This window comes from Gorilla gorilla, chromosome 3 (assembly GCF_029281585.2).
Source record: "Gorilla gorilla gorilla isolate KB3781 chromosome 3, NHGRI_mGorGor1-v2.1_pri, whole genome shotgun sequence".
NCBI lineage: Eukaryota > Metazoa > Chordata > Mammalia > Primates > Hominidae > Gorilla > Gorilla gorilla.
The window spans coordinates 177,294,648-177,438,826 of NC_073227.2; positions in this window are offsets into that span (position 1 = coordinate 177,294,648).

The following is a 144,179-nucleotide window of genomic DNA, read 5'->3' on the forward strand; positions in this document are numbered from 1 at the left end:
TATGGTACACTTTAGGTACTATTTAAGTCTTTCTAAGTAAACAAACAAAAACCCCACACTAAAATTTTAAATTAGCTGGAATTTTACCCTTAATTTTTATAGTGTCTAATGATAGTTTTAAATGTGTATTAGAATAATGAATCACAGAAATTACACAATTCATGTTTCACAGCTCATATATGCCTATGTGTTTTATTCTACAAGAACGGTGGAAACTGTATAAAACTAACTCAACTGCTTTTATTTATCTTATTGATACATGAACATTCTACCAACATTTCTACCTACATATACAGACAACTAAATAGGCACTGAAATGAAGAGGAACAATGGGTAGTTCTATCTTTCCCTTTCCTGCTGTGTCATCATTTTTAGTGTCAGTGGTTGACTAGTTAGTACAGGGAATAAACACAAGTAAGAAAGGACGTGACAGTGCTCTTTGGTCATGGTGTTTCTTAGAATGCAATTGTGTTTTTTCCTGTTTGATGCAAGTTCTGCTTTGATCAGAATGGGTGGGCTTTTGGGGCTGTCAGTGCTCCTGATTAATCAGTGGTAGAGGTAACGTGCTTTTTCCTTGTTTGAGTTTTGCTGAACGCCCGTACCTCAAGTCACAGGACTTGTGTACTCATGGAGCATTATATGGGAACAGGGCATCAAGGAAGGTGGATAGCTAGCTATATTGTGCCTATCTCCTCTGCATTATTACCTCATCAGACTTCACTTACAAGACACAAGTTCAAAGATGAAAATTATCAAGAGTCTCAAAAAGGGGACAACATAATATTAAACTAAGCGTGGAGCTTTTCTGAGTGTGGGGCCCTCTGAGACTGAACAGATCTCATGCCCATGAAGCCAGCTTTGGGTCCAGGATCAAAGTTCATACTATCTGCAGTGTATCAGCAATAAAAACCAAGAAATGAACCTAAAAATAGTCTAGAATTATTAAAATCCCTGGGAAATTGCTGGAGAAAGCAAACCTGAAACTTGTATAGTGAGTAGTAGTGGAAAATAATCAAGTCCGTTTATTTTTCTAGACACAAACATTGTTTAAAAAGCAGTATAACAGGAAAGATCCAAAAGCCTATTGGAACATGGTATAATGAGTTTCTACTTCTAAAAAATACATAATATTGAAGTAAAATATATAGACATAAAAGTGTGTAAATTTATAAGTACACACCAAAGTATGCTGACAAAGTGAACACACCTGTGTAAGCACAAATGTGTGAGTATAAAATACTCCCAGCAGCACAGAAAATGCCTTCATGCCCCATCCTATGCATATTGCACTATATCCAAAAGGTAACCACTATTATGATTTCTAAAACCATAGAATTTTTTCTTTCTCAAATACATATTTAATGTAGTCATAAAGTTGGTGTCGGTCTTTCTTTGCAAATTTTGTTTGTGACATGCATAAAAGTTGTTGCATGTAGCAATAATTGCTGTATTATTTCTACAGAATACAGAATTTTTAATACAATTTATTCACTCTCTTATTATGGATGAAAATTTCTAGTTAGGACCCTGTCTTAGTCCATTTGGGCTGCTATAACAAAACACCATAAACTGGGTAGCTTATAAACAACAGAAATTTATTTCTCACAGTTGTGGAGACTGGAATATTCAAGATAAAGGCACCAGCAGATTCAGTGTCTGGTGAGGGCTTGCTTTCTGGTTCATTGATGGCACCTTCTTGCTATGTCTTCACTTGGTAAAGGGGTGAGTGAGCTCTCTTGGGCCTCTTTCATAAGGGTACTAATCCTATTCATACGGGCTCTGCCCTGATGACCTAATCACTTCCCCAAACTCCACCTTCTAATATCATCACCCTGGGGGGAAGGATTTCAACACATGTGTTTTGGAGAAGACAGAATCATTCAGACAGCAGCAGAGTCATTATATAAATGCTGCTATGATCATTCTAGTATATGTTTTTAGAAACATACATGTAACATGTTACCCAGAAGTGGAATTGCTGGGTCAGGGGTTATGCATATGCTAAACTTTCCAGTTACCACTGTCAAACTTTTAAAGCGTTAATAACAATTTATACTCTAATTAGCAATATTTGAATAATCTAGTTACTCCAGTAACACTTAATTGTTAATATCTTTCTCTTCATTCTTGGGGGTAGTTTTAATTTTTATTTCTATGATAATAATTATGATTTAAGCAACTTTTCATGTTAGCAATATCTATACATTGCTGACTATTCAATTACCTTGCACATTTTTGTGTGTTGGATTATCTTTTTCTTCTTATTTCTAAGAATTCTTCATGTACTTATGCTTCTCAACTTATTATCAGGTTACATTCCAATAAGCTCATAAGTTGGAAATATGATATGTTGGAAATATATTTAATACACCTCAACTGCCAAATATCATAGCTTAGCCTAACCTGCTTTAAACATATTCAGAACACTTACTGGTATGTTTTCAATGTGTTCCTCAAATTTCATCTGTTAAAAACTTAATCCCCAATGTGGTAATATTGAAAGCGGAGGCCTTTAAGAGGTGACTGGATCACAAGGACTCTATCTTCATGAATAGATGAACGGATGGATGGGTGAATGGGTTATCATGTAGTGGAACCAGTGGCTCCATAAAAAGAGAGAAAGAGAGTGCTGGGCTAGCATGTTAGCGTGCTCAGCCCTCTCACCCTGTGATGCCCTGCACCACCTCTGGCTCTTCAGAGTCCCAATCAGCAAGATGGCTTGCATCAGGTGTGGCCCCTTGACCTTGGAATTCTCAGCCTCCACAACAGTAAGAAAGATATTAATTTTCCTTATAAATTACCCAGTTTCAGGTATTCTGTTATAAACAGCAAAAATAAAGATACTTACATTAGCTTACAGTTGGGCAAAGTCATCTAACAGAAAGCCTATTTTATGACAAAGTATTGGACACTTCGTGCAATTTATTGAATACTGTACTTAAGGTGAAAAACAGAATGGTTGTAAGAGTACCATCTTAATGTCAAAAAATTGTAAGTTGACCTATGATAAGTCAGGGACCATCTGTATTCTGAGTTTAAATATTTTGTTACTCATATGTGTTGTAAAGATATCCCCTGTATTCGTTTGCTAAGACTGCCATAACAAAATACCACAAACTAGGTAGCTTAAAAAACGGAAATTTATTTCTCACAGTTCCGGAGGCTAGACCAAGATCAAGGTGTCAATGTTTTGGTTTATTCTGAGGCTTGCAGATGGCCACCTCCTCACTGTGCCCTCACATAGTCCTTTCTCTGTGCACGTGCATCCCTGCTGTCTCACTGTGTGGCAACCTTTTCTTTTCTCAAAAAGAAACAGTCATATTGGATTAGGACCCAGCCTTATTAACCCTGACCACCTTTTTTTTTTTTTTTTTTTTTTTTTCTGAGATGGAGTCTAGCTCTGTCACCAGGCTGGAGTGCAGTGGCACGATCTCGACTCACTGCAACCTCCGCCTTTCGGTTTCAAGTGATTCTCCTGCCTCAGCCTCCTGAGTAGCTGGGATTACAGGCATCTGCCACCATGCCCAGCTAATTTTTGTATTTTTGGTAGAGACGAGGTTTCACCATGTTGACCAGGCTGTTCTCGAATTCCTGACCTGGTGATCTGCCCACCTCGGCCTCCCAAAGTGCTGGGATTACAGGCGTAAGCCACCACGCCCAGCCAACTTTTAAAAGAGCCCTATCTCCAAATATAGGCACCTTCTGAGGTACTGAGGGTTAGGCTTCAGCACATGAATTTTAAGAACGCATTTCAGCTCACAACATTCCCCTATTCTATATGATTTTAATAGTTTGTGGCCTGCACAGTTCTTGGCACTAACAACAATTTTTCCCGCTGCCCCAACAACCCTTTCTGCCATTGACAGTACATGACTTTCATTTCTATTTTTTGGAGATCTCTCATCCTAAGAGGTTTGCTCTTGGAAAGAACACCTTCAAGATGGTTGTAGTAGTTTTCTATTGCTGCATTCACCTTGCCAAAAACTACAACACACATTTATTATCTCACAGTTTCTTTGGGTGAGGAGTGTGGGCACGGCTCAATTGGGCTCTTTGCTCAGTCTCAAAATGCTGCAATCCAAGCACAGGAAGGGCAACATTCTTATCTAGAGGCTCAATTGAGGAAGAATCTGTTTTCAAGTTCTCTCAGGTTGTTGGCCGAATTCATTTCCTTGTGTCTTTAGCACTTATAACCTCAGCTTCTTACTGGCTGTCAGATGGCAGCTGCCCTCAGGTCCTAGAGGCCACTTGCCATTCCTTGCCTAAGTGGAATTCCTCAACATGGCCACTTACTTTCTAGAACCAGCAAGGAGAGTCTCTAGTGCAGACTGTTCACAAGACAGTCTTATAGGATGTAACATAATCACAGGAGTGACATCCTATCAACTTTGGCTTTTTTCACTGGTTACACAAATCACAGGTTTTACCCACTCTCAAAGGGAAGGGATTATATAAGGATTTGAGTACCAGAAGGTTGGGATCACTGGGAGTCCCCTTGGAGTCTATCCACCACAACGGCTAAATCCTATGTATCATCTGTCACCTCCAGCTGGACCTTGGGAGACTTATGGATTCTTGACATACCACACTGGGTTATAAGTGGCTCCCTTCATACCTGTCTCATCCCTGTCATATTGAGCTATTCTAGTCATCCTTTACTTTAGAATTTGCTAAATAGGATGCAGGCATCCACATCTAGGTGTCCCACATTATTAGGTGAGGCTTCTAAGAAATTTCAATCTTATGTCTAATTCAAACTTTTCTTTCCATAACCCTACTGACATCTTCTACGGTACTGCATTCAGGTCACTCTGCTCTGGGCGCAGAATAGAAATGAGCATGCATGTTTCTTCAGCTCAGAGTCATCAACCTAGACTCTCTGGTTGGTTCTTTTCAAGCCACATTTACTTGGCAGGAGGTATGCAAGAAGCTTCGAGAGAGGACATAAAAAAGCCATAATTTGCACCCTACAATTTCTTACTCTGATATGCTCCAATTTCCTTTGTTTCTAAATTATCTGTTTTCCCTTTGTATAGGCTATTTGGGAACATGTAGGTGGGGGCATTACATGTGGCAGGTAGCCTCTAGGATGGCAGGCACTCAATAATTTTCATCTCGTGGTATTCAATCCCTTGTAGAATCCCGTCTGTTTAAGTGTGGGCTGGAGCTACTGACTCATCTCTAGTGAACAGAATATGGCAAAAGTGATAAGATAACACTACTGAAATTAAGTTACAAAAATACTATGACTTCTGTACTGTTTATTTTCTCTCTCTTGGAGACATTAGCTGCCATGTTTTGAGCTGTTTTTATGGAAAGACCCACATGGCAGGAAACTGATATCTCTGGCAGCCTGCAGGCCTCCCAATACCTTGTGAGTGACTTCAGAAGCAGTTTATCCTCTAGTGGATTTGATTGAGGCTCTAGCTGACAGTTGACTGGATTGTGAGAGACTCTGAGCCAGAGGCATCCAGCTAAACCATGCTTAGATTCCTGACCTGCAGAAACTGAACTCATAAATGTTTATTGCTTTCAAGCCACTAAATTTTGTGGTTTGATTATGCAGCAGTGATCAAATGCTCTATGCTGTATGAGTAACAACCCCCATGGTCTCCAAAACAGTAGTGACTTAACAACAACAACAAAATATTTCCTTTTACATACATTGTAATCTAATGGCTCCACTCCATCTTGAATCCTGGCTGTGGGTTTCCAAAGCAGCTGTGGCAGGAGAGAGTGGCCTGGAGTAGAAAATCAAGGACGGGGTGGTGAAGGGGACATTTTAAAATCACAAAGCCTGTAGATGGATTATATCATTTATCTTTACTTCTTTACCAGCAAAAACTGAGACACATGCCCCTGCCTAACTACAAGCGTGGCTGAGAAAAGAAGAGAAGCACAAGGATAATGGTGAGTACTGACAATCTCTGTCCTGGAGAGTTGGCAATCTTTTTATAAGCTTTGGAAGGGTCTCTGATACTTCAGTACTGCTTTCTTTATAATTTGCAGGTGACTTATGCTCATTTTTTCAGCTCGTTGATTTACTTGAAATTCTGACAATAGGAAATTTCTAACTTCATTTCATACAGGTAATCAATGCAAGAATTCTATATTGAACTCAGGTTTTCTGCCCTGGAGAACTTAACTTGAAAGCAGTAATCTTAGGATCTCTTCCTAGCTTTTGGCATATGATGATCAAAATGCTCATTGTGTCTAACAAGCCCCTGGATAATGTGGCCCCAGCCTTCTTCTATGACCTTTCCGCACTCAATGCTCTCCAGCCCCCACAGCCTTCATTCACTTTCTCACATTGTCTATTTTCTTTCTCACTTCTCATCTGGCACCAAATTCATGTGACTTCTTTTCTCCTGAACTACAATTTAACATCCTTAAATCTCAACAAAAGTGTCACTTCCATAGATAATGTCTCCGATATCTCATATCATAGCAAGTTTTCCTTTTATCCAAAACAATGAACCCATTTCTTTTCCTTCACACTCACCATTAGTGTTTGTAGTTACATGTGATTTTATAAATCTTTAATGAGTATCTTTCTTTTTTAAGAGTCCCAAGGTTAGGGAAAATGTCTGTTTTGCTCATGATAATATCTTTGGTCCTTAACAGATATATACTACTATAGGTGCTTAATGATATGTTTGATTGACTGGACACATGAATAAATGATCTCAGACAAGTCTCACATAAAGTTGTTTGTAAGTTGAGACAATTTCTAAGACACCTCAAGGACCCAGCAATGTCTGGCGTAATGCAGGGACAGCTAGAGAATGGTGAGTGACATCAGGATAAATGTAGGAATTTTCTTTAGCGGGTACCTATTCTTTTAGTCTGAATAATTTTCTTCTCTAATTAGTACAGCTTAGAGGAATGTTTCTCCCACTATAACATGACTAAAAACACAGATGGAGCACTTGTCTGATGTTCTCTGTGGGTAGCCAGGCAGAACACTGACCTATAGGAAGAATTTTGAGGGGGGTTGGATAACCCGGTGTCTTCTCTCACAAGATCAAATGGTGTTCTGTTGTACTTTGTGATGAAGAGGGGAAAATACTTGGGTAATATTGTTAAATGGAACCTACTTCATTTATTTATTTTTTCTGTTTTACTTATTTTTTTCTTAAAGAGTTCTACTCTTGAATTGTTTTATTTTCCTCTGACTATGTGTTTCCATGTCTCTGATTCTGAATTTTTTCAAGCTCAATATTCAGTTGAAATGAAGTACGGCTGAGTTAGAATCAATCTGGAAAAACAAACAAATAAACAAAAAATTACAGAATAGAAGCTTTTGTTTCTTCTTTATTGTAATTTCTCTCTTTTCTATCCTACAGCTTGTATCCTTACTTAGTTTCTCATCTCTATCTAATCTTCAAGAGAAGAAATGGTGGGAAATGCTAAAGGCCCAATCCCAGATTATAACCAGGAAGGAAGGAAGAGGTCAAGTGAGGGGTGAGGGTCCACTAACATTTGAGGACTTGAGTGTCAGAAACTTTACATACGTAATCTCATTTAATTCTCATAGAGGTCCTATTCTATAGGTAAATGGTATTAACCCCCTACACACACACTCCATTTTCTAGATGAAGAACCTGAGGCTTAGAGAGGCTAAGCATTCTGTCCATAGTTAAACCACGAGCCTGTGACCGAGCTGGAATTTAAAGGTAGGTTTGACTCTAAAACCCACATGATTCTCACCTCAGTTACCTATAGAGAAAGAAAGATGAAATGGGCAGAATAAACCTCAACAGCAGGCAAATCTTTTGCCAGTGGATCATATAATACAACAGTAGAATTAGAAGTGAAGTGTTTGCACCTTATTTCAGTTGCAGTGGATTTTCTAATTCCAAAAATGTTTAAAGATTTCACTAGGGCCATAAATCTGTTTTGTGCTTAGGAAAAAAAATAAACAATAAAAAAGATAAACTTAAAACACACAATTACTGTGCCGACACAGAGATGCACTGGGAATTGTATTTTGCCAACACACCAGTGGCCATCTGTGCTTCAGATTTTCCAAATGAATTTTTGTATTTACTTGCTCTCATGGCAAAACCTCTCAGAACACTCCTTGGTCATTTAAAAACCCATGTTGACACAAGCTTTTCTGGAGTTGCTTGTAATTCCATAGTAACCAAGAGCCTCTCCTAGATGTTTTCTTGGCTTTATTCATCTGTTTGCCCTTCATTTTAGAACTCTGCAGCAGTGTTGGTTTTGCATAATCTCAGTTCTTTCCTGTGCAGAGAATTGGGGAATTCTCTGCCAAATTGAGTGAAAAAATTGAGGCAATTATCTGAAAATACATGTGAGAACCTGTTATCACTCAGAATGAAAGGTAAATGTCTTCAAATTTCTGTTTCATTTGGACTAAGAAGACTTGAAGAGATTGCAATCTTTACCTTCTCATGCATAAATCGAGTTACACATTCGCAAGGATGAAGGTGTCACTGAAGTACTTGTTTAAAAATAAATATTGCTTTTCACAGAAAGGCTAAATTCGTTCTCCAGGGAGCTGTAGTCATGGCAATGACACTTCAGAACTAAAATCAACAGTACTTTCTTTGATGAAGTTAGTTACTGCATGCTTCACATAAATACATACATTTTGTCTATTTAGTACTTAAACCACCAAATTATGTTTTTGGGCATCATTGTCTACAGTTCTTAAGTTTCTTTTCTTTGAAAATATATGTGGTTTCTTCTCATCTGATCATATTGTGGCATTACGTTATGAATAGGTCAATGACTAAATACAAGACTCATCCGTTTTATCTGAAAAAATGTTTGACATAGATAATAACTATTTTGTCAGATAAAACTGATGGACCTTAAATTTAAGATGTTTTTTCTTTCATATTAGTAGGTAGGTGGTAATAGTTTATTTAACACATTGTTTGCACAGCGAGAATCACACTTTTAGATTTTTTTCTTTGTTTTTTCAGGTAAGAAAATTTCTCAGATTTTAAATATTTTCCCCTGGCTATACATTTTTGAAATGTATAACATCCCTAATTCAAAATTTGCAAAGAATACAGTTAATGTGCTGCATACTCACATATATCTCATAGAGCTCATAAAATATATGCACCTGCATGCCCTGTTTTTCACATTTAACTTGTGTTGAGTATTTCCCATCAATGATATTTTTAAAAATTTCACTTATAATAACAATATCATTTTGTGTAATAGATATTTTATAACATATTTAATAATTTACAGATATTTGACTTTGATTTGTAGATATATATTCTTTATGAATTATTTTTTGCTATTTGTATATTTTTTTTAGATTTTTTTTAAAAGAAAGGTGAGAATAATATGCTAGTTTGGAAGTTTTCTTATGCCTCGATCTTTTAGAAAATACAGCAGAAAATACCAAAAATGTATTTTTTCCACTTTCTTCTGGAACTTTATTTCATTTATTTTCAATAAAAGATAATTAGGTTTTTACTTAATAAAGAAAACTGCCAATGCCTGTGATATCAAATAATGCCTTTATTTAAAAATATTACAAGTGTAAAGAAGATGATGATGTTCGGACTTTTTATATATAATAGATTTCCCATAATCCCACGACACAGTTCATAACACATAACACTAATACTGTTTGATTCCTCTGTTTAATCCTCTTCTCCACCTAGGATTTTATCAGGAAACTTTCTTCTTAGGAATTGAAACAGTAAGCACTTTTATTCACTATTGCCTCTTTTTCTGTTTTGAGCTTTTGGGTCCAAAGGAAGGAGACTCTGTATTTTCTGATGGCCACACTGCACCTCTCCCAAGGTATAAATGTAAGTAGTACCTTTGTGTCTTCCTCTGCTCTCCCTCTTCCATCCACCATGCTGCTCTTCTGGAGCTCTCAGCAGCAGGAATAGTTGCTCTGGTACAGCAGGAGGAAAATGGATTGTCTACAAATGGACCCTTTGCCTAGCAAAAACGTCTGCTTGTTTTTAACACCTGTGGTTTAGATCCTCGATAACAGAAAATAAAGCATTCCTGATGTAAGTAAGCTTTAATATTCAATATCTTTAAGACCCTAAGACAATTAGCTGCTGTTGCTTAGAATTTACTAATGACTCCACTTAATCACCTGGACTGTGCTGATGACACTCATGACTTTATTATTTTTAAAGCTTTGTCAGTATCTGTAAGTGCTTAAGAAGAAGGTGAAGAAAAAAAGAGAGAATTCCATATCTCTCTGTTTTCTCCACATTTGCTATAGAGTCTGGGTACAGAAGCAAAAAAAGGCATGTATAATGAATAATGACAGCACCAACACAGGAGGCTGAAAAGTTTATTTCAGTTGGTTTCACATTTGACTACGCTTAGGGATTTCTCAAAGGAGTCACCTATAAATGTGGTGGCTACTCATTGATTGATAGACACTGCCTGTTATTTGGATAAGCCTAAAATAGGCCTCTTTGGACAAACAAAATCTCAGGAGAAGTTAGAGCAGGTGATTTAGAGGAGCAATCGGAGGGGTTGAGGTGGAGTAGGAGTGACAGGGTGGTCCAAACGGAATTTCATGCTGAGTAGGACAAAATGCAAGAGTATAGATGAGAGCCAGACACAGCAGTGTCAGTAAATATCAGATGAATAAAATGCATGATGATTTTGCTTGAGATCTTGTCTTCAACTGTTCTCTTTGGCTTCTGCACTGTTTACCATTAGATTCAGTGGAACATAACTGACGAGAAAGGTTGTGAATAAACCATCCCCATTTAATTAATCCCCTGCTGGTTTTGCTGATGATCTTTTCCCCACCAAGTGTCCTCTTCAACAAGGTTGGGCAAAATACCGAATAATGAATTTAGCATAGCTTCTGTTAACTTGCCAGCTATTTACCATATATTTTCCCCCTTAATTGTCAGATTTTTTTCAATGAAGATTAACAAGGCATTACTAATTTATAGAATGGTTTTATCCATGCTTTTAAATGTTAATTTGCATTGACTAAGATGAAACTGGGGTCATCACTTCTCCTTTGATAACTTTCTTCCTTAATTGCTATTTGCATCAAACCATGCTGAGTGGATATGGTTTTAGTTTTCTGAAAATGAGCATACTTGAAATATATTTTGAGATTCTTAGCTTTATTGAAGGGTTTGGAGGCATCCTTTGTCCCTGTGTATTTTATTTTCTGTTGAAAATCTCAGAAACATGTGTTACAGGGAAAGAACACAGATAATTTATATGTGCAGAACATTTTCTCAGCATGCATGAAATGTATTATACTATCTCTTGGCGGTATGATTGTTTGCAGTTAAAGTTTGCATAAAACTCAAGTACTCTAGTATTTTCAATTATCTCTTTTAAAATCACCTTTGGCTTTTTCTATTTTATTTTAGCTGTGTTTGTGCTTAGTGTTGGCTAATAGAGCACCTGCCATGTGAACATGTAGACAGAATTTTACTTTTTTATTTAATCCAAAAAGCATGTCAATGCAAAAACGTAACTGCCATTTTGAAAGAGTGATATGCAATTATCTAATATAAGTTTAAATGATAAATTTAAAATACAGTTGTTGGGCTTACCAAATGTCTACTCATTCATACTCCAATTGCTGTTATATGTAAGACGCAGAGACCAGAGAATGCAATAGAAGCATGGTAAAGGTAGGATTTTTCTGTGTCTCAACCATTGAGGCAGATAAGTCTATTCTTTTCTTTCCTGCTATTATTCCAGGAAGTCATGGATTTTTCATGCAACGGGTGAAGAAGACATATAGCTACATACACAGTACTGACTGGGATGTTTTAAAAATCGCGTTTGAGAACATTTGAGCTAATACAATGCATTTTCTTAACGAGAGATTTTCAGAATAAAATTTTTAAGCTATTGAGCCTCTTGAAGCTACCTACCAGTGGACTTGAAAAAAGTCTCAGAGTTGGAAGAATTTATTAGGTTATATAATAAGGTTATATAATCCATATTCCTTTATTTTTATGGTAGAAGTAACTGGGTAAGAGAAACTCATGTCACTTTTCCAAGATCATCTGGTTGGTTTTTAGTAGCATTTGACATTTTGTAACCACTGCCCACTCCCCCAGCCCTCAAAAACTCATATATAAATAAAATATAAAATTTATATTTTAAAATCTTATTTCAATTTGTAACATCAAAGCTATAATGTACCATCTGCTTTTTGAGAATTTTTTTTTGCTGTTTTCGTAGAATTCTATGATTTTCTCTATTTGTACCCAGCCCATTTTTTTCCATATGAATGCTAATATAATGAGAATTACTATTTCCCTTTGTTTATGACATATCTGGGAGTCTATAAACACAGGAAACAAATAGCCCAGAACATATTATTGTGAATTTGATAAACTTGATATTCTTAACCAATGCATAGCTAATCAACATGAGTCATTTCTGCTACATATGCCATATATATTCCTGAAAATCTTTTGCTAGAATTTTAGGCAAATGGAATCATACATCCCATAAGGCATCAGTTTTTTCTACATGAATGACTTTATTATTTCTTGTGATGAGTTCTTTCAGATTTTTTTATGTATGAAATAGTTTTTATTTGAAATGTTTTTGATATATTTGTGTTGCATGTAAAGTTATAGGTTGACAATTATGGTAAGCTGAATAATAGGCCCTCAAAGATGTCCATGGCCTGGTTCTGGGGGCCTGTAAATAACATACATGGTAAAAGGAATTTTCTGGATGATTGAATTAAGAAGCTCAAGAGGAGATATTATGAATCATTAAGTTAAGGAGCTTGAGATGGGATGTTATGTTGATATTCTGCGTGAGGCTAATGTAATCACAACTGCCCTGATGAAAGAGAAAAGATGAAAAGACAGAAAAAGTTACACAAGAGGAAGGAAGGTGATGATTTTGAAGATGGCGGAATCATGAGCCAAAGAATGCAGTTGGCCTGAAGCAGGAAAAAGTAAGGGAACGGATTTTCCTCTAGAGCTTCCAGAAGGAACACAACCCCGTCAAAGCCTTAATTTTAGCCCAGTGGAAATAATTTTAGCCTTTTTATTCCCAGAAATGTCAGACAGTAAATTCATATTGTATCAAGCCACTAAGTTTGTGATGATTTGTTACAGTGACAATAGGAAATTCGTGTTTCTAGTAATTTTTAAAAGTGACTCTATTATCTTCTCACTTGCATGAAAAAATATCTGCTGTTATCGTTATCTTTGTTCACTCGCATGTAATGTGTATTTTTTCTTTGGCTGTTTTTAAAATATTATTTTCATCCATAATTTTAAGCAATTTGATTATGATATGGCTTGTGCTTTTCTTCATGTTTCTTGAGCTTAGAGTTTACTGAGCTTCTTGAGTCCATAGGCTATAGTTTTACACTTTTAGCCAGTATTTCTTCAATTTTGTTTCTTACCTATACCCACATCAACACCCCCAACTCTCTCCTTCAGCTGATTTAATCAAATGTATTTTAAGCCACTCGATGTGCCACAGTTTACTGAAGCCTGTTTCAGTTTTCATATTCTTCTTTTCCTTTGTCTCATCTTGGGAGGTTTTATTCCATTTCTGCGAGATCACTAATCTTTTCATCTGCATTGCCGGATTTGCCATAAAGGCTATCCAATCTTTGGTTGTTATTTTTGTTTACTCATGAAAACAGCATGGAGATAGTACAGAAATTTTCCATATACTTCCACATCTGTTTTTTTTTCTGTTTTAATATCTTCATTATGGTTCATGTGTTACAATTAATGAACCAATATTGATATATTATTATTACCTAAAGTAGCACTTTATTCCAAGTTCTTTAATTTTTACTTTTTTATGTTCCAGAATGTCATCAAGGTTGTTACATTATATTTACGCAGTATATCTCCTTAGGCATCTCTTGGCTGTGATAGTTTTTCAGACTTTTCTTGTTTTTGATGACCTTGATATTTTGTTGAAATATACTTAGGTATTTTGTTGAATGTCCCACAATTTACAGTTCTATTATATTTTTCTCATGGTTAAACTCAGGTTATGTGTTTCAAGAGTGAGAAAAGAAAGGTAATATCTCGGTCTCATTATATCATATCAAGAGTGCATACTATCAATGTGAGTCATCACTGTTGGTGCACACCTTGAAAACCTGGCTAAGGTAGTGTTTGTCAGTTTTCTTCACCATAAAAACATTCTTTTCCTCTTTTCCATATTATACTCTTTGGAAGCATGTCACTATGTGAACCCCATATGTAAGAAATGAGGCATTATGTATCATCTCCTTGAGGCTAGAGTGTCTACATAAATCATGTGGGATTCTTTCGCATAGAAAATTTATTTTTTCCTTCCTCTCTTCATTTTCTTTCCTCCTCTCCTCTACTCTCCTCTCTTCTCCCTCTTTCTCTCCCTCCCTCCCTCCCTTCCTTCTTTCTTATTTTCCTTCCTTCCTTCCTTCCTTCTTTTTTTCCTTCCTTCCCTTTCTTTCATGTGGATTCTTACATAGTTATTTTATACTTCGGGTTATAATCCAACACTACTCTGTTAATTTTGTTGCTCAAATTGTTCCCTGCTTTGGCCATTGGTAGTTCTGTCAGTTGGGTCTTCTGTCCCTTTGACATGTTACCAATATTGTTTTTGTTTTTATATGCACTGTATGCTTTGTGGCTCATATTGCATATTTACTATCCCAATTGTATAAATAGCCATTTATCCAAGGAACACTGATTCCTTTTATTAGAAAATGGTATTAGAAACCAAGATCTGGGTACTAGGAGTGTTCATTGCTACTGGGGTGACCATGCTTCCAGGCCAAGTCAAATGACAGAATAAGAAAATATATGTGTATATCCTAGTATATTAGTCTACTGGGACTATAAAAGATATCACAGACTGTCTGGCTGGCTTACAAAATGACATTTTTTTCCTCACAACTCTATGAGCCAGATGTCCCAGATCAAGGTACTATGAAAAGAAAATAAATCTTGGGGCCCCCAAATCACTAAGCTAACGGGAAAAGTCAAGCTGGGAACTGCTTAGGGCAAACATGCTTCCCATTCTATTCAAAGTCACCCCTCTGCTCACTGAGATAAATGCATATCTGGTTGCCTCCTTTGGAAAGGCTAATCAGAAACTCAATGCAGTGGTTTGTCTCTCACCTACCTGTGACCTGGAAGCCTCCTCCCTGCTTGGAGTTGTCCTGCCTTTGCTTACAGTTGTCCCACCTTTCCATACCGAACCAATGTTCATCTTACAAATATGTTGATTGATGTCTCATGTCTCCCTAAAATGTATAAAACCAAGTTGTGCTCTGACCACCTTGGGCACATGTCTTCAGGATCCCCTGAACCTGTGTCACAAATGCATGTCCTCAACCTTGGCAAAATAAACTTTCTAAATTAACTGAGACCTGTCTCAGATATTTGAGGTTCACAGTATCATTAGGGTTGATTTCTTCTGAGGCCTCTCTCCCTTGGTTTGCAGAGAAGCATCTTCTCATTGTGCCCTCACATGGCCTTTCCTCTACATATGTAGAGGGGGAAAGATTTCTGGTGACTCTTCCTCTTCTTATAAGACACTAATTTTATTGGATTAGAGCCCTACATTTATGACCTTCCTTAAATTTTATTACATTTTTTGGGGTTCTGCCTCCACATACAGTCACATTGGGGTTAAGTCTACAACATATGAATTATATTTGTTAGAAAGGTATACAATCTAATCTATAAGAACCAGCTTGTGTATATTTAAAAGTATTTTTATGAGTAACCATCTGTATCTATATCAAGCTAAACATGACATCATACTGATGTTATTTATCTAGTGCACTTTTTCATATTAGACATTATAATTTTAATCTGTAGATGTTTGATTTGGATCTTTTTAATATAGTCCATGTTTGTACTTAACGTTTTTGAACAGATGAAATGCAGTTACATTAATAATTTTAGTATCTTTTTAAATTTTATATCTGTCAATTCTGGATCAGTTTCAACTGATTATTCTTCTCATTATAGCATGTGATTTCTTGTTAATTTGTTTGCCTGCCTAATAATCTTTAAGATGCCAGACATTGTGAATTTTACCTTTTTGAGTGTTAATATTTTTATATTTCTATAGGTGTTTTTGAACTTTGGTCTGGGATTTTGCTGACTTATTTGGAAACAATTTGATTCTTTTAGGTCCTTTTTCTAACATTTATTAGGTGAATTGAGGTCAATGATCACTCTAGGGCCGATTATTTCCATTAAAGTAACAACTTCCTAAGTATGCTACCCAATGTACTATTGAGAGTTTTTCTTCTCTTGCTGCTCAGAGCAGGCACTATTTAGAGTTCTGTGTGATCAGTGGGCATGTAAGCATTTTAAGTGATTCTTTCCACAGTTTTGGAGAGTTACCTCACATGCATGCATGTGCTGATCAGTACTGTACGCCACACAGTACTGTACGCCACACAGTACTGTACGCCACACAGTACTGTGTACTACGTAATGGGGGCCCTCTGAAGATCTCTAGGGTTTTCTCCCTGTGAAGTTAGTACTGTGAACTCTAGCCCGTCTTGGTGTCCCTGTACCTTCAGAGATATCTCATCAGTTCAGTGAGTCTTCTAGGGTCTGATTGACTTATTTTCTCATGCATTGTGACCTGAAATCCTCTCAAGGAATCAATTTTATCAATTATGAAGCTTACTTCATTTCTCAGGGAATTTTTTCTTTCTTTCTTTTTTTTTTTTTTTTTTTTGAGAGAGAGAGTCTCACTCTGTTGCCCAGGCTGGAGTGCAGTGGTACAATCTCAGCTCAATGCAACCTCCACCTCCCAGGTTCAAGCAATTCTCATGCCTCAGCCACCCACATAGCTGGGATTACAGACATGCATCATCACGCCCAGATAAATTTTTTTGTGTTTTTAGTAGAGATGGGGTTTCGCCATGTTGCCCACACTGGTCTCAAACTGCTGACCTCAAGTGATACACCCAACTTGGCCTCCCAAAGTGCTGGGATTACAGGTGTGAGCTATCGCACCTGGCCCTCAAGGAACATTTTATTTCATTGCTTGATGTCCAGTACCTTGAAAGCTGTTGTTCTATATATTTTGTTTGTTCTATATGTTTTGTTTGTTATTTGTTTGTTTCAGGTGGTAGGGTAGATTCAGTCCCTGTTACTCCACCTTGGTAATAAGCAGAAGTTCTATACCATATTTTCTTATTTTCTTGCTCTGTCTGTATTTGTTGCACACCTCAATATGTATGCCAATTTATTTTATAAATTTAACTCATCATTTTTCTTGTCATTTTTTCTACTAATTCTTTAAATATACTAGCCACTCCCTTCCTGAAAAATTATTTTTTCTCCTCCCTTGGCTTCACCCTCTAACCACCATCTGATCCTTGTCCTTCATATCTCAGATGTGCATTTTGAAAGAAAAGTCTATCCAAGATGCCTCCACATTCCTATCTCACCAACTTTCCTCGGAGTAATCTGCCTAGTGCATGAGCCACACAGATGAATTTTCCTGGCTAAGATCATTAATGACTTATATACAGAAAAATCTAATTAACAGTTTTCAGTTTTTATCAAGTTTCTGTGCTATATTTCATGTGTTAGCCACTCATACCTTCTCTAAAAAATATAAAATTTTAATGATGGAGCTAAGAAATCAACTTTAATAAATCAAAAGCCACAACAAGTGAGAAATGTGATATAAAATATTAATTTTTTAAAGTAACAGACTAAGCTATATGTGCATGCATGTCATCTTTGTCAAGTTGCTTTCCATTTTAAGTAACAAAATCACTCAAGCAAACTTTTATCTAAGGGAAATTTATCAGTAGGTATAGTAGGTATCCAAGTATCTGAAGGAATCCAAGGGCAGGGAGTGCAGAGAGGCCTCATGAGCGCTTGAAAGAAGGAACTGGGAGGCAATCTGGAAGTCAGGCAACTGTTCCTCCACTATGAACTCTTAGGATAACATGCTCAGCCTACCTCAAATCAAAATCATGCACATTGAAAAGCACACATCAACTGCTTATTGATGTGCCATTTGCTCATTAAATTAGTAAAACTACTGTGCCGTTTGCTTATAAATTAGTAAAACAACTGCTTATTTACCTGATATGGTTTGACTGTGTCCCCACTCAAAATCTCTTCTTGAATTGTAATCCCCACATGTCAAGGGCAGGACCTGATGTAGGTGATTGAATCATGGGGGCAGTTTCCCCAGTGCTGTTCTCATGATCATGAGTGAGTATCATGAGATCTGATGGTTTTATAAGTGTCTGGCATTTCCTTAGCTGGCACTCATTCTCTCTCCTGCTGCCCTGTGAAGAGTTGCCTTCCGCCATGATTGTAAGTTTCCTGAGCCCTCCCGAGCCATGCAGAACTGTGAATTAATTAAACCTCTTTTCTTTATAAATTACCCAGTCTCAGCTATTTCTTCATAGCAACATGAGAATGGACTATTGTTCAGCTCCCACTTAAAAGTGAGAACATGCAGTGTTTGTTTTTCTGTTCCTGCATTAGGTTGCTGAGGATAATTGCTTCCAACTCCATCTATGTCCCTGCAAAGGACATGATTGCATTACTTTTTATGGCTGCTTAGTATTCCACGGTGTATATGTACCACATTTTCTTTATCCAGTCTGTCATTGATAGGCATTTGGGTTGATTCCATGTCTTTGCTATTGTGAATGCTGCTGCAATGAACATACACATACATGTATCTTTATAATAGAACGATTTATATTCCTTTGGGTATATACCCAGTAATGAGATTGCTGGGTCAAATGGTATTTCTTCCTTTAGGTCTTTGAGGAATCAGCACACTGTCTTCCACAATGGTTGAACTAACTACATTCCCACTAACAGTGTAAAAGTATTCCTAGATGCCTAGCTTCACTGGCATCTGTTGTTTCTTGACTTTTTGATAACTGCCATTCTGACTGGCATGAGAAGTTATCTCAATGTGATTTTGATTTGCATTTCTCAGTGATATTGAGCTTTTTTCATGTTTGTTGGCTACATAAATGTCTTCTTTTGAGGAATGTCTCTTCATGTCCTTTGCTCACTTTTTAATGGGGTTTTGGGACTTTTTCTTGTAAATTTGTTTAAGTTCCTTGTAGATTCTGGATATTAGACCTTTGTCAAATGGATAGATTGCAAAAATTTCCTTCCATTCTGTAGGTTGTCTGTTCACTCTGATGATAGTTTCTTTGCTGTGCAGAAGCTCTTTAGTTTACTTAGATCTCATTTGTCAATGTTTGCTTTTGTTGCAGTTGCTTTGGATGTTTTTGTCATGAAATCTTTGTGCATGCCTATGTCCTGAATGGTATTGCCTAGATTTTCTTTCTTCTAAGATTTTTATAGTTTTGGGTTTTACATTTGAGTCTTTAATCCATCTTGAGTTAATTTTTGTATAAAGTGTAAGGGAGGCGTCCAGTGTCAATTTTTTTTTTTTTTTTTTTTTTGCATATGGCTAGTCAGTTCTCCCACTACCCTTTAATAAAGAAGGAATGAACAACACATACTGGGGCCTGTCAGGGTGGGAAGTGCTGGGGGAGGGAGAGGTTAGAATAAATAGCCAATCCATGTGGGATTTAATACCTAGGTGATGGGTTGATAGGCGCAGCAAACCACCATGTCACACGTTTACCTATGTAACAAACCTGCACGTCCTGCACATGTATCCTGGAACTTAAAATAAAATAAAATTAAACAAAATTTAAAAAATTAATCTGTGTGGCCCAAACCACTGAATTTGTGGTAATTTGTTAGGGCAGTGTATTAGTCTGTTCTCACACTGCTTTGAAGAAGTACCTGAGACTGAGTTATTTATAAAGAAAAGAGGTTAAATTGACTCACAGTTCCATATGGCTGGGGAGGCCTCAGAAAATTTACAATCATGGTGGAAGGAGAAGCAAATATGTTCTTCTTCACGTGGTGGCAGGAGAGAGAAGTGCAGAGCAAATTGGGGGAAAGCCCCTTACAAAACCATCAGATCTTGTGAGAACTCACTCACTATCATAAGAATAGCATGGGAGAACCACCTCCATGATCTAATCTTCTCCTTTGAGGTCCCTCACCTAACATGTGGGGATTACAATTTGAATTACAATTCAAGATGAGATTTGTGTAGGGACAAAGAGCCAGATCATATCAGGCAGCAAAAGAGAATACATCAACCTTTTGAAATGTTACTGTGATGATTCTACTATCCTGTTTGAAAAAAAACTTCAAAGAATTAAATCGCTTTGCTCAGTGTAACATACAAGACCCCACACTCATCCCTACCAACTACTCCAGCTGCATTTTTCATCATTTCTAAATTATATCCTGCAATAGCCTTATAAAAAGTTATGTTCTTTGGTGAACAGGACTTGTTTCCATGTTATTTCCTCTTTTTAGAAAATCCTTCTAGCTTTTCTGCACATTTAAAATCTTGTAACAAGAGTTAGATCACATGTTGTCTTCTGTGTGTATAACCACTATTTCTCCCATGGGTATTCTTATTGCCTCATCCTCTCAAACTCCATTGCAATCTGTGGGGACCTACATATAAGCATTTATTTACATACATTATAACTTCTATATATTTATTTTCCTCAGTAGGCTAAAGTCCATGGGAAAAGGTGGTTCTCAGAAAACTGAAATGAAGAAAACACAGACTCAAAATTAAGGTGACTGTTTGCTAAGAGCCACTAAGATTCAGTGGCTCAGACGAATCTTGTCTTCTAATAGAGTGTTTGATAAATAAACATAATCCAATGTATTTTACAATGCTAGGAAAAATTAATTCTTAAATATTGTATTCTCAATTTTCAAATGTATCCATTTATGGAAAACAGCATGTCTTGTGTCTAATGTGATTTGGAAGTGCATTGACAGATCTTATTTTATATAAGAACTCTAGTGTCAAATGAATTAATCCATAGTAAAACTAGAAATTAGAGACATTTGGAGGTGCCTGATTACTTAAAACCTGTAGTCATATCTCACTATGGACTTAAATACTTGGGGAATTTAGGTGATGATATTGTTTTTATTGCATGTTGATCGTGCTTAAACAGGTGAAAGGAAATTTGTGACTTTCCCATTGATAATTATTCTTGACAAAATATCTCCGGACATAGCTCCCAGAAAGTTTAATGTTGGTCTTTGCATGGTCACATTGACCCCTCAGTCTGAGGAAACACAGACTAACCCCTTAGTTTGAGGAGCTGTTTCCAGGCAAAAAACAGAAATTGAAACTTAAAAATTCTCTTCTCAGTATGCTCTGTGATTCCATTTATCTGAATTCCAAGAGCTGCAAAATAACCTAAGGTGGGCGAAATTATGATGTGGTAGCCCAAGTAGGAACTGTAGATTGATTAGAAAGGGGAATGAGGAAACTAATTGGAGTATGGAATGATTTAGTAACCCCAAAGTGACCAATGACATTATTTGAATTACTTTATTGTATTTATTTCCTCTCCCTTTTCAATATTTTCTTTTCTGGATTGATGTTGACCTTAAAGCAGAATAATGAGGAGAGTTCCACTGATTAGTTGTTCTTGTCTAAACCTTTCCAATTTTTTCACTTTTCTTCATTGTATTATTTGCATAAAACTGTGCACATCTGTACATAATAAATGCAGTAGAAATACTAATCTAGTTTGGTGTGTTACAAATATAAAGAAAAAATACAAATAAATGTTTCTATTCATCATCTCTTGATCATTAACAATGTTTAACTCAAAAAAAATTCTTTCAGTGATCCTTCCTTTTTGTAATCATTTGAAGCAAAATAATGCCACATAACTTCACTCATTTCAGAAAAAGTATCTAAGTTATCTCCCTACATTCTAAGAGTGTGTTTTAGAAAATTGAAACATGAAACTAGATGCCCTGAAGTTGTACATTTGCTATTGCAAACTCAGGTAATTAAACCAATAAATTTAAAGCAAAGTTAAAGAAGGTGATAATGAGTTTGCTCATAGTAATATAAACTAATCGTGTTGAGAAGGAATGTGCAGTAACTAAAATGATTCAACAGTTCTAATTAAGGCAGTAGTGAAAAATGCAATTATAGGCAGAATGCCGAACGACCTAATTTTCCTCCCTTTCCCACTTTTGAAGTAGCTTCACCAAAGGAGTTGCCCTCTTTTCTATGTTTATTTTATAAACTCTGGTGATTAATACTTAAAATGCAAGTGAAGAAACATCATAACAAACAAGTCATTTAAAACACCAATGTCTGATTACCCAAGAGTGTGCTTTGTATTGAATTAGATTATATATTGCTGTGTCGCTGAGTAGGCTATTAATTGTACATATAAAATTTCTAATATGCAATATTTTGGCACTTGGATTCTAAATTAAGTTCAGTGTGATTGTCCTAGATAGGTCCTCTTTGTTCTCACTTGGAACTAATTAAACCCAATATGATCACATGAAAGTGAGCTATAGTTAAAACTACAAAGTGCTTTGTTCAAAAAAAAGAAATCTTAATTAACAGAAGACATACTAAGGAATCATTTGGTTTAGTACATAGTTTCATTACTTTTTAAAAGGTGCTATTGTCAATGCTGACCATTTTAGACCCTGGTTCTGTAAGTATTTCCAAATGGATTACAAACCACATGGAAGGAAACAGAATGAGATAGAAAGAAGGCCAAGACTTATCAAATCATAGATTCCTGGAAGCATGAAGATGAGAGTCTTTTCAAAGTCATCAAGTCTAACCTTCATACAAAGAGGTAACTTTGCTGTACAGCATTGGAAGAACTTGTTTTCATTTCTACCATCAGTTGGCTCACTTAAATTCCCTGAAGACAAGACCAAGTCCCTTTAGGTTTATGAGCTTAGAAGCTTATTTTTCTGGAGTAAAACTTTGGTTGTTCTTGCCTAAAACTGGGATAGAGGGAATATGGATAAAATATGTACTCACTCTATAAATATTTTTAAATGGTATTGAATAATGTGATTTAGCACATCAGAACTGAATAGAAAACATAGCCAGATATAATTTTGTAATTTTCTATTGCCTATATTTAACTTTGTTGGCTTGTTTGTCTTTTCTTGAACTGATTTTCAAGTAAATTTTTTAGACAGTTTGGGGCTGGATCTCTTTCTTTGGAGACCAACGGAATGTGGGACATTTGTTCTGTAGTCTGTCTGGAGCAATAAACACTGAGAGAATAACATAGAAGATGGAGTATTCACTCCTCTTTCTTCCTAAGAGAACTCATTTGTTCAACCTCATATCACAGCACGGAGCATAGTTCTCAGTAGAGTGTGAAAGACAAATAATCGAGTTTACAGAATACCATCTCTTCATTACCAGGAAACCATGCAGAGTCCAAATATGCTCCAAAAGCCACTCCCTTCTTTTTAAAATACAAATAGAGCAAGCATTTTTAAGTTCTAAAAATGTGATATTTGACTTGAAGGTAAGGAATGAGAGATAACGAAAAGTTGGCCTTTGTGGTTTTTTCTGCTACAGTAGAATATATAGAATTCATAGGTTGATTTAGCATCTCTCTATGAGAGAGGCTCAGTCAGACCCTAGTCAGTCAGCATATAATGAAAACATTCTAGTTCCTTTCATTTTTATATTTCTTTCATGATCATTAAACAAAAAGTTTACTATAGAAAAACTTAAAAACACAAGAATACAAAAGAGATAATGAAAATTTCCCATAATCACGCCAGAAATAACACCTTTTAATACAGTCTACCTTTAAGACATATATACGACTACATAAATAGGTGTATGAAAATGATACCTGGCATTTAAGAAATGTGCAGTGAATATTGGCTATTATTAGTCAATAGTGATTACTATTATGATTATAATTTTAAATTATGAGATTATGTGGACTCTATGGATTATCATACTTCATAAAATTCTTCTATTTTTGGACAATTATGTTTTATATTATATGCTAATAACATTTTAATGGATAAATCTCTCTACATCTCAAAATATGGCTCTAAGTTTATAGGAGTGAAAATACTTGGTTAAAACAAAGGAGACTTTTAAAATCATGCTCCTCTGTATTCTTTACATAATGTCAAACTGCCCACTACCTATAAACTGTATACACTTTATTTATTATTGTTATTTTATTTTATTTTAGATTCAGAGGTACATGTGTAAGTTTGTTATGTGGGTATATTGCATAATGTTGAGGTTTGGGCTTTTAGTAAACCCATCACCCAAATAGTGAACACTGCACCCAATAAGCACTTTTTGTTTTTCTTTTGAGACAGAGTCTCATTCTGTCCCCTTGGCTAGAGCGCAGCAGCACAGTCTCGACTCACTGCAACCTCCGCCTCTTGGGTTCAAGTGATTCTCCTGCCTCAGCCTCCCAAGTAGCTGGGATTACAGGTGCATGCCACCATGCCTGGCTAATTTTTTGTGTTTTTAGTAGAGACAGGGTTTCACCATGTTGGCCAGGGTGGTCTTGAAGTCCTGATCTCAGATGATCCACCCGCCTCGGCCTCCCAAAGTGCTAGGATTACAGGCTTGAGCCACAGTGTCCAGCCTAATAAGTAATTTTTTAACCCTTGCCCTGCTTACTCCAGTTTTGGAGTCCCCAGTGTGATCTTTATGTCCGTATGTACCCATTATTTAGCTATTGCTTATACTTGAGAATATATGGAGTTGGACTTTTGGTTTCTGAGTTACTTTGTTTAGGATAATGGCCTCCATCTTCATCTATGTTGCTGCAAAGGACATGAGTTCATTCTTTTATGGCTGCGTAGTATTCCATTACACTTGCTTTATCCAGTCCACCATTTACGGACATTTAAGTTGATTCTATGACTTTGCTATTATGAACAGTGCTGCAATAAATATATAAGTGCATGTGTCCTTTGATAAAACAATTTCTATTTCTTTGGGTAGAGAGTAGCCGGATTGTTGGGTCAAATGGTAGTTCTATATCTAGTTCCCTGAGAAATCCTCATATTGTTTTCTGTAGGAGTTGAACTAATTTAAATTACCACCAACAGTGTGTAAGAGTTCACTTTTCTGTGCATCCTTGCCAACATCTGCTACTTTTGTGACTTTATAATAATAGCCATTCTGACTGATATGGATAGTATCTATTGTGGTTTTGACATGCATTTCTCTGATGGTTAGTGATGTGGAGCATTTTTTAATATGTGTCTCAGCCACTTATATGTCTCCTTTTGAAATGTGTTTGTTCATGTCCTTTGCCTACTTTTTAATGGGGCTATTTGCTTATTTCTTGTTGATTTGCTTAAGTTCCTTATAGATTCTAGATATTAGCCCTTTGTTGGATTGTTAGTTTGCAGATCATTTCTCTCATTCTGTAGGTTGTCTGTTTATTTTGTTGATTATTTCTTTTGCTTTGAAGAAACTCTTTAGTTGAATTAAGTCCTATTTGTCTATTTTTGTTTTGTTGCATTTGTTTTTGGGGTCTTCGTAATGAATTCTTTGCCTAGGCCAATGTCCAAAATAGTTTTTCCAAGCTTTTTTTCTAACATTTTTACTATGAGGTCTTATATTTAAATCTTTAGTCCATCTTGATTTAGTTTTTGTGTATGGTGAGAGATAGGGATCCAGTTTCATTCTTCTGCATATGGCTAGCCAGTTTTCCTAGCACCATTTATTGAATAAGGTGGCCTTTCACTATTTATTTTTGTTGACTTTGTTGAAGATCAGTTGGTTGTATGTGTGTGGCTTTATTTCTGGGTTTTCTATTCTGTTGCATTGATCTATGTGTGTTTTTTCATACCAGTATCATGCTGTTTTGGTTACTCTAGCCTTGCAGTATAATTTGAAGTCAGGTAATGTAATATAATGTAATGTAATGCCTCTGGCTTTGATCTTTTTGCTGAGGGTAGCTTTGGCTATTCAGGCTCATTTTTGGTTCCATATGAATTTTAGAATAGTTTTTTCTAATTATGTGAAAAATGATATTGGTAATTTGAGAGGAATAATGTTAAACCTGTAGATTACTTAAGGCAGCATGGCCATTTAAACGATATTGATTTTTCCTATTCATAAGCATGGGATATTTTTCCATTTGTTTATGTCATCTCTGATTTCATTCAGCAGTGTTTTCTAATTCTCCTTATAGAGGTCTTTCACCTGCTTGTTTAAATGTATTGCTACATATTTTTTTTGTGTGTGGCTATTATAAATGGGAATGAGTTCTTGATTTGGTTCTTAGTTTGAGCTTTGTTGTTGCATAAAAATGCAATTGATTTTAGTGCATTAATTTTGTATCCTAAAACACTATTGAAGTTGTTTATCAGGTCTAGGAGTCTTTTGAAGGGATCTTTAGGATTTTCTAGGAATAAGATCATGTCATCTGTGAACAGAGATAATCTGACCTCCCCTTTTTCAATTGGATGCCTTTATTTATTCTTGCCTTGTTGTTCTGGCTAGGACTTCCAGTACTATGTTGAATAGGAGTGATGAGACTGGGCATCCCTCCTTGTCTTATTCCAGTTTTTAGGGGACTGCTTTCAGCTTTTCTCCATTTAGTATGATGCTGGCTGCAGGTTTGCCACTTTGATCCCGCACTGGTTTCCCTAGAAAATTTTGGGCATCAACCCTTGGGAAAAAACTTCTTTAATATCTATTGGATAAAAATAGTTACATGTTTCTTAAATTTGTATTTGTGCCATCTATTTTTCAATTTTTTCCCAGTGACTGGTCACATGTTTTTTCTCTCTTTTAATTTTCCATTTAAGAAATTGTCATTTTAAAAGTTAATCGATATTAAAGGTTGTCTTTGTGTACAAAGCTCCTAGCTTTTTATTTAACTTTTAAATTTAAAAATTATAAATTTCTAAGTTTTATGTACTCAAATACTCTTTACATATATTTAAGAAAACACAGAGAGAGAGAGAGAGAGAGAGAGAAAGTCAAATAATGTGTTTGTTCTTGAGAACACCTCTAATATCTTACCATTAGGGAATGTGATTTCACTGCTTTATTTTGCAGGTTTTATTTATCTTTGGGTAGTTTCTAAGATAAACTAAAGAGCAGAGAGTCAAATCACTATTTAAGAAAACCAGAGATTTTACTAAATATTAAGTTTTATTAATTATTTTAAGAATACAGGTAATCACAAGGCACAAGAAATGCAGGAAGAATCAATACTGTGTTCTCAGATCCTTCTTTTTGCCACATCACTATACACTGGTACAGAATAACATGTGAGATCTGTAAGCTGTGTATGCTTACTAAGGAGAGAGAGAGTTTGCCTTAGTCCATTTGGGCTGTTATAAAATATGCCATAGATTGATTAGCCTGCAAACAACAAAAATTTAATTTCTCACAATTCTGGAAACTGGGAAGTCCAAGATCAAGGTACTAGTATATTGGATGTCTGGTGAAAGCCAGCTTTCTGTTTATAGATGGTGCTTTCTCACTGTGTCCTCATATGGTGGAACGTTTAAATAAGCTTCTCTGGGCCTATTTTATAAGGGCACTAATACCGTTTGTGAGGGTTCTGCCCTGAAGACTTAATAACCTCTCCAAAGGTCTTATCTCCTAATACCATTACATTGGTGGTGGTTGGGGGTGGGATGGAGGGAATGGGGAAGAGAATTTCAACATGTAAATATGGGGGAACACAACCATTCAGATCATAGCAGAGTTGTTTTGATTTTTAAATATTTCAATTTTATAATCCGATAGTTACATAGCTTTTGTGACATTTTCCTAGGAGCCAAATGGCATAGATCCATTGATACAAGTTTTGATTACCAGATACAAACTTAAAAAGACCAAGCACATTTTGCTAAAGTAGTCCAGATATTAGGGCTCTCCTTGTAGAATATACCATCAGTGTCTTTTTTTTTTTTTTTTTTCTGATGGTGTCTCGCTTTGTCGCCCAGGCTGGAGTGCAGTGGCGCGATCTCGGCTCACCATGAGCTCCGCCTCCTGGGTTCACGCCATTCTCCTGCCTCAGCCTCCCAAGTTACTGGGACTACAGGCACCTGCCACCACGCCCGGCTAATTCTTTGTATTTTTAGTAGAGACAGGGTTTTACCGTGTTAGCCAGGATAGTCTCCATCTCCTGACCTCGTGATCCACCCGCCTTGGCCTCCCAAAGTGTTAGGATTACAGGCGTGAGCCACCGCACCTGGCCCCATCAGTGTCTTTTAAAGGAGTCCTATCATTAGCAAGTTTTCAAGAAATGTTGACTGTGTTGACTGTTCTTTTTCTCCAGCCACGTAAGTGCATTGGGGAATTAATCCCTGAGATCGTTTGGGTGCGGTGGCTCATGCCTGTAATCCCAGCACTTTGGGAGGCTGAGGCAGGTGGATCATGAAGTCAGGAGTTCAAGAGCAAGCCTAGCCAAGATGGTGAAACCCCATCTCTACTAAAAATACAAAAATTAGCCAGGCGTGGTGGCAGGCACCTGTAATCCCAGCTACTTGGGAGGCTGAAGCAGAGAATTGCTTGAATCCAAGAGGTGGAGGTTGTTGTGAGCCGAGATTGTGCCACTGCACTCCAGCCTAGGCAACAGAGAGAGATTCTGTCTCAAAAAAAAAAAAAAAAAAAAATCCTTGAGATGACCATAGCCCTGTCCAACACCTTGATGGATACTTTTTGAGAAACTCAGCCAAAGGAACCATAGCCAAGTTGTGCCCAGATTCTGATCTACAGAAAAGATGGGATAATAAATGTCTGTTGAACAAAGTGGCTAAGTTTTGAGGTAAGTTTTTACAAAGCAATAGGTAACTGATACATATTTTGGTACCTGGAAGTAAGATTGTTGCCATACAAATAAGGGAGTGGCTAAAAATGTGGGAGTGGCTTTCTATCCAGGCAAAAGAAAGAGGCTGAAGTTATTTTGAGTAGCTCGTTAGAGAAAGCCTAAATTGCCTTGAACAGACTGTTATAAGAAATCTGGACTTTAAAGATGCTGTCAGGGAGAGCTCAAAAACAAGTTCCCAAGATGTTATTGGAAATTAGAGGACAGAGGAATCTTTGGTATGCAGTGGCAGAAAGTTTACCAACATGATCCCCTGCAGGAATGTGAAATGTAGAAAGTGTGTCTAACGAACTGTATGATGTAGCTAAGAAGATTTCTGAGCAACATGTTGAAGGTGCGGCCTGATTTCTTCTTTCTGTCTATTGTAAGGGGAGCATGACATTGAGAGAAGGACTGTTTAAAATAGGGAGCCAGAACTTGATGGTTTGGGAAATTTTCGAGCTCTTTAATTTGCAAATGATGCTAAAATTAGGATGTATCTTCTGATTAATTTCAGGGTGTTACTAAAAAAGCATGACCTAGAGATGAATCTGAGAGTGTGACTGTAACATCTTTGGGCAAGCTTTCAGAAAGTTCAATGGCAGTTCCTTAGAGGAGTATTCGGTCACACAAAATACATTATAAAGAGAAGCTTAAGGACTTTTATTTAAGACATTTGTGAGCATGGTTTTTGTCTAATGGAATAAACCCCGATAAGATTCACAGGAGGCCCGCAAGGTGACAGTACACAGTGAAAAGAGATTGGTGGACTCCCTTATGCCCCCACAATTATACTGTCAGTAAGCAACATGAGAGAATTACTCAGCTGAGAACAAGTGTTACTCTTCACGAAAAATAAATGACTCAGGTGGCAGATCTAAAAGTCCAGATAGAGATGCAGAGAGCCAATGAAGTTTATGAGACCTAAGGAAGGAACTTGCAACATGTGCCAATCGGTATGGACCAGTGATTCATGTTTTGTTCCCATTTTTCTTCTAATTCCTTCCCCGCTTTGGGACAAGAATAGGGAGACAGTGATAGGAAAGGAATTGGTAGTACAAGAATCCACAAACTACAACATATATAACAATATGCTGAGTAAAGGAAACTAGACACAAAAGGCTGTATGCTATATCATTCTATTTACATAGAATTTAAACACTAGCAAGAGAAACTTACTGTTGTTTGATTTCAGGATAATAGTTATCCTTGGGAGTGGAAGGGATAATAATTGCACTGTATTGTATGAGGACGGCTTCTGCTTTTTCATCTCTATGCTGCGTACATGAGTACGTTCATTTTATGAAACTGTAAACTAATAGAAATTTTCACTTTGTCAACTGTAGGCTAACACTTCATGCACTTTTGTAAATCTAGGTTATAGTTCAGTAAGTTTATGTTAGAAAAATAAAGATTTTAATTATAATACATAATAAATAATAATACAGACAAAAAAGGTAAGAATTTCCTTAGGAAATATTTTAAAGGTTAGGTTTAACATAAGCTAGGAGAAAGAACAGGTTTCATTTTAAAATTATTTCTAGAAGTAATTATCTCATAGACGAAATAAAATATTATATAACTTATGCATACACGGTATTGCTAAGATTTAAAACAAAATGCTCATAGATTGTGTTATTTAAGACATTTTTTGGTTGCAATTTCCTTAAGCTAAAAAGAGACTTTATTGTTGCAACAGTTGGTTAGTAATAATCTTTGGATTAGCTCCCCGAATCAAGAAGAATGCTGAAAGAATCAGAATCTCTCTCCTCTCCTTTTTATTTTTCCCATCTCTCATTTATTCTTGTTTTACTTTGGCTTTATTTTTGCAAATTGCCACTGTGGTTGAATGTTTGTGTCCTGACTCTCCCTCCCCTAAGAAATTCCTATGTTGATATCTTTACCCCTAAGGTGATAGTATAGGAGATGGGGCCCTTGGGAGGTAAATAGATCATGAGGGTGGAGCTCTCATTAATGGGATTAGTGCCCTTATACCTGCAAGAGATTGCTCATTCCTTTTATAATGTGAAAACACAGCAAGAAGGAGCTTTTTGAGGAAGTGGGGCCTCACGAGATATTGAATATGTTGGTGCCGTATTTTGAACTTCCCAGCCTCCAGAAATGTAAGCAATACATTTCTTCTTCTTTTTTTTTTAAGTCACACAGTTTATAATATTTTATTCCAGCAGCCCAAACTAAGACACAGATTTATTTCCTGTAGTGGAAGACACAGCTTCTCACAATTCAGGTTTCATCCTATTAATATGAAATATCTTTCTCTGTGCCTTGATTTCTTCATCTATAAAATGAGGATTAAGTACTTAGCTTATAAGGTTTTTGTGAAAATTGAATGGGTTGTTCAAGAGATCGGAAAGGTGCCTGGCACATAGTAAAACTTGGTTTGTCTATCCAGCCTGGACTTCTCCCTTGAATCTAGTCTCATATATCTAATTGCCTGTTGGAGATCTTTATTTAGATGCCTAAAAGATGTATTACATTTAACATCTCCAAAACTGAGGGCCTGGTATTCTCTCCACACCTGCTTTTCTCTCATTTTTCCAATATCAATACACTCTGTTTTTCTAGTTGCTGGGGCCAAACATCATCCTAGACTATTGTCTTTCTCCCAAATCCCACATCATATTTATTTATCAAATCATGTCAATTTGATTGGTGCTGTTGGATAGAACTTTCTATATTGATGGAAAAGATCTATATTTGTGCTGTCCAATATGGTAGCATGACTTGATGTGGCTATTGACCCTTCAAAATGTGGCTAACGTAAATGAGCAACTAAATTTTTTATTTAATGTTTAGTAACTTAAAGTTAATGCAATTGATAAAACCCACAGTTCCCTAACTGTTTACTGAGACACCCTGGGGTGCCACAGCGAACTCATACAAGTGCCAAGGTATATTTTAAATTTTCAAAGAAACACAGAAACATTAAACATCTCTTGGACATTATCTAAACTACTAGCTCAAGATAGTTTAAAGTTCTAAAATTAGATTATGACACAGTCTTCTCAATGATCTTATATCTTTTTGAGCTTAGAATTTCCATTATTATCTCAACAAAAGCCAAATATTGTTAGAAAATCAGCATGAAATAGGAAATAAGGTTGACATGGTCTAATTAGATTTCAAAGATTAAGAAGTTGTGCAGTACCTAACTGATACACATAACCCATTATCAAGTGTTGATTGAAGGTAAAACAGAAATATTAATTTTTCTTTTAATTGATGTATAGCATTTTTTTCAAATGTCTACTAAGTTGTTGGGGTATTAATGGTTATTAAGTTGTGTAGCCCTAACCACTTGATAAATGAAATGGTTAGAGATTTTTGTCCTGGGGACACTGAAAATGTTACTTAGATATTATACAAGAGTGCTATAAACTGAGAAAATATAGGACTCTATGGAGTTAGATTATTTGTTGTCTATTTTGGTTTTTATTATTTACTGAAATTCTGCTTTTAATTTTTATAACTCTAGGAAACATTGTAGGAAAATGGTGTAATGAAGTTCTTCATGCTATAAAAATTATTTATAAAAGTGAATATGTGGTTCTGGTCTGAGCCACTTTTTATTTGTTTACCACCAATAGAACTTGGAAACAATATTAAATTTGGATTAGTAACAAATGATGATCAAAAAATTTTTTAAAAATATAGTGAGGTTTTGGTTTCAGGAGAACTTCAAAACACAGTTTTAAAACCCTTTGGATGTGACAAAACCCAACTGAATACTGCCAAGGAACTCTTTTCCTAATTTTTTCAGCTCTTGTGTATTTGTGAAGGAATTTAATCCTTATGTTACTGATTCATTTACACTTAACTCATCAAAATGTTTGGTAAATGCTAAAACATTTGATATCCGAAGAGTTTTATGAGATTTTACATCTGGGAATTCTAAAGTTTTATAAGTAATTTTTTAACTTTTTTAGAAAGCATATGGAAATAGAGCCTTAAATTTACTTTACTTTGGTATAGTTTAGAAACAAAGGGGTAGTAGACTAATGAAATGATTTTGACTGCCCCTCTTGAAACAGCTCTTGTAAGCTGTTTCAGCATGGTAGATTTGAGTTGTCCTTAATGAAATATTATTCCAATAACTAATAAGCTGAGTAATAGTAAAATATGTGTTTTCTTTTACTGGAAATAATCTCATTCTGAAAATGAGAAATTATATTTTAATCATTTTACTATCTCTCTTTAACATAGTAAGCCATATTGGCTAATTATCTTATTTTTCATTGGCAAAACTGTCAAAACCAACATAATAGCCTCAGTCACAGTATTTTGAGTGTAATAAATGCTGTCTTTACCCTCGAGAATATGTCCTGCAGCAACCAACCGTTAACATGTTAAAAAACAAAAGCTTTAAAAAATGCGTTACATCATGTCTACAAAAGGCAAATGTTTTCTAATCACACTGTGTTGTTTTGCCTAACTTTTAAATGGCCTCAATATAAGGCATTTATGAAATGAAATTAAACTCTAAGAAAATACTAAATGTGAGTAATCTTATTTATATTTAACATTTAGCTCACTAAAACACAATGTGTGGTTCTCTTGGATACACGAAGATGATATGATTATCATTAGGACACTTACTAGTTTGAATCATATGAAGTTGCCATTATTAAGAAGAACTGTGTTCGGTTATAGGCAATTTCTATGACTGAACTGTATCTGGTTATGAACACGTCAATATGGAAAGTACTGTTTCCAGAGGAGACACCTTTTCAGGAAAACCTAGTTTTCTTGTTTTTAAAAAAAGCTGTTTATATCACTATCATATTTTTCTATTATAAACCTTTTCTGAATCTGGAAATAAACTTCAAATCTTAGTTGTTTGAGTCCAACAGTCAGGAGAGCCAGGTCCTGAGATTATAACCCTGAATCTCAGTGGATTACACATAATAAATTTAAGTTTCACTCATGCTATTTGTCTGCTCTACATCTGTTGTCTTCATTGCAGGACTCAAGCTGATGAGACACTGATAGTCATGGAGACAGAGAGAAAAGGGAACACAGTGAAGAACAAGCTGGCTCTTAAAACTTTTGTTGAAAGTTTTAAGACAGTTCACTTGTGCTCACATTTCACTGGCCAGAACAAATTGTAGCAAACCACATCTACAAACGTGAAGAAATGCAATTCTGCCAGGTGCTCCAAAATTTAGAGAACAGAATATTGGTAAACAACTCTAATGACTACAGTACTAGCACTTGAAGATAGAGCTCTTAGATTATGTAAGATCCACCATAGAACCCAAACCTTCAGTAGCTGGAGTTACTCCAAATTCAACTAACGAAGGATCTGTAACTATTAACACGAGTACTGGAGATATAAAAATTCATTATGCATAAAATATTGCAAAGGCAGTAAAAATATACTGTGTAGTATGGAGAAAGAAAATTTGTACCACTATCTTATTGGGATGAACTATCTTTTAGGTGTCAACCTAAATAACAGAGAGAGGCTCCCTAAAAGAAAATGATATTTATTCAAAGAATAAGATATTGCAATGGAGATATGTGTTTCATAGTAAACTATATTCATGTTCAGGGAGGTAAAGCAAGATAAAAGTTTTTAAAGGAACAAATGAAGAGGGTAACATAACTGTTTTGAGATGATTATTCTTGGCTGTAAGGACCAATAACAAGGCTGGCACCAATTCATGTTTGAACAAACAATAGTTGGGCAGATGTTTTGCCAAAGTATATTTTGTGTTTGGTTGTGATGGCCTTTGTGCAATGTTGTTGATACGGTTTGGCTGTGTCCTCATCTAAATCTCACCTTGAATTGTAATAATCCTCACGTGTGAAGGGCGGGGCCTGGTGGAGGTAATTGAATAATGGGGGCAATTTCCCCCGTACTGTTCTCCTGGTAGTAAGTAAGTCCCAGGAGATCTGATGGTTTTATAAATGGGAGTTCCCCTTCACAAGTTGTTTTGCCTGATGCCATGTAAGATGCAACTTTGCTCCTCATTCACCTTCTGCCATGATTGTGAGGCTTCCCCCGCCATGTGGAACTGTGAGTCAATTAAACATTTTTCCTTTGTAAATTATATTACCCAGTCTTTGGTTTGTCTTTATTAGCAGTGTGAGAACAGATTAATACAGTTGTGGTTTTTGAAGAATTTTCTGTGATAGTTTTTGTTATGAATCATGCATGAGAATCCTTTCTTCATGGCCTTTCACGGATCTATTTGCCAGGATATTTTAAACACAAGTGACTCAATTTTTATTCTGGTAACTTTCACATAGGCTTAGATTTTGTTAACATATTGTGCAGTAGGAGTGGACCTTATAAACCAGTGGACATAATCTGAATCCGAGTCAGATTTGACTGCGTCATGGAGCCAAATTGATTGTTGACTATGGCTTGACATCAAGTTTACCTTGAACAGTCAATTGGATGATATTGATTCAGTCAAGACTGGGGGAAAAATAATGAAGCCCATTGTTTAGCTTTTGGGAACTTGTATGTTTATATGGACACACTCTCACACATATTTTCTTATTTTTTTCCTTATCTTTTATTTCTAGTATATAATATCAGCATGCTACATAGCCAGGGATAATGGACACCACCACAGAGTTTGTCATTTTATTTTGTAAGGAAGTATATTATACACACGAGTGATTAAGTAACTCTCATGTTAGTAAGAATAAATTCCTTAAAGAAATAAATTTTTAAATGAGGCAAAATTTTCAAGAAAAAACAATTTTTTGTAATAAAAAGAAAAGTAAACCAGCACATATAGGACTGTTCTTAAGAAGTAGAGATTCAAAAAAATATATTTAATGGTAGAACATTCAACTTCTTTAAGTTAACCAACTCAAATAATTTTGAAGTAACCATTAATGTCACATTTAAGACTCAAATGAGCATCAATATTGTAATAATCCAGTGCTTTAAATAATTTATTTTCAAATTTTTAAAGATTTTTTCATTCAGAATATTAGGGCAGAAACAGTGGCAGTATCATTAACTGCTCCCAGTTATCAAAGGAGTTATCAAAGGATAAAAAGACTAAATCTATGCTAAACCCAAGATATTACAGGAAATATTCTCTAACATATTGCTTATCTTTGCTTGATTTAAAAGACATCTGATATTGCTATAGGCTGGAAAGCTAACCCATTAGAAAGGAATGTGAAACTTTTGCTTAGAGACCACCTCGCTGCCATGAACAGATTACAAAATTAGTCTGGCAAGCAACAGAGAAAATTCAACTTCAGGCCCGGCGCGGTGGCCCACGCCTGTAATCCCAGCATTTTGGGAGGCCGAGGCGGGTGGATCACGAGGTCAGGAGATCGAGACAATCCTGGCTAACATGGTGAAACCCCGTCTCTACTAAAAATACAAAAAATTAGCTGGGCGTAGTGGCGGGCGCCTGTAGTCCCAGCTACTCCGGAGGCTGAGTCAGGAGAATGGCATGAACCCGGGAGGCGGAGCTTGCAGTGAGCCGAGATTGCGCCACTGCACTCCAACCTGGGCGACAGAGCCAGACTCCGTCTCAAAAAAAAAAAAAAAAGAAAACTCAGCTTCAGTGAACCTCCATGTGAAATGGTCTAGCTAGCTTTATTCACTTAGCTCTGACCATATTCATTTTTTTCTGGGGTGTTATTTTTATTTCAAAGGTAACTACTCTATTTTCAAGAAAGATGAAACATTATGATGGCACCACACAACAAAGGAGCAATTCAATTACTAAGTATTCAATATAAAATAGTATAGTAAATATATTCTTAAAGTAAATGTAATGTTAAATGCATATTACAAGATAACCAATGGGATTTTTATGGAAGCACATCTTTCTTTAATTAACCATAATGTATTAATGGCTGGTACTTTGACACTTTTTCCTTCATAGTTTAACTTTTTACCAAATAAGTTTTGACAGTTTTTAAACAAACTGTTATTTTCCATGACTGAGTCTCTGCCTACTTGTTGGGCCCAGAAATATTTTTATATTTTCTCCATTTCCTTTCAACTTTTTCTTTGGCACCTACCATTGTATCATCCTGTTCTCCAGATGGTAGGTCCTTGCCTGTGAGCCATGGCTCAAATATTCCAATATTAACTTTTCTAGATCCTTCTCATAATATATATGCTTATCCACAATGCTTTACTGAGCCCAACCTAGGCACTGTGGCTTCCATGGCACACTTGTCTGGAGATACTATTTCACTTCAAAGGCCCAAATCAATCCCTTCCTCATTTGCTGCCTACAAGGTCCAATTTTCACACTTCCACTGAGCAGGAAGTCAAACCAATGATTTTACCATCTTATTATTGTATTTATTATTTTCACATTGACATTCCCTTCAAATGGCTTTAAGGTGCCTAAAATGCCAACAGGATCTCAACCAGCTTTTCTGTATTTACTTGTGTGGTGTAATTCATCTATTATTCAGAAAATGCTCCCCTACCCTCACTCAGTTTATTTTTTTCATATTCTATAATTTGCGCTGTTTTAAACAATTCTTAACTAAATCGTTAAATGTTGAATTTAGTAAGATAGTTGAAAAGAAATGATCTATCTAATTTTAAAAATTATTTTCTGTAAGGTTTTTATCAAGTAGACAAAGACTTAATACTTACATAGGTTCATCATTTATTTCTTACCACAGTATATTTTAACACTAAGAAAAAATTGTTAACTTTATTAGGAAAGATGAAAAACTTTAGATTTTATGCACTTGCTTTGGTTTCAACCTTTCAATATACAACATGTATCCTCTTTATCATAGTGCTTTTGCTTTAAGAAAAAGTTTGTGGCATAATTTAATGCTGTCTACTAATTTCTTATGCTCAGTTGCTTAATAGGAGTAGCCTTATGGAACCCTGTCCACATAAATTCATTGGTTCATTTCTCTTGTACTTGTAACTGAGAATACCTAGGGATCTTCTATACTTTTATTAACAACCTCCCATCCCCAAATCTCTGACCGCAACTATGGGCAGCGGCTCTTTACAACAGAAATAAGGTATTATTTTTATTAGGTTAAGCTGGAAGAAGCCTGCGACTTATAATGGGAAAAACTCCTTTACTCGTACTCTAGGAATGAATTTTAATGGAGCCAAGACAAGCATTGTGTTCCTAAAAGAAGATTCATTTAATGGTGAAACCAAGTCAAAGGAATACATATTTATAAAATGTTATGTTTCAGACTTTTGAATGGGTACAAATATATTTTGCCTTTTTTTCCCCTAATTCTACAACATGGCTATTCTTTGGCTTAATTAAATATCTTAAACAAATGTGTGCTTGGTTTAAACAATAAGTCACAAAGCTATTTGCCAACATTATTTTCAAATTGCATCTAGAATCTCTCCATCTTAATGTTAAAACTCATTCCAATGCACAGGCAGGACAAGATTGATGTAATTATTTAAACAGAAACAAAGAAGGTTCTGTTCATAGTTGCAAATCATGTTGGTGCAAATCCACTGCCCTGGCACTGAGTGATGAGTGCTGTGGAGATAAGAGGTTGTAAGCACCAGAAAGAGTCGTTTATGGAGTAATTCCAGGGAACTATAGCAGTACTTCAGATGCACAGCATTCCTTAAAGAAAGATCATTGATAGTAAGTCACACACACGAGTAATTTATGACTAAAAGCGAATAAAATAGCTTACAGATTTTCTCTATTTCCCTTTGAGGAGGAAAATGTTCTTTTCAGTTAACAATCAGAGGAATTAGAGTAAGAATAAAAAAAGTAAGGAGAGGAGAAGAGGTCTTAGTGACAACACACAGGATAAAATTAACAGTTTAAGAATAATTCGGTGGCTAGCTGAGTGAATATCCTTAATTTGATTGAAATTTACTTAGCTGGTTTTTCCCACTAATAATCTTAATGTTCTTAACAAAATGCAGCACAAAAGTTGATAGTGTTTACAGTTAGAAGCCTTACTTAAATAGTTACCCGAATGATTTGACAAGTTCCCACATATTAATGGAACTTTAACAAATTCATCATCATTTTAGACTATGCTTTCCTCAAGAGAGTAGGAAATAATACTTCTACTTGAAATGTTTTATTTTCAGAGAAATGTTGTGGGATGAAATTAGATAACATATGTGAAATTTCTGTGCTAATAATAAAGAAATTTAAGTTCTGTTAATTTCAAACAAGCCTTCTATTCATATCTGTTGATATCTTGAAATTATGACAATCTTTATCTGCCTCCCTACTTCTTATTTGCTACCGGCTTAATTTCAAATGTCTTAATTTAAATATTCTTAGATTATCCTTACGTATATTTTGAGTGTTCTCTTTCTCCTAAAATGATATAAAAAGCATTTGAAAACACTGCTTGATAATGTGGATATATCAAAGCACATAAATTTCCTCATATAATTTTTAGCATATTGATTTTTAGTTATTTCCTTACATTTTATTTTATTTTTCCAGGAAACAAATTTCTAACATTTTAGAAAAAAGTCATTTGTTACTGGCACAATGTTTGTCTCTGAGTTTTGTGTTATGGTCAAGGTATCCCACTCTGTGTGAAAGCCCTAACCCCAAATATTACTATCTTTGGACACAGGACCTTTAAGAGGTGATTAAAGTCACACGAAGTCCTAAGGGTGCAGCCCTGCTCCGCTCCAATAGAATTAATGTGCTTGTTCTTTTTTTTTTTTTTTTTCTTTTTGAGATGGAGTTTCACTCTTGTTGCTCAGGCTGGGGTGCAGTGACTTGATCTTGGCTCACTGCAACCTCTGCCTCCTGGGTTCAAGCGACTCTCCTGCCTCAGCCTCCCGAGTAGCTAGGATTATAGGCATGCGCCACCACACTCAGCTAATTTTGTATTTTTAGTAGAGCTGGGGTTTCTCCATGTTGGTCAGGCTGGTCTCGAACTCCCAACCTCAGGTGATCCGCCCACTTCACCCTCCCAAAGTGCTAGGATTACAGGCGTGAGCCACCATGCCTGGCCTAATGTGCTTGTTCTTATAAGAGACACTAGAGAGCTCCCTTTGTCTTTCTCCCTGCCCTGTGAAGACATAGCAAGAAGGGCCACCATCTGCAAGTCAGAGAGAGAGAGCACTCACCAGGACCTGAGACAGCTGGCACCTTGTTCTTGGACTTCCAGCCTCAGAACTGTGAGAAATAAATATCGGCCACTTAAGCCACCCAATCTCTGGTATTTTGTTATGGCAGCTCAAACAGACTGAGACACTGAGATTAAATAATTTAAAGGGATGTGAAGATAAAAGCATTTGAAAGACTCAGAAATCAATATTTTTTCACTTTCATTACCACATTGCAATAAATTCTCTCAACTCTTGTTCTCACTGGAAGGATATGAAATATCCTCATAATGTACTTGAATAATTATAAGATAATTGTGCAGATATGTTTTGAAAATATCAGATTTCAAGGTGAGCATTAACCTTATTATGAAAAGAATTTTCTTAATTTGCAGCATTTAAACTTTATTCTAGTTATTTACATTGACAAAAAACAATATCCAAGAAATTCTGAGCCTAAATCATTACAGTTGCCACCTTGCCATTTTTGTTGACCAAGGTTATTAATGTATGGGGATTGTAAGGGTAAATTAATCTACTCCACATGAAGTGGGTCCTGACTCATGTTGGCAGATGTTCAACAGGATTTTTCATGGAGGCATAGATAGGATAAGAGTACCAGTAACCATTCAAATATTCAAGCATTTCTTTTTCAATTAGAGCTGTATTCTATAATTATCATCAAGCACTTTTAGCACTGTGTTTGCCAAAGGAATAGAAAGAACAACATTGCTGACAAATGTCACTAGGTTTAGAGTCCATTAATGAGCTTTTCTTAGAAACTGGCTTCTTTCAACTTGATCAGCTATGTCTCTTCTGATGATTTAAACATGGCTTTTTAAAGCTTAAAATCAAAACCTGGAGGTATAGTATAAATCACTGAAATGCAAGTTCTCGTAAATTGCATATAATTGTTTAAAAAAATGACATGATTATTCTGTCTGTACTAAAGAACCTGAGAGCCTTTTCCATTTTACTTGTAGATTCTGTTTTTTCCTTTGGCTTGTGTCCAGTTAGGCCATGACATACATGAATCATCATTCCCTATAGACAAAGAATTTGCCTAAGCTGGAAAGAGAGATAAATACAGGGATGATGTCATAGACCAGAACTATGTCTAGAAAAAGATGAAGGGGATGGTTTCATTTTGCTTTAACATAATTTGACCTAAATATTCTATCACAAATTTTATTAGACAGTAATATAACCACAACTTTAAAGATAAGAAACTGAGACTTAGAAATACCTTATTATTCCTCATTAATACTGCTTATTAATGTTGATGTTAGAGTTAAATGTTAAGTCTGTCTATCTCCAATGCCAATGTTAACTTGCTTCTTTTATATAAACTCTACATGGAAACCGACCTCCTCGCTAATAAGAGCCTAATGTTAGTAAGCATTCTGTAACCAGATAGCAGGTCCCTGGGAATGTGGCAAAATGTGTACATTAAAAAAAAAAAATGTTCAGAAAAATTAACAGAAAGAGAAAAACTATTTTACCGTCTCATTTTTATGGCCATTTCATTTCAAGCCTTCTAGTATTTTTGTCCCTAGCTACTTGCAGCATGATTAGACAGCTTAGATATGGGAGCAGATCTACCAGCTTGGGTATGCTGGCTTCCGGGAAAACTAACCCAGCTCTAGCTGACGAAATGCATTAAGTATGGGGAACAAAATAGTTTCAAGCAAGTTGTCAGTGAGAGTCTGAGATAAAGTAATTGGTTTTCCAGTAGATGGCAGCAAAAGGAAAACATGGAAGGCAGTGTGCCTGAATATGAGCAGCTGGGTAGAATCAACACTAGACAGGTGGCAGATTCAAGATCAAAAGGACATGAAATTGAGGACACCAGTCACCAGGTGAGTTGACAATTATGAGTAAAGGAGAAAACAAGACCTAATAGGAAAATGGAATAGTAAGTGTTCACCATCATGGAAATTATGTTGACCAAATTTCAACAGCAGTTGGAGATCAGATTTGAGGATATCTACAGTTACAAAAGTAATTTCAATATTTAGCAGCAGATAAAAAGCATATGTGACTTGAGTCAATACCAAAGCATAAACAGTTATAGCTGATTAAACAACTCTTTGCATAGCAGATGCCAGGTGGTAATTGAATACCAAAGTGAGGTACCATCACCACACACAAACTGTAATTACTTTCTTTCCTTAATTCTTCTGTTGTTCTAACTCCATGTCCTCCCACCAATCTAACCATTCTCCTTTACTTTGAATTCTTCTTTCACCATTCTTCTCTCTTTGCACCAGTTCCTCACCATATTCTTGCGGTCATCTTGTATTGAAATGTAATTTATCATGGTAACAGGCAATTTGGGCAGTAACTGGATAGCTCAGGAGATTCTGTAATAACTGAACATTGGTAGAAAAAAGATGGATATACTTGCCCTTCTTCGTGCTTCAAATAATGTTCTCTAATTTCATGTCAATTAAACTGTGTTGTAACTGTTACTCAGTGATGAGCCCTTCTGTTAAATCATAGAAATCTTCCTACCATATCAGGAGATGAACTATTAACCTAAACTAGATGAACTATTAACCTAAACTATAACTAAGAATACTTAGTAAACATTATCTATCTGTTTAGGAAGTTTCTAGCAAGATAAAACTCTATCCCTTTATTCTTTGTTATTAGGGTGGTGGGTGGAAGGCATTCAACTGAGAAGAAACCTCCTAAAAATTAATGTTCTCTTCTCCATTTATTTAACATGTTTCTGTACTTGCATTTTAAATATTCTGCTTGCCACTTCAGAATGAATAACACATGATTATGCAATCATACAGTGCTGATCTAATCCTAGTAAGGTGCATGTAAAGTTCATCACAATGTAAAGTGATCAGCTTTACATGGCTGATGTATTTACAGTCATGATTTACAAACATGACACTGACTCTTATCAATATCAATGATATGGAGGAAATCCAGGGCCTTGGATTCCACATTTTCCTCAATGTAAGTGTGTTTTATTTGTTTGTTTTTCTGTTTGTTTTTGGAGAGCCTCCAAATGTTTAGATAACATCCACTGAATAGACGTTAAATTTCAAATAAAGTAACTGTGACATTTCCAAACAGTTTTTGAGTATGTGACTATAAATACATGAGAAACCCTAAAAATAATAGTTAATTCATTTCAAAAAACTAATGATAAAGATATCAGTCTTTTAAATCAAATTCCATCCTAACTTTTTTAAAATATTTGCTATATTGAAATGATAGTATATCTAGAACATTTAATATATTTTTCTCTTTCATCGATATGCACATACCCTGGCTGAGTTGATTAGTTTCAAGCCTAAATAAACATAGCAACATTTTTCATACCTTACAGCAGGGATCAACCAACTTTTTTTCTATAAAAGGCCAAATAGTAAGCATTTCATCTTTGTGAGACAGACAGCCTCTGTTGCAATTACTTAACTCTACAGTTGTAGTATGAACTGCAGCCACAGATAATATTTAAATGATGGACATGTTATATTAGACAGATGCAAAAGTAATTGCAGTTTTTGCCATTAATAGTAATGACAAAAACCACAATTATTTTGCACCAACCTAACAGTACAATAAATCTATCTTTACGAAATTTAAGCACCAGACTGGATTTGGTCCATAGGCTGACCCCTCCACTGGAGTTTCTATCTCTTACTGTTTTTGACCTTAAATCACTTCCCATAACTTTATCAATGTTATATGCATCTATATAACTTTTATCATCATATGGAATAGTTGTACATATTTGCATCCCTGATATCTTACTAGGCTTATATAAGTGTTTGTGGTCATCTGGCCTACTCTTCTCTTCCAGTTTTACAGATAACAATGTTGGGACTAATGGTATGTTTAAAAGAAGGGAAAAACTCTATCTCCCATAACCATTTTTCTTTCTCCTCAATTTTCACATAAAACAGTCTCTTGGAAGACCAAGGCCATTTATAAGGTAATGAAAATGATAAAGGAATAATACCGGGTAGTCACAAGAGAATGGAAAATTCCAGGCAACAGGTTCACATGACTAGCAAAAGGAAACTGTTGAAATAGCTGCAGAAGTTAAGGGCTGATAAAACCCTGAAAAATAGTGTGGGCCAAGCTGGCTAAGATGGACTCGACCCAACATGGGCTGGATTTGACATAGGTTTCACATGGGACCTCATTATACTCTCATTAACATACAAATCTCATACCCACCAGTGTCATGACGATTCTGGGAACACCCATATTTTGTGGAAAAATGGGTGACACTACAGTTTCAAGAAATCTGTATCTTTTTCCAGGAATCTTCATAAATTTTCCACTTCTTGGATTTAAAAAAAAAACAAACATAAATGTAGCAGCTCCAAACCCCCTTTTGCATGTCTGTCTCTTGAGTATTCCTGCGCTCCCCTTTCTTGAGTGTCACTTTACAATAAATCTCCATACTTTTGCTATTTTCTGACACATCCTTGAATTTATTCTCATGACATGTCAAGAGCGGGACTCCTCCTGGAGTCCAGGTCCCACCAATGTCTAGGAACCTCCCCTTGGCCACTGGTATCAGAATGTTAGATGAGAGAAGACCTTAGTGGTCATTTAGTGTAAGTTTCTATTTTGCAGATGAAGATATTGTGATACAAAGATTAAGTGATTTCTCAAACCAATTCAGATAGGCAAAGCAAAACAAAACTTCGGAGTTGAAGTTATGCCTTTAACTTTCTGGTATAATGTCCTACTCACAATTCTCAATAATATCTTAAACAAGAATATAGGATAAGGAAATAAAATAGGTGCAGCCTAACACCCTGGCTATTACCAACGTTCAAACAATGTTGTTTCATTCCTCTGCCACGTTCTGAAACGGACTCAGAATAAACTTGCATTTCCCACAGCTTTGTCAAGTATTGACAAACGTTGACAACATATATAATGCCCATTATAGGGCAATATATACTTACTAAAGTGTAAGGAGCATATTTTATTGTAATTTTAGCAAGGGAAGCTGCATAGTCATGTCTTAAAATAGTAAATCTGTAACAGGAAGCTTTGAGGAGGGGGGAACTAATTCATTTGTGTAAAGCTCCTCGTGATCTCTTCAGGGTTTATAACAACCCACCTCTGATCTGCATGTTGGAGAATTGCATAAGTTGTGAACAATAAGGACATATCTTTTAGAAAAAGGGAAAATCAGGCTAGTTTTGATTATAGTATGTGCATGTGTTTCTGTATGTGTGTGTGTGTTTTCCCCTGTGAGCTTGTGGAGATGAGCAGAGTGTGTGGAATGTGATCTCCAGGAGGGTACCAGAAGCTGGATGTGAGGTTGCTAGGCAATTTTCCCTATTGTTTTAAACAAACTGCACAGGCCTGGCAGCAGCTGTCAGAGTTCCTGGCTCTTAAGAATAACAGAGCTGAAAAACACAAAGAACAAAGTCTTCCACAATAAATGGCAATAAATAACAGGAACTTTCTATGCCAGTAAATGCAGGCACTTGGATGTTAAAGCAATTAATAAGGTTAACAAACACAAGAGGCCGTTTGAATTCTATTTGTTGTCAAATACTTCTTCCCCCTAGACACTTTAATTTAAATGGTAAGACAATCTGAAAAGAGAATGGTAGGGTGTGATTTTGATAAATTATTCCTTTAAAGTCACCGTTTTCTTGCTTGTTTATTCTGATTTTATCCATGGAGAATTTCAAATCAGTGACAACAGTATAAACCTTACTCTAAATAAGTTTTAAAGACTTTAAATAGAAACAAATTCTATGACTTAAATAAAAAAAAAAAAACAGTTCAGTCAACTGTATCAGCACCACAAGACCCCCTCTACTTAACCCTTCATAGCTGTCAAAAAAATTGCACCAAATTTAGTACAAAAAATTCTACAAGTGGCTTTTATTTAAAATTTGAGAGTCGGGAAACACTCAATAAAATAGAATGAGTATTCTGATGAGCCAAGCCGAAGAGGTTGGCTTTATAGGCAGAAAAAAGGGCTGCAGAAAGCAGAAACAGAGAACACAAAGCAGACTGGTCATTTCACAGTGAGACTGTTTTTGTAAAGGTGAATGCCGGGGGGACTTCTTTATCATGCCAGCAAAAACTGACCTGTTTGGGGATTTGGCAACTCTCCCTCTCTCTCTCCTGATGTCTTGGAAGTTCAGATAAACAACTTCATTTTATCTTGGTGATGTGGAACTCCAAGATGAGTATCTCCATTTTGGTTTGGTCTGTTGGGCCTATTGCAGGAGTTCGGTCCAAACAAATGACCTTCCTATAAATGTTATGTAACATAGCCATAACCATTTTTTCACCCCTTTCCTCTTTTTCATGGAGATGGTTATACAAAGCTACACGTGATGAGATTGAATAGAGCGACACGCACACATACACACAAGGTCACGTATAACTGTTGAGATCTGAATAACCCCTACGGTTGTATCATTGGTTGTGATAGTGTGCTATAGTCATGTAAGAGATTGTCATCGGAAGAGGCTGTAGTGTGTCTCACGTTTCTGCCTATTGCTTTGCAGTCTTCTGTGAATCTAGAATTATTTCAAAATAAAAATTTTAAACAACCAAACACATCATTAATTTTTAATATTTTGGAATTAGAGCATTTTTTCCCTTTTAGAATGAATCGTAGTTTTACTGGTTTAGTTTTTACCTATATGTGAACAATTTTCTTTCCTTCGATTGATGTTTGCTTGCTCATCCATTACAAAACAATTTGGAAGGGTAACTCAGACATCTCCTGGTAACCAATTTTATTGACATATTGCTGGGCTAAAAAGTTATTTGAATGAAGGTTCTTTTTAAAAATTTATATTTATGGAGTCTACACCACTGGGAAATTTAAAATTAAGAATTTTTATAAATAGAAACAATGAGAATGTTGTCTTTTCAAAACAAATTCTTTGAGACAGTGGTTTTCAAAGTGTGTGTAAATATATATGTGTTTTAGCCTTTTATTTTGAAATAAATACAGGTTAACCAGAAGTTGCAAAGGTAGTACATAGAGGGTCCATACACCGCTCACTGAATCCCCCCAGTATTTATATCTTGTATAACTATAGTCAATATAAAAACCAGGAATTTACATTGGTTCAATGTGTAAGTGTACAGTTAACCCTCAGTGACATGAGTTTCAACTGCAAGGGTCCACTTACATGTGGATTTTTTTCAACCAAAGGCTGATAGAAAGTACAGTATTCATGGGGTAAGAAATCCATGCATAGAGACAGCCGTGTTTTCGCAGAGCTGCTTGTGGGACTTGAGTGTGCATGGATTTTAGTATGGGGGCAGCGCAGACTGGAACTAACCTAATCCCCTGTGTATACCAAGGAACAACTGTAGTTCTATGCCACTTTAATACACAAAAAGTTCTTTTAAATCCTACCTGAATCAAGATTCTGAACTATTCCATCACCCCAAAGATCTGATGTTAATATTTTACCACTTCAAATGAAGTATAGAAACTTCAGCCGGGTGTGGTGGCTCACGCATATAATCCCAGCACTTTGGGAAGCTGACGGGGGTGGATCATTTAGTCAGGAGTTCGAGACCAGCCTGGCAAACATGATGAACCCCGTCTCTTCCGAAAATACAAAAATTAGCCTGGCATGGTGGTGGGTGCCTGTACTCCCAGCTACTCAGGAGGCCAAGGCAGGAGAATTGCTCGAACCCAGGAGGGAGGCAGAGGTTGCAGTGAGCCGAGATCACTCCACTGCACTCCAGTCTGGGTGACAAGAGCGAGACTCCGTCTCGAAAAAAAAAAAAAAAAAAAAAGAGAAAGAAAAAAGAAACTTCACTTCCTTTTAAATTCCTTAATCCTCCACTGTTTATAATTGTCTTAAACATTCCTTGGCATACACTGACCTCCACTTGATACAATGCTATACTTTTTGCTCTTTCAAAAATAGTTGGGAAAACTCAAGAAGACAAGGAGAATGTATTCACATTTGCTCTGCCCATCATTATTCTTCCTTAATGTTTTAAGGTGCTTTCTTTTATTTCCTTTCTGTCTAGACAACTTTATTTTGCCATCCTTAGGTTTACTGGCAATAAACTCTTAGTTTTCCTTCAACTTAGACTGCCTCAATCTCCCCTTCATTCCTAAAGGGTATTTTTGTTGGATATAAAATTCAGAGTTGATAATTCTTTTCTTTCAGCACTTCAAAAACATTGTGTAACTTTTTTTCTGGCCTCCAGGTTTTCTGATAAAGAATACATTGTCATTTGAATTGTTTTGTTTTTTCCTTTTAGGTAAGGTATGTTTTTTCTTGCTGCTCAAGATTACTTCTTTCTCTTTACTTTTAAGAAGTTTTATCATGAAGTGTCTTGGTGTGACTGCCCTCTTACTTAGAATAACATCTATATTTACTTTTGAAATGCTATCCATGAAATCCAAACATATAACAAGAAAAAGTCATTAAAACTTCTAAATTCAAAAAGCATGCTGTATGTTACAAAACTCTAATTTTATCCGTTTATTGTATTTCTTATATTTCTAACTTCACACAGATTTACACGTAGCTTTTTAGCCTTTTGTTCCAGTTTGTGGTTAGAAAGTTAAAATGAAAGGTTAAATACTGAAGTATAACTTATTCGGTACGAACAAAACCATTCCATCATAGGTTTCCTTATATTTCTATTGAATGGGGATTTTCTTTTCTTCAAAGCAATCAGCCTGTCAGATCAGACCTTTTTTTTTTTTTTTGTATTTTTTTGTTGTTGTTCTTAGTTTCTTCCCTCCACTACAGACGAGCAGATAATTCAACCTGAAATATAATATGTATAAGAAAGTGTGGAATTATTTTAAGCTTTCCCTACCCTGCCACCACCACTCTTAGAAATTAAATAGAACATGTAGAGTCCCGAAACAGAGTAGTTTGTTTTTGTTTTTGTTTTCTGCAATACAGAGATTTTTCAAGTAAATTATAAAAGGAAAACTTGATTTTTAAAGTCTCATTGAATGACTTATGCTTGAGTAGTTGAATGATAATTTGAAAAAGGCTCAATGCACTGCAGTATATTGCTTGGATAGAGAGTGAAAACTATATGAAGTAAAATATATATATATATATATATATATATATATATATATATATATCCTTTCAGAAAAGTCTTACTATAAACTTAGATGATGTTCAAAACTGCTAGTCTACGTTATAAAATGTATTTTTTTTGTTTTGTTTTTTTTGAGATGGAGTCTCGCTCTGTCGCCCAGGCTGGAGTGCAGTGGCGCGATCTCGGCTCGCTGCAAGCTCCGTCTCCCGGGTTCACGCCATTTTCCTGCCTCAGCCTCCGGAGTAGCTGGGACTACAGGCGCCCGCCACCACGCCTGGCTAATTTTTTGTATTTTTATTGGAGACGGAGTTTCACCGTGTTAGCCAGGATTGTCTTGATCTCCTGACCTCGTGATCCACCCGCCTTGGCCTCCCAAAGTGCTGGGATTAAGGCAGAAAATGGCCAATCCACACTGAATTAGTATGTAAGCAATATCATAATTGCAGCAGAATGATGAATAAATACTTCCATTGAGGATAAAGATGGAGCACCTTCTGAAGTTTGTCAATAAGAAAATTTCAATACAGGTAAATGTAATTTCCAAATATGTTATTAGGATCTTACATAATGTTTGAGAATACCGCATGCTCTTCTATGAATAATAGAGTGTCTCTGATCCATTTATCTGAATGTTAAGGTAAAACTTTGAAGAGATTTCCAAAAATTTTATTATCTACGCAATTTAATTTTGGAGAAGCACTAGGTACTAGGTTTGAATAACTCATTTTTCCCCTTAAGATTTATAAGGTTTAAAATATTATTAGATTTTTTTCCCATGAATGAATTACAATTTTTTTTTTATATATTTTCCATTACATTTGACTCAAGGTGAGAAGAGACAGAAAAGCATAATGAGAGCTAAGTGCTAGGTGCCAGGCACTGTTTCAAATATGTTATGAGCAATGAATCATTTAATCTTCAAAATTGACTTGTGGGATATATTATCATACTCTTTTACAAGACGAGAAAATGGAGATACCAAGAAGTACTAATAGCTAATGAGCCAATTTTTAAACCCAGGTATCTGAATCCAGAGCCTGCACTTTTAGCTATAATACTGTGCAGAGAGAAATGAATATAAACATTGGAACTATTAGAACAGGTAACTTTACTTACATTTACCATTTACCTCTTGTACAGTCTTGAGCAAATAACCACATAATGCCCTTATCGATGTGAATCAAAATGCGTAATTGAAAAGTTGTAAAGATTAAAGACATGTTAATCAAAACTTCTGGCACTACCTAAAGGTGAAGAATTAGTAACTTATTATGCTGTTACAATGTTTTCTTTCTAAATATGCAACTTTGACTTTTGTTTGAGTCTTTTCCCTTCTTCTAAGTGTAATCAACACATCTCTGAAATACTGGACTGATACATACTCTTTCTCCCCAAGAGATCCTAATGCTTGCCACCCCGGCCCCACACATCTCTTCCTATCTCCATCTTCGTCTAGTTCTCCCCAAGAGCCTCATATTTGACATTTGCATGTCATACTTTATCAACAGCCTTCCAATATAAGCCCTGTACTTTTGTCATCTTAAATGATTAAAACATGTTGAGCTCCTTCATCACTTTATAGTTCTGTTCCTGTTGTTTTCTCTGTCTGGAATGTGTCTCTCCTCTTTCCTCTCTACCTATTCAAATATTCAAAACTAAAGGTTTACTTGAAACCCTGTCTATTTAACAAAAACTTCCTGTCTATTCCCTTTGACAATATAACTCAGTATCCTTTTCTAAAGACCAACAGAAGGGCTCTTAAACCCCATTAGGCGGGACAATTGTGTTTCCTCTGAGTATCTGGTCTGCTTTTAAGTTATTTATACTGCCAATCATGTAGGCACAGTTTTTGTGTCTATGTTTACCTTGTTATCAGAAACTCCAAGCGTGAATCTGCGGTACATTTTAGCTGTTATGAAATACTTCCAGGCAGACTACTTACTACTCTAACTTGATACATGTTTCAATTAATTTTGCTGTCCCATATTTACCCTTTTTTATCAGATATCTTTTAATTTTTGCATATATTACAATTTAATGGTAAAATAAAATTTTATCTCACAGAAAAGTAATGGTGCAAAAGGAAATTCTTGTAAAAAATAATTGAAAAATAGAGGAAATAGTGTAAAAATGTTAAATTACTTGTAAATAAGCATCCAGAAATAACTACTTCAAATATTTGGATCTATTTCCATTACTTCCTAAAATGAGTTGTTTTTATAATTATTTAAACAATATTTGAATGTGTTAAAATATAATTTTAAATTTGCTTTTGAAAATTAACATGATGATTTTTAGGTTATTAAATTTTCTTTTAATATATAATATTTAGTGGTTTCATAATATTTCACATGAATAATCATTATTTAATTGAGGTATTCTTATATAGTTGAACATTTATGCTGTGTTTAATGATTAACAGGTTACTACTGTGATGAACAGCAGTGTCAAGCATCTTAATTGCTAAATATTTAACTTCATATTATTAATGTAAATTAATGAAAGTAAAAGTCTCAGTTCATAAGTTACTCATATTTCTAAAGCGATTAATACTTGTTGCCAAATTTCTCTTCAATTTTCTTGTTCCCTGGACAATTGTAGGCATTGCAGTTCTTTTTATATTTATATTGTATGCATTTCTATAAATATCTTCAATATCTTTGGAAAAAGATACGTAAATATCTGAATGAATATATAAATGAATGGATGGATTTCTTGCTCAAATTTATTTCTCTTCTAAAATTATATATAAAGATATATCTATTATATTATTTCACAGCTTTGTCTATTCTGTGTGTTTCTTCTTAAATCTTGTTTTAGTAGTATGCTTGTCTCCCGAAATAGGTTGAAAACTGCCTTTAAGAAGGTACTATATGTGTTATGTCTTCTAAGTATCTATTTTTTCATCATACCTTTGGAAATATGATTAGAAGTCAAAGTGTACTTGGTTGACAATTAGGCTTCACAATACACACATGAAAATGGAAATTTTTATTAAGAAGTAGTATAAAGTTTGTTGTGAGAATACAAATAGCCACGAACTCTCTTGTCCTGTCATCAACACTAACATCATGGCAGCTAAAAATAATCTTTCCCCACTCTTAACTAAGAATGTTAGACAGTGACAGCATCATATTAAATTATTTCTCAAATTCTGTTGATAATGTCTCATGTGTCACACTTCGGGACAGTGAATATTTAGAGTTTCTAAAAACATGACAATGAGTGAAGAGTCAAATGGCAAGACTGCTTTGAGAAGAATGAACCTGAAACTGGGTCATACCAAACCAACAGTATTGATAGAATTACTTTGGGGTGAAGTGAACAGACTCAGTCAAAATGATCACACTGGGTGCCCAGATTATGATCTCTGAATATTTCTTTCACACTCGAAGTAACCAGGACTCTTTGGAGAAACAGCTTTCAGGTTACAGGCAGAAAGCATATAAAATGGACTTGACCGAGCTCTATAAATCAGAAAATAAAGAAGCTTTCAAAGGTACTGGGGTGTTGTTTAAAGTACACAGGAGCCAATGGAAAAGGATCACAATGGCCAAAGAATGAAGATATTTGCTGCACTGACATAAAAACTATGAAGGTTGGGGACACATCAAAATAGAGTTAGAACACAGCTTCCTCTAGTTTCCTAAATATGTTACCACTTGTCCATCTACTTTCTGGTTTCTAAAAATAACTTCTCTGACTTCATTGTCTCAACTATTCTATCTGCCCTTGATGTTTTATGCATATTTTGTGCATGCTCACTCTCATTTATAGGGGCTGCAAAATCAGTGGAGGGAAACACATTGTCAGTCTCCCATATTTAACCACACAAAGTCTGGGTCTCAGATTTACTCTTCACATATTATTAAGAAAATACACACACACAATCTATTCTGCCAGACAGAAATAACGTTGAAAATAGATTTGGCTTTCTTTGAATAAAGACAGAACTTTCTGTGTTTTTTTTTTTCCAGCTTCATTTTTCTCATGCTTAGTCTTGTTTATTTGAATAGAAAGAGTAGAGAGAATTTGGCTTAATATCCAGAAATAGTGTTCTGGGTGATTTATATTTGTATGGAGAGTTGTGTCATTTTCAGTTTTTCTTCTTTTTCACAGTGGAGGTTGAGCACTGACTTCAGTTAGAATTTCCTATGTGCAATAGTTCATGGATAAAATCAGACTATACATCCAATCTGTTCCTCAAAACACCTTAGTCATATATTGTTTGAGGCCATATTGTGATTTGATTAGAAGATATTCACCATGTGAGAAAAAAAAAAAACAAAGAGAAAGGTATAGTAGTGTAGAAGGAAGACAGTGGAGAACAGGTAAGATATTACTAAGTGTAGGTTCAAATACTGGCTCTTTTCTAACTGCAGTTCTAACTGCAACTCTTTTCTAACTGCAATGCTTCAATAGAAGCGTTTAACTACCACTTTGTCTTGCTCTCTGTGAAATTACATAATTGGTAGAGGTAATGTAAATAGCCTTCTGTCCCTAAATTTCCTGTGATTATTTTTTATTGCTGAAACAAACTATTCTATATACTGATTTTATGTCAAAATATTTTACAACCTTGGAATGAGAAGATGTTATTTAAGAAAGGAAAAGGCATAAAGCACTTGCAAGTTTTCGTACGGGTTTCAATCTCAAAGTTGTATTCCAAATGTCAAGTTTAATGGTACCAATGTTGAGTATTACTATTGAAAATGAAATTCTATTTATTTTAAAATTTATTTCATGATACCAAATATTCTTCTGATACCTAGAATATAATAATCTAGTACTTATATTAATCACCTAAATCTGCAAGTATTCCTCAAACTTTATTGTGCCTAACTTCCACCTGTGAATTAGTTAGAAATACAAGTGCCTAGACTCTTCTCGGAGATTATGATTTAGTAGACAGGGGTAGGACCAAGTTATCTACACTTTTATTGAGTAATTGGCCAATGCTGATGTAGTCTTCACATATCATCGTTTGAAAATTATGGCTAAATATCCTATTTGAAATTTCTTTTCACAATAACATTATTGGATAACTAACAATATTATCATACATATGCATATAGAGGGAGAATACAATTCTTCACATAATCTAAGGGAAAACCTTCAACTTGCATTTGATAATAGGAGATAAGTGTTAAACTGCATATCAAACTTTATATTTTTTGGCACATATTACAGTGATGCAAGGAGAAAATACAGGTTATACAGGTTATTTATATGTAAATATACATATAAATATGTATATTTATAATGACCTAATCAAGCTCATCAGCTGTCATCAACTTGGGGAAAAGGAATCTCCAGTACACGTAGCTCCCTCTAGATCCCCCATCATCTCTACATTAGAGTAGCTGTAGTGAATTCTTATAATCCTATGTTGCCTAGGCCTTTATTTTAAATTTAAATTGGACTTTCTCATACCAGAAACAGGAATTACCCTTGATATAGTTTACACCTCTCTAACTCCTCCCAGTTCTTCAGTGTGACGGATCCAGATATCTGCCTTTCACAACTGCTTTTTGATGACCACCTCCCTATGGGACAGCTAGAAACAGCCCATGTGACTCACCCCACCGACCCTTGTACCCCACATGGACTGCGTAGATATGGCATAGTGACCTCCTGTCGGTCACAGTGTGATCTTCTGGAACTTGTACCTGCTTGCTTTAAACTCACTGTTTAGAACTCTCTTCAGGAAACCTGCTTGGGTAATGCTTTGGAACCCAATGAAAGCTTTGACTCTCTGGTCTCTTGCTCTCTCTCTTCTTTTCTTGCTTCCCACCAGCTGGTTGAGCATGCACGTCCCAGATAACTCTTCCTTTCCCACTGGCCCTGTGAGGCATGATGCCCTCTCCTCTCTGGGATCTAAAGGAATAAAGATTGCTTATGTTATTTCATGCCATTCATTTATATTTTGTTCTGCTGCCTCTTCTATGTCTCACCTGATCAACACACATGAACCTAGAGAGGCCAGGGCACTCCTAGAGAGTGGGTATCTTGGATTATGGCCACTATCAAGAGAAAGACCTCAAGACCACACTGGAGGAAAATATAACACAAGCACAAGCTGTTTCTTGGACGTAAAACATTAGGTTGCTGGATTCTGCTGTTAGAGATCAATGTTGCTAATGTATGGTCATATTTTTCCTGCCTTGTCTGGGCCCGGTGGGATTTGGCCTCACCTTGGAGTGACCTCACTATTGCTGAGCCCGAAGGCTGTGCAGTTCCCTTACCTACTCAAGAGAGCCAAATATAAAGTAAAGTTGCCTCTCAAATTATGTAATATACTATATCCCTCCAGATCAGAATATATTTTATTAAATATTCTGTAATTATGATTCTGGGTCAATATGAAATAGACGTAAAACCCATATGTCCCTTAAGTTTTATGTTTGTTAAATAATGAGGTTAACAAATAATTTTCAGTAGGAGTAAAAAATCTTGCTTCTAAGGTATACATCATATTCTGTATGAATATGTTACATACCTGAATGTTATCAGAATACATCATATTCTGACAACATAATGGTAAATATTAATTTTAATTATCACAGATAACTTCTGTTACTCAGCTCTATTTTTGAAATATAGAATCAATACATCTTGTTGGAAGTTCTACTAATTACTAAGTTTGGTTGATAGTTTCTAAATTTTTAAAAGAAATGTTAGTTAAAAATAGTTTAGCTAAAATTGCCATATCTATAGTATACTGCATAGCATTATGGTACACTGATAAGGTATTCTGAAGGAAAAGTTAGTATCTCATTTAGAGAGGATATCTTTCACTTCTTGCTTCAGAAAAGTAAAAAAGACCAGATTTTCTTTTTACTTTCATCTTGAGTTAAAAAGTGTCAGATAAACCATAAAACAATATTTTAATTTTAAAAAACACCATCATGATTACTTTACTCCTTTACATTTTATCTCATTTGTATATGTGTGTTTTAAGTCATGACCAATATCTCACAGAAGGAAGCCCAATTAACTCAATTAAATGGAGTTTGTTTTATAAAGTAAATACTTTTTATGCAGTATTATCATCCTGCTGTATTTTAAATTCTATGTTCTCTGAGGCACTAATAGGCTTCATATGAAGATTATTGATCTAATTGTTCAAAAATTGTATTTCCTTCAATTAATTTCTTATCCAAAGACTATAGAGCAGAGAACCAGAAACACCAAAGCCTCTGGGATAGAAGATCAATACACTAATAGTGAATTATCTGGAAAAGAAATCAATTTAAAAAATCCCATTTGCAAAAGCTATGTGAAAATAAAATACTTAAAAATAAATTTAACCAAGGAGGTGAAAGATATTTACACTGAAAACTATAAGACACTGATTAAAGAAATTGAAGAATTTCTTGATAGATTGGAAGGATTCATATTATTGAAGTATCCATATCATCCAAAACAATGTACAAATTCAATGTAATTCCTATCAAAATACCAATGACGTTCTTCACAGAAGTAGAAAAAACATCCTAAAATGTGTATGGAATCACAGAAGACCTCGACTAGCCAAATGGCCATACTTTTAATGGCAAAACAACAACAACCAAAAAGTGACCAAAGTAAAGGAAGAAATAAGAAAATGTCAACCGTTGTTGGAAGTTCTGGTGTGCTTCTTTCAACAAGATACTGACACAGATTCCCATTCAAAACAGAGACGGATGATATGAACAACAAGCGAAACAGATGGTTTAGCATACACAGATGACATGATTCTTAGTAAAGGTGGAATACACATTCTTCTAAGTGCATTTCCAACATTTACTCAAGTTGACCATTTTCAGAGTTATGGAACAAGTAAAATGAATCCAGAGTTGAATCATGTAGAGTATGTTCAGTGCCCTCAGTGGAATTAAGCTCCCCTTCCCCCACCTAGACTTCATTTCACACTTACTCTAGTGCATGATGCTCCAGAAATGCCAACCGTTTTTTTTTGTTTTTTTTTTTTTTTTTTTTTTTTTTTAACCTCTGTTGAACAATTCTGTTCTAGATTCAGGGATTATCTCCTTGTTTTGTAGGTTTCTGATCAAGTGGCACTTTATGAAAGAGGGCTTCCCTGAACATATTATCTTAATTTATAACTCTTTCCCCTTACTCTCTTCAATATCGCCCATTTTAGTTATACAGTACTTTTTTTAAAACTATCTGTTGTTGTTTTATTTATTTACTTGTTTATTTTCTAGGAAATAATTGGCATGACTGCCAGGCTTGTCTCACTTGTTTACTGTCTAGTGCCTTAGCACGTAGGAGTTCAATAAGTCGCATTTGAATGAACAAACCAGTGGTTGCTGCTGATCCAGTGATCATTGTTAGAACCCACAGCTACTCCCAGGATAAGTATTTCAACTCCATACTTTCGTGATGATAAAAATATATTTGTGTGCATGGCCATTTCTTATTATTAGAACATTGAAACTATAGATTATTGAAATTATGATCTGTGTGATGCCCTTAATTCTGTACTTCATTTTGCTAATGCAATCACAGCTTTATTGTTCAGGGTACAGGACACATTTCTGAACCTCAAATTTCTTAGTCTGCACATTTCACATATTTTCCCTGATGCTGCCAGCTATGAGCAAGCATGATTCTTTTCTACACATTTTAGTGAATTTTTCTTATTTTTATTTTTATAAGATTTCTATTTCACATAAAAGCCAATTTATTTGTGAAATACACATTTCTCATTTTTAGAACGAAATGATTATTCTAGAAATTATCAGATTTAGTCATTTTTAGATTGATGTAGAATCTAATGCTTGTAATATTTAAGCCAGTCTCTTTGCTTTGTAGGTTTTATAGTTTTATTTGTGAATTACCTTAATATTCTAGTATGTTTTGAAAAAGACTTTAATAAAATTCAGTGTCTCTAGTTATCTTTTTTTCGGCGGGTGGTGGTAGAAATCAACAGAGGGGGTTTTGTTTGTGCTTGGGGAGTGTTAGGGAAATAAATACTTTACCTGGACATTTGGGTAGCTGTGGCAAAACAATGGAAGAAAAACAGAGGTTGGTTAAGATTCAGAAGAAAAACACTGGAGTGTACATATTGCCATCCTTCCCATAGGGTCCAAGGACTAGGTAGATTTTGTCACACTGGAGATGAGCTATTTCATCTTTTTCTTGTACTCTAAATTTAATTGTTTTTATTTCAGTATAATTAGAAAATCAGCTAAAATAGAAACTGATCAAGTTTATGCAGACAATCCAGACTATTTTAAAAGTATTTTCTCGCAAACTGAAGAAGAACCTCAGGTTTATTATTTCTTTAGTAGCATTCAAGTACATTCTTGTTATGTCTGACAGGAGTTTCCCAGGCTCAGTGTTTTTTGAGGCTTCCATGGTCTCATAATTGCATGTTGCTGTAATTCATAAGCAGCAGCGCTATTGACAGGAAAGGAGTAACAGAGAGTTTTGGAACACTAACATGTTTAGATATTCACTTGTGTGAACTCATTTTGTTGCCAAGTGTTGTTTTTAGCGCTTACCATCATTGTCATAATTACTTTGCACCAAATTTATGTCCTCTAAAACTTTGTTTTAATTGGATTTGGCTGAGTCATATTTTCATTTTATGGGTGTGGGTATTGAAACTCAGTGAGCAGCTTATCCAAAGTCATATAAAATGTTTGTGACATAGTCATATGCAGTACTGTTAAACTTATATTTCTAATAACCCATACATGTGATATGCACTTTCCTACCTATCAGTCTATAGCAAATGCTTCCAAACATGTTCTGTTTTTGTTAGAACTGGGTTCTTTTGTTAGCTCAGAAATTTCATAGCTACAGGAATTTTTGCAATCGTTTTAAACTTTCCGAGCCTTGGGTACTCATTTGTAAAATGGAGTACCTAACTAACAAGGTTGTATAAACATGTAAGTGAGTTTATATACCTAATGGGCATAGTTTATTTGCAGCTATTACTTCTGTTTGAAATAAATTCATTTATATTTTACAACAATTCCTAATTTTTACCATGCATTGTTTGGGAACATTTTATAGATCCAGGATTAGACCAATTAATAAGCAACTTGCACTAAAATAAACGTCTCCAGAAATAAAGGCATATATAATTAGTCCTGTATCTTATCGAGGTACAATCTATTCCTCATTATTTTTTAAATGAAATTATCCCCAAAAACCAGTGAACAAAGGTGGCACTTCATAATTATTCTATTAAATAAGCCATTGAAGTATAATTAATGATTAATACAAACTGAGTAAGAGGAAAAATAAAGGCATATAATGTGGAGTGAAATTTGAACTAGATTTTTTAGAGCAATGCAGTGTTATGGGTAATACATTGGGTTAAGGGTATTTTTATTTCTTTTTCAAATTATAAATATATTAACATCAATAAGTGTTTTAAATTAGAAATCATTATTTCTGCCAATTCTACATTTGCTACTAGACTCAACTTAGGATAACTTAATAAAGCCTGATTTATTTTCTATGTTAACACTACATCATAATAAAGCATTTGCATATTTATGGTTAACTAATTAAGAGTGAAAATTTGACCAAAAAAAAAGTTAAAATTGAGTAATTACCGAATAGGGAATTACACAGAGACTTTCTAGCTTTCCTAGTTTTAGATCATTAGCCAAACTCTGAAGAGTATGCTATTGCTACAGTGTTTGAAAAAACAGTCTAGGATGCCAAGATCAACTGCCAAAAAAGGAAAGCAAATAATAATACCAAACGTCAAAAGCTACTTTTCACAGTTCTACTCCAAAACAGAGGATTATAAAAACATTATTTTTTATCGTCATAACAAAAAAAGTGTTGTGTCAAGGTGAGGATAATTCTAAGTCTTTAAAAATTTCAGCACAAATGAGACCCTTGAATAAAATAGTGAAAGAAAATGGTAACATGTTTGAGGTGCCAGGATGGGAAGGATAACTGCTGATGAAAATCCCACATTTGAGTCATAATTCAACAAACACATTTATTATACTAGCTTTAAGGTGTTATTCTTGTGTGGTGTGGCTTTTAGATAGTATAACATTTAGCTTAGTCTGTCGTAAGTACATATCTCTGAGTTTGGAATATGAATAGAAGAATTGTTTTCAATAATCACTAACTTCCATTTTCTACTCAGAGTGGTGTAGAGAAAAGGTGTGGGTCTTAGTAACAGTTTCAAATATTTTTTTTTTTAGCTTTTAAAACTGAAATAATTTACCCATTTTGAGAAACAGCCTTCTTTAAAAATCTATAATTTAAAATTAAAACTACTAGCCCTGATATTATGTATGTTATGAGAATCAGGTTAGAAATACAGTATAAGTACCTTTTCACAGCTGATTTTTATAAGATGCAAAAGGCATTGCTTTTACTAATATTATACTACCTTTTTGAGTAGAATTTGACCCTAGAAATAGGGTCCATATGTTGTAAATACTTTGACCCCTGTTATTTTTCCAAGCAGCCTAACACATCTACTAATAGACTAATTAATATACTAGACCAATGAAGGAATACTATCAGAAGGCCACAGTTTTCCAGAAAAAAAGCAGATTAAAGTGTTAGCCAGGTAACATTTTGGATTGTGAAGAGATTACTTATGAACTATCAAATCTCAATAAGGACTATGGAACAACCTGGTAATTTCATGGCAGGAAGCTTTGCTTAGAATTTTAGTTTTAGTTTTAAATAGCAGTCTATCCATGTACTTTTCTTTAATACAACTTGAAGCTAATTAAAGACAATTTATTCGAATGAAGTATTTAAATATTCTTAACCATGGAAACTAGGTGTGTCTTTTCTTAACACAATCCTAATTCATATTTTGTTAACTGACATACATTAGCTTTGTGCATTTTCACCAATGTCTATGATGTTTCAAACTAAATTATAACTTATGTTATAAATATGAATAGTATTTGTTTGCTTATTAGTTTTACCAAAGACAAGTTAATAGGTATTTCTGAAGTTACTGGCAAGTAAATCATTTCTAATTCAGTAGTTTAATCTTGGTGAGTTAAGACTTATTACTATTATAGATCTATTATTTAATCATTATATGATACATTTTTGAGTTCCAATTAAATGACAGGCTATGTGCTAGGTGTGAGGAATATGTAGACAAAGAAGATCTGCTCTGTGTCTCAAGGAGCTTGATCTCCTTGTAAAAGAGAAGGAAACCAGCGTTATGTCTTACGTTACATGTGCAATGCATTCTGCTAAAAGAACTCAAAGAAGAAACCATTACCTCTGACTTAGAAGGCCAAGAAGACTTTTGAGAAATAACTTCCGTGCTGTCATAGGATAGAAAGCATTTAGCCAGGAAGAACTATAAGACATGTTAACATAGTTGTAAGAAAACCATTTTGGTAAGTTTCTAATATAGCAATTTTTATGTACTCTGAAATTCAGATTCTAAATTTTTACCATTTTTTATCACCAAGAAATTTACAAAAGACAAATGCTTATCCCAATTCTGAGCCACACTTTACACTTTAACTTTACTCCATCTGTGACACCAAAGTCTAGGGTAGGAGAAATGGAAGAAGACTTGTACCAAGTTGGAGTGGAGAGTCAGAGGGAGGCTTAGGAATGGGCTGAGGGGAAGGTTGCATGTTAACACTATCTTACAAACTGCAGAAAACCCAGGGCCACATATTTACCACACTTACTCATTTCAGAAAGGGCCATCAGTCTCTCTAAGTAAAGTTTACACTCATTTTTGTAAGTTCAGGTATATCTTGAACTGATTCTCAAATTACCTGTTACTTTCTTTAAACAATGACCATAACTATTTACTTCCAATTAATGATTAGATTTCACTATATAATACATCTCTTTGAATTTTCATATGTTTTTCTAGAAGATATTACCTCAGTTGTTGAAGGGCTCCTGCACCAGATAGTCGTATTAAGTAGGGGTATTTTTAGCATTGGGTATCTGGCAGGTATTGATGATTTTAATATATGGAATGAAATTTTAAGATTATGGAGAAGTATCACCAAGAATAGTTCTAAAAAATGCGAGTAAAGTAGATAAACTTTTTTTTTTTTTTGGAAACTTCATACATTCTCTTCTTGTCTGTTTTATATTTCTTTTTAACACTTGGACAAAAGTGTTCCTAGACTTTCTCCTGACAGTACAAGTTCTACAATGGAGCAAGTTCTTCTGCTCTAAGCATGTTTTCTCTTCCCAATTACTTCTGGGCAATCCCTGCTAAAGATTTTATTCTACTCATCACATCCATCTGTGTACAGGTAATAATTTAGTCCTACTTTATAATTTAGTCCTAGTTTATCTATAAGCTCTTGTCACTATTATAATATCTTCAAAAAGTATTGCATGCAAAACATAGTAATGCACTAGTATCGGATCCCAAGGGTGCTTCACAATTCATTAGTTAATTTAGGGAGAAAGAAAGAGAATCATGATTCCTGTGGTTCAATATGTTTGCAAATTTGCTAAATAAAGTTAAACAGTTATCTCCACAATAATATTTAGAGCCTTAAAAACAAATACATGGATTGGATAGCCCCAAGACAGCCATACGATACAATGAAATTTCCAAAACATCTAAACAGTTTTAAGTGAGGAAATCATCTGATGTAGTGAGATAAGGAGTTCTAATTGCATGTTTTTGCAGTAAAAATACTTGGAACTAGATATATGTCTTATGCATTTTTAAAAACATTTTATCACATTCCTGGTTGCAAGATTGGGGTTCCATAGCATACTTCAAGATTCTAGCAAGTAAAAAAAAGGAAATTAATGGCAGAGAAATTGTAATACTTTTGACAAACTCCTTATAGTATTTTGTAAAGAAATATATACATTTTAGGACTAGAGATGTCCCTGTATGAAGGCAATTTTATTCTAGCTTGCATTATTTGAATATTACACGTATAGAATATTGGGGGGAAACACGACCAATATTTCAATGTAGGTTTTTTCTATTTTCCGTAAGTGTCGGTTGGCTGAGAAATAAAGAGAGACAGTACAAAGAGAGGAATTTTACAGCTGGGCTGCTGGGGGTGAAATCACATATCAGTAGGACCATGATGCCCACCTGAGCCTCAAACCAGCAGGTTTTTATTAAGGGTTTCAAAAGCGGAGGGGTTGTAAGAACAGAGAGTAGGTACAAAGATCACATGTTTCAAAGGGCAAAAGCAGAACTACTGATAAGGGTCTATGTTTAGCGGTGCACGTATTGTCTTGATAAACATCTTAAACAACAGAAAACAGGGTTCGAGAGCAGAGAACCCAGTCTGACCACAAATTTACCAGGGTGGAGTTTTCCCCACCCTAGTAAGCCTGAGGGTACTGCAGGAGACCAGGGCGTATCTCAGTCCTTATCTCAACTGCACAAGACAGACATTCCCAGAGTGGCCATTTATAGACCTGCCCCCAGGAATGCATTCCTTCCCCAGGGTATTAATATTAATATTCCTTGCTAGGAAAAGAATTTAGTGATATCTTTCCTACTTGCATGTCTGTTTATAGGCTCTCTGCAAGAAGATAAATATGGCTCTTTTTGCCCAACCCCACAGGCAGTCGTACCTTATGGCTGTCTTCCCTTGTTCCCTAAAAATCTCTGTTATTCTGTTCTTTTTCAAGGTGCACTGATTTCCTATTGTTCAAACAAAACACACATGTTTTACAATCAATTTGTACAGTTAACACAATTATCACAGTGGTCCTGAGGTGACGTACATCCTCAGTTTACAAAGGTAACAGGATTAAGAGATTAAAGACAGGCATAAGAAATTATAAAAGTATTATTTGGGAACTGATAAATGCCCATGAAATCTTCTCAATTTATGTTCCTCTGCTGCGGCTCCAGCTGGTGCCTCCATTTGGGGTCCCTAACTTCCCGCAACAAAAGAAAGATTACATTGTATAATCTGTGTTGTATGAAGTTCAATAAATAGAAAAACAGGCAAAAGCAAAGCCTTAAAAGGGATGGTATTAAATAATTGGAAAAGAGGGAGCAAATAAATTTCTTCTCCTGATAGTTTGACTTATAGTGTAATTCAAAGCAAAAGTCACATGGGGACAAATAGCCAATGGAGGCCTGTTGCTGGGAATAAAGTGACCATGGCATGTAGCTTTTAATGCATCTCAAGATGCCATATGGGTGGGTAAGGAAGGCACTGGAACCAGAATCAGAATGCCATCATGCCCAGAAGAGTTATTTAAATACAGTTGACATCCATAGTAAGAAATAAAATAAGATTTTTATTCACTTTATGATCTTTTGATAAATGTTGAATATTTCATTAAAACTTAACATGCAGTTTGGGAAATAATAATAGGTAGGTAGTAAATGGGAATTTCTTTCCCCTTCTGTGCTCTTGCAAAGTTAGTTTTTAAATTAATATCCTATGAATTTTTGATTCCTGGTCATTCCTGTGACCCATGATTTTATAATATTAAATCATCAACCATAACTTTAAAAAAACAGAAAAGAGAATTACACATCCAAATTCTTCTTATGAAGTTTCAAAATCTAAACCTTATTCAGTGCACTAAGGATTTTTCTATTACTGATTTTAATGATTAGCCACAGGATGTAGAAGATGCAAGATGCAACGTAGTGGAAGGTCTTTCCACAAAACACTTCCTAGGAGATTTGAATGGCATGAAACTAGATTTAAGGTGCTGCCTTGTTCCCTGAGATAAAATTCAGCATTGCCATTTCCTGGGCTTTGGCCAACAGTGGCAGAGTTAGGTGATAGAAACCATATATTGGGTGGGGGAATAGGAAAGGAGAGGAGGCTTGTACACTATCTTTCATTTGGAGCTTTGAGAGGAGGAGTGCTCCATGACCACGTGGAGTGATGCTATTAGATAGAAACAGTGACATTGTGTGAGTGGGAAAAGAACAAGCCTGGATTAATGCTCCCCATTCCCATTTACTGTTCATGGTATGTGGGAAATTCAGTCATTTCTGGAGCTCCAGTGATGAACACAGAAGTGCTGAGAGAGCTGGTGACTAGAATGAGCCTGAGGTCTGGAGGAAAGAGATGCAGAGTGTGGGGAGGCTGTGACTTGTGGCCATTGCCGGAACCATAGGTATTTGTATAGATGTAACGCATGCCCAAAGGCCATGAGGAGTTAGGTACAAGGCCAACTAAGACGTGCCGGATAGTATTCAGATAAGCAAGTATATTTTTCTTAATAATGGCATGTATGTTTTCATCTATGCCCAGATACTGCAGAGGGGAACAAAAGAAAAAGGAAGGGTATGAAAACCTGAAATTGACTGGGATTTGAATCTGCCCTCTACTAAGTAGAAATGCCATCAAATCAGTCATGGACAATTGAGTTCCATAATAGGAAATTAAAGAGAGATCTGTTTCTGTTCATTGGAATCACAAAAATAATTATAAAAAACATTTATGCCAATTAGGCATTGTTTCTAATCATTTTTAAATGTATGAACTCATTTAATTCTTTTTGAGATAGATACAATGTTTTCACCAATTTAAAAATGTTGCAGACTTTGGCCAGGTATAGTGGCTCATGCCTGTAATCCCAACACTTTGGGAGGCCGAGGAGGGTGGATTGCTTGAAGCCAAGAGTTCAATACCAGACTGTGCAACATAGCAAAATGCAATCTCTTAAAAAATAAATACATAGACAAAATGTTGCAAATTTAGGGAGCATACATTTAACTGCCATGTATACTGCACTTTACAATGACAATATTTCCCATTGAATTATTTATATTTTTACACGTTTTTTCCTCTTCCTATTTTCCATTTCTACTCTTCATAACATGTATACCATGTTGAGAAGGGGTAGTAATATAAAATAACTATAAAAATATAAATTGTTGGCCGGGTGCAGTGGCTCACACCTGTAATCCCAGCACTTTGGGAGGCCGAGGCGGGTGGATCACAAGGTCAGGAGTTCAAGACCAGCCTGGCCATATGGTGAAACCCTCTCTCTACTAAGAATACAAAAATTAGCTGGCCATGGTGGTGCATGCCTATAATCCCAACTACTTGGGAGACTGAGGCAGGAGAATCACCTGAACCGGGACCCAGAAGGCGGAGGTTGCAGTGAGCTGAGATCACGCCACCGCACTCCAGCCTGGGCTACAGAGCCAGACTCGGTCTCAAAAAAAAAATTAAAAATAAAAATAAAAATAAAAATTATTATATTTCTTGCTTGTTTTCTTTTTAAGTGGGCCATGTGGAACCTTTAGCCTTTTGTGCTCCTTCCCTTGACAATTTGCTTCCTCATACACCATAACTTTCCTTGCTTGTTGCTTTGTGTTATCAGGCAATTTGAGTTAATAAAAGGTTTCTAATCTCTGTGTTTCATGTCCAAATAGTTCATTTGTGCCAATAGACTTTCACAGGATACTCAGAAGAATTAATTTTCAGTGTTTTGGATAGTGAATAGAAGTGGGATAAAAGATTCATGAACTCAAGAACCAGAGTAACAGAGCATCTAAAAATGAAATGGATTAACTAAAGGACATATGCTAAACCATATACTGTATATGCCATATACTGACCATATTAAATAAATTCATTTTCTCTATAGATTAGAATTCAAAGCAAGTATGAAAGTAACTTACCCAAATTATAATATGTAGGAATTATAGCACAGTAGGGGAATAGACCTTGAAGTTTGACAGATCTAGATTTAAGTCCCCATTCTACTAGCTCACTAGCTGTATAACTTGAGACAAATTCCTTGACTTCTGAAGCCACAGTTTTCTCATTGTTAGAATGAGGGTCGTAATGTCTATATGCCACAGTGTTTAGGAAGAAGTTTAGGTCAATTATGAAAGTAAATTACTTAGCCCAGTGCAAAAAAAGAAAAAACAAACCCCAGAATAATCTATCATCATCATCATCATTACCTAATCATGCTGTTCTTTTACATTAAAAAAAATTATTGAGTGCTCAATTTGAGCTAATCATTGTGTTAGGCAGTTGTAACACATCAATGAGCAAAACAGATAAATGACCCTGCTTTTGTGCTGTTTACATTTTATCAGGATATAGACAGACATCACTCAATAAATTGAATATTTAAGTAAATTTATGGAATTTTTATAAGGCATTACATATCTTGCAAACCAGCAAAAAATTGTGCAAGGTAAACTAAATTTTGACTATTGATTTAAGGAAACTGGGATAAAGTGATTGTCCTCATTGAAAGGGTAATATTTAAGCAAATGTTTGAAGGATATGAGAGAGTTAGCTAAGCAAAGTAATACGTGAAGTATGAGGAATTATAGTACAAGGAAACCAGTGTGGCTGGAATGAAATGAGTGGGAGAGAGGTCAGGAAACTGATAGCTGAGAAAGTTCTTGTTGGTGCCTGTAGGCTACTGTAAGTGCTTTGGTTTTACTGTGGTGAGATGAGGGGCCACTGGAGGGTTTGAGCCAAGGACTGATGATGTATCATCATCTTCCTACAATGCAGTGAATCAGTACTGAAAACACTGTCAGCATATAAAACACTGACCTCCCATAGTTCCCACATGGTTAGAAGAGACCTGAGTCTTTAAATTGGCAAATATCATTCTAACGGGGTTCCACTATTTCCCTGAATTTTACAGTGAAAGAAATTTAGAAAGAAGTATTTCAGAATTAATATAGCTATTTACAGGACAAAAAATATGGATTTCATGGAGGAATGGCAAGGAATAATTTAGTGTTATAATAGATTTAAAATATTTGTATGTCACTTAATCTATGGTCATGAATCTATTTCCAAGTGCTTATTTATAGCCATAAATATTTTAGTTCATTATCAAACTGACACTTCACTGAGATTCTTCGGACATGTGGCTGAATTCGTGTATTTTATCATTTTAATATGATATTTAACATGAATTCATGTACTTTATCATTTTAACACAACTGGATTAAAGATAGTGATTTAAAATATGGAATATAAAACTAAGTTCCATTGTTTGTTTACTTCTCCCTTTTTTCTTTGCTATTAAGAAATCGATTTGATTTGGGAACATATTGTCATGTTCAGCCTTGACTTATATTCAGGAAAAAAGATCCTTAGCCTGAACAACTCAAATATTTTCTTGTCTGCCTTGCATGGACCGTGGCACTTAGACAATAGCAAAATTCAATTGTGTAAAGTATAAATTTGGGAAAAACATCAAACTCTAGAGACTCTCCTCGAAGTGTAGTGCAGAAGCCACTTTCACATGTTTCTTATATTAGTTTTTCCATATACTTCAAAGTATTAATCATAACCCAATGACTACTCAAAAACTACATGTAATCAAAATTTATAGTACACTCTACAGTTTAAAATACCAATATCACTGCTTTTCTACTTCACAGAAAAAAATCACTCAACTTCTTCTAGCATTTAATCTTCCAGACTCATAACACTCCTGGGAGTTTTAGAGACTACCTGGCCCTACCCTTCATTTAAAATAGAGACATTTAGTCAGAGAATCTAAAGGGCATGCTCTTCATTTCACAGCTAGTAAACAGAGTTTGTACTGAAGCTTTTGGACACATCACTGCATTATGAGAAAAACTTCTTACCAGAGTGAAAGAAAACACTTCTTCTCATTTTAGGTAGAAGTGGTCCTCTACAGTCACTGAAATGCATGAAGCAGATTTTTCCTTATAAAACTGAGGTGATACGATTTTGAAGATGTGCATCTGAAGGATTAGAGAGGAGAAAGTAAAAATCCAAATGATTCATAAGGAGTAAAGAGTGAATCTTGGAAGTGGTTAAATCTGGTAACCAAACTGGAAATTCCTTGATGACTCAGGGCCTACTATTCATCTGTGCTTGGAAAATTGGTAGAGAATTGAAGGTTTGCCTCAGACAGGAAATGGAACTTAGTGGGTAGTTAAGTAGTAGGAGACAGCTTTGCAAGATGAAGAATTAAAAAGTCTTCATGTCAGGAAGCTGACATAAAGCCTTTAGTCTCCAAGAAAAAGATCATCCACTCTGGAAACCTTATTTCCATAGGTGGGATGAAGTTGAGATGCTAGCCCAGAAAATAGGTGAAGGAATTAGGTGTTAACAAAGAAGGGAAACCTCTCATGCAGGACTAAGATGAAGGTATATTTTGGAACAATTCCTATCGGATCTTAATTGTTGAAATTAGACAAATTATCTTATAATAAAATCAAATGTAGTGATTTTCAAGTGAAGCACATCTTACATCAAGGATATGTGTGCTATATTTAGTAGTCAAAATTATGAAGTGCTGCGCCATAGGGTTTTAGCAGAAAAAAGCCAGGGTTCCTAAATACTTTGCAATATGGAGAAAACAAACAATTATCCCATCCAAAATGCAATCAATGTCTCATTGAAAAACAATGATGCAACTCAAAGGAGGTCTTTGTGGGGAAAATTGTATCTCTAGTGCCCAGTCCAGAGGCAAACAAGTTACTCAGATTATCTTGAATGAAACCAAAAAGAACCTATACTCTATAACCAAATTCATTTATATATGTTTATATATTTGTTTTTCATTAATATTTGGTTAAGTATTAATAAAAACTGGAATACTTCCTTTAAGTTAGTCAAATGTTTTCTAATCTGAAATACGAGTACAAGGTTCTTGTTCATTTCAGACAAGGGTAGTGTCAAGTCAAAACCAGCAGTTCTGTAAAGCAGGAGTAGTAGACATGGCAATATCATGAAGTGATGAGGGGTATTGTGACTGCTGATATCCTAGCACTCTCCTCCGATTAAATCCAAAGGTACAGAGAATTGAGTACCAATGTATCTTGTTCTGAGTATCTCATGATGGTGTTTAATGTATAAGGAGAGCTGGAAGAGTTGTGTGGAGACTAGTTAAAAAAACAATCAAATCCAAACGAGTGCTCAGATATGTTTATCTCTATTCTGAAAACTAACTTGATCTGAAGCAGATAGCTTCAATCAGTCAAATAATTACTGAAGAGCTCCTTTGTGTGGTTCTATTTGCCCAAAGTGTTGCTTTAGAAGTCAGGATGAAATAAGGAGGTCACTAGCTGTCCCACCACCTTTGGAAACTTACAGCATGATTTTATGACTCATAGCAAGCCCCTTTTTTTTTTGTTTTTTTTTTTGTTTTTTGAGAAGGAGTCACTCTGTTGCCCAGGATGGAATGCAGTGGCGTGATCTTGGCTCACCGCAACTTCCACCTCCCAGGTTCAAGCAATTCTCCTGCCTCAGCCTCCGAGCAGCTGGGATTACAGGTGTCCACCACCACTTTTTTCTTTTTCAGTCAGTAAATTATCCCATCATGCTGCCAGCCCAAGATAATAATATATGAAGAAAAAAAGGTGGAAACAACAGACATGTTTATATATTCAGAAAAGAAAAGGAGATTATGCTTTGCTTTCGTAATTAAAACTGTATGTCACATTTGCATGTAATATGTTTTTAATTTTATGGTCTTTATTCTTGTTCCACCAATTTATTGACAAAAAGTATCAACCTCACAGAAAGTATTTAGATGCATTTTCGTATCTATAACCTCATTGTACATGTCATTTTCTTATGGGTCTTCTGGAAAATTTTCAAAAATGCTTGTGCTACCAAAAATGAAATGCTATGTTAAAGCAGGGAGTAAAATCCCTTACTGTATTGTGTGCACTTACACTATTTAACTTTTGTTGACCTTATCAAAGACTTTGGAATAAATTCAAAGTAGATGTTGCTTACAGTTTATATGAATAACTAATGATATAGCTATAAAGTAGTTTGTCAAAAATTATAGGTATTACGTCTTTAAAGATATGATGACCGCTGAGGAGTGACCTGCTTATGCAAAATAAATGAATTCACTCCTTCAAGGCAAGGGCATTTAATTTACTATATTTACTATAAATATCTTCTCAGGTGCTCAAAAAGAATAAACTTCTCATCATTGAGAAATGTTCCCCAAACTTTTTTATAAATATTATCTTCACCTGAGATGTGGGATAAGACAAGTTCTCAACTCCTTCCTCTACAGCCTATGAGATATATATATATATATATATATATATATATCTCATATATATATGTGAGATATATGAGATATATATATCCCTATATATCTCACATATATATAGAGATATCTATGTATATATATAGAGAGATATATCTATATCTATATATATAGAGAGAGAGATAGGTACTTAGGTAGTTAGATAGATAGATATAGGTATATAATATTTGTGTTCAGGTAATTCTTCTGACGTGGATACCTGGTTTATTATGAAAAACTGTGGTACATAGAGAAGAGTTTTAGGGCTTACTCTATACCAGTTATTTTTAACAGAGAAAATCTAATGTATAGAATTATAACTTGAGTATGGAATAACTGAAAAAAAAAAGGAAGCACTAAGATATGTCAGGCATCCCCATGACTACATCTAGGTTCACTGAAACGCCTCACAGTATACGGCATATAGTCATACTCAGGCTATAATTTACTGCAGAAAAAGGATATGAAGCAAAATCAGCAAAAGGAGAAAAGGTGCATGAATGAAATCAGAAGGAAACCAGTCTTAAGCTTCCAAGCATCTTCTCCCAGTGGAGTCACAAAGAATGTGTTAAATTTTCCCAGCAGTGAATTACGACAATCCACATGAAGTGTTTTCTACCAGAGATTCTCATTAAAGACACAGTGCCCAATGTCTTACTGAGGACTGATCATGTAGGCACTCTCTGCCTATCATTTGCCAAAATTCCAGACTTCAGAGGAGAGCAGGTGCTTGTTATAAACCACAGTTAGCACCAAGTATAAACTGGTATGCACTTGTTATAAACTTGGTATGCACTTGGTATAAACTGTGTTTGCACAGTTTAGGCACAGCCAGCTATTCTTATCAGGGAAAGGTGAGAATCTTCCCAAAATCTTAGTTTCCAGACACCAGCTAGGGCCCAAACTTGCAACAGGACTTTCTGAGGATAGCGGACTCAGGCCTGCTATGTTAAATCTTTTCTGTACATAAGGCATCATGGAGGCAGAAATGGCAGGAAACAGTTACAGGAAACACCCCATGCAGTTGAGGAAACAATGAGAAGTTGAGATGACTAAAATTTGGAAATTTTGGAGGAGTGGCCTCCTGGAGTGAAACTCAGACCTCAGAGTAGGGCATGGTGTTCAGCTGGCCATGATGTCTCTGAGTCAGAGAAAGAGACTGGAAGCCGGGATTCAAACCTCCACTGCAGGACGGGTAAGCAGACAGCTGATGCTGGCGTCTCTAAGGGATGTTGGATGAACTGGTCCTGCAAATGATGGGAAAAATTCAGTCTAGACAACCTTCTGACTCTAAAACAAACTGCCACTGCCAAAGGAAGAAAGGGTGTGACTGGGGCAGTGCTAAGAGGAACAGGGAATCAAGTTAACATGCAAGAAGGAACAAGTCCTTTTTCCAGTTCTTTAGTCTATCTCTAGCATTCTCTTTTGGTAGAGCCTAATGGAGCACTGGGCAAAGAGGATGTGGTTTTCAGAATTTCAGCCCCAGCTGCACTAGTCTAGAAAGGTGGATGTGGAGCTGAGACATTAGCTTAGTAGCTAGAACGGGATTTTGATTTTTCTCAGACCACCCCATGAAAACTTAGAAGGCTTATGAAGGGAATTCATACATTATAAAATTGCAACCAGAACATTTGGGATGATGCTGTGGGCGTATTTGCCATAGCAACACACACTACTACAATAAAATATAAAAAGTAAGTGACCTGTGAAAAGTAACATATGTGTACCAAATGAGATAATTGTATCCATCACGTGGCTCCTAAGCCATTTCCATGGACAGCTAATTAAAAATAAGCAAGAATCAGAATTATGTCATCTCATCCTGGATGGCGGTGGTCTCCTCCGTATTCTTTTCTATGTTGGGAGGTAGGTATCATAACCATGCAGTGGCCGTAGCCAAGTTTAGTAAAATTTTCAGCCTTTAAGATCTTACCTGATATTGCTATGTTTTTGAATATTACAGCCTGACCTTTTTTTTTGTAGCAATATGAAGTCCCTTCTACTGTCTTCTACCTTGCTGTCATCCAACTCATGTGACCCCTATTAACTTTAACCTGATTACTGCCACTTCCTATGTGCATGGAAATGCAGTCTTGGTTGCATTCATTCAGTCCAGGTAGCAGTGTGCAAAAAGATATGAAAATAATAACTACTAATGGTTGCACAACATTTTGAATGTATTTAATACTACTGAATTGTGTAGTTAAAAATGGTTAAGATGGTTGCTGGGGTCTGCTAAAGTCTTTCAAAATTCATGTGCTGAAACTTAATCCCCATTGTGGTGGTATTAAGAGGTGAGCCTTTGGGGAAGTGATTATGTCATGAGGGCTTTGCCCCCATAAATGGATTAGCGTCTTATAAAAGAACTGGAGGGAACTAGCTTAGTTCCTCTTACCCTTCCATTTCTTCTGCCATGTGAGAACACAGCATCTGTGCCCTCCTGAGAATACAGTACCATGGCACCATCTTGGAAGCAGAACAAGCAACTCTCACCAGACACCAGACCTGCTTGTGTCTTGATTTTGGACATCCCAGACTTCAAAACTGGCAAAATAAATTTATATCATGTGTAAACAAAAAAAAGAAAGAAAATAATAACTACCATATATTAATCACTTAGCCTGGGGCAGAAATTTTCAATAGTATTTATACATTATCATGTATAAATCCTGCAGGACAGGTGTTATTTTCTATTTTATAGAAATGAACACTAAACTGAGGTTCATGGATCTGTAACACCTATATACTTTTTTGGGGGGTTGGGTGGGGATAGAATCTCACTCTGTCGCCCAACCTGAAGTGCAGTGGTGTGATGTCGCCTCACTGCAATCTCTGCCTCCTGGGTTCAAGCGATTCTCTTGCCTCAGCCCCCCAAGTAGCTGGGATTACAGGCGTGCACCACCACGCCCAGCTAATTTTTGTATTTTTAGTAGAGATGGGGTTTCACCATGTTGGCCAGGCTGGCCTCAAACTCCTGATTTCAGGTGATCCTCCCGCCTCAGCCTCCCAAAGTGCTGGGATTACAGGCGTCAGCCACCATGCCTGGCCTGTATATTCTTTATAACAGGCCACACTGCACCTAGATATCTCTTACTAAAGATCTCATTTTCTTTCTTAAACCTCATACTCAGTCTATCATCACAAATAGAGCCTTGGTTTAGCAAAAAAGTCTTGGAGTAAGAGCCGTAATAGCTAATCTCTGCCCTTTTCTCTGTAACTTAATTGGGCTACCATTTTCCTCTCTTAAAGCATTAACATAGATATCTGCTAAGGACAGCAATGAGTTAGAGTGGAAATATTATGAGCCTTGCAATCAGATATACAAAGTTTTAAATTCAAGTTACATCTTTATTACCTGAGTAAGCTTAGAAAACTTAGCCAATTTTCTCAACTGCAAAGCAGAAATAATATCTAAGTCACAAGATTACTGTAAGAATTAAAATAGTCTATGTAAAATGCTGACTATATTTCATTTGTTTTGTGAAATTTATTTAACAAATTTCCTGTAAGGTTTTAACTGTATGCTGAAAGCTTCCCATCACTTGTAAATTGCTTTTGACTATTTGGTAAGGAAATAGTTAGATCCCTTTATTTCATGTCTAAATTCTATGAAACATATTTATAGATGTTTATTTCTCGTTTCCTTTCTGTTTCATGCGTCCAAGGTCCTGGCCACTAAAAACAAAACAAAACAAACCACATCCATCATATGTACTGTGTTCTTGCCTAGTTTTACTAGCCATTTCACCTCTCTTATTTTCACAGGAGGAGTGGAGATGTTTTATTTTATTTTTAGAGCCAACACTCTAGGTCAAATCTAAAAACAATTTTATATAATTGAACTCTCGCTCACCAAAATTATCCTTTTATTTTAAATCAGCATTTTTCTATTATTACATGCATTAGGGACAGCACGACTTTACTACTATACTTCAGAAGGCAATGAAAATGCATGCTGTGCAAAAAGGACAGCAATGCGAAGCCTTAGTAAAGTGTGAATTATTTCCTAGTTGAAAATCCAGAAGTGCTTCCCATTACGGAAGTAGAAAAACACTTTCAGTGAGGTATATTTAATTGGGCTAAGTCATTTTCCTGGACCAAGTAATTATTACTTATTATTTACATGTATTTATTCTCATCTATGGTCTTTGTTATATTTATCATGAATTTCTTCTTCAACTGAAATTCTGTTTTCACAAGATTAAGTCTCATAGCCTTTTAGAAAGATTTGTTCACCACATAATCAATAGTAATTTTACAAGCAAAGGAAAAATTTGAGTATACAGTTAAGACTTTATAGGGAATGAATTGAATCAGTTCACAAATTAAATAAAAGCTGGCTTTCTCCTGGATTTCATAAAGCTGTTGCATATATACCAATAATAAACAAAAAATGAAGAATTATAAGTCTTATAATGTAGATTTATCATTTTCTGTTAGAGATAAAATTAGCAGGCACAAAATCAGTGTTCTATATCAGCATGATAGGATGCTAACAAAATAAAGTCCAAATCTCAATGACTAAACAAACAAAAGCTTGCATCAAATCATATGTGGATAGACCAACTCGGAAGAGGAAGTCTCCTATCTGGATGATTCAGAGACACAAAGTTCCTCATTTTATGACAGTGCTCTCCCAAAACACAGTTCTAGTACGACTACAGCCGGGAAAAAATTATTGAGAGTACGGTACCCACATTTTCAATGTTTAGGTCCATAAATGATGCTTATTGCTTTTGCTCACATTTCACAGCCTATATCTAGTAACATAGTCTTGTCTAATTGAGAAAGGACATAGTGGGTTAAATCTTTCTCTGTTGCCAGAAGTAGTGAACAGATATCAATGAGCATTAGAAACCGCTGCAGTACTCAAAATGTGCTTTTAATTATATTTATTCAGTAAAAGCACACTGAGTGTTTATATGTACCAGGTAGGTATTGAGGATGCTGTGGTGATCAAAATAGACATTTTAAAAATCCTCAAAAAACTTACTGTTCAGGAGTAGATCTACACACACCAGACTTTCAACAAACAATGTCTCTCAGTCAGTCCATTGGCCTGGTTCATGATCCAAGCAAAATGGCTTTGTGCTTGATCTGGGTGCAAAAATACTCCAATTTTACCTTGAACTACAAAGTTTCTGGACTTTGTACATTCAAATGTAATTTCCGGCCTAAGCAAAGTAAAAGAATTGCAGGTGTTTAGCAGCTGGGTGCCCAAGTGTGCACTGTTTCAGCTTGACTTTTTATTATACAAGTGCATGCACAATATTTGCTACTTCTGTACAAGCGGGCAGGGTTCACCAGGTATTATATTAAATTATTGATTCCTAGTCTAGGTATACAGCACTGGATTTACTTTCCTAAAGTCCGCACATCACTAAGCCTCACAAGAGGAAAGTATGTTGAGATCAAATTTAGAGGCATGTGGCCTGCCACAGGCTTCAGTATTACCCTCTCTGCCTGGTCCCATTGCGACACTGGATTGGTTAGTTAACAGAGAAGAAAGTAATGTTCATGAAATCCAGATTTCATTCCGAAGTTTTATTGTTGTTTATTTGTTTATTTTAGGCAAGAAACAATGACACCATGTTCTATACCACAAGCCCAAGAGAGTCTGGAAGCTATTTTTTTTAAAGAGAATCTTCTCTATACAAAAACATGGAGCTGAATGGGGAAATGGAGATTAAAAGTATTTAATAGATTTAAGTGGGTCTAAATATGCTACAAGGGAAATCAAGACAAACTAAGTAAAACTCAGGGAAAATTCAAATAATGATTATTGAAAACAAACAATGATAGCATGATAAATAGCCATAGATTTGAAAGGGTGTGTGGGTGGGAGGGAGAAATTACAAATGTTGATGTATAGGTACAAACCTATAGGTAGATAGAGGAAATAAATAATAGTGCTCAATAGCAGACTAGAGTGACTATAGTTAGCAATAATAAATTGCATATTTCAAAGCAGCTAGATGAGAGGATTTGAAATGTTACTAACACATAGAAATGATAAATACTCAAATTGATGGATATGCTAAATACCCTGACTTGATCTTTATATATTCTATGCATGAAAAATACAGATACCCCACACATATGTGAAATATTATGTATCAATAAAAGAAATAGGAGAAAATAAAATAAAAGATAAAAATGTAAAACAGACCCCCAAGCAGAAAGGAAAGCAACATTTGGATAATATCCAAGTGGCTAGTAGAATATATTCAAAAGCAGGCTATTTAAAAAGCCACTCCAGAGGGGGTCACAAATATGCTTAGCCCAGTATGGATGTAGTCTACAGAAAGAAGCCTTTGGTTTTCAATGGGGTCATTTGCCAGGAGGCTGAATCCCTCAGGTGCACATGGTATTTAGTATTCAAGCCATTCCATAGAGTCAGTGAGAAGATCAGTGAAATGAAGTCTTTCACCCTAACCATGACATTTCTCTTAAAAATTACCAAACAAGTCATTTGTTTGGTAATGACTTGTTTACCAAATGAATGATGAGACAACGTGAATAAATGTGCAATTGGATATGACAAATCTAGTCTATGAGGCTCAATATCTAAAAACCATTATACTAATTGATCTCTTGCTCAAAACTATTTATCTCTTGGATAAAATTGCTCATAGGGCATACTGATCATGCAAATTGTTCTTCACTAAATGAAATCTCAAACAATTCTGGTGCTGCTAATTTGACTTCTGGTAGTCAGCACTCCAAGATTTGATTCAATTATGTAAAGATAAGAACACCACTATTCCAGGATGATAAAGAAGTATTAGAAATGATTCTTCCTGTTATGGAGACTCTAAACCAAAACAAACACACAAAACAAAAAATAATCAAAATAGACATGTTTTATTCAGCATAGGCTGCCATAGCAAAATACTACAGATGGAGTGACTTAAGCAATAGAAATTTATTTCTCACAATTCTGGAGGCTAGAAAGTAGAAAATAAAGCTGCTGGCAAGGCAGGTTTTATTCTAAGGCCTCTTATTTTGGCACACAACTCACTGTATGCTCCCATGTCTTCCTCTTTACATATATGCTGGTGGTTTGTGTGTCTGTGGTTTGTGTTTATGTGTGGAAAGAGAGAGAGAGATAGTGCACACAAGCTTTCTGGTGTCTCTTCTTACATGAGTACTAATTTCATTATGATGGCCCCACCTTCATAACCCCATCCAACCATAATCAAAGGCCCAAACTCCAAATACTATCACATTGGGTGTTGTAGTTTCAATGTATGCATTTTAGGGGAACACAAGCATTCAGTTCACAATGAGACTTGTATGAGGATAGGAGTATCACTATTCCAGGAAAATAAACATGCATTAGAAATCATCCCTTCCCTTATGGATCCTGTAACTAACATAAGCTTATGAACAAACACATGAAATGAAAAATAATCAAAATAAGATTTTAAAGGATGCTAAAATAGCGGATTGCAAAACATAGTCATTCAAACAGTGGATGAATGCATGGATAAATTTTGAAGGTATATATATAATGTTTATTAATGTATAAATCTATAATAATCAGTAAAATACATGTATTTTATGATAAACATGAAATATGATATAGAATATAGTAAATATATATATTTATTTACTTTTATTTTATAGAAAACATAAGTGCTATATGACTTTGTGGAAGAAATAAGAGATATATTGAGTCTTACATCACGAAGAGTAGAATTAATGCTAGTTTAGAATCCAAATCAGTTTTATTACCAATATGTATCACAAGTAGAGACATAAGAAAGCATACTATTTAGAAGTAGAGATAAAAGATGTTCATAGGGGTAAGTATGGATTATAATTATATAGCACTTGAAGTGCTATACAAAACAGTTGTAAGTACAATTGTTTTTATTTGAAGTTCTTTTTAACGGTAAATGCTTCAAGATGTGTTTGCACTTGCAAAGCATTATGCACATGTGAGCACTTGGGATTTAAGCTCAACAAGCATTTATATTTGATGATTATGTTTGATCATCATTATATTTGATGACTCTTGCAATCCAAACATACCGCTTGAATACAAATTACTAGTCAGTAGGTATATAACACATTTTATTAATACATTTCTGTCATTTTTTATCTGATATGAATAGTGCATGCTGTCTTAATCTGATTAGGCTGCTATAACGAAATATCTTAGACTAGGCAGTTCGTAAACAACAGAGATTTATTGCTCACAGTTCTGGGAACTGGGGTCATCCAAGATCAAGGCAACCACAGATTCAGTGTCTGGTAAAGATTCTCTCTCTTCTTCAAAGACGTGCCTTCTTGCTGTGTTCCCACATGGTGGAAGTGGCAAACATGCTCCCTCAAGCCTGTTTTAAAAAGACTCTAATCCCATCCATGAAGGCAGAGCCCTCATGACCTAATCAACCTCCCAAATGCCTTTTCTTAACCATCACCTTGGAGGTTAGGTTTCAATATATGAATCTGGGGATGTGGGGACACAAACATTCAGACCATAGCCTCTTATTCTGTCTTTAACCAAGATAAAAAGATTCATCCTAAGTAATTATTTTTACATTAGTGCTTTCCACAAGGATTGGATAATAATGACAATGATGATGATTATTGCATTTGCACTTTTTTTGACCAGGTGTTTTATACACTTTATGATAATCTGCCTGTTCTGATCTGAATTATTTCCTCCAAAAATTCACATAATGAAGAATTAACCACTAGCACTTCAGAATGTGCCTGTATTTGGAGACAGGGTCTTTCAAGAAATAATTAAGTTAAAATGAAGTCATTCAGTTGGAAGTTAAATCAATACAACTGATGCCTTTCTAAGAAGATATTATGACACAGACAGGTACAGAGGGAAGACCATGTGAAGGCACAGGAAGAAGCCAGCTACCTGGAAGCCGTGGAGAGAGGCCTCAGAAGAAACCAACCTTGTGGACACCCTGACCTCAGACTTCCAGCCTCCAGAACTGTGAGGAAATACATTTCTGTTGTTTAACTCACCTAGCCTTTAATACACTGTATAGTAGCCCTAATAAGCTGATATACTACCCAACACCATTTATAATGTAAAACAAAAACAAAACCCACAAGATTCAGAAGGATTGATTTATTTGCTGAAGGCTAAGTTTGGTTTTATTTACCATTGTTTACACTTTATGGCAAACAATTTAAGAAAAGATGAGCTTATTTTTCTTTCTTGAATTTTTCACTGAAGGTCAGTTGGGTTGTGTTCAATCTAATTTCTTAGTTGGAAAGACTGTATCTTGTCTTGTTAAATTGAACTGATTAAAGCAAGTGCACAACAATAGGCAAGAAGATACTAGAAAGTTTAAGAGAATCACTCATGCAAATTCCGACATAATGTGTCATCCTCCCATACCTTAGAGAAATTTCAAAGCAAAAATAAACTCGTGGCTTTTTATAAAGCAATGCATGCAAGAAAAGCTTCTACTAATTTAAATAAGTATTTATTTTGCTGTCAGCTATAAATAAATGCATTTCTTTTTTCCTATAAAATTGAAAAGGAGCACGATAATACAAAGTGAATCAGCTTTTTTGCCAGTAAAATAGGTTAAATATATCTTTTTAAAATCAAGTGAATGTATATTATTTCTTAGTTATAGTCGCTTCCTTTCTTCAACTTTCAGCATCTCTTAAGTTCTCTTTTCAGGAGAACTATAGTATAGCCTAAAGTTGGAATGTCTCTTCCAAAAATCTTATTGAAACTCAATCTTCAATGTGGCAGTATTTAGAAGTGGGGCCTTTAAAAGATGATTGAATCATGATGGCTCTCCCTTCATGGATGGATTTATTCATTTGTTGATTAATGGATTAATGGGTTAAGAGGTTAACATGCTGTCATGGGAGCGGGTCTAGTGGCTTTACCAGAAGGGGAAGAGAAACCTGATCTAGCATATTAGAACGCTAGGCTCCCTTTCCCTGTGATAACTTGTGCCACCTTAGGACTCTTCGAAGAGTCTACACCAGCAAGAAGGCTCTCACCAGACTTGGCCCCTAGACCTTGGACTTCTCAGCTTACGGAACTATAAGAAATACATTTTGTTTGTTTATGAATTACCTGGTTTCAGGTATTCCGTTATAAGCCAGACATGGACTTTACCCTACTTAATAAGTTTGACAGTGTGGAATGGAGCTAGATTGCCAGCCAAAATATCTATACAAGTTCATAAATTTGCCTGTCACAGTTCCACAGATGCTCACAGAAGACATGAGACTCCTGGTTAGAAATAAAGGATTCTATTACTCTCAATAAAAGGAGTAGCAAGAGTATCGGTACTGTTCAGCTGGGTCTCTGCGTCTCACGTCTCACACGGAGACACAGGAGGCCAGGTAGAGCTTCCATGTGTTGTGGGATGTGCCATAAGAGAAGAACTTAGGGAATCCACCACTTCATACTAAGTAGTAAACAAACCTATTATTTTTATAGAGAAAAATTTGGTTTAACTCAGAATTATGTAATGCATTCCTGCAATGCATTTCTTCAGATCTCAAAATTGCCAGCTGCATAAACAATACTAAGTGGCTTGGGCAAAAGACAAATCAGTCTTGTGCTTTTGCATACTTGTCAAGATATATAAGAAAGCAAGAGACCCAGAGAAAACTTTCTGTCATCTGTAGGTGTTTAAATGTCATTTTATTTATTTAAAGATAGGTAGAGAGATATGTTAGATAATTTTGGTCCATGCATTATTTACATTTATTGTATACAACAACAAAACTATAAGAAAGGGACTGTAATTGTTGACCATTTTCAAAAAATGTTTTAAAAACATTAAGTGATTAGGTGAATTGCTCAAGCAGAGTGGTAGAACCATGGTTCTGAGTGAATGCAGAGATTTTCTCAAACTCTGCTCCAGGGACAGAAGTGAATCAGTAAAAATTACCTTAAGTAAATCAATAAAAAATAATTTCCCTCAGCTCTGTTGTGAATTCAGTACAAGAGTCTTAGTTATATGGTAGATGCACTTATTGAGATGTTAATTTGCTTAAAAGATTGAGAGCTATATGTGTTTAATTCTCTATATGTTTCCTCTTCTAAGTCAAGAAAGCTAGTCCTTTGTTACTTGTTTCTGTGATTTTGTAGCCCATCTTCAAAACATTAGTTGTCTAAAGACAATGCATTTTTTTGGTCTCGGTGGGGAGGACCTTGAAGTTAGAAGAAGTTGAGTAGCAGGGAAAGAGTGAAGGAAAGAGATATATGCTTTGAGATGCGGGAGCGAGAGAAAATATAGATGATGGATATTAGTGGCCTCACTAGGAAATGGCAGGATCTGTGACATATGTGAAGTGGAATTTGTGGTGGAAGTTGTGACTAGGGTGTGTGGCATGTTTTTAGCTGAGCTTGTATATTCAATCATGGGAATGTAACTACTGAGCTTAGTAGCAGTAAGTACTAAGTTCTAAAAGCCTCCTAGAATTTTCCTTCTGTTTAAGAACAATGTTACTTTTGCACCAAAGAAAGTAGACTGGGATGATTGAGACTGTCTACAGTCTAACCAAATAAAATTCAAGCTAAATCTAGCCTAGCTGAAATAAAATAATACAATTTTTCTTGAATGCTGGTGTGTCAACGAGTGACGTTGTGCAACATATAAAATGCCCCAAATAAATGACCAACCAAAAGTATTTGACTTAAACTGAATTAAACTTGAATGGAATTGAATGTGTTCAGTATCTGGAGTTTGAACTATTTCCTAAAGGGGTCATGCTATCATTATTTAGAGATATTTAATTGCCACTACTGGTATTTACCTAGTAGAAATGTACCTGCCTACTTCTGTGGGGAGCAAAGATAAATCATAGATGAGAGCCTGGTAGAAACTGAAGGAACTATAAAGAACGTCAAATATAATTTTTCTTTTATTTTAATATTAAGAAAGATTTAAATATTACACAACCTAATAGCAAAACAATAATATGAAATAATGTCTTAAACCTAAATTACAGCAATAAAACCCAGACATAAAACAGGATATACTCTTTTACTCCAATTTAATGGGAACCCAACACAGGTTGAAGGTATTGGTTATGCTGGACATCAGATTAATAGCAGCCCCCTTTAAGGAGCGCTAGGGAGATACAAGCAGACCTTCTAGGATCTGGTTAAGGCCCATTCTTAAATTCTGTGTGTTGAGTACGTGATTATGTTCAGTTTGTGAAAATTCATCAAACTGTATATCTATGCCATTTGCAGTTTGAGATTTGTATAGTTTACTTCATTTCCAAGTAAGAAAAAAAAAGAAATTTAAATTAGTTGCCTAAAATAAATTAAGTCATCTGAATCCTAGTTGAATTTTCTTTACAGTGCACAATTCTGTTTTTGTATTGTATATTATAAACCTATATCTGTAAAATAATAGAAATAACTTAAATATGGCAAAGCTTTAGACAAAATGAAGTTCTAATCAAATATACTTTCAAATAATTTTATATATTGCCCCGAAGTCAGTCCTTTCTTGATACTAATTTCAAAAGTTATAAATGATATAATGAAAATAAATATTGTAACTTGAAAAGTTAATGTTTCTTTTTGCATAATCTCATTAGCTCTGTCCAGGTAGAATAATGGGGAATCTCAAAACACAATGGAGTGTGTATTAAATGCAAAATTCCATCTAGGGGCCAAATTGGGCACCTATAATAAACCAACTGCCTACATCTAGCCTATTCTATACAAATATCATAATTCTCTAGATATTTATGTGAAATTACAGACAATATATCAAATGACAAGCAATAAACACATATAATTATTTAAGTATATAATTAAATTCCTTGTATGCATTTTATTTTATGTAATGTTACCTGTCCTTGGAGACCTCAGAAGTTTGTCAGATGTGTTGGTTTACTGCAAGACAACCACATTTAATTATCTGAGGGAAAGTATAACACAGTAGAAAAATATAGCTGGTTTTGCTTCAATCAATCCAAAGAAAGGGAATTATTATAGTACGGTTTTTGAATGATGTGCTTTATTTCACACACTATGTCCCAGCAGAAGCCTAGAGACACCAGGATATTTCGTTGTTCATTCATAACTGGAACTTTCTTTTTCAGTCTTAACTGTATAAATGTTGCCAAAATATATTTATGCCAGTGTATCTTAATATAAATATTGAACTGATATATTTTTATTGTCGATATAAATTTATATCTTCATATAAATATCAAACTTATGTATTTTTATTGTTGAAAGTATTATAACTCTTACAAAAATTTGTTTGAGTACGGTAGCTTCAATATTTTATGCAAATACCTTTCATGACAGAGCCTATGATACCAGAATCTAAGAATTTCATTAAACAGACATCAGCTAAGGAACTCTTAATATAGTGAGCTCTGAGACATTTTGCTTTGGTCTCCTTGGCAGGTGTTATCTAATTTCAGAAAATCATAAGAAATTTAATAAGTTAGTTAAGAGGCCATTAATGATACAAAAATATCAGAAATCAAAAATGTATTAAGATTTATCATGACAATTAAGTGAAGAGTGCTTTTCTTTTAATTAGAGAAAGGATTATTCACCAAAAATGACTAATGGTATAACAGTCTAAAACCCTCATTTGCCACATGAAAAAACTTAGGTCCACCGCAGCTAAGATGATTAAGAGACATTTTCAACGCATACTGTTTCACTGATAGCTATGCTAAGTTTGGAACTCCACTTTCTGTTTCTTGACCATTACCCCTTTCCTTCCTTCCCTTCCTTCCTTCCTTCCTTCCTCTCTCTTTCAGATTTATTGGGATATAATTCACATGCCATACAATTTACTCACTTAAAGTGTATAACGTGGGATTCTGCAACTATCATCCGAATCTAATTTTAGAATATTTCTGTTTCCCCTTTAAAAGAAACCCATACCCATCAGCTGTTAATTTGACATTCTAGCATGTGTCTTTTGGAAAACGTGTGTATACACTTCTTTAGGGTATATACCTAGATTAGAATTTCTAGATCAAAGCTTTGCATGTGTGCAGCTTCAGTAGACAGTGTGAAACAGTTTTTCAAAGTGACTGTACTGAGTTATGTGTCTATCAGAGCATAAGAGTCGCATTTGTTACACATTCTCATTAACATTTGATATTTGCAATGCATTTCATTTTAGCCATTCTAATAGTATGTGGCAGTATTAAATTTTGGATTTAATCTTCTATTCTTTGATAACTAATGAAGTTGAATGCATTTTTATATATTTCTTGACCATTTAGATTTTCTCTTTTGAGAATCATCTGTTCAAGTCTTTTGTTTGTTTTTCTATTAAGTTGTCTAATATTTCTATCTTCCTTAATACCAAAAAGAGAAGGAATTCCAAATAAGATCACATTTTGTGGTACTGAGGGTCAGGACTTTAAATATAATATTTGAGGGCACATGATTCAATCCATAACATCATCTGTTGAAAACAACTACAAATGTTCGATAAAACATTTTTTAAATGCTGTCTTTAAATGAGCTATACGTAGACTAACAAATAAGAGGAATCTATCTAAAGGAAAGTTTCAATTCAGAGAGGTAAATAATCTCTCAGAGCAGCCAAGAAACTTTTCCCATAGTGGCATTTACTAATTAGACAAACTTGGGCTTTGGAATTTAAGCTTCTGAAGACAAGAAGGATAAAGTAAAGACCCAAAGCTCACCTCAAGTGGTATGTCTCATAAAAATTTTCCCCACTGTAGACTGTGATCCAAAATACTATACTTCCTAGGACACCACTTAGAAAGTTGCCTTGTCAATGAAAGAGCAAGAAAAGTAAGCAAAGGAAAAACACCGATAACAGAATCAGTCATGAGTTTTGCATAAGTTTACAGCCTGGGTTTACATGACCTGCATTGTACATGAAACCTTAAGTCACAATCTTGGTTTTTGACGGTTTTGACTTGGTAGTGCCTATAGGACTGGCAAAAGCAAACACAAATTATTCGTAACAAAAGATACCTTTATTCTAGGCCTCCAAAAATCTGTTAAAAACATTTTTAACAACAGTAAGAAGTACCCATCAGAATTAGCCAAATATAAAAAGAAATCAGACCAAAAAAGCCCAAACGAGCAAAAATAACAGAAGGCAGAAATGGACTCAGACAAACTTCAGATATCTGCAATTATCAGAGACAGATTATAAAACAACTACATTTACAATGGTTAAGGAATTATAAATAAGGTTGAAAATATCTCAGAGACACAAAATTATTAAACATAGCCTAATATTTTTTAAAAGCCAAAATGAACATTTAGACATCAAATATAGAAAAACCAAAATCAAAAACTTAATGGAAAGGATTGTCATCAGATCAGACACGGTAGAAGAGGCAAAGTAAACTAGAAGCAGGTTTAGATAAAATTATTTAAAGGGGAGCACAGTGATACATTACTAGATTTGTTTAAATCTGGAAATTTCACATGGTAGATATAGTGAAGTCTACAGTACATTTAATCAGAATATAAAGAAGGAAGCAGGGAGACGATGAGGCAAAGTTAATATTTCAAGAGATAATGGCTGAATTTTTCCTGTACTAATAAAAATACCAATTCAGGAGGCCTAACAAATTCTTTTTAGAATAATTTTTAAAAATATTGCATCTAGACACATCTTAGTTAAATTTTAAAACATCAAAACAGGAAAGGCATTATTAAAATTAACCAAAGAATGAAGAGATTATTCACAAAATTATGCAAGGTAAATTGACAACTGACTCTTTAACAGCAGCACTTGTAAGCTAACAGTTAGTGGAATGTCATCTTCAATGTGCGGCAAAAGAAGACAGAGGACTGGAGTCCTAGAACATGAAATCAAGCAAAAATATCTTCAATAATAAGAATTACATGAATTCACATTCATGCAAAAATCATGTAACCAGTAGACCTCTGGCAGAAAGCTAATGCTTCTGGATAGAAGGTCTGAGAAGAAAGAAAAAAGTGGTGAACATACAGGTAAATCTAAACAAATCATGACCGTACAAACAAAATTAGTGCATTTTAGTGTTAAAAGCTCAAGATAGATTAAAATATCCAATAACAATAACATAAATAGCAGTATTTTAGCCCATGTAATTATCAGGAGAAAGATTGAGCTATCAATAGACTTCTAACTTATGATGGATGTTATTACTTTTATTGTAGCCACAAAAAGAAAAGCAAATAGATTACACATTCTAAACAAGTCGAATATTTATATTTCATGACCTAACAGTTCCATTATTAGGAATATACCCTAGAAAATGAAGTACCTGGGCACAGGACAATTAAAAATAGCTCCATATTAAGTAATTCAAACTTTTCTCAATACTCGTTGGTAAAGCAATAACAATGTAGTCTAAAATAAAGTTCTATACATTATTGAAAATAACAAACTGCAGCTATACACAAAAATATAGATGAATTTTGAATAAAAACAGCAAGACACAGATGTTTTATACTCTTTGATGCTGTCTTATATAAAGTTCTAAAAAAGACCAAAGCAAGGTACATTGTTCAGAGATGCCTAGACAGATAGCAAAACTACAAGGAAAAGGAACGGATTGATTATCATAAAATTGTAATAATAAATATTCCTGGAAAAGAGATATATAGGTTTGTGTTTGGAATAGGACTCATGATTGACTCCTGAGTTTCTGGCCGTGTTGTATTTGTCGAAATGCTTAATGGTAATATGAGCATGAACTCCACAATTATTCATTAAAGCAGATACTTGTTTGAGTATATGTTATATATCATAGAGAAAGACGATTAAAATAAATGCATTTTGAAGATGCTGAAAACAAATTTTTATAACTAGAGTAACAAGTACAGTCAGGAATTTTGGTGAAGATTTTTTTTTTTTTTTTTTTTGAGGCAGAGTTTCACTTTGTCGCCCAGGCTCTGGTTTCATCTATCATTGACATCTATGAATAATTTTGATAATAAGAGAAAAACTATGAACCAAATTAAATGTGGTTTATTGACAAAAATGCAATTAGCTATGAAGGTAGTGTCTAGAATACATAAAGGTGAAGAAGTGTTCTTATCAACTTTCAAAGGCAACAATCTCATTCAGTATGCAAGGGTGACAGACTCCTAGCTGAATCGGTAGTCACACTGTATGAGAACAATCTCAGGTTATTTATCCATAGCTGTGTCTATACTAACTTGGGGTAACTTGAGCCTTAGGAAAACGGTATACAAGAAAATAATATTTGGTTAAACTCCCTCTTTGGAGAATGTCAGTTATATTTCTTCTGGCAAATAGAATAAAGTTTTGATGTTTAGAGTAGATGTGTTGAAGAAAATATATTGTATACTGAATAATAAGCTTTTTATAGCATTAAAAATAGCCATAGCCAGAAAGTGATAATGATGCTCTCTTTTAGTTCATGTATGATTAAAATATTTCTTCAGTTTTGAGTTGCAAGTGATAGCTTTTGCTTAAGGCTCTTTTTCATTAAAAATATGGAGCTGTAATTTAGCAAATGATTTCTTCACATTCACTATAATTAAAGTGTGTAAATTCTAAAAAAAGAAAGCAAAAAACTGTAGAGAAAAGTTATGTTTCAGATATGTAAAAGTTTATTCCACATATTTATTTCAGAGTGTTGTGTTTCTCTAATGAATTACTTTTCTTCTTTTGAAGGCATAAAAGTTCACAACTACAGAATGTGTTAGATAGATTCCCTCCAACTTCTTGTGGTACAGCCACAAATAAAGAAAAGATAAATGTGTAAAATGAGATAAATTACTTATTTTATATCAATGTTCCAATGTACTTTTACTCCTCTTTCATACTTAAGTGTATTTTTTTGCCTTTGGAGATATAAAACTTATAATCTTTCCAAAATAAATACAATTTTATTTTGTTGAAAATGGAAACTCCAATCTGTTTCTTATTAAAGTATACACTTGAACAAACTCATTTTGTTAAGAACTAGGAATACACTTGTTCATGCTTCCTTTTTCAAATATGAAAAGATTTTTAAAGATATGTATTTTGAGATTGGATAAGACTCAAGCCCAACTTTGTCTTCATTCACTGTCATTCTCTTGTATATATTTGTATGACCTTACACTGCAGTAGTCCCCAACAGAACTGGCAAAGGTCAACTAAAAATATACTATGATTTGGATATTTATCTTTTAGTAATTTTTAAAATAGTTTTTGCTTATTAACTTTTACCCAGTATATTCAAGTCAGACCACTTGGTTGAAACAAAGAGATAAAGGTACCACTGCAGATAATTCAAGTGATCATATTGGATAATACAGGTAATTGAAGCAAAAGTTCATGGGTTATTCTGAAAATTGCCTTAATTCCTTGAATTATTTGGCCTCGGATATGTGACTTAGGTGCTACCATTAAACTCTGTTGAAAAAATGCCTATTTTCTTACAGTAAAAGCACAAATAATTTAGCAGGGTTTTTTTTGGTATTTGTTTTAATACTTTAGTGCGATTCTTAGAAGCTTCCCAGCAGTGATAGTAATGTGAAAGTAGAGGTGGAACAAATGGAGCTAAAGTGGTAGCAATAACAAATAGTGCACTTTTGCTGCCTTTTTGCATGAAAAAATGCATAATAAAACATCATGGGCTGGTGTTGAGTGCCCGCAGCTTTTCCAGGGACAAAGTGGAAGTTGCTGGTGGATTTGGCATTCTGGGTTCTGCAGAATGGTGGCCCTCTTCTCACAGCTTCACTAGGCAGTGCCACAGTGGGGACTCTGTGTGGTGATTCCAATCCCACATTTCCCCTCTGCACTGGCAGTGCCACAGTGGGGACTCTGTGTGGGGGTTCCAATCCCACATTTCCCCTCTGCACTGCCATACTAGAGATTCTCCATGAGAGCTCCACCCCTACAGCGGACTTCTTCCTGGACGTCCAGACATTTCTATAGATCTTCTGAAATCTAGGCAAAGATTCCCAAACCTCAGCTCTTGTCTTCTGTGCACCCACAGGCCCAACACCATGGGCAAGCCACCAAGGTTTGGGGCTTGCACCCTCTGAAACAATGGCCTGAGCTGTACCTTGGCCCCTTTGAACCATGGCCAGAGCTGGAGTAGCTGGGATGCAGGGCACCACGTACCAAGGCTGCACTGAGCAACTGGATCCTGGGTCTGGCAGACTAAGCCATTTTTCCCTCCTAGGCCTCTGGGTCTGTGATGGAAGGGGCTGCCATGAAGTTTTCTGAAATACCCTGGAATCATTTTCTCCATTGTCTGGGCTATTAACATTAGGCTTCTCTTTACTTATGCACATTTCTGAAGCCTGCTTGAATTTCTTCCCAGGAAATGGGTTTTTCTTTTCTACCACATGGTTAGGCTGCACATTTTTCAAGCTTTTATGCTCTGCTTCCCTTTCAAACATAAGTTTCAATTTCTTATCATCTCTTTTTGAATGCAAATGACTGTACCACATCTTGAACACTTTGCTCCTTAGAAATTTCTTCTACCAGATACCCTAAATCATCTCTCTCAAATTCAAAGTTCCACAGGGACACAATACTGCATGTCTGTTTGCTAGAGCATAGCAAGGGTGACATTTACTTCAGTTGCCATCAAGTTTCTCATCTCCATCTGAGATCCCCACATCCTGGACTTCACTGTCCATATCACTGTCCACATTTTGGTCACAACCATTCAACAAGTCTCTAGGAAGGTACAAACTTTCCCACATCTTCCTTTTTCTGAGCCCTCCAGACTATTCCACCCTCTGTTGGTTAACCAGATGCAAAGTCATTTCCACATTTTCACATATCTTCACAGCAGTGCCTCACTCTCCTGGTACCAATTTTCTATACCAGTTCACTTTTACTCTGCTATCAAGAGCTAGTGGAGACTGGGTAATTTATGAAGAAAAGAGGTTTAATTGACTCACAGTTCTGCAGGCTTAACAGGAAGCATGACTGAGAGGCCTCAGGAAACTATCAATCGTGGCAGAAGGCAAAGGGGAAGCATGCACATCTTTACAATGGTGGAGCAGGAGAGAGAGAGACAGACAGAGAGAGAGAGAAAGAGAGAGAGAGAAAGAGAGAGAAGTGCCAAAATCTTTAAACCATCAGATCTCATGAAAACTCACTCACTATCATGAGAACAGCAAGAGGGAAATCTGCCCCCATGATCCATTCCCCTTCCCCAACACATAGGAATTTCAACTGGACATGAGATTTGGGTGAGGCCTCAGGGCCAATCCATATCAGTGATGGTTTATTTGAATAAAGCTATACTCTTTGTTTACCAGGACTAGCCAAGTAAAGGTCAGCATGGTCATGACTCCTATTACATAGAAGCAAACATTGTGCAAATGTAGATGAAAAGCTAAGACAAAAGAATTCTTCTGAGTGTTTTCTCACAGAAATATCTGTAAAGAACACATTTAGCATATCAAAACAATTTACCACAGAGGTATTATATGAGGACCATTTCTCTATTCTCAATGTAGTTCATTTTACTAATTAGACTAATACTAATACCAATAATCTGTGTTCTTAATGAAAATCTTTCAGTATCAGGAGAAAAGGAAGTAGGAGAATTCTCTTCAGGAGGCCAAAAGATATGCTAAGTACTACAATGTTAAATGACGGGAAAACACATGACTACATCTTAGGAAATAATTCTGCCTGTTTTGGTGTATGTACCTGGACATCAAGCCCCCCTGTTTTGTGAAGTAGTAGGCCCTTGAAGTCAGAGTAACACAAACTTAAAAGAATGAGTATTACTGAGATTCTTCAAATCAATGAAAAGGAAATCTTTTTTTAATTAATGAGCTGTCCGAGTTATTTTTAACCGAGGAAGATTAGAGTAACCAAGAGTAATAAATCTATTGCATGGATGCGTTAAATTTGATTTACTTTTAAGGCCTTAGTGAAGCTTAGGAAAAAAATACTGCAGATTTAGGTATAAAACTAAAAACAATAAACTAACAACTTTGCTCCTATTTCTGCCTATTTATTTTTTAGCATTACATGGTGACATAGGAAAAACATAGGAAAGACCTTCCTCACACGAGGTATAGAGAGAGTAGCAGGAGGTAGTAGGCAAGAGCAAAGCAGGGTTCATTTGTTTATTTGTTTTTTCTTGTTTTTTGGTATTTGTTTTAATACTTTAGTGGGATTCTTAGAAGCTTCCCAGCAGTGATAGTAATGTGAAAGTGGAGGTAGAACAAATGGAGCTAAAGTGGTAGCAATAACAAATAGTGCACTTTTGCTGCCTTTTTGCATGAAAAAATGCATAATATGTGTTTTTGTTTTCTCATCCTTATTAAATATTAGTACATTTAGTATCTTCCACAGTTGAAATAACATGAACCTAATTTTACTCCTTAAGTCAGACACCAGACTGGACTATCCACACAGAAAATAACCTGTACTACCAGGGAAGTGAGCTTGGAGAAAGAAGGCATGTAGAAAATGGCTTGAAGGAATTATTTTTCCTCTGCCTCTGGGAAGAGTGATTTGCTTTTTTTTTTTTTTTTCCTCTCTTCTATAAAGGTACAAGAGAAAATAAAATGATTGTAGCTTGAGGGGAAAAAATGGGGTGATTATTTTTAAAGATTCAGCTGGAGCCAGAAAATGACACACTTGATGCTAAGGAAACTCCAAGTAAAATATTTTGGCTGTGATTACTGTTATCAAGGAAGAACAGGAGGAAAGCTACTACCGCAAAGTGATTAAAGAGACAAATCTCTGGCCTCTTATGTGTACCTGGGCACAAGAATTCTCCAGATGTCGTCTCCAAATTGCCAGGGAGGTGAAACATATTTAAAAGGCATGTATTTTGCAGGACTTTTGGGTTTTCCAGGCAGTATCACACACAGTTAACATGTTTTGCTGATTTCTGTTATGCAGAAATGTTTACTATACTTTTGCTTTTCATTCTTAAAATAGGAAAGTGCTGGGCTATTCAGGAAGTTATTTTTTGCATTCTCAAAACTTCAGGGCTAAAATGAATGACAACATGTAAGCACTAAGAATTAACTAAGAAATATTTATCCATTTGTGCTGAGAGGTAACTTGCCTTGTTAGTTCTTATGAAATGCATTGAACACCAAGATGGAGATGTTTGATTCTAGCAAATGATCATGCTGATCTGCTCTGATCTTTATATCTTTTCTTTATGTCTTATAATTCTTAATATCTTCTCTCTACATATTAACTTTGAATGAGTGATAACTTAAATAATTTACTTTAGGAAGAAACACCCTATCTCTTGCTTTGAATAAAATCCCAGTGAATGTGATCTGCACTACCCAGAATATTCTGGTTATCTCTCAACCTGGGTTTTTCTGGAGAGATGGCAGCCTCACCACCAGGCCTACCCCTAAATTTTGCAGGGCCCAAAATAAATGTGCATATGAAAGCCCACATATGTCATGTCTAAATATTTAAATATTATAAGTAAAGGTCATTATCTGCTAAATAAAATATATTTTATACTCATACTTTGACAAATATACCTTCATTAAAAAAATACCCAAAAGTGTGAACTAAGGTTTATTGAAGACTTGAGAGGGAGGGAGTCAAGGGGTGAACAACTAGCTATTGGATATTATGTTCACTACTTGAGTGATGGGATCATTAGAAGCTCAAACCTCAGCATCATGCAATGTACTCATGTAGCAAACATGCATATCTGCCCCATGAATCTAACATTTTTTAAAAAATAATATACATTCAGATTATTTTTAAACAAGAAGACTGCAGTTAAGTATTAGTATACATAGCTGTGTATACTATTGATAAGCCAACAACGGTATGATTAGAAATAAAATAACAATATTCACAAGTTATATGTTTATTTCATGTTATTGTTATTTCCCACATGTACACAAAATTACTGATATTAGTCAAGATTTTTACATAATCCATGTTTTATTAGAATTGATCTGGGTATTCAGCAACAAAATATAATGAAGGCATAATTAAAGATGCAAATTACACAAAATTTATAAACAAAAAATGTAGTTACTTTCATTTCTTTTCAAAAGGTTATTTTTATTCTAAAATGTTAAATATTACCTATCAAAACTAAGTGGAAAAATAAGAGTTCCAAGTATAAGGTATAATATTAAAAATTTAATTCAAGATAATTTAAACTTAACTGACTTTCATTTTTGAAAATGTAATTAAAGCATTTAAAATAGAAAATAAAACTATGCTCCATTATAGCAAAGATTGGTTCAGGTGAGAATATTTAATTAATGCTAAACCTAGTTTCAATGAAGAGTAGGATATTTGCATCATCTTAAATTGTCCTTTTACAGATTGCTTAATTTTTGCATAAGAAAAATATAACTTTAAGATGGAGAAATTGGAAAAATCCCCAGACTTGGTGATCAAGATAAACATTACCAGTGAGACACAGTTAGATACTGTGTGCCACTGCGATGATCTGAAAGGGACAGTCCATATGTACTATTCTATCAGGGAATGCATACATTGAATCTCACCATGGGACAACATCACACAAACGCAATGAGGCACGTTCTATTTACAAAATGAAGCAGGTTGTATTCTTAAAAAATGCCCATCTAGTAAGAGACAAAGGTTTATGGAAAGGTATCAGATGTAAAATGATGAAAGACTCATGGCAATAAAACACACATGATCCTACATTAGATACCATACATGTTCTATTTTCAACTTCCTTTTTCTCTCTTTTCTCCTGTTAATTTCATTCCATGTATGTTGATGCACTTAATTGCTTCCCATGTTACTCTGAGGCTCTGTTCATTTTTCTGCATTATTTTTTTTTCTCTTTGTTCTTCAGATTGCATAAACTCTATCAATATATCTTCAAATTAGCTGATTTTTTTCTTCTGAAGTTGAAATATACTATTGAGTCTCTCTAGTGCATTTTAAATTTTCATTATTACACTCTTTAATTCCGAAATTTATATTTTGTTCTTTTTCACAATTTTTATCACTTTACTTAAATTTTCTTATTTCATGAGACATTGTCATACTTTTTTTTCAATAGGCTTTCTATAGTTCTTTGAATATATTTATAATGGCTGTTTTGAAGTCTTTGCCTACTAAGTTTGATTACCTGGGCCCTCTTGTAGACAGTGTCTCTTATCTTTTTTCTTTTTCTTGTATATGGGTCATACTTTTCTGTTTCTTTCCATGTCTTATAGTTTTTTTTCCTTAAGAAGTGGGTATTTTTAAAACATATTGTTACAATTCTGTTGACTGATTCTCCCACTCTCAGGGCTTGTTTTATTATTTATTTGTTTAGTGACTTGGCTAGAGAATTTTTAAGTTAGTTTCCTCTGCAGTGTGAAGCCTCTGTTGTTGCTCCTAGGGGGCTCAACTCTGGGGATATGCAGGATTAGTGTGGAATGTCATTGATTTTAGCTTTAGTAGGTCTGTTTTTATTTTTCTTTTGCCTAATCTTTCTGTTATGCTCTCTCTCTCTGTGAATTTCACACCAGTTGTTGAACTCCACTGATTGGTGGCTGATAGCCCTGTTGTTTTTGAAAATGTCCTGGGGCATAAATTGTTCCAGAGCCTGATCCAATTAAATTTAAGTCCTTTGCAGGAGTAGTTTTCCAGTTCCCTCCTTGAGGTTTGTTCTAATAGAAGAGAGCTATTCTTAGGTGTTCACCCTGATAAACTGGGTGATCTACAGTTTGGCTGTTACTCTTATATAGCTACTAGCCTCTTCTTAATAGCTCACCACAAAAATATCCATTGTTTTGGGGAGCTCCCTTAAACTTGAACTTCCCTGCAATCTGTTCAATTGAACTTAGTATTTTGAGAAAGCTTTGAAGTCCTCTCTTCTTGTGGTCTGTCTGTTCCCCCAGGTCAAATCTCTAAGCCACTGCTAATGAACTGGGGGCAAGAATAGTGACTCACTACTCTTAGAGTAGCATTCCTATTCTATGAGTGGGATGCAGGCTTTGGACAGTAACCTCTGGTCCTGTAAAATTGTCTTTCCCATTATGGAGCCTCCTATCAGTGATGTGTGGCAAAGGTAATGAGGTATTACCTCATTACCTGTATTATTGTATTATTGGCCTACCACATCTGTATTATTAAATAATATTCTGATTCATGAGTCAAGGCTGGGTGGAAAAAAGAAGCCCTTGCTGTCTTGGCTTCACTCATCTAGAATTTAGTGTCTGTAACAACTAGCTAGAGGGAGTGAGAAATGAGAAATGCTGGCTCAGTGCCCCTCCCAGAGAAATATCATAGCCATTGACAGGGAGCTGGGAGAAGAGGGAGCCCATTACCTTGGCCACATGCACTCCAAGTGGAACTTCCATTAGTTTAAACTGTGTGTGTGTGTAAGGTAGAAGAAGTGGGTTGTGGCTCAAGCATCACTGGATATTCTTACTGTTACCAGTAGGGATCCAAATCCAGACTCCAAGAGAGGTTTCTTGGATCCTGAGCAAGAAAGAATTTTGGACAAGTTCATAAAGTGAAAGCAAGTTTATTAAAGAAGTAAAGAAATTAAAGAATGGCTACTCCATAGGTACAGTTATTTTTTGACTATATGCTAAACAAAGGCTGGATTATTTATGAGTTTTCTGGGAAAGAGGCAGGAAATTCCAGAACTGAGGGTCCGCCCCTATTTAGACTATATAGGATAACTTCTGGACATTGTCATTGCATTTGTAAACTGTCATGGCATTGGTGGGAGTGTCTTTTAGCATGTTAATGCATTATAATTAATATATAATGAGCAGTGAGGACTTCCAGAAGTCACTGTCATCTCCATCTTGGTTTTGGTAGGTTTTGACCAGCTTCTTTATCACACCCTGTTTTATCAACAGGGCGTTTATGACCTGTATCTTGTAATACAATTCTTGCCAACCTCCTATCTCATTCTGTGACTAAGAATCCCTAACCTCCTGGGAATAGAGCCCAGTAAGTCTCAGTCTCATTTTACCCAGCCCCTATTCAAGATGGAGTAGCTCTGGTTTGAACACCTCTGACATTACCAAAATTTAGTTGATTTTCTTAAGTAAATGTTTCTTCATTTGTTGTATGCCCTTAGGAAAATTGCCAGAAACTTAAAATGGTGACTTTTTAAAATATAAATTTTCATGTGTTATACTTTCTCAAGTTGTGGCTGTTACTTGGGGGCACTGGGCCACAGAACTCCTCATGCCACAATTCGAAAAGTAAAATTACATCAGATCTTTTTTATATCAAACATGTGTTTTGATAACTTAATATTTAATTTTTCCATGTATTCATTTAACCATTCAGTAGATATTTTAGGGAAATAATTGAGAATGGTTCTGAATGAGGGACTGCCCATGACAGAAAAATTATCAATATCTGAATCCACCTAAGCATATATAATGTTTTCATAAGATAGCAAGTAAATAATATTTAGGAAATCATTTCTCATTAATATAATCCCACTCAAATTACTGTTAGCATAAGGAAAAATTCCTAGGAAGTACAGAATGGAGGTTAAGAACAGAGATATTGTAGTAAGAGTCTGTTTTGAATTCAGGTCTAGTACTTAATGGCAAGTTAGTAGACCTTTCCCTACCTCTTTTACCCTATTGGTAAAAAAAGATAATTGTGAGTTAAAAGTATGGCAAAAACCACAGTTACTTTTGCACCAACCTAATAATATATACAAAAATCTTTTAGAGTAGTTACTGGCATAAAGTAATTTTTATATGAATGTTTTCTATTTTAAAAATAATAATGAAAATTACATTAAATACATGGATGGAATTCAATTCATGTATACAAAATTACTCCACATGCATGGCAATTAATTATATTAAGTCTATCTACTGTAGCTGTCCTTAATAAATCAATTAAAAAGATATGACTTTTTTAAGGAGTACTAATTTTATGTAATTTCAAGAAGCAGGTAATTGTAAAGGAAAGTTAATCTGAGAAACTGTTCTATTGTCTTTAATATATCCATATTTTTAAAAATCTATAATTAACATAATTTTAGTGAAGTCAACTAGATTGTATGGTCTATGAAAATAAGTTAAATTAACCCAGAAAGCTTCTACATTTTAGGTATTATATTTCAATTTTAAGAAATTCCGTTACTTTTTTAAAAATGCATTTAGAGTCTGCAATATTTATTCTTCACATACTGTGTTTTACTGAATCTTTTCAGCCAAGAAGTAACATAATAAAAAAAAATTCAAGCCATATCTATTTCTATAAAATGAATCTGTGTAGTTCTCCGTTGTTGCACAGGAGATTGATTATGTGTCTGGACAGTAGGAATCTCATCCGACAAGATTCCTTGAGAAAAAGAACAAACTTGAGATCAAATTGCTATTGGAAAGATTTTAGAAATGTAATCTAGAAACTATGTTTTTTCACTTATATCACAGTTGTGTATTCAGAACAGGCGATATCTTTCTTTTAGATATTCTTTCTTTCCTAGGGTCACATATGATAAAAATCTAGGGGAGTAATAAAGTTAAGTAAAACAAAGAACTATAGTTGTGTTGAATGCTTCTTCTTCTAGGCCTGATTTGAAATGTTTGACAAAGATGTAGAGGTAGCCTCTCATTGCAGTATTATTTGACCTTAGTTGAACATACTTTCTTTTCTTTGTGAGTTCTCTTTAATGAATTCACCTTTCTAATTAGAAATGCCACTGTCTCACTGTCCCTTGCTTTATTAAACTTTTACATCTTCAAACACCTTCCTCTGAGACTAATCATTAATTAACTAATGGATCTTTGTTTCATAAAGACTTTAAAGAGATCATAGAGGACCAGACAGATGCATGTACTTTGGAAAAATATTTGTTTAAAGTCTTTAATATGTACTAACAGCTTTTGGTTCATAATAAATGCTCTTTCATTAATAGCTAGCAGAAAGAAGAAATGAAATAGTACTAGAAAAAACCCTATAGAGAGATGATCTTGAGTTGAGAATAAATTCTTCTGAAAACCGGGAAAGTATAAGGCAGTTTAATTTAAAAATCTGGTTTTCACCGACTCAGTGTAAATGAAAACAGGTTTAAATGGGAGCATTGGCCAAAAGTTGGGAATTTTACTGCTGAGGATAAGCTTAGAGAAAAAGGGCTAAAATTATCTATGTAATATTTTAATGGACACATTAGAGGTTGCTTGCTTTGATATCTTGTTCTTTGTTTAACCTGGTACTTTTTCTTTCTATTGATGTTTAAAATAAAATTAACTTCTTTTTACTAATTATAAAATAAAATTTTGATTTAATGATTTAAATATAAACATAATTTTGAAAAAAAATCCCAGTGTTCATGATTTCTGTTCCTAAAGTTTATTATATTTTAATCATGTACAATTCTGTTATTCCTCAGAAAAAGGCTCATGGGGTAAATGTCTCCTTTCAGACTTATTCTGGAAGAAGAACTAAATTATCTATGGAGAAACCTCAAATGGTGATGGAATTCCCCCAATAAAGTAAACAACACACTTGAAAAGTATATTGAGAATTTCCATTGTGTGGACAAGCAAGACAGGTAATTTATGTCATCCAAATTTTTCTTAGGACAGAGCTTGGCATAAGAATCTTACTAGGTCATTGGTGTGAGGCTGTCACCTGCCAATGTCATGTAATCACATTGGTTTGGACTGCCACCGAAATGTTATTCTAATTTTGTTCCAGACAAGAAGTAAAAAACAAAAAAACTTACTGTGCATTTAGATGACGTTCAAAATTATGTCTTTGAGTTGTTATACCTTATTTTATTTATAAGCAATTGATTTCTCCAACATTATTTACTATAAAAATGATGTTAGTATTAGAAACCCCACATTTTCATAGTCTTTCTTTTGTCTCTTCATTTTGTAAATAGCACTAACGATTATTTTTAAAAACACAGCAAAATATTTTTTGACTATGTGCAACCATTGTTATATCTTACTTGTGTAATTTTAAAGACACTATTTGTAGAAAATATATTTAGGAAGTTGCTAAATAGGTGCAAGGGAAACACTGATATGCTCTTTGAGTAGAAATGGAATGTGAAATTCCTTCCACTTATTAAATATTTGTTTTTTCTTAAATTTTAAAAAGTGGTTAGAGACACCATACAGACTCACTTTAACCAATGGCATTTTATTTATTCAGAGATCAGTTGTTCCCTTCCTTCTCCACCTTTATAACATCTTATTCATATCCTGTGTAATTCAATTTCACTAAAAAGTAGCTATAGGGGAATCCTCTATGTACTTCGACAGCACTGACAAATTTCAATATATAACCAAATGTCTTATATAATCAATATCTTACTTGAAGTTTGCCTTCTTATGCTATTATGATATAACCAACTACATTTTATAGAATACAAATCTTTTGTTGACTGCAAGTCAAAAGAAACATCACTATGCCCTGATTCTTCCCTTTTTTCTTTTTATGTTGTTATTTTTAAGTGCGCATACCCTTTCCTTTTCTAGATTTATATAGAAATATATTCATGAAATTATATGACATATGTACAAAAAAAAGTGTTCCCAAAGATTAAACTGTTTTCCCTGCTGGGCACGGTGGCTCACGCCTGTAATCCCAGCACTTTGGGAGGTTGAGGTGGGCGGATCATCTGAGGTTGGGAGTTTGAGACTCGCCCGACCAACATGGAGAAACCCATCTCTACTAAAAATACAAAATTAGCTAGTGGTGGCACATGCCTGTAATCCCAGTTACTCGGGAGGCTGAGGCAGGAGAATCGCTTGAACCCAGGAGGTGAAGGTTGCAGGGAGCCGAGATCATGCCATTGCACTCCAGCCTGGGCAACAAGAGCGAAACTGCGTCTCAAAATAACAAAAATGTTTTCCCTTAGGGAAGAAGGTAGGGAAACTGTCTTTGACAGCTGTTCTGCCTACACACAGGTGGGAGAGATGTCACTTCCTTACCATTCTTAACGTTCATCTTATCATGTTACATCATTATAGCACTGGATATTTTGTTTTAAAACCTGGTAATTTGTTGCTAGTATTACTAATTCATGAAATATCCTTAGCATAATAAAATTATATCAAAAGCGTAGAATAAAGCAATTAATTTTACTACCAGCACATTTGTTACATCCTGGTAAATCCTTTTCAAATCTATCTTTGGAAAACTAAGCATCTGTCTGAACTGGGCACAAAAGATCTAGGCTTAATTTTCAGATATCCCTACACACACAAAAACTTGTGGTTTTATGACTTTCCATAACTTCACATAAATTATTCCACCATGTGAGCAAGTAATTTCTTATATCCTCATAAGGGTTTCTTAAGTTATCTACAGGTGTTTCAGGTAAATGTTTATTTAGGGCCTCCTGGAGTGAACTATTGTAAGGAAGTTGTACTTTTGTGCAGATATATTGGTGGGTTTTAGTATTTTTCTCACCCATACACGTCTAAGTGATAAAAACACACACTCATCATCCATGAGAACCTGAGAGATCACAAGTGCTCCTCTTACTGAGAAGGTGTGCATCTGGGAGGCTGTGTTAGAATCTCTGAGGAGCAAAAAGCATGATTGCGGTATGAAAAAAGCTAACCAGGAGACTCTGATGGTAGAAGAGTCAGCGGTAACACATTTCACAGCCTCTCCGCCACCACTCCCTCACACACACACACACACACACACACACACACGCACGGAAATTACTATTTTAGATGATGTAGTCAGATACCTTTTAAAATTATAAAAATCAGAGTCCTGGAGAGGCAAGTAATTTGTCAAAGGACTTCAATTTAATGAATTTTACATATTTTTTACCTGAATTATTTAGCCCATTATTTTTTAGGTAGAAGTAATTTATAAATCATCTCTAAGCTGGCAACATTGCCAGTTCATCTGATGAGTTTTTGAAGTTTTCCATTTCACCCATCTCTGGACACGATTTTATTTAGAATGAATGTTAAAAAGTAACTTCATAGTAGGATGAAAACTTATTTTGTGTAAACTTAATTTCTAGAGAATAAAAAATAATTAGGAAGTAATTAGATAATTATAACCATAATGCCTCTTTTTTTTTTTTTTTTGAGACAGAATCTTGCTCTGTCATCCAGGCTGGAGTGCAGTGGTGTGAACATGGCCCACTGCAGCTGTGATCTCTTGTGATCTCTTAGGCTCAAGATCTCTTAGGCTCCTGCCTCAGCCTCCCAAGCAGCTGGGACCACAGGCGTGCACCACCATGCCCAGCTAATTTTTAAGTTTTTTGTAGAGATGGAGTCTCATCATATTTTCCAGTCTGGCCTCGAATTCCTGGGTTCAAGCAATCCTCCCACCTCAGCCTCCCAAAGTGCTGGAATTATGACATGAGCTATCATGCCCTGCCCATATACTGCTTTTTTTTTTTTTTAACATTTACAGTAAGAAGTATATTTTTGTAAAGGACCTCTGGTTTCTTGGACTGAGGATCTTCTGACCAGATTATGGTCATTCACTCACTCTTCCTCTGGAAAGGTGGTGGCAAGAACCAGCATTGTTAGTAATGTTACTTTTACAAAAAGAATAGATTGAAAAGTCGTGGTGTCTTTTGGGAATAGTCTTGTTTTAGAAGACCAAATTTATTCTGTTTCTCTGTGCTGTAGGTCTTACTTGACAAGTACCTCTTCTGGAGACTTTTGTTATAGGTGAGTGAGTGGACAGTTTTGACAAATGTGTTAGCTCCAGTAGTGGGTTCCTTTAACTTTTACTCTGAACCATGTTTCTGTATCTGGCTGTTATAAAAAACAAAAATGTTACTTTAGCTTTCACTTGCTTTAATTATTTTGGTATGGCCTTTCTACATATATGAGGGAATATTTGTCTTTGAAGCTCCACTGAGTTTTCAGCAGAAATAAGAAGAGTCATTTCAGAGTTATGATAAAACATAATCTAAAATTCAGCTTTATGAAAGACATAAACCAAGGCATAAAAATAAGAGGACGTTTGAGTCAAGTCAATCAGACACTTGCTGTATAGCCTTGGGTAGGTTATTCATCCTCTTTCGATCTCAGTTGTGTCAAAAGTAAAACAAAAATAATAGCACCTACCCTGTGAAGAGAATGTGATTTGATAATCTTCTGTACCTGGTGCATAGTAGGAACACAATAAACATTAGCTCTAATAATATGTAAAGGTAAATCATAAGTTCCTGGTATTGAAAATTAACTTATGTACCAAATGGAATTCTTCATTAAAATTATTTCAAACTCTTAGTCGTATATATGTCGTAAAGAGAATTATCCAGGGCCAAATCATCTGAGCATGAAAATAGCTCCTTGGAGAACTATAGCTTTCATTGGGAATCCACCAATATAATAGAGACTATCAAAATGATCAGGAACAAAACAGTTTTCTATTTGAATATCTGATTCATGGAGCTCCATAATACCTGAATAAAAAGGGAAAACTTTCATCCTAGATACGTAAACATGTAAATGTGTGCGTGTGTGTGTGTGCACATACACATTCATGTGTCTTTTATCCTTTGGTATCTTTTCCTAAGAAATTATAAATAATATAGTGTCAAATGTAGAAATAATTGGTCTATGCCATCATCAGAGTACAGTTTATTAATAACTTATCACTAGAACTCTATCATATATGACATCAGCTCCACCCTGGCGGAAAATCCCTTCAGCTGCTGGTATTGAAAAGAAAGTCCAGGAAGCATCCAGGGCTGCTACTGTCTAGTTTTAGGCTTTGGTCATGTCTGTGCCATTTCTGCTAGGTATAATATTTTTATAGTGTATATGCCTACATTTATTTATATAACATTTCATTCCTCTCAACAATGTTTTATAGTTGTATTTATTATTATTTTTTCAACTTTTATTTTAGACTCAGAGGGTACATGTGCAGGTTTGTTACCTTGGTATATTGCATGATGCTTGTAATCTCATCTCCCAGGTACTGAGCATAGTAGCCAATAGTTACTTTTCCAACCCTTGTCCCACTTCCACCCTCCCCTCTCTAGTAATCTCCAGTTTTCACTGTTGCCATCTTTATGTCCATGAGAACTTGATCATTAGCTCTCAGTTGTAAGTGACAAAATGCAGTATTTGGTTTTCTGTTTCTGTGTTATTTCACTTAGGATAGTGGCCTCCAGCTGCATTCATGTTGTGACAAAGGACAAGATTTATTCTTTTTATGGCTGTGTAGTATTTCTTGGTGTATGTGTGCCACATTTTCTTTATCCAGTCCACCACTGATGGGCACCTAGGTTGATTCCATGTCTTTGCTACTGTGTATAGTACTTCAATGACCATGCGAGTGCATGTGTCTTTTTAGAAGAATTACTTATTTTCTTTTGCATATATACCCAGTAATTGGACTCCTAGGTCAAATGATAGCTCTGTTTTAAGTGCTTTGAGAAACCTCCAAATTACTTTCCACAGAAGTTGAGCTAATATAGATTCTCGACAACGGTCTGTAAGTGTTCCCTTTTCTCTATAGCCTTGCCAACATCTGCTGTTTTAGTTTTGTTTCTTTTTTTTTTTTTTACTTTTTTAATAATAGCCATTCTGATTGGTGTGAGATGAAATCTCATTGTGGTTTTGATTTGCATTTCTCTGATGATTAGTGATGTAGAGTATGTTTTTGGCCACTTGTATGTCTTCTTTTGAGAAGTGTCATACATGGCTTTTGCCCATTTTTAGTGGAGTTGTTTTTCTTTCTTGTTGGTTTAAATTTCTTATAGATCCTGGATATTAGACCTTTGTTGGATGTATAGTTTTGCAAATATTTTCTCCTGTTCTTGTAGGTTGTCTGTTTTCTCTTTTGGTAGTTTCTTTTGCTGAGCAGAAACTCTTTAGTTTAATTAGGTCTCACTTGTCAATTTTTGTTGAAATTGCTTTTGAAGACTTAGTCATTAATTCTTTCTCAAGGCCAATGTCCAGAATGGTGCTTCCAAGCTTTTATTCTAGGATTCTTGTATTTCTGAGGTCTTACATTTTGAATAGGAGGTACTTTCTCTATTGCTTCTTTTTGTCAACTGTGCTGGAAATCAGATGCTTGTAGCTGTGCAGCTTTATTCGTGTGTTCTCTGTTCTGTTGGTTTATGTGTCTGTTTTTCTACAGTACCATGCTGTTTTGATTACTGTAGCCTTACTGTATAGTTTGAAGTCAGGTAATGTGATGCCTGTGGCTTTATTCTTTTGCTTAGGATTATTTAGGCTATTCAGAATCTTTTTTGGTTTCATATACATTTTAGAATAGTTTTTTCTAGTTCTGTGAAAAATGCCCTTGGCAGTTTGGTAGGAATAGCATTGAATCTGTAGATTTATTTGGGCACTATTGCCATTTTAACAAAGAAAAGGAAAATACAATCTTGATTTGGCTCTCAGCTTGAATGTTATTAGTGTACAGAAATGCTACTGATTTCTGTAAATCGATTTTGTATTCTGAAACTTTACTGAAGTCGTTTATCAGTTCCAGGAGGCTTTTGGTGGAATCATTAGTGCCTTTTATTTCTTTCTCTTGCCTGATTGCTTTGACTAGCACTTCTAGTACTATACTGAGTAGGAGTGGTGGGAGTGAGTATCCTTGTCTTGTTCCAGTTCTCGAGAAGAATACTTCCAGTTTTTGCCCATTTAATATAAGGTTAGTTGTGGGTTTATCATAGACTGTTACTATTTTGAGGTATGTTTCATTGATGCTTAGTTTCTTGAAGGTTTTTATCATGAAGGGAAGTTGGATTTTACTGAAAGCTTTTCTCTGTCTATTGAGACAATCACATGGTTTTGGTTTTTAATTCTGTTTATGTGGTAAATCACTTTTATTGTTTTGCATATGTTGAGTCAAGTTTGCATCCCAGGAATGAAATCTACTTGATCATGGTGAATTAACTTTTTGATGTATTGTAGGAATTGGTTTGTTAGTATTTTGTTGAAGATTTTTCCATCTATGTTCATCAGGGATATTGTCCTGTAGTTTTTTTTCTTCATTGTATTTTTGCCAGGTTTTGGGATCAGGGTGATGCTGGTTTTGTAGAATGAGTGAGTGAAGAGTTCCTTTTCCTCCATTTTTTGGAGTAGTTTCAGCAAAATTGGTACAATTTCTTCTATGTACTTCTGGTAGAATTGAGCGGTGAAGCCATCTGGTCTGAGGCTTGCTAGAGACTTACTATATGGCCAAGCACGTGATCAATTTTGGAATGTGTTCTGTGTGCAAATGAGAGAAATGTATATGTGTGGTTGATGGAGAGAGTATTTTGTAGATGTCTATTAGGTACAATTGGTCAAGCATCAAGTTTAAATCCAGAATTTCTTTGTTAGTTTTCTACCTTAATGATCTGTCTAATGCTGACAGTGAGGTGTTGAAGTCTCTTACTATTATTGCATGGCTGTTTAAGCTTTTTCATAGGTCTAGCAATACTTGTTTTATGAATATACATGTTCCAATGTTGGAGATATATATATATATATATATATATATATATATATATATATATATGATAAGTCTTCCTGTTGAATTGAACCCTTTATCATTATGTAATCCCTTTCTTTGTCTTTTTTTATTATTGTCAGTTTAAAGTCTATTTTATCTGTCACAAGAATTGTGATCCCTACTGTTTTTTGTTTTCTGTTTGCATGATAACTCTTTCTCCAACCCTTACTTAGCGCTTAGTGGTGTTGTTCTATGTGAGATGAGTCTTCTGAAGACAGCAGGTGGATAGGCCTCTTTTTTTATATCCAATTTGCTATTCTGTGTCCCTAAAGTGGGGAATGTAGACCATTTACATTCCACATTAATATTGATATGTGAGATTTTGATCCTATCATGATGTTGTTAGCTGGTTGCTTTGTAGTTTCTATTGTGTAGTTACTCTACAGCATCTGTGGGCTATGTACTTAAGTGTGTTTTTTTTGGTAGTAGGTATCATTCTTTAGTTTCCACGTTTAGTTCTCTTGTATCTCTTGTAAGGCTAGTCTAGTGGTAATGAATTATCTTCATGCATGCTTGTCTGGAAACTATTTCTTCTTTGCTTTATGAAACTTAGTTTGGTGGGATATTAATTTCTTGGTTGAAATTTCTTTTCTTGAAGAATGCTGAAAATATGCCCACAATCACTCCAGGCTTACAAAGTTTTTGCTGAGAAATCCACTGTTAGCCTGATGGGATTCCCTCTGTGTATGATCTGACATTTTTATCTAACTGCCTTTAAGATGTTTTCTTTAACATTGACCTTGGACAGTCTGGTGACTATATACCTTGATAGTATTTGTTTTGTGTAGCATCTCGCAAGGGCTCTCTGGATTTGTTGTATCTTGATGTCTACCTCTCAGGCAAGATTAGAGAAAATTTCTTGAATTATTCCTTCAAATGGATTTTCCAGGTTGTCTGCTTTTCCTCTTTTTTTTTTTTCCCTTTCCTCAGGAATGCCATTAAGTCATAGATTTGGTTGCTTCACATAATCTCATGGTTCTCAAAGATTTTGTTCATTTAAAAAAATTCTTATTTGTTAATTTTTGTCTGACTAGGTTAGTTTGAAAGACTGGTCTTCAAGCTCTGAAATTCTTTCTTCTGTTTGCTCCAGTCTCCTGATAAAGCCTTCAATTGTATTTTGAAATTTCTTTCATGAGGTTTTCAATTCCAGAACCTCTTACTGATTTCTTTTTAAGATTTTTATCTTTTCCTTCTTTTCCTGAATTGTTTTTGAAGTTTCTTTGTGCTGATTTTCAACCTTGTTTTGGATCTCATTGAGCTTCCTTGCAATCTATGCTTTGAATTCTGAGTTTCCATTTTGGTTAGAAATCATTGCTGGGGAACTAGTGCAATCCTGTGTAGGTGTCATTACATTCCTATTTTTCATTGTTGCAGAATTTTTGCACTGATTCCTTCTTATCTGGAGATGCTGGCACTTCTAATTTTTGTAATTATTTTATTGTTGGTAAGATGTTTTTCTTTTTTTCTTCTCCCTTATAGTATTATTGGCTTTTTTACTTCTTTCTCTTCCCCTACTCCTCACTATGTGGTATAACTGTAGAGAATACTGGGTAGGGTCTTTTGGCTTTGCTTCTATAGCCTTATACACTTCTTTTGCTAGGTTTTATATTCGGTGTCTTAGTTTGACCTACAAGCCAGTAGTAGGCACTTATATGTAACAGTCAGCTGTGGCCAATGCAGCTGGGTATAAATTTTATTCTTGTTTACTAGTAGAAGCTCTTTGCTGCCTTAGGCACTGGGCTGAATCATGGAATGCACAGTGGTCTGAGCTCTCCGTTCAACACCAGGAATGTGAGGGCCATGATATGTGAGGCCAGACCAGACAGGCCTGCTTCCATGTCACCCTGTGGAAGACAAAAGCACTAGACCTTGTGTTGAGGGAGAATCTAGTGGGCAGCCACCAAGCACCCAGAAGTGTATCTAGGTGTGGAGCCATGAAACTACCTCAGCCCTAAGTTATCTGCATGGGGAAGGAAAGCAGCCTAAACTCCTAATCCAAAAGAGTGGGTGCTCCAGATGCCTGGAGATCTGCCTGGGCATGAAGCTGAGAAGGCCTCCCTGTACTCAGATCTGTGCACAGGATGGGTAGGTTGGTTCAGGCTGCTGAACCAGGGGACTTGGTATTCTGAATGACTGAAGAACTTCCTGGACATGGAGCAGAGGGCTTTGCTGCACCATGATCTATGTTCATGAACAGTGAGGTGGTGAGGTGGCTCTGCCTGCTGATTCAGGCAAGCTGGTACTCTAGTAGCCTGGATTTCTGCCTGGGAGTGGAGTGGAGAGGGTCTTGCTACAGCATGATCTCAGGGGAGCAGGCTGTGAGACCCAGAAAAAGCAGACCAGTGCTATGTTGCCAAGATGACCCTGGCCACATGTCTTGCTGCCCAGAACAAAACTGCAGCTGTAGCAGCTCTCCTCCTGCCCCAGGTTTGTGACAGGGAAGAACACAATTCCAGTGCCTACTGCTGAGGTGCTTCCCACAGTTCTGCCTGTGGAGATCCCTACTCTGCTCCAGAGCAGGCCCTCTAATTTCTGGCCCAAGACTAAAATGCCTGTGACAGGTCACCAAAGAATGTCCAAATTTGTATTCATCTGGATTAAAAAATGGCATTCTATTCTCAGTCCTGGTCCTGTGAAAATGTCTCCAGCTTTTCCTGTTGTCTTTCCCTCACAGCATCTCCAAGCCTCTCCTTAAGTTAGCTCCAATGCTTGGGAGTAACAAAATGCTCTCCCTCAGCCTACTTGCTCAGATTCCCAGTGGAAAAGTGAGTTACAAAGAAAGGTTCTCTGCCTCTCTCTCATGTACTGGAACTCCACTGACTTTTGTCAGTCAGACAGTCATAGTTGCTGTTTGCCAGCATTCTCCTCCTTGGGATCTGGAGTGTCCTTCACAATTACAGTGGATTCCCATTTTACTTTTTGAATTAAAGCTCAGAGTTGATTTTTATGCACTGTCTTGCTATTTCCAAGTGGCTGGATCATGCTAAAAGCCTCTAATCTACAATCTTGGAAATTTTAAAAGAGTATTGTTTTCTGAACAGTTTTGTAAAGGTATAATTCTCATACTATAAAAGTCAGCCATTTAAAGTATAAAATTCTATGGGTTTTGGTAGGTTCAAATATGTCATTATTAGACAGCATTTTGTACACAGAGATTAACTATAAAGAGACACAATGCTTATACCTACTTGGCCTCTGGTTATTGTTGAAATCAGTCATTATAGGGAAGACCACTTTATTCTTTATGATTTTTATGTATGCACTGCATGTGAATTATATGTAAAACAATATACGAGGCTTGCCTGAAAATGTCTTAATGTTACTTTTACAAAAAGAATAGAAAGTTGTAGAATAAAGTTCAAATAGTCAAGCCTATAATTAGTTCTTATATACATAGTGAATGAAATTAGACAATCATTGAGTGAAATGTTGAGATGTTCTTTCACTATTCTGAGAGTTATGTTTCATAAGGTAAAAATGAGTAATAGAGTAATCAGAAGAAAAATAATTTTACTGAGAATAAATTTATCACTATATAATAGATACAACTGAGAAGTCTGTATTATCAATTATTAATATGAAAAGGTTCATAACATTCTGAGATGAGTGACAGAAAAGAAAACAAAATGAAGAAAGTGATCAGTCCTTCAAATGGTGTGGTAAATGGGACTTAAAGCTACATATGTGGAGGAATTCGAACCCATTGGACTAAATTATAAAATGATCAGACAAACGGTATGATCCACTCTTTACAATGATATATGTTTTTCCATTATAACTTACAGAACTAATAGTTGAATGAAATAAAAATGTATGTAACTGGGAAAAAGAGAATGGACAGAAATTGAAAAGAAAAAATATTTAAAGAGAGCTAATCTAGAAGGACTTAGTAAAATAAGCAAAATAAATCATGTAGTGGCTGTTGAGTTTATATACTTTCAAGATTTCATTCTTCAATAGTTGAATAATTATGACAAATTCCTAATATATCTTAAATCTTGAAAATTATGGAAGACAAAAGAATGCTTAGATTTTAAAATTCAGTTTTTTGGTGTTTTTTTTTTTTTTTTTTTTTTTTGAGACGGTGTCTCACTCTGTCATCCAGGCTGGAGTGAAGTGGCACAATCTAGGCTCACTGCAACCTCCACCTCCCGGGTTCAAGTGATTCTCCTGCCTCAGCCTCCCAAGTGGCTGGGATTACAGGTGCCTGCCACCACGCCCAGCCAATTTTTTGTATTTTTAGTAGAGACAGGGTTTCATCATGTTGGCCAGGCTGGTCTTGAACTCCTGACCTCAGGTGATCCACCCACCTCGGCCTTCCAAAGTGCCTTCCAAAGGTGTGAGCCACTGTGCCTAGACACAATTCAGTTTTTATATATAATTAAGAGATGAGTTTTAGGATTTTTCCCTTTTCTTCAAGGCTCAAATAATGTTTGAAATTGTAAGAATGATGCATTTAGAATTTTCAATATTGCAATGGTAATATGAAATCAAGCAAATGTAATAAAAAAGATAACTTGGATTAATGGTAAGATAAAAAATTATCATTACTAAAAGACCATCTACTTCTTACAGAATTTAAAATATCACTTAAACATAATTATATGTTTGGAAAAAATTTAGTTGAGCCAATAAATCTATCTATATCTATAAAATGTGGACAAGATGGATAAATCATTGATATTGAAATAGGTTCACTAATTCTCTTTTCCCATAATATGTTTATATTTCTCTGATAATAAGTTATAAGGTTTCTATGAATATTGAAGTTGTTTAAGTCTATTGTTTTATATATTCAAAATCAGATTCTGCTCTTAAAAAGTCCATTTAAAATATGTAAAGCAATAAGTAACTTCAGTTGCTAAATTGGTTCAATTGCTCAGCTGCTGTGGGGAGAGGCACTATAGCTTATACAATTGTGGTTTCTCACTTACAAAACATCTAATCGATGTGCATATTTTACTCCTAGCTATAAAAAACCCAATATGTCCATAATTGTAATAAATTTAAAATACTGCAAAGTATTAAAGGGAATATTAAAATTATTTTCTAACTCTTAAGTATTGGTACATTTTCTTCTAGTTTGTTCTTTGTGTGTAATTCATATGATTTGCATGAGTTACCACCATTAATTTTCAAATTAAAGCAACAAGGGGTAAAATATTAAATTTCTACTCTACTATTCTGTTCTACAAACGAGCCCTCTGCTTTTGGGACTTCACATCTTTCTTCACCTTATACATGTAGAGGCTTCATCACTTTATATGACTTAAAACAACTATGTGTCCTAAGAGCAGGAGCCAATACCCTGGCTGCCAAAGGCCACCTTGCTATGTTAACAAGAAAATATTATCTATCTAGGATACATACATCTAAATATGTTGACATATAAATTTAATCTATATGAATAGTAAGTTGGGCAAGATGCTGGTTAGTTTTAATCAAGTATTTTCTTTGAGTAAAATATTGGATTGAGTTAATGAGCTAAAATTCAACCCATCATGAGAAACTTTGGAGAAAATATTTGTCATTGTATCCTAATCATATTTATGAATTGTTTAAAGAATGGAAGGAGATGAAGGAAACCAGAAATGTTAGCCAGGAGATATTTACAATAATTCAGGTGACTTTCAGGACCAAGATATTCCCATTGTTTTTGAAAAAGACATGAGAAAAATGTTGCAAAGAAAAAACTGATGGAAGTTGTTCAATGCTTTTATACAAGTAATGGGTCTTAGGTGATAGATTAAGTCCCAGTTTAAACAGTGTCAAATGCCTCTAGAGACTGATGGGTATTCAGAGAGAAAATAGGTCCTTGAATTTGGTGATTCTAAATCATATGTGTCTGATGTAAAAGCAGTTTTAACTTCAGTGAAAGCTGAAGAACAAAATATTGAGAGCAAACTGGATGAAACGAGTCAGAATGTTTGTAAATAATTGAATGTGAAAAGATAAAGATGGGTAAGTCATATTTCAAGAAAAAAGGATGGAGGGATGATTTCTTTGGGCTATGGGGCACTTGATTTCTCAATTTTGCATAGATCTCACTAAATAAGTATTGTTTATCATACTTTCCTAATGGTATTCAAAGCTAATATTTTTCTGAGACAATAATTATAACCTCACATCATATGAGAAGAACCGATGTTTGCCTTCTGTTTTGTTTTTGTCCTTCAAATTACCTCTATATTTTGCCAATGTAGTAGATTTTCAGTAAGGGGGGAAACTACGTTTTTTCCTAGAGCTGTTTGACCATCCAGGCAGTTGCCTGCCATTTTGTTATTGGGGGTGAGTGGAAAGCAGACAATTATAATAAAAAATAAATATGCACCGCCATGATGTATGTCATTCTATATTCAACTGTAATATTTTAAAACATGATCTTCTAAAGTCAAGAGAAAATGCTAGAAAAATGAAATAGGTTTATCCTTACCCATTGTTTACCCTTACCCATTTTTAGCAATGTTCAAACAGGTTAATTCTTAAATGGAGAGTCTTAAAAATAATAAGCTGGCATTTAGATTTCTGGTTGAGTGTGAGGTTTAAATTACTCTTAGCTTTATTTCTCAATATACTCTAAATGAATCGCTATATTACTTTTCATAAAAACTTTTTAAAAATAAAATTTTCTATGTACACGTAGGTACTTATTAGTGTTAATTACAGAAAGAATAAAATTCAAATGAGACTCAAGAGTAGAGTGATTTTGAAACTGTAAGGCTAAGTATATGGCTAACATACTTGACCAAAATTTTAAAACAGCAGAATTATTAGCCCTCATAAGCTCTAATATTTTATTTAAAAGGTTAACATTTTCCATTTTAAGGTTTTTTCTTGTCTTCATGTACATGATATAGCTATAAAAAAAGAAGCAAAATACATCAATTCCACATTTTTATTTCATTGAAAGGCATGTTCTCTTATTCTAGAGAAGAAAGTCAGATTTTAGCTGTTTCATACCTCATTTATTACTTAACATAGCAAAAAACAAAAAAATCAAAACAAACAAACAAACAAAAAACAAAAGAGTACATCCTGAAAGGAGCAGGTGTTTATACAGTAAGTTTTGCCTGATCCTCTATTTTTCTTTAAATTCAAAGTGAAGATTTTTATTAATTAATTATTTACTCTTATTTTTATTTTCAATATAGAAATAATTATATAGGCAAAAACATATTGACATAATGAAGCAAGTCAAGTATTTGTTATATAGGGTTTAATATTATTGAAGGCAGTGTTCTCTATGCATCCATGTAATTTTATATTTCTTATGTATAGACACACAGGTTAGAGCTAAGAATTTTATAGGGAACAAAAATGGAACCTAACAATTGTCACTGACAGTAAGAAAATACTAATGATGAAAACTTGTTTTCCAAAGCAGTTGATGTGATCATTTCCCATGAGGCAGTGGTTAATATAAACAGGCAAACAGATCAATTTTTCACCACAAATATGTCACTACATTCTAATGTTTTCATTAGCTAAAACACCAAAGTGCTGATTCACTCTGCCTTGGGGTAAATGTGACCATTTTCCGCAAACATTTTCTAAAATGCTGCATAAATATAATTTTCTTTCATTTAGTATTTGGATTTGGATTTCTCTTTACATGATTTAACAAAAAACTTGTTTCTCCTGAATCTCGTCTTGTCTGTGTTTGCTTCTATCTCTAACCTGAATTCATGTAGGAAAGAACAACATATGAGACACAACTCCTATCATCTATTCCTCAAAAATAGCTGTGCTAGAATTAAAAAATACTCAGTGTTTGATCAAACATGCTCAATGATAATTTTTATCAAATGTGAAGATAACACAAGGAATGGATTTAACAGAAATAAAAATGGTCTCAAAACAAAATTGCATGATATGGTTTCAAATGGGAAGGATATTTCCATGTCAGATTGGGTGGTTTCCATTCTAATCATACTTGTACTAATAAGTTTTCTTTTTAAAGACTGTAGTTTAGCATATTGTATATCCTCTATTCAACATTGAAATTTCAATGGACACAACCCCAAATCAAAGAAGCAGAGAGGCCAGCAGTGTAAATGAAGAAAAAAATAGAGGATGTTATACGTTTCTTTCCAAAATATGAAATATTCCTGACCGTGTTTGTCAAATACAAGCTGAGCATTCTACAACCAGCATCATTCTGATTCTATTACTTAAACAGTAATAAAAGGAGTCATCACTTTCAACATTGTTCCCTTAATGTTAACTTAAAATTCTTCTTAGTGTGGCTATAATATAGGATCGTTAGAATTCCATGATTCGAATGTATATATTATCTTTTAGAGCAGAGGAATGTCTCAACAATAGTCCAGGGCAGTAGGTGTCAGCAGACATGGGGAAGTGAAGGAGGTCATAAACCAAAGTTCAGTCCATCCAAAACATTACAGCTTCACTTGTAGTAGGACGTTTTTGGGGAACACAACAAAAATATTCTAAAAGTCATGAAGTATAATAAATGCCCCTGAGTAACTAAGTCATTTTTTGAAAAAAGATCAGAGAGGGCACTTGTAGTAAGAGAGCACACAACTTGCTACAGAGCCATAGTAATAAAAATGTAAAACAAAGGAACAAAAAACACAGTGTGGTTCTGACATAGGACCAGACAACTAGACTAACATAACAAGAAAGAGGGGTCGGAAACTTGTGTACTAACAGAAGTTTGACCTGTGATAAAGCTGTTATCAAATATCTCTGAAAAAAAGACATAACATCTTTTCAGATGGTTTTGGAAATTATGTCTTTTACATGGACAAAATTAAATTTTATGCTTATCTTCTTTCCTGTACAAGGATGAAGTAGAGAGGGTTGAAAGATCTAAATGAGACATAGAAAATTCTAAGTATAAGGAAATTCAATGAAAAATTACATAGGAAAATATCTTTATGATATTGAAACAAGGCAAAACTTTTATCTAAATTTTAAAATTATAAGAAATATTGGCCTAATATAATATTCATAAATACATAAGATTAATATCAATAACTATGTAAATATTGATTGCTAATATATAAATAATAATGTTCCTAAAGAATACTATGAAGTTTACAGATGGGCAATGAGGAAGCAGAAGGACACAAATTCATATCTCCAGACAAAAAATGACCTCAATAAGATTTCTATCAAATACTGAAGAAATATTTCAGAGAATATTTGAGAAAAAAGTTTGCTCCTACATATCATTCTTTTTCATGAAAAAGGTAATTATCAGACAGAATTACCTTAGAAATCTCATACAGGAAGAAAATTGAAATAGTATTCCACTAATTTATTAAATACCTATAATACAAAGTATGTAAATAATAATAATTAAAAGAACCAGGAAAAAATATAACTAGCCACGATAAGGAATCCTAACCTTATAATATCCATTCACATACAATTCAATTAGTTGCTTAGAACACTTTGTCATTCAAAATGAAAGAGCCAAGAGTGTATCACATGATATGAGAGACACAAAAACAAGACTATCTTTTTTTTTTTTCTTTCTTCCCCCAGGGAAACTGGAATATATGTTTGATTATATATGGTTACTACTCCTTCTTTTGCTGCTTACATGTAATTAGGACCGACAAGGATATCTGTCTTAAAGTCTAAACATGTTTTTATGGATGGTCACATTTTTAAAGGTAATACTTTTTTTGAAGTTAGCATTAAAAATATGCAGCCACACAATAAATTCTACTGCACCATTCCTCTTGCTTATATTAAGGAAACTGAGTCACAGAGGTTTGTAGATATTTGATCATGTATTAACATTTCATTTCATATAAAAATTAGTTTTATTAAACTTTTCACAGAAAAAAACAACTAAATAAAATAATCTTGAAGAAGAAAGAGAACCCAGACTCAAGTCTATAATTACGACTTGAGAAGCCATGTGAAAGTGATAATTTTCTATTTAACTATTGTATGTGGGACCTTCACAAGAAATGAAGTAGTGTGTTAGTTTCCAGAAGTTACCACTACATTCTTTGTACCCTAAAAATCATATATTTTCCTTGAACATCAAAATGGTCATCTGATTCGTTATATACGGTCCATGTAAGTTCTCCAACAAATAGCTCCATTGCCTTTTTATAGTTATTTAATCAAATGTGAAGCAATGATACATTCCTGTGGGAAGAGTTATCAAGTCCCCTATTCATTAAAATTGAACTCCACTTGTACAGAAGTATCTACTTTCATCCAAGATACACCCAGCTCCTTCACTCAACTGTGAAGTTCTTCATAAAACATCTTATTCTTTTTTTTTATTTTTTATTTTTTCTGAGACAGTATCTCGCTCTGTCACCCAGGTTGGAGTGCAGTGGCACGATCTCTGCTCACTGCAAGCTCCGCCTCCTGGGTTCAGGCCATTCTCCTGCCTCAGCCTCCAGAGTAGCTGGGACTACAGGTGCCCGCCACCATGCCCGGCTAATTTTTTGTATTTTTAGTAGAGATGAGGTTTCACCATCTCTACTGGTGTTAGCCAGGATGGTCTCGATCTCCTGACCTCATGATCCACCCGCCTCGGCCTCCCAAAGTGCTGGGATTACAGGCATGAGCCACTGTGCCCAGCCAAAACATCTTATTCTTTTCTCCATAATTTGTTAGTTTCTCCAAACATATATTTGTTATGTTCACACCACAGTGCTTTTCCTTTGGGAATATTTTTCTAATTCTGAGTCATTCTCATATTTATCTGCATATAACAGGGGTGTTACCTTGAGAAAGGCATCTTATCTTGAGGTATGCAAAAACACAAGAGATCATTTCATTCCTCAAAAATTTTATTTTGCTTGCTTTTTAATCTCCTGCCTTCTACCTTAGCAATCACCTCTCTCCACTTCATCATTTCTGTGAGCTCTGCTCATTACTTCTTCCACTTCACTGAATGTTTTTGGGTCTTACCAACAATTAAATTATCCTCCGTAACAACTTCAACTTTCACCTGGTAAATCTACCCTATAGTGAGGTCACTCCCTGTTTCTTCAGGTTCTTTTCTCTAGTGACCTTCACCTTCAATCTAGTTGAGCTACGTGTTTCATATACCTTGTTGCCACCCACAACCATTAGTCTTCTGAAATATTAACCTCAAAGTTATTATACTGTCACCACATGTGTGTAACTCAGTTACACAGGCAATGTCTAAGAGTTGACCTCCTAGGGACATCTTGGCTGTGATATTTCCGCTTTTTATTTTTGTCTCCTCCTTTTGCAACCATTTATTTTTAAATCAGCTTTGATATCCTTGTACAAAACTTTCTCTCATGAGGAAATTCTCAAATCCATGTTTCTTCTAACTTACCACCGAACTTCCTAGAAAAAAAAATTAAATATTGGAGGAATCAAATTATCATCTTTTTTTTGTTAGCAGTACTAAAACTTCACAATGTCCAACTGGCTTTCGATAGCAAGGTCCACTCACACTTCCATTGCCCTAGTTAGGTCTCTTCATAGTTCTCTACAGAAACTTTCCTCAATACTTGAAACTAGTATATGTATACATGCATTTATCCTTTCTTTCCCCATAGCTCTTCATTTTTGTAAGGCTAAGCCTTTCCATGGTCTTCTGGAACTCATCCCTTCGTGACTTCTCGGGAATAGCAAGACATCAGTTATTGACTTTAATATTAATTCAAGATCTCTGACCATACATTTATTTTCAGAGAAAACAAGTTTTGCTAGTAACTCCAAAGATGCATCTGTATGTGTTTATTTTCCTATACAATAATTTTTAAATTTCAAACTTGTTATCAATTAATCCACGCAGAACATTGTAATTCTGAAAAACATGAGGTCTGTAAAGAAATTTGACCTATCACTTTAAAATATATTCCCATCCACTTTTTCTAATGTTTTAAAGAGTCTCTATGTCTAAGAAACAATGAATATGTTTTAAAACTGACATCTAAAGAGGATTCTAAAAAAAAACGCTTTTTAAAAAATTGGATTGGGGAGGAGCCAAGATGGCCGAATAGGAATAGCTCCGGTCTACAGCTCCCAGCGTGAGCGACGCAGAAGACGGGTGATTTCTGCATTCCCATCTGAGGTACTGGGTTCATATCACTAGGGAGTGCCAGACAGTGGGTGCAGGTCAGTGGGTGCATGCACCGTGCGCGAGCCAAAGCAGGGCGAGGCATTGCCTCACTCGGGAAGTGCAAGGGGTCAGGGAGTTCCCTTTCCTAGTCAAAGAAAGGGGTGACAGACGGCACCTGGAAAATCGGGTCACTCCCACCCGAATACTGCGCTTTTCCTACGGGCTTAAAAAATGGTGTACCACGAGATTATATCCCGCACCTGGATCGGGCGGTCCTACGCCCACGGAGTCTCGCTGATTGCTAGCACAGCAGTCTGAGATCAAACTGCAAGGCGGCAGCGAGGCTGGGGGAGGGGCGCCCGCCATTGCCCAGGCTTCCTTAGGTAAACAAAGCAGCCTGGAAGCTCCAACTGGGTGGAGCCCACCACAGCTCAAGGAGGCCTGCCTGCCTCCCTCTGTAGGCTACACCTCTGGGGGCAGGGCACAGACAAACAAAAAGATAGCAGTAACCTCTGCAGACTTAAATGTCCCTGTCTGACAGCTTTGAAGAGAGCAGTGGTTCTCCCAGCATGCCGCTGGAGATCTGAGAACGGGCAGACTGCCTCCTCAAGTGGGTCCCTGACCCCTGATCCCCAAGCAGCCTAAGTGGTAGGCACCCCCCAGTAGGGGCACACTGACACCTCACACAGCAGGGTACTCCAACAGACCTGCAGCTGAGGGTCCTGTCTGTTAGAAGGAAAACTAACAAACAGAAAGGACATCCACACCAAAAACCCATCTGTACATCACCATCATCAAAGACCAAAAGTAAAACCACAAAGATGGGGAAAAAACAGAACAGAAAAACTGGAAACTCTAAAAAGCAGAGCGCCTCTCCTCCTCCAAAGGAACGTAGTTCCTCACCAGCAACGGAACAAAGCTGGACGGAGAATGACTTTGACGAGCTGAGAGAAGAAGGCTTCAGACGATCAAATTACTCTGAGCTACGGGAGGACATTCAAACCAAAGGCAAATAAGTTGAAAACTTTGAAAAAAATTTAGAAGAATGTATAACTAGAATAACCAATACAGAGAAGTGCTTAAAGGAGCTGATGGAGCTGAAAACCAAGGCTCGAGAACTACGTGAAGAATGCAGAAGCCTCAGGAGCCGATGCGATCACCTGGAAGAAAGGGTATCAGCGATGGAAGATGAAATGAATGAAATGAAGCGAGAAGGGAAGTTTGGAGAAAAAAGAATAAAAAGAAACGAGCAGAGCCTCCAAGAAATATGGGACTATGTGAAAAGACCAAATTTACGACTGATTGGTGTACCTGAAAGTGATGGGGAGAATGGAACCAAGTTGGAAAACACTCTGCAGGATATTATCCAGGAGAACTTCCCCAATCTAGCAAGGCAGGCCAACATTCAGATTCAGGAAATACAGAGAACACCACAAAGATACTCCTCGAGAAGAGCAACTCCAAGACACATAATAGTCAGATTCACCAAAGTAGAAATGAAGGAAAAAAATGTTAAGGGCAGCCAGAAAGGTCGGGTTACCCTCAAAGGGAAGCCCATCAGACTAACAGTGGATCTCTCGGCAGAAACCCTACAAGCCAGAAGAGAGTGGGGGCCAATATTCAACATTCTTAAAGAAAAGAATTTTCAACCCATAATTTCATATCCAGCCAAACTAAGCTTCGTCAGTGAAGGAGAAATGAAATACTTTACAGACAAGCAAATGCTGAGAGATTTTGTCACCACCAGGCCTGCCCTAAAAGAGCTCCTGAAGGAAGCGCTAAACATGGAAAGGAACAACCAGTACCAGCCACTGCAAAATCATACCAAAATGTAAAGACCATCGAGACTAGGAAGAAACTGCATCAACTAACGAGCAAAATAACCAGCTAACATCATAATGACAGGATCAAATTCACACATAACATTATTAACTTTAAATGTAAATGGACTAAATGCTCCAATTAAAAGACACAGACTGGCAAATTGGATAAAGAGTCAAGACCCATCAGTGTGTTGTATTCAGGAAACCCATCTCATGGGCAGAGACATACATAGGCTCAAAATAAAAGGATGGAGGAAGATCTACCAAGGAAATGGGAAACAAAAAAAGGTAGGGGTTGCAATCCTAGTCTCTGATAAAACAGACTTTAAACCAACAAAGATCAAAAGAGACAAAGAAGGCCATTACATAATGGTAAAGGGATCAATTCAACAAGAAGAGCTAACTATCCTAAATATATATGCACCCAATACAGGAGCACCCAGATGCATAAAGCAAGTCCTGAGTGACCTACAAAGAGACTTAGACTCCCACACATTAATAATGGGAGACTTTAACACCCCACTGTCAACATTAGACAGATCAACCAGACAGAAAGTCAACAAGGATACCCAGGAATTGAACTCAGCTCTTCACCAAGCGGACCTAATAGACATCTACAGAACTCTCCACCCCAAATCAACAGAATATACATTTTTTCAGCACCACACCACACCTATTCGAAAATTGACCGTATACTTGGAAGTAAAGCTCTCCTCAGCAAATGTAAAAGAACAGAAATTATAACAAACTATCTCTCAGACCACGGTGCAATCAAACTAGAACTCAGGATTAAGAATCTCACTCAAAACTGCTCAACTACATGGAAACTGAACAACCTGCTCCTGAATGACTACTGGGTACATAACGAAATGAAGGCAGAAATAAAGATGTTCTTTGAAACCAACGAGAACAAAGACACAACATACCAGAATCTCTGGGACGCATTCTCAGGGATCTAGAACTAGAAATACCATTTGACCCAGCCATCCCATTACTGGGTATATACCCAAAGGACTATAAATCATGCTGCTATAAAGACACATGCACACTTATGTTTACTGCGGCATTATTCACAATAGCAAAGACTTGGAACCAACCCAAATGGCCAACAATGATAGACTGGATTAAGAAAATGTGGCACATATACACCATGGAATACTATGCAGCCATAAAAAATGATGAGTTCATGTCCTTTGTAGGGACATGAATGAAATTGGAAATCATCATTCTCAGTAAACTATCACAAGAACAAAAAACCAAACACTGCATATTCTCACTCATAGGTGGGAATTGAACAATGAGATCACATGGATACAGGAAGGGGAACATCACACTCTGGGGACTGTTGTGGGATGGGGGGAGGGGGGAGAGATAGCATTGGGAGATATACCTAATGCTAGATGACGAGTTAGTGGGTGCAGCGCACCAGCATGGCACATATATACATATGTAACCAACCTGCACAATGTGCACATGTACTCTAAAACTTAAAGTATAATAATAATTAAAAAAAAAAAGAAAATTAAAAAAAAAGAAAAAAGTAAAAAGAAACAGGTGAAATTAACTTCGATAATATATTTTATATAACTAGCTACATCCAAAATATTATTTCAATATATCCTCAATATAATTATCAAAAAAAAATTGGAACTAATGCTGCAATGCCCTATAGAATCTATTTTTTACCTTTAGTTCATTGCATCAGAATGTTTTTCCAAGGCCCAAGGCCTATTCTATTACTTTTTGAAGCAGCCTTTAAATGGTGTTGTGAGCAGCCTGTGGATATGGAGCGACTTTAGCACATTTGAAAATAAACAGAAAAGATCTCTGTTTTCTTGAAGAGATTGCCAACTGAAATTTGTTATACTATCACTTTTTGTGGGTCACCTGCCTAAGTTTTCCTCCATAATAATTTGCTTCATCTCTGCTTCCTCATTTATTGTGGAGAAATGCCCATTTCTAATGAAAGTTCAGGTCATTTTGGTTCATTCTTGAGGAGGACAACAATGAGCAAAGCTTTTGAAATCAATCTTTGGCAATATGATACAGTGCCAACACAGAAACCTAGCCCTCAGTCTGGCTTATCTCTCCAGACGTTGAAAATTTCTACTTAAGTTTAAATGAAATATTTTGTGAGAAAAGGAGAATGGCTCATCCATTGATGAAGCAAATATGAAGTTTTTCTCTCCAAATCTGAATAAAATGTGAAAATGCACTGAAAACTAAACCTAAAGCATTTAGTAACTTAAAAGGTTTTAGTGGATTACGGCTTGATTTATGAATAACTAGAACGAAGAAGTAATGAATTAAATTAGAACAAGAAGGCACAGCTTTGCAGTTAAATTTAAAAGTGACTCAATTATTCTTAAAATAAAAACTAAGTTCCTATTTGTTCCTTTGGGTGGGGCAAGCAAGGAGACACAGTGGGTAGGAGGGATGAGCAGGGCAGCCAGGTCATGCTTTCAGTTGTTGCCTTTGTTCTTTGAGTGCTTTGAACTCTGAGGATTTACAGTGTGCATTTTCCATGCAGGAACCTCCAGGAGAGAATGAACATGTGCTAGAAGGCTGAGATAGATGAGGATCTTCTTTCCTTCCCAACAAAAAGAGATATATAACCCACACATAACAGCATTAAAATATTAGATAGTAAAAACCCAGGCCGTGACTTTTACAAAGGATGTTTGATAATAGAATGCAGGAATAAATCATAAAGTGAGGTTTCTTCTGTAATGGAGACTCTTTGACATTCTAATTATCCCAGAAGTAATTTCTTCATGTTATATATAGTTGATCTGTTCTCTTGCAGCAGAAACTAGGACATTCCCAGCAACTCGGGCAACTGTATAGGTATTTTGGCAGAACACACATATATTACCTATGGCCGCAAAGTGTGATGATATATTACATAACTACTTGGAATTGAAACAGTTTATGCATTTGTACTTTAGTGAATGAAATAATTCATCTACTCCACAAATATTTATAGAGACTTTGTGTGCTTGAACCAAGAATTCTGTCTATTTTTTTAGGAGCTCTGATTTAAGTGGATTGTCTGTCATGGAATGGTTTACAATGTGGAGTAGATCGGTAAACGAGACATTGAAACTGATAATGATGGCATATATAGGTTATCTAAAAATAGAATTGAAAGATCCTATCACTTGGACAAAAGCTAAAAATATTCTCATTGTATTAATTAGGAATGTTAATATAATTATATCACAACCATTCTACTCTCTCCTTCTATGAGTATGACTTTTTAATATTTCACATATAAGTGAGATTATGCAGTTTCTATTTTTCTGTGCCTGGCTTATTTCAACTAGCATAGTGTACTCCAGGTTTATCCATGTTGTCACAAATGGCATAATTTCCTTCTTTTTGAAGGCCAAAGAGTATTTCTTCTTTTCAGCACATGGAACATAACTCAAGGATAGACCATATGTTGGGCCATTAAACAAGTTTCAAAAATTTATAAATATTAAAGTCATATCAAGTATTTGTTTTACCACAATGGAATAAAACTAGGAATCAATAACAAGAGGAAACTCAGAAACTATACAAACACATGGAAATTAAACCATATGCTTTTGAACATCCACTGTATCATGAAGAAATTAAGAAGGAAATTTTAAAAATTCCCGAAACAAATGAAGTAGAAACACAACCTGCGAAAACCTATAGGATACAGTGAAAGCAGTACTAAGAGGGAAGTTTATAGCAATAAATAATCTATATCAAAAAGTTGAAAGACTTCAAATAAATAGCATAGTGATGCACTGGTAAGTAGGAGTTGAACAATGAGAACATACGGGCACGGGGAGGGGAACATCACACACTGGGGTCTGTTGAAGGGTGAGGGGCAAGAGGAGGGATAGCATTAGGAGAAATACCTAATGTAGATGATGGGTTGATGGGTGCAGCAAACCACCATGGCACATGTATACCTATGTAACAAACCTGCACATTCTGCACATGTATCCCAGAACTTAAAGTATACATAAAAAAAAATAGAAAGCCAAGAGAAAACTAAACCAAAAATTAATTAAAAATGAAATGATAAAGATCAGAGCAGAAATAAAGACCAAAGTAAGACTAAATTAATAATACAAAAGATCAAAAAAAGGAAAGTTGGTTTTATGAAACTATAAACAAAATCAACAAACCTTTAGTCAGACTAACTTAAAAAAAAGAGACCTCCAAATCAATCCAAAATAGAAAATGAGACACTACAACTGATAATATAGAAATTTAAAGGATTATTAGAGACTGTCATGAACAACTGTATACCAACAAAAGACAAAACCTAAAGAAATGGATACATTCATAGACACATAGAACCTATCTGAGATTAAACCATGAAGAAATCCGAAACCTGAGTAGACCAATAACAGACAATGAGCTAGAAGTAGTAATAAAAAGGTTTTTTTTTAATCAAAGAAAAGCCCAGAACCTGATGCCTTCACTTTTGAGTTCCACCACTTAAAAAATAACTAATACCAGTTCTACTTTTACTATTCCAAAAAATCAAGGGGGAAGGAATGCTTTCAAATTCATTATATGAGGTCAGTATTACTCTGATACCAAAACCAGAAAAAGACAACATAAAAAGAAAACAGCAAAGCAATATCTCTGATGAACGTAAATGCAAAAAACAATAAAATAATAGCAATCAGAATTCCACATCACATTAAAATATAATTTAACGTAATCAAGTAGGGATTCAAGGATGGTTCAACATAGGCAAAACAATAAATGTGTTACATCATAGCAACAGAATGAAGGACAAAACCATATAATAATTTCAATAAATGATGAAAAAGCATTTGACAACATGAAACATCTCTTCATAATAAAAACTTTCAACAAACTGAGTACAGAAGGAACATACTTCAACATGATAAAACTCATATAAGACAAACCTATAGCTAGCACTATACTGAGTGGCAAAAACCTGAAAGCATTTCTTCTAATACCTGGAACAAGACAAGGATGCTCACATTCACCACTTTTATTCACCATACTATTGGGAGTCCTAACCAGAGCAAGCAGACTAGAGAAAGAAATAGATAACATCCAAATTGGAAAGGAAAAAGTGAAATTATCCTTGTTTGCAGTTATGTCTACATTAAAGTAATATGGTTGCCAGAGGCCTATGCATCTATTTTTGTATCAAGTAAATATGTTTCCAGACTCATAGAGACTTGCAGAAAAGAGATTAAATTTACCATAGGATATCCTTAGTTATCTATCTTCATCTTCGATACTGCTTGATCCTTGCTGGCCCTGTCCACAACCAAATTTACTGGTCTACTTGTGAAATAAAGCAATATATAGGAACTTCAGCATTTTTACCACCACACCACATGCATGTAAGGCTGTCTAAAATACTTAAACATGTTGACTCATTTCCTTGAGACTAAAGTCTAGCTTAATGTAGTTTTAAAAGTAAGACTAAAAGAAAAGAAGGCTTATTATTTTTGAAAGTTGTATAGATTTTTTTTAGAAGTCACATTTTTAAAAATGTAATTATGGTCTGGGAACCATAGATTTATTTAGAAGAAAGACATATTTGATATTTGCTTTCCTAAGAAAAAGTGCATTTTCAAAACATCTTACAAAATGAAATTTTGAACTACTAAATCTGAAACTCTGGGTCAAACATGTTGTCATTACTGTAAAAATTCCTGTGGTTCTCATGGTTAGCCTTCGGCATCCACAGTTTCAGAAACTCTGAAGTCCTTCTAATTTTGGAAAATATGGGTGGGATATTTTGGTCTAGTTGTACTAAGCAAGATTCTTGCCTTCATCAAAGCTTAAGCCTCAAAATATGTTTCCGCCATTGGAAAGAAGTGGCAGATAACAAGAACTTAGAATTAGTGTAATAAATAAATGATGTTAGATTTTTTATGCTATATAAGGGCAGAAACAGATTACTAATTAGCATTTTATCTACTTACACATTTAAATTGGGAACCCAAAAACCAGGAGCTAAACTTTTACACGTTGGGAAACGTATTCCTCAAGGAGTTGGGATCAAGAAATGTTTCTAGGGACAACTCATATTTAATTCAGAAACTAGCTTAAATGATTGCTTGGGGCAAATTCAATGATTATAGCCCACCCATTAATGTGATAAACTGGCATTATAGATTGCATTAAGACCTACTGGGATAAAGGCGAGGATATGTGGTGAATTGCAAAAAATGACGTCAAATTATTCTGATCCTTGTATAAAGGTCTTTTTGTAAAGTGACTTTGCTCCTTCTCCCATCAAGAGATAACGTTTATCTCTTTATCTCTTGAATCCTGGCTTGGCCACATAACTTGCTTTTAGCTAATGTGACAGGAGCAATGTGTTACAGGCAGAGATTTGAAAATGCTTGCACATTGCACCTTCCTCTCTTTCTGCTAGGGTGTTGGAGAATAAGAAGTCAAGTGAAGGAAAACTGAGGTACACCAGCTGTCAGCCCACTGGCTGATAACCTGGCAACTCCATACTATTCTGCCCCCTTGAGAAGGAATGGATATACTGCGCCCCTATACGTACACTTCCGCTTTTAAAGTCTAACTGTAAATATTGTTGAATATTCTTAACCTTACATGTATTAAGAAGAAAATTAGAAGTTATATAAAGTGTACAGCACTATATGTTTACATGAGAAAACTGGATTAGACTTGTTCACATACACAGAACAAGGTCAAGAAGTGCTTTACAAGGAGTGGCTGAGAAATAAGTGGATGTTTGCAAATGATAAGACTTCATTTGTCATGTGACTATTTTTATTTTTTTAAATAATTCATCCTTTTTTTTTTTTTTTGAGACACAGTCTTGGTCTGTCGCACAGGCTGGAGTGCAGTGGCGCGATCTCGGCTCACTACAACCTCTGCCTCACGGGTTCAAGTGATTCTCCTACCTCAGCCTCCAGAGTAACTGGGACTACAGGCACCCACCACCACAACCAGCTAAGTTTTGTATTTTTTTTTTTTTTTTTTTTTTTTTTTTTTAGTAGAGATGAGGTTTCACCATATTCACCAGGCTGGTCTCAAACTCCTGACCTAGTGATCCCCTCACCTCAGCTTCTCAAAGTGCTGGGATTACAGGCGTGAGCCACCATGTCCAGTGCATCATTCTTTTTTAAAGCATATTTAATTCCCAAGAATGTTATACAGTTCTATTTATATATTATTTGTATGTTCTGTAAAGTCAAGAGATGTTGGATATCCAAATGCTTTTCTAGTCGACCAACACAAAAGAAGAAGGAAGTCTATTAATGTAGTAATCGACTGTCACTTTACAAGACTGTGTTTTTGGAGATACCAAAAGGGCTGTAATCCTTTACCTCATGTTTTCTTATAATATAATGGTATTTTGAGATAAAAGTACTCAGTATAGAAAATACATGAGCAATGCAGTTCTCAAGGAAGTTTAAAAATAACTGAAAAGGAAAATGTGTCATATTTCAGGCTGTCAAGGTGTTTGGTCAGGTATAAAATGTTGATATAGATATGAACATTTTTGTAAATCCTGTGATTTTTTTCTTTGCATAGGTAATTTTATATTTTATTTACTAAAGATTAGTGGTAAAAGAAAATAATATTTTTAGATCAACAAGCATGGTTATGACTATACTTAACCTTTAAGGCTATCAGTTTTTTTGTTTCTTAAATATGAATTATACTATCTTAAAACAATATGGAAATATTCACTTAGGGTAGTAACCTTAACCAAGGGCATATATTATGCACAATGAGCACTTGAGACATTTCACCTTATATCCAGGTGTCATCACAAAATTATCTGATTTACAGAGATCAAGAAAAACCTTGATTCTTCATTGATTTTCAGCAATGATAAAGAGTAATTACTACATTGACTTGTATATTTCTGAAAAAAGCAATTGGACAAAACACTGTCTACCTGAATCTCTAGTTATCATCTAAAAATGCTTGCATTATGGAGATAAGACTAGGAGAAGTGAACTTATACAATGTTAGTAATGATTAGGAGAAGAAGGATACTGTAGATGATTTGAATATCTTAATATAAAACACATAATAATTTGAGCACACTTTGACTAATTACTTTGCCCTTAGGTACTTCTGAAAAGTTTCTTTAGTAAGAAAATTAACAAAAATAAAGATTAAAAGAGAAATACATAAACTATTTATGACAATGAGTTATTTAAACCATTTCAATATTGTATTATTCTAAACATCATATACTTCAATTTTTGGTCTTTTTGTTATGTAAAAAAGTATCTTAAAATTATATCAGACTGTACTTTGTAAATATCAGGATTGTATACTAGAATTAAAATAGACTTTTGTATTATGCTCTACAAGACTCTTCTTATGGTAAGATATTTTATTAAGCTAGACAGTAAATATATTAAATGAGGTCAAATTTGTTATTTCCGCTGCATTTTACTTATTTAAATATTTTAAGACATGCACTTTGTACATATGATAAGCCAGTCACTTCACCTATACGGTACTCTTCCCCAAAACACATAGCCCAGTCTAATTATCAGCCAAACTCAAATTGAATGTTGTTTCACCAAATACCTGACTGTACTCCTCAAACTGTCAAGGTCAAGAAGAATAAGGAAAGTCTGAAAAACTGTCACAGACCAGAGTAAACTAAGAAGATGTGACACTAAATGTCATGTGGTATCCTGGGTTAGAGCTGGAAGAGAAAATGATACCAACAAAAAATCCAGCGATATCAAAAAAAAAAGTATTCCGTTGGTTATTAACGTATCAGTGTTAGTTTTCAGCTGTGACAAATGTGCCATGGTGGCGCAATGATGGGGAAACTTGGTGAATGGTTTATGAAAACTTTGTGTATTATCTTTGAAACAGTTTTATAAAGCTAAACTTCCAAATACAAAGTTTTAAAGAAAATTCTAGAGCTCTATTGTTTTTGATACACATATAACAATTTTTGGGCCGGGCATGGTGGCTCACGCCTGTAATCCCAGCACTTTGGGAGGCAGAGGCAGGTGGATCACAAGGTCGGGATTTCGAGACCCGCCTGGCCAATATGGTGAAACCCCGTCTCTGCTAAAAATAGAAAAATTAGCTGGGCATGGTGGCGCATGCCGTAGTCCCAGCTACTTGGGAGGCTGAGGCAGAAGAATCGCTTGAACCCCGGAGGTGGAGTTTGCAGTGAGCCAAGATTGCACCACTGCACTCCAGCCTGGTGACAGGATAAGACTCCATTTCAAAAAAAAAAAAAAAAAAAAAAGAATTTTTGCTTAAATGTGCATTTAGATTTCCAATACGGAAATAAAAATATTTGTTGCAATGCAAATTAGAATGACAATAGAGAATCCTTAAATTTGTTTATGAGGCAGGAAATGGCTACACTTTCATCTTGTGATTTTAAGTATGTTTAGATTGTGTATCAAAAGCTACCAGTTGTGCTCAAATATCCATTCTGCCTTGAATGTAATGGTCCCCCTGGTATTAAGCTAGGAGCGTGGCTTCCCAGGATGAGGAAGGTTGTCAGGTTACATTTTTCAGGTTACCTTGCAATAGAAATGGCCTGGGTTATGGGATATAAGTTGAATTAGTATATGTGACTTCCAGCATGTCCTTAAAATTAAAGGTAGACTCTCCATTGCCCCTTCCTCCTTCATGTAGGCTGGAATGTAGACATATTGGTTGGAGCTTATGAGGCTATATTGGACCATGATGTGGAAGCCATGTGTAAAAATGGCAGGCAAGAGGAATAACAAAGCAAATAAGCAAAAGGACCTTGGCTTCCAGAGACCATCGAGAATAATTCCAGTCCTGAATTGCAAACCTACAGATTTCTTTTATGTAAGAGAAATAAATTCCTATCTTGTTTAAGCTATTATCATTTAGATTTTCTGTTTCTTATAGCAGAAATGAATCAAAAATACTATAATATAAAATGTACTTTATTTTCTTTACATATGAGATTTTTGGAATACCTAACATTTACAAATCTTAGCATTTCCTGGAAAATGAATACCTAACATTTACAAACACCTAACATTTACACATCAGCATTTCCTGGAAAACTTGCCATTTTAGAATACACTTTAGAAATATTCTACTCCAGAAAGTTAAAAAACAATTTTCCTTATTATATCCAACGTTTGATTTTATCAAAATCTTTCACAAATATTTTATTCTCATGCAAACTGGAAATGTACTTTGTTTTAGCTAATTACATTCTATGCTTTCTGTATCTCTCTTACACACATACACTATCACACACCCATTACCCTCAAATGTGCAAAACATTTGTGCACATTACCCTCAAATGTGCAAAACATCTCTTATATAAGATAAAGTAACATTTTCTTGGATACAAAGTACAAATCAGAAAAGGCATAAGCACAGCGAATTTGGTCTGATGCTGTTCAATTTCCATTCATCGTACCAGATATAGTCTTTATGTCAATATATTGGGCAGCTTCTTCTCTGCCCTAGACATGATTTTATATTAAAATCTCAGGCAGGTTTTCGATATACTTTTCAGAGGAAAATATTGTTCTTTTTATTTCAGACCTGAATCAAGTTATGGAAATCTTCTATGAACCCTGGCCAATTCATTTACACTTGGCCATTTTCCCCACATTTTTCATTTCTATTATAACTTAGGCAATCCAGGAGACTTATGGAACTCGTACAATTTCTCTCTGAAATAGCTCTATTACAGGGCAGATTAGTACATAGGAAGACACATCAGTAATTCTCACTTTTCTATTTCCACAAGAACGTATATGAAGGAAGTTGACTTGTTTAATGGACTCAGATGGATAAATCCAGCATTATGTATACAGTTCCTCTGAACTTCCATCTGTCTTGAAAATATAACAGTGTGTGAATGAGAATGGTGTGTGTTGGAGGGATATCCTTTTATTTGCTTTACTTTATTTTTTAAAAAGTAAATCATTCACACACTTAACTATTTTAATTATTATTAATAGAAAATTTCTTACTACATGACTGTAACTTGCAATGCCTTATGTGAGAATTGTTGTTATGTGGTACGTTACTCTCCTCTCTAAAAATTAAGGAAGGTCATCATTGACTATCTGATAATGACGAGTTGATGAACTTCAAAGGGGGATCACTAAAAATATCATTAATTCAGAAAGATGTCCAGACCATCCAATTAAATTCTACCAGTTGATAGCACCGCGCTACTGGTTCACAACATGAAATCGCACTGGTCAAGATTGAGCCTCCTTGGCTCACTTCTTCCCTTCTTTCTTCCTTCATCTTTCATTCTAAAAATAAATATTGAGTGCCTACTGCACACACTGGCCTTGGTGACGCGGTAACAAAACAGACAAAATTCATTGCTGTCTTGGAGCATTGGTGGAAGACAAAATTTAAAGTATACACAATAAATATATAATATATATGTGAACTTAAAATAAATGCTAAGGAAGAAAGGGAAAAAATGGAATCAGTAAATGAGAGAAATTGCACCTTCTTTATTTAATAGGTTTATGGTGAATGAATGTATATACCAGATAAAATATGATTTTATAAAAATGCTTATACTATTAGTATCGAGTGGAAAATTTTGAATGACTTATAAGGGAATCTTTGTATTTACCTTAAAGTGAAAAATTCAACAATTAAGATATTTTGATATTCAATAATCCTTAAGTCACCAGAGGAGCTTATTAAAAACTTTGTATTTGACATTTCCATTTAATTTTAATCTGAAGGGAAGTGGTACAATTGAGCCATAAACTAAAAGTAAACTAACATACATGAGCTAACTTTTATAGCTTTTTTTTTCTGTAGATCTATTTAATCACTAATATTTATTTTGGTCATCCTTTTGATTATCTAATTATTGAATTTGACTTTTAAATGTGTAAACCTTTACTTAACAAATGAATACTCATTTGATATTACCATTTTTAAAGTAACCTAAAATTTTAAAGATATGAATTTAAAGAATGATGTTTTTTAGGGATTATTGTAATGACAGAACCAGAAATAGCTTTTTAATTCTTTCCCAACATATACCGACCCACAAACCTTTCAGACATGTAGAATGATTTCAACCATAAATTAATCTGTGCATGTGCAGAATCATCAGATGGCATACAGGTGGCAAATTCTACTTCCAAAACGGATTTGTTTAAAAAAATAAAAGGCCAGCTGTGGTGGTTCACATCTGTAATCCTAGCACTTTGGGAGGCTGAAGGGGGCAGACTGCTTGGCCTCAGGAGTTCAAGACCAGCCTCAGCAACTTGGTGAAACTCCATCTCTACAAAAAAAAAACACAAAAAAAATTAGCCAGGTGTGGTGGCTTGTGCATGTAGTCCCAGATCCTTGCGAGACTGAAATGGGAGGATCTCTTGAGCCCTGGATGTAGAAGCTACAGTGAGCCATGGTCGCAACACTGCATTACAGCCTGAGCTACAGAGTGAGATCCTTTTTTAAAATAAAACAAAAATCTACTTTTTCATAAGAAAAGTAAATAATGTATCATAAGAAATGACAGAAAGTTAAATCTGAGCTACTATCATTAACTGATGATCCTAAACTTGAGGCTTAGAAACACAGAGTAGAGGTGCTACAAAAGTTGGACTTGGACTGTGAGTTCCATGAAGGAATGGATGATGGCTTTGGTCACTGATATAAAGCCTGGAATTTCTAGGTACCACTACACTAGAATGAACACTTGGTTAACGCGTGAGTGAGTAAATACATGTCTAGGAAGATATTCAGCGATTCTGCTTTTATTTCCATTTGTAGAACATGTATTCACAAGGAAGAACTTTGTCTCCCAGGAAAGCATGGCCGCATTGTCTACAGTGGTGTCGGAAAGAATCACTCCTGCAGGCCACAGTTCATTATTTCTTAGGAAAACTGAGGTTAAAAAGGACAGGAGTAGTTCTCCAAGACCAAAGTCAATTCACCAGAATTAAAATTCTCAAAAATATGTTGTTGGGAGTCAGATTTTTGATATTGTAGAAAGCAAATTTTCTGACTGAGCCAAAGGGACTTAGGAGAAAGACAAAAAGACTTTGTGAAAGGAACAGTTTTTGAGTGCCCCTTGATGTCCCAGACCTTCCAAAGAAAACAAACAACGACCCTTGGATTATTGTTACCTCATCGGCTTGTGCATATTGGTATCCTCTCTGACCAGGGAAGTCACCACCCAGCATCTTAAACTAGTACCGTGCTCCTGGTATATTTGGTTCCTGTGTGTGAAATGCTTGTTTCTACTACACATGGGAGGTGACAAAACAAAATGTTAAAAAATAATTATTTGTCCTATATTGTTAATCATCAAAAATTTACATAATGAACTGTGTAAAATTAATTAAAATTATTGTAATGAAACTATAGTTGCTTTATTTACATTATAAAATAAATATTAACATTTATGATATTATATAGGTAGCAAACATGACTGAAAATAATTGTATTCGTTATTACTTAGTAGAATTTTGAAATAAGGTTTATTGTTACTCTTTGCTTTGTACAATTGCATAGTATTTCAGATTTCTGAAAGTCACAAGGTCAGGCTAGTCATCTCCTCCTGCTGGGTTTTAAGCTGAAACTATAAAATAATCACAAACATTACAATGTATTACCTAAAGACCATCATAATGAAGATTTAAGTTATGTAGTACAGGTTAACAACACTACTGGAATTGAGAAAATGAGAGATCAAACCGGGCAGGAATTATCAATAAAGTTATATAGATTTTTTTATTATCAGTAATAACTGACAAAATTTCCATTTATGTAGTGCTTAACATTTTATGGTATCAATATACTTTGATTTATATTTAAAACCTTTTATTTAATGTCTATCAACCAAACATGAATTTTTTTATAAATAGAAATTATCTGTTTTAATATAAATGGTGGAGGTTAAGTGGACTCAGTTATTATTATTCATTTAAAACTCCTTTTCTCCCATTTGCCTGTTTAATCTCAGGAATACAAAATTTTGCGGTCAGCAAAGTTGCCTCTATTTTTTTTCAAATGAAGACTTTACACATGATTTCTCCATGAGTAATTCTAATGAAATCAATCATCATATTTCTTTAAGATAAAGATCTGATGAAATCTTAAACATATACAAACATGGACTAGCAACGATGTAAATACTAAGAATGTATATGTACTTAGCAATCAATTACTTAATTCAGCACCATTAATTGAGCACTTTTATGGCAGTAACCTAAGCATGATACCAGTAATGAAGGTGTGGCCTGCCCCTCCACACCTGTGGGTATTTCTAGTCGGGTGGGACAAGAGACTGAGAAAAGAAATAAGACACAGAGACAAAGTGTAGAGAAACAACAGTGGGCCCAGGGGACCAGTGCTCAGCATACCAAGGACCTGCACCAGCACTGGTCTCTGAGTTCCCTCAGTTTTTATTGATTATTATTTTCATTATTTCAGCAAAAAGGAATGTAGTAGGAGAGCAGGGTGATAATAAGGAGAAGGTCAGCAAAAAACATGTGAGCAAAAGAATCTAAGTCATAATTAAGTTCAAGGGAAGATACTATGCCTGGACGTGCACGTAGGCCAGATTTATGTTTCTCTCCACCCAAACATCTCAGTGGAATAAAGAATAACAAGGCAGCATTGCTGCAAACATGTCTCGCCTCCTACCATAGGGCGGTTTTTCTCCTATCTCAGAATTGAACAAATGTACAATCGGGTTTTATACCAAGACATTCAGTTCCCAGGGGCAGGCAGGAGACAGTGGCCTTCCTCTATCTCAACGGCAAGAAGCTTTCCTCTTTCACTAATCCACCTCAGCGCAGACCCTTTACGGGTGTCGGGCTGGGGGACGGTCAGGTCTTTCTCATCCCACGAGGCCATATTTCAGACTATCACATGGGGAGAAACCTTGGACAATACCCCGCTTTCAAGGGCAGAGGTCCCTGCGGCTTTCTGCAGTGCATTGTGCCCCTGGTTTGTTGAGACTAGAGAATGGTGATGACCTTTACCAAGTGTACTGCCTGTAAACATTTTTCGTTAACAAGGCACATCCTGCACAGCCCTAGATCCCTTAAACCTTCATTTCATACAACACGTGTTTCTGTGAGCTCCAGGTTGGGTCAAAGTGGCTGGGGCAAAGCTACAAATTAACAACATCTCAGCAAAGCAATTCTTTAAAGTACAAGTCTTTTTCAAAATGGAGTCTCTTATGTCTTCCCTTTCTACATACACACAGTAACAGTCTGATCTCTCTTTCTTTTCCCTACAAGTAAAATTGTCTAAAGCACTACACATTGGTGTTTTTAAGTCTGGGCTGGGCATTCCCATCATTCATTTTAAGATTATATACATAAAAATAATACTAGAAGTTTTTTAAGTATATATGTCACTGTAAAATACACTTTTTAAATTAAATAGCCCTCATTTAATACAAACATTTTTATTAAATACACTTTATTTAATAAAATAATACAATTTTATTTTATTAATAAGATAAATAAGTGTATTTAAGTGTAATAAAAATAGTTATTTTTATTTTATTAAACAATTTTTATAATTTTATTTTTTATTAAAATAAAATAATTTTATTAAATACACATTAAATAAAATAATATAATTTTATTGAAAATGTGTTATAGTTAAGGAAATCTACAATAATAATAATTATTATTATTCCAGAAAATGTCACTATATTTTGATATTTCTCTTTCTAAATTTACAGTGGTTTGAGGCTTTTAGCTTTTTGTAAATTTTGTTTGGCAGTTCAGATAAAAAGGAATATGAACAACAAAACTTCAGGGGAAATTTAGAGCAGAAGCTGAAAATCTATTACGAAGAAAAGTATCAACTAATACTGTATATGTATGTTCCAAAATTAAGGATCGTTTGGAAGTAAAAAATAGGGAGGGGTCAAATTTTGATCCAGTAAAATGGAGAAATGTATTCCACAAGTGAATTGACTGAATTCACAAACCACATTGCTTTTCCATTATTACTTTTAAAAATATCTAGTTATAAATTAGACTTTGGGATTTGTGTTTATTTCTCTTTATAGCTTTTTAACCAGTGGTTTCAGTATCTGTTAGGTAAATGAATTTGGGTTCTTTTAGAACAAGCTGCAGTTTGACAAGAAATAAATTGTCAATTTCATTATATTCAAATGTGTTGTCCTTCTACCCAATAATCCCTTTAAACAAGCATTAGGGAGTTGGCCTAACACCTGCCTTAACACCGGATAAAGTGAGGCTCTGAACACGTAGGAAAGAAAGTTTTATTCCACGCAGACAATTTTACTTAATACATAATGCATCACTCAATTTAATTTGAGACATTCTTCCATGCAGAATATACTAAAAGTCTGATGTTTTGGAGACTTTTATAGATTTCAGAGATTTATTTTGTTTTGACATAAGAAACTCAATGCATAAATCCATGAAAGTGAAACATGTGCTGTAAATATAATGCTTCAGAATGCCCGTGATTGCAGAGTACAGGAATAATTATCTTAATCAGTCTGAGGTCTCATGTTCCGGGTAGCAACTTCTTTTCCTAGCTAGGGTGTTCAACTGAGGCTACCTGTTAAACTCAGAGAGCATTTTAAAATACCTGATACTTACTTCCAGGCTCCAACACAGAGTAATCATGAAAATCTATGGAAGTGAAATCACTGGAGGTACTGAGTTTTTTAAAGTACCTCACGTGATTCTAATGTGCAGTCAAGTGGCAAACCATTTGCCTTAGCAAGGGCTTCAAATCATGGTATTTCCTATCACCTGCATTCATATACAGCAGTTTTTCAACCGGAAACAATTCGCCCCTTGGAGGATAGTTGGCAAAATCTGGAGACATTTTTGATCATCACAATTTGGGAGTGTTGTTGAAAGCTGGTGGGTAGGGCCAACAAGGATGTTGCTAAACATCCTGCAATGCACAGCTCACCACAGCGAGAAATTATTCAGACCAAAATGTCAAGAGTGCCAAAGGTTAAGAATTCTTGAGATAGAGTCACCAGTGTCTCATGCACTGGGAGACAAAAAACGAAAAATAACAACAACAAAAAACATATATTTATGTATCTGTAATTATTATTATTATTTTTTGAGACGGAGTTTCACTCTTATTGCCCAGGCTGGAGTGCAATGGTGCAGTCTTTGCTCACCACAACCTCTGCCTCCTGGGTTCAAGCAATTCTCCTGCCTCAGCCTCCCGAGTAGCTGGGATTACAGGCATGCGCCACCATGCCTGGCTAATTTTGTATTTTTAGTAGAGATGGGGTTTCTCCATGTTAGTCATGCTGGTCTCGAACTCCCGACCTCAGGTGATGCCTCCTAAAATGCTGGGATTACACACTTAAGCCACCGTGCCTGGCCATATCTGTAATCATTTTTAAAGTATCTACCATCCTTCTTCCAATTCTAAAGACTGTAAGGAACAACAAGAGTAGGAATCTTTTTTCTTTCCTTTGTAGTTTGCTGTTTAAAGGCTGTTTATCTTCCCTACTGCCAGTTTACTGCCAGTTTAAAAGTAAATGGATAGGATAAATGGTTCAGGCAGTGAATTGATTGATTGATTGATTGGTTTTGCACATTTGACTCTTATTTACATGTTGCCAAAACAACTGAATTATTATGTTAAGTAATAAATATAATTTAAAGAAAGAATCCAATCAATCAACATGATAGAGACAACTACATTCAAACTTAAGGGGAAATTTTGAGCAGTACAAGTGATTGTCTGCCTTGTTTATCCATATGGTAATTTCATGCAGGTGACCAAAGAATAAATTTTCATGGGAAGACCCATTTCAACATTGCAATAAAAAGTCATATGATCATGAAAAATTAAAAATGTGCTCATTTGTTTGCATAATAAGCTTGTCAAAAATAAGTTAATTATAAGCTGCCATTGTGAGGCAGCTTGAGGTATGAGATCACAGAGGCTGGTGAAACACTACGTAATTGGAGCTTGGGAGAGAGGTCAGGATTAGAGAAATTTAGCCATTGTTTGCCTGGTGGGGAAGAATTGTGGTCTCTGAATTTCCTAATGAAGAGTGTATAAGGAAGAGCAGAAGGGTCGAGAACAGGAATTTAGTAAGGGAACAATGTTATCTTATTTTAAAAAACCGTAAAATCAATATAAAAGGGCAAAATACAAATAAAAAGTGACACTTCACTTAACCGACAGAATTCACGCCAGAGGAGTGGATTTCCTCCAAAATCACATATTTCTTTTTTCAGAGAGATAAAAGGGTGGCCTAAATTACTTAGACATTTATTTATTCCTAGTTGAATTACAGTTGCATTCCTAAAGAAGCCTCAGTGATCTTTCACATGTTTAAGGGAATATGACTCCTAGTCTTTTTTAGTAAAGGGAACTATGTATTTGATATCCAAATTGTTAAAAACACTAGGTAATTCTGGATGCCCAGAGCTTCCATGAGGGCCAATAGTCACGCAGGACTGAATAAAGGCCACGATTAGCACTATGATTTCATGCACTCAGGTATAAGCAGGCTCAGACCACATCAGGGGACAAGTTTTAATTAGTGTAAATCTATGTCTCCCATATACTTGGGCTACAGCTTTTTCTTAAGTAGCTTCATTTCTGCATAACAATTGCCCAATTCTTATGATTGTGCTTTTGCCTTGGTTTTCTGGTTTGAACTTTTTGCTGAGGCTGGAGACTTGCCCTGAACTCCAGCCCAAAATAGTCCTTGCCAGTACCCTAATCCTTATACCACAGCTTCTGATCTCCAAAGCCTCCAGCTGAGCAGACCTAGATAAATACAGTGATGGCTAAATAGTAAATTCAAGCTCCCCAAGTGAGTGAGTGAGGGGATGAATGAGTGAATAAGTGAGGGAGGGAGTGAAAACACAACATTAAAGAAAACGCATGGTAAAGTTGTCAGTGATTCTTGACCAAAAACTAAGACTTCTCTAGATCATGAGAGAACAAGTCAGCTTTCATCATTTTGATCCTGCGTGCAAAAACCAGAAATGAAATATTTGCAGCCACGCAAGATGGCTTTGAAATCAGGAAGCCTTGGCTCACACTATTTCCCAAATTGGCACATTCATTGGAAATGATGTTCAAAGCAACTCACACTAGGAATGGGAAAAGCAGTGTCTGTTTCTCTGAAAGAATATACAACAGCATTTCCTTGTGGAGGGAACATTCATGCTTGCCATTGTAAGCGTTTATATGTGCAGAAAGATGAAAGTATTGAAGATGCAAATTTTATTTGTTTATGTGTTTATTTTTAGGTAATAGCTATCTGTAACAATAACGGCTGATGGGTCTAATAATAAGTCTGTTTATGTCATGTTTGAAAATAGCCCAAGGAATGTCTTATTTCACTCTGTGAAATACTTCTATGTAGAGCCTCAAAGCAAATTAAACTAAATATTATGCATTTTATGGTTCAGGGTTGGTTTGCTAACAAGATAGCTACTGACAGAGCTGGCATGGGCCAACCAAAAACGCTGAGGATGGTCTTTCGTTCAGAGTCTCTTCCATACAACCTTTAACTTCTTTAACTGTCACTGTCTCAGATCTACAGAGAGTCCTACAGCACTGACCCAGAAAAAACAGGCTGTCTTGTGGGCAATAAGACTGTAAAATTCTGGATAAATACCCTCTATAGCCACCCTAGAAAAAAAAATTAATGATGGGAATTTCAAGTTACTAATATGGGGGGCAAACTTCAGGGAAGAAAAAAGAAGGCAGTTGAGACCTTTTGTTATTGATCAAGTCATAAGACCACCTTAATGTTAGATGAGATTACTCAGTTTCCATTGCTGTATTTCATGGGAAGCATTTGCTATTTGGGGAACTGATGTTTATCATGGAACAAATGATTCTTTTTCTAATTTCTAGTATTTATCTTTCGCAATTTTGGCTTTTCTGCTTCCTCCACTTATTTGTCCACAATACCCTCAAATTCTTTAGGTATTCAGTGAGCAATGTTGAAAGAGGAATATAATACATTTATTTATTATAATCACTGACCTATAATTCTTAGAATAATTAAGTAGTATAGAAACCAGGATTATACAGAAATATTCCTTATATTTAAAACTCTGTGATATAATTTTATACTTGAACCACTTTTTGATAAAATTTATTTCTATTAAGAGGCTTATTTTGACAAATATGCCAGTTAATCTCTTGCACAATATTCATTGTTACTGAATGTGTTTGGCAAATAATTTGGCTATCTCTAACTAGCTATTTGACATTGCTATTTCTGTTGGGTGGACCATAAGAGTTATAGTTGCTTGGATCTAACATTTCTACATGAATACATGCTAGAGAAAGGAGCAAATATAAACAGGATTAAGTTCAACAAATCACATGAAAGAAATATATAGACCACAAATACCCGGTGGACCAGTTTGCTTTTTTACAAATATTTTGGGACAAATTTAGAAATGGTCACACTTGACCACAGGATAAATGTGAATCAGCACAATGGGGCTTCAACTAATAAAAGGAAGTAAAATGCACTGACATTTAAGCAATGAAAATAACCAACTTGGCACCCTTTTCGATTGACCCATTCTTCATCAGGACTAATAAACCGAAGTATTTGGGGAAAGGGAACTTAATATTGTTAGTATATTTTAATGTCAGGACCAGTTTCTTCTCTCTAGAAACTTGTGAATGTTAACCTGGGTGTATACCCATAAGAAATATAGAAATAGGTAGATTTACATAAAAATAATACTGTAATGTTAACATTTTTTCATAATCCTTAAATCTTCTTGATGTATATATTGTCTTCTTTGCAAACCTTGGTTTCAATCAGGGTTAAGTCAAGACAAAACATTCCATTTGATGATTTTAAGGTAGAATGGTGCTGGGAACCAAACAGCTGGTACATTTGGCATACCCATATGTCTTGAAGAATTCTGGATTTATCTTTATTATTGGACTACTTCATCCAACATTATTTTCCAAGAGAGTTCTGTATGGTAAACAACCATTTGAGACTCTATAGGCTTAAGAAATTCCTATTGTTGGGAACAGGCCCCCCAAAATCTGGCCATAAACTGGCCCCAAAACTGGCCATAAACAAAATCTCTGCAGCACTGTGACATGTTCAAGATGGCCCTGATGCCCACGCTGGAAGGTTGTGAGTTTACCAGAATGAGGGCAAGGAACACTTGGCCCACCCAGGGCGGAAAACCACTTAAAGGTGTTCTTAAACCACAAACAATAGCATGAACGATCTGCGCCTTAATGGCATGTTCCTGCTGCAGATAACTAGCCAGACCCACCCCTTTGTTTTGGCCCATCCTTTCGTTTCCCATAAAGGATACTTTTAGTTAATCAAATATCTATAGAAACAATGCTAATGACTGGCTTGCTGTTAATAAATACGTGGGTAAATCTCTGTTCGGGGCTCTCAGCTCTGAAGGCTGTGAGACCCCTGATTTCCCACTTCACAGCTCTATATTTCTGTATGTGTGTCTGTCATTCCTCTAGTGCCGCTGGGTTAGGGTCTCCCCGACCGAGCTGGTCTTGGCACCTATTTTGTCTTTCCTGTTAAATAACAATTGAGTGAGATTTGTATTTTTTTATTATTATACTTTAAGTTCTTGGGTACATGTGCAGAATGTGCAGGTTTGCTACATAGGTATACACGTGACGTGGTGGTTTGCTGAACCGATCAACCCATGATCTACATTAGGTATTTCTCCTAATGCTATCCCTTCCCTAGCCTCCCACCCCCCAACAGGCCCCGGTGTGTGATATTCCCCTCCCTGTGTCCATGTGTTCTCATTGTTCAACTCCCACTTGTGAGTGAGAACATGTGGTATTTGGTTTTCTGTTCTTGTGTTAGTTTGCTGAGAATGATGGTTTCCAGCTTCATCCATGTCCCTGCAAAGGACATGAACTCATCCTTTTTTATGGCTGCATAGCATTCTGTAGTGTGTATGTGCCACATTTTCTTTATCCAGTCTATCATTGATGGGCATTTGGGTTGGTTCCAAGTCTTTGCTATTGTGAACAGTGCCACAATAAACATATGGTGAATGAGTCTTTATAGTAGAATGATTTATAATCCTTTGGGTATACACCCAGTAATGGAATTCCTGGGTCAAATGGTATTTCTAGGTCTAGATCCTCGAGGAATCGCCACACCATCTTCCACAATGGTTGAACTAATTTACACTTCCACCAATAGTTTAAAAGTGTTCCTATTTCTCCACATCCTCTCCAGCATCTGCTGTTTCCTGACTTTTTAACGATCACTATTCTAACTGGCATGAGATGGTATCTCATCATGGTTTTGATTTGCATGTCTGTAATGACCAGTGATGATGAGCTTTTTTTCATATGTTTGTTGGCTGCATAAAAATCTTTTTTTGGGAAGTGTCTGTGTATATTTTCACCCACTTTTTGATGGCTTTGTTTATTTTTTTCTTGTAAATTTGTTTAAGTTCTTTGTAGATTCTGGATATTAGTCCTTTGTCAGATGGATAGATTGCAAAAATTTTCTCCCATTCTGTAGGTTTGCTGTTCACTCTGATGATAGTTTCTTTTGCTGTGCAGAAGTTCTTTAGTTTAATTAGATCCCATTTGCCAATTTTGGCTTTTGTTGCCATTGCTTTTGGTGTTTTAGTCATGAAGTCTTTGCCCTTGCCTATGTCCTGAATGATATTTATTGGGAAATGTATTTCTTCAAATCTGGTCTATTTTAATATTTTAATAAAGTTCTATGTAATATTCTCCAAAGTAGTATTTTATGGTTAATATGTTTTAAGTCATTGCCTTCAGTTGACTCTTCTTCTGTATGTCATAATATTTTAAATTAAGCACAATCTCACAACAGAAGTTGAGGCATCTGATAAACTCTCAGCCTGTAATATTAAAAAGAATTTTTTTGTATTAAAATGTATAAATATTTAAGGTTATCTTTTTTTGCTTTCATTCTGAGTATATCTTATTAGTGATTCTTTGTATGAAGCAAAATTTATAAAATACATTTTATTTATTTATAATGTTAATGTTTATCCAAATATAGATGCTAAAAATTAGAATCCTATTCACTTACTTTCCTTCCCAGTGTGGAATATAAACCTAACCAATGCAAAAAGGAAAACTATCAAAAGATTCTTCCCACAATAGAAGATATTCCAAGTTACAATAATATTTCAAAATTAAAATTGTAAACTGCTTAATTTCTCATTAATGTATTCAACTCTTTTCTCACATTTTGTAGTAACACATTTTAATGATTTTCTTTTCTGAAAATATTACTTTCAATAATTACAAGGCAAAATCACTTCCAAAATTTGATTGATAAGTAGTAAAGAAAGATTTTACAGCCGTAACATAGGTTTTTTTTTAAATTCATAGCAGTTAATCACATACATTTTGTAATTTACTTACTATAGTTGTGAATATGTAAAAATAGTTCTACAATTTAATAACTAGCTTACATAGTTAGATTGGTAGACTATGCAATTTTTAATGGACAAAATTATGAGTTATGTGTACATCACCATTTCAAGGGCATTTCTATTCCAATGTTTTCTTAAGTCAGCAAGAATATCGTTTGTGCTATAAAGCTGCACTCCTAGGAAATCTGTGCTTTTATTCTTGCTGCAAATAAAATTTAATACTTAATGTTGAATCCGTAACTCAACTGAATATGCCATTCACATTTTCAAAGCTTTGATTTAGTAACTTGGATTGAAGCATCAATTACTGGTATTAACTAATTTTCTCCATTGGAAGCACCTGATAATAATATAAAACTGGTATATTTAAAAGTTTTGAAATTATTTTTTTGTTTATGGAGTCAACTCATTTTACACTATGACTATACTTATAACCACATTCAGTTTAGAACAGCCACTTTTTTTAAAAGAAAAAGTAGACATCATACTTTACAGAATGATATGAGAATGCAGAAAATGAACCCTTGTCCATCACAGTATTGATATAAGTACTACATGTTAAAGTAAGTGTTGATATTTTTTCAGCAATTTGCATCTTTGATTGGTGTCACATCACTGACCACAGGAAAAAAACAAAGACAAAAGCCTGCTGAAGGTGTTAAGCATCAACAAATATTTTTGCTCGTTACGTGTTCATTCTCAACTTCTTTGTGAAGTGCAAATTCAGTACAGAAATTGTTCTTATACCTGCAGTTTTGCTTGTTGAGCTCATTTATGTGAAAGTGCTTATTCTGCTAGACTTGATCTAGTGGACACAGTAGAATGAACATGTGATGGTGATACATGAAGAATCAGATACTTTCCAAACAAGACTCCCTAGATGAAATCCATTCTCT